General features: G+C 41.0%; 2 protein-coding genes and 2 long non-coding RNA genes across 4 annotated transcripts; 2 read left to right on the forward strand and 2 right to left on the reverse strand.

Annotated features, from left to right (window-relative positions):
- Positions 1-3,206: 3,206 nt before the first annotated feature.
- SPARCL1 (SPARC like 1) lies at positions 3,207-56,100 on the reverse strand. Its single transcript, XM_005904477.3, has 11 exons — positions 55,686-56,100; positions 25,631-25,694; positions 21,703-21,870; positions 20,231-21,196; positions 18,694-18,766; positions 17,277-17,395; positions 16,433-16,553; positions 14,188-14,324; positions 11,696-11,844; positions 10,424-10,572; positions 3,207-3,643 (listed from the first exon to the last, which is right to left on the reverse strand). The coding sequence occupies exons 2-11, from the start codon at positions 25,682-25,684 to the stop codon at positions 3,615-3,617; spliced, it is 1,965 nt and encodes a 654-aa protein (XP_005904539.1). The 5' UTR covers positions 25,685-25,694; positions 55,686-56,100; the 3' UTR covers positions 3,207-3,614.
- A 1,571-nt stretch (positions 56,101-57,671) lies between these two features.
- Positions 57,672-74,652, forward strand: LOC138988240 (uncharacterized). Its single transcript, XR_011464547.1, has 4 exons — positions 57,672-57,782; positions 68,455-68,609; positions 70,643-71,836; positions 71,922-74,652. It is a non-coding gene; the product is annotated as an uncharacterized lncRNA (long non-coding RNA).
- Positions 72,549-80,639, reverse strand: LOC138988241 (uncharacterized). Its single transcript, XR_011464548.1, has 3 exons — positions 80,478-80,639; positions 79,551-79,600; positions 72,549-72,670 (listed from the first exon to the last, which is right to left on the reverse strand). It is a non-coding gene; the product is annotated as an uncharacterized lncRNA (long non-coding RNA).
- A 46,638-nt stretch (positions 80,640-127,277) lies between these two features.
- On the forward strand, positions 127,278-133,145 carry DSPP (dentin sialophosphoprotein). The gene is made up of 4 exons (XM_005904478.2): positions 127,278-127,328; positions 128,905-128,991; positions 129,125-130,123; positions 130,692-133,145. Exons 1-4 carry the CDS (start codon positions 127,278-127,280, stop codon positions 133,143-133,145), a joined length of 3,591 nt encoding a protein of 1,196 aa, XP_005904540.2.
- Positions 133,146-144,179: the final 11,034 nt, after the last annotated feature.

A 144,179-nucleotide genomic window follows, 5' to 3' on the forward strand; every position in this document is an offset into this window, starting at 1 on the left:
ATTTGTGGTCTCTACCCACAAATCAAACATCAGTGTCATAGCATGCTTATTATTGGAGATACAGTACCACTGGCTCAAGTGAAATTTCTTACATATACAAATAAAGTATACAAATAAATCCATCTTGAGCTTCTACCCCCATGAGATTTACCAGGTCTTCACATGGTATGGATGCTATTACTGACAATTATAATTTCTCAAGAAGAAAATGATACGGGAAAAGTCTTGAAAGGCATTTTGGATTGGTAGAGAAAATGCACATTATGAATAAAGTCAATAAAGCAAGTCAATGTGGTCTTTACTGGCCAGCAGTTTCTGAAAGTAAACTTTTTATGATCTTAATTCACATTTAATTCAGATTAACTTACCTTAGGAGTTTCAAACCAAATCACTGTACTCTGAAATTGAATTTTGGAAGAAAAATCAATTTCATCATATTCCTATTAAGACTTGTCCCCAGCGTCTGAAGCAAGTTGTATCTCTTGATACGCAAGTCACTCTTCAACTATTTTACCACATATGTACTTGAAACAACTCAGATTTATCTTTGTGCCATTTCACTTTGCCTGAGTTTAGACAGCCCATCTCCCTTTCCCCTCTTCACGTTTCTTCTTTGTATTTTTCTTCCTTCTGCATTCAAACCCTCGGCTTTTTTTCTTCCTTTGAAAAGTGGACCTATTCATTAAATTATCCAACACAATAACTTTTACCAAGTGCAATAGAATCAGTCCAAAGTATACTGTGTCTTTTCAATCACCTTCGCTTCAAATGGTCCTTGGGCAACAAATTCAAAGAGCTGTGTGATCTAGAATCTCTATGCCCATCTCATATTTAAGCCATATTGCTAATGCCTTTGTGGTCATGGGTAATATGAGTCACAGAATTTGAAGCTAAATTGAATAATTGGTTCTACACTAGGAACACCAATGTCTAAAGAATTTAAATTACACAGAGATAGGCTTAAAGACTGATTACTGAGAAATAACTTAATCTCCTTGGCTGGGATTAATGTCTTTATCGCAAATAATTCACAATAAAAAAATTGTGATTATTAAGGATATTAAAATGCTTTTACAATATATCATCCAAGGCAGTTTTACCTGTGGAGCCTTAACTAATAACATGTTTTAAAATTCTAAAACTTTCTATTATTAAATAATATTTTTATTTCAAAATGAAAGTTATTTTCAAATAAAACATTTTTAGTGAATATTTAGGTAGTATCCTTAGCATTAAAATCACTTTCATTATTTAAAAACATTTAAAATACTTAAAACATTAAAAATAGTAAATCAGGTCTTTTAATTTTACTGTTCTGAGCAAACGTGCAATTAGAAACTTGGTTTCTAATTAGTTAGGACCTTCTGTGATATTTCTGTGTAGGCACACATAAATAACATTTTGAATTTGGGGATAATTTCTAAATTTATTTCTGTAGTTGAAAGAAATTATAAACAATGCTTAATTAGATTTTTTAATGTATTCTTAATTGAAGAATAATTACTTTATAATATTATGTTGGCTTCTGCCATACATCAACATGAATCAGCCATAGGTATACATATATATCCCCTCCTTCTTGAACCTCCCTCCCACCTCCCACCCCATCCCACCTGTCTAGGTTGTCTCAGAGCCCCAGTTTGAGTTCCCTGAGTCATACAGCAAATTCCCACTGGCTAGCTTAATTAGATTTTGATTAATCACAGTGAACTTAATTATTTAGACATGACCTGGTGTGATGTGGTCTGATTAAGAACAAGTTAGTCATTGAACTAAGAAAAGAGATAATAAATACAATTTTGATTAAAAAAAAACAAAACTCTTCTACAAGTATCCTTTAGATAAAACACCCACGGGAATATTCTTTCAGTGACTATTACAAAAAGCCTCTAAATAACAACACAGTTTTGATTATTTGAAAAAGACAATTGTGTTGACATATTCCATTTCAGATGGGAAACGTGGAAAATTCCCCGTGGTCTAGTGGTTAGGACTCTGTACTTCTGCTCCAGAGCACAGGAGTTCAATTCCTGTTCAGGGAACTGAGATCCCAAATGTCAAGTTGCATGGCCAGGAAAAAAAAAAGGATAATATGTAAAAGATATTTTATATTTAAAAAAATATATGGTAAGTAGATATTTAACTGGCTGACAGTTTTTTTATTGCCTTGTTCCAGCCCTTGTTAAACTTTATTTTGGTATCTTCTTTGTACAATCCGGCTTTTACTGTATTAATAGTTCCCAAAGAAGAGCTCAAATAAAGATACCAGCTTTCTCTTAGGACACATTGTCTTGCTATCAAATGACTAGTGGTGTTTATCTCTGACTACACGACATCAAGACTCCTCAGGGCCCTTCACTGTCTGTTATCTTTACAGTCTCTTTATTTTGAGGACATGAAATGTGGAGAGATTTTGCCGGGCCTCCCTTTTATCAGACACACATGCACACCCGCACAGATGCTAAAATTAGTTGTATCAAGCAGTGTATAATCATCTTTATTTTAAACTGACTTTGGTGAAGAGTGCTTGGCTTTAGTTTTTTTCTGTTTAAACTTACATTATGACAAAAAACATTGATGAGCAGCTACCATTTAACAACTGAATATTTGTTTGCCATAGGAAACATCCCCTTCAACCACACTCACACTTTAATTTTTAATTTATTTATTTTTAATTGGAGGGGAATTGCTTTATGATATTGTGTTGGTTTCTACCATACATCAACGTGAATCAGCCAGAGTTATACATGTGTCCCCTCTCTCGTGAACCTCCCTCCCACTTCCCACCCCTTCCCACCCCTAGAGGTTGTCTCAGAGCACCAGCTCTGAGTTCCCTGTGTTACACAGCAAATTCCCACTGGCTGTCTGATTTTACGCATGGCGATGTATATGTCTCAATGCTGCTCTCTCAATTTGTCCCACCCTCTCCTCCCCGCAGTGTGTTCTCTTATGTTTGTGTCTCCATTGCCATTAGAGTCACTTCTAATGAGGTGGATGAACCTAGAGCCTATTACACGGAGTGAAGTAAATCAGAAAGAGAAAACAAACTAGAAATCTAGAAAAGTGGTACTGGGTGAACTTATTCTCACTTTTTTTTTTAAGTAGTAGGTTTTAGAAAGTGTGATTTGATATGAACTATGAGCCCTGGCTTGGTCATTCACGTATAATTATTTAACTAAATAACTGTAAATAAACTTGAATAAGCGTTGGATGTATATGGATTTTTATTAGGATATTAAGATATTGACAATAACACACACCAGTAACAAAGAAACTTATTTCACTTTTTTGAAGTGCAGATGATACTATGGACAAAATGAATGTATTTTTTTAGCTTTATAATCTCTAAGTATATTAAAAATGGATGCAGAGAGTAATGAGTTAAACTCCTGTTCACAGTGTACAACATTTTACATATATTGACTCTTTAAGTTTAAAGTTTTATTTCTAAAGCTAATGGTAAATGCCCGGTGCCTATACTGTTATCAAGCAGTTACTCTCATTATCTTCTCAGACATGCAAGAATTTTGCTAAATATAAATCTACAAGTATCACATTGGATATACTTCAGAAGTGGTCAGAACAAAGGAGGAGGCTGGGTATTTTGAGTTCATTCAAAACAGGAGATTTTCATCTATGTCTTCTGTAAAAAAACAAACATAAAACATGCTTTTAGAAAGTAGTCAGAGCAGTAACATAAACCATGTTAGAACTAGGGCATCAGAGAAGCCATGAATAAGGCAGTACGACAGTGGTTCTCAGTCCTGGAAGGGTGTTAACATCACCCATGAAATAAAAAAATACATATCCTCGGGCCTAGCTCCTGGCCTCCTGAATCAGCATCCCTAGGGTGGACCAATGACATGCATACATTTAGGAAAGCTCTGCAGCTGGTTGTGAGCTCCTCGGTGGTTCAGCAGTAAAGAATCTACCTGTAATGTAGGAGACACAGGCACATGTGTTCCATCCCTGGGGCAGGAGGATCCTCTGGAGAAGGAAACGGCAACCCACTCTAGCATTCTTGCCTGGGAAATCCCACGGACAGAGGAGCCTGGTGGGCTACAGTGCATGGGGTTGCAAAGAACTGGACATGACTGTGCAACTGAGCACACAGGTAGTTCTGATGTAGGGTCAGAACCGCTGATAGAGGAGGCTGAGGGGAAACCCAGCCAAGAACTGCCAAATAGTAAGTCTCCTACATATGAAGCTTCAAGTTGCGAACTTTCAAAGATGTGAACATGCATTCTTAAGTCCAGTCACGTAAGTGCGTTCGTATCTGGTGTACATTGTCACATGCGTGCATCCTCTACAATTAGCTATGGTTTTGTGTACTTTACTGTGCAGCACTGTACAGTACCTTTATTTCAAACCCAGGATGTCCAGAAGCAAGCGTAAGAGCAGTTGTATGTAGCTGATTGTATTAGACGGATACCTAGGCACATGTTGTTGGACTTAACGAACCAATTGAACGTGCTCTGGGAACGGAACTCATTCGTATGTAGGGGACTTACTGGACTAATCTATAAGGTTGCTGAGATATAACCCAAATAAATAGAAGAATACATGAGTTTGGACAAGCTCTGGGAGTTGGTGATGGATAGGGAGGCCTGGCGTGCTGCAATTCATGGGGTTGCAAAGAGTTGGACATGACTGAGCGATTGAACTGAACTGAAACCTGTCTGGAACACCAGGCAGTTTCCCTGCCTGATGTCAGTCTTCATCTCGCCCCAGAGAGGGGAAGAGTACAGACTTCTGGTGTATTTCTCTTGAGCACTGGCTTCATTCGTAAAGTTGGGATAATAGTCTGCTTACTCATAAATTTACTTATATTTGCACTTATACTTTTTGTCTTCTTTCTGTTGTTTGGATGAGAGATGTTCCTCCTATTGTTTAGTCGCTCAGTCGTGTCTGACTCTTTGCAACCCCATAGACTGCAGCGCACCAGGCTTCCCTGTCTATTACCATTACTCCCAGAACTTGATGAAATTCATGTCCATTGAATTGGTGATGCTCTCTAACCATCTCATCCTCTGCTGCCCCCTTCTCCTTTTGCCTTCAATCCTTCCCAGCGTCAGGGTCTTTTCCAATGAGTCATCAGGTGGCCAAAGTATTGGAGCTTCAGCACCTGTCCTTCCAATGAATATTCAGAGTTGATTTCCTTTAGGATTGACTGGTTTGATCTCCTTGCTGTCCAAGGGACTCTCAAGAGTCTTCTCTAGCACCATGCTTCTCTAGTTTGAAAGCATCAATTCTTCCGCACTCAGCCCTCCTGTTGACTTGGAAGCGAATCCTCTGCCTGTGTTCAGGGTCTCTTCACCCCCATTTTCCTCTTTTTTTCTTATATCCACAGTCTTTCCTTTTCCTTCTTTTTTTAACCAGGTCCTTCCCATTAATGTTTAACTATGCTGCATATCCAGCCTTGAGAGCAGTGCCTGGCACTGTGCAGACTACCAGTAAAGATTTGTTGAAGGAAGGAATGAATGAGTGAGAGCTCAAGCCTCTTTTATTCTTGGAAATACTTCTCTCAACTCTGTATCCCTCTCTAGCTCATTCCTGCCTTCAAACCTCCTCCCTTTAGCCTTTCTCGTCACCTCTTCTTTCTTACTGTGTCTGGCTTTCATCTTGACCGTTTCACAAAAACACTCTTCCAAGGCTACTGAGGGTATCCTTATTTCTACATCCATTGGAAATTCTTTTTAACTTTACTTGACTTCTCAGCAGCATGTAGCACTGTGGTCTCCTCCTCCTCTTTGAAACACCTCCAGAGATGTGGCCCTCTCCTCTTTTCTTTTTCCTTGCAGGAGCCTCTTCATTCTCCTTCACGAACTCCATCCTCCTCTGTCCATTGTCTGGATGTTGCTCCTTGGTACTCAATGCAAGACCCTTTCCCATGTAACTCGGCACCTTGTCCTTAGGGAATTGATTTCTTTCCCTGGTATCAGTTATTTTCTGTATGCTGGCAATCCCCAAATACATATTTCAACTCCCCAACTCTGTCTTGAAAAGCAGACCCATATATTCAACTATCAACTGTATGCTGTCAGGACTTGAAAACTCATTGTGTCCCAAATGGGATTTAACATTTTCCCCAAGCCAGCTTCTGTTCTTGTGCTTACTGTTTCAGTGGAAAGTACCTCTCCTTGGTCTGCCCGGCCTGAGCCAGGAACCTGGGCACTGTACCCCTCTTCCTCTCAGGCTCTCAACTGCCGGCTTCCCACCTCCACATATTTCTTATCAAACATTGTCTTATTATTTCTACACACTATACATATTGAATATGTTTGTATTCTCAACTATATCTTGAATATGTTGATATTTAAAAATATATTTGAGGGGACTTCTCTGGCAGTCCAGCGGTTAAGACTCTGTGCTTCCAACACAGGGGCCATGGGTTCAATCCCTGGTAGGGGAACTAAGATCCCACATGCTGCGTGGCCAGGCCAAGAAAATATACAAATAAATAAAAAATAAAATAAATATAGTTGAAATATGTTTACTTGTCTTCCCCCCTCCACTGCTGCTGCTGCTGCTAAGTTGCTTCAGTCATGTCTGACTCTGTGCGACCCCCACTACAACTGCCCTAATTCAAGTTCTCATCAGTTTTTTGCCTGGATTTACCACAAGGGTTCTCTGGCTTTTCCACAATGTAACCAGAAGAATCTTTCTTAAATACAAATCCAGTGAAATCACTGCCCTGTTTAAAGCACTTTGGTGATCATCCAGTACTCTGAGGATAACGTCTTTAACTGGCTCAGTAGGACCTGCATGATGTGACTTGTTTCTCCCGTTAGTCTTCCTTGGAAGGTTTTCCTAAAGATTCACATGGATATGTGTCAGTCCATGGTATGTCATAGGTATTCAATAAATAAGACTCCTCACCTCTGCATTGAATCCCATTTTACACACAAGGAAGATGAGACTTGCTGAGGTTAAGTGGCATGCCCTAATCCGCAGAGCTCGTTAATGACAGAGCTGGAATATTTGAGCGTATCTAGTTCAGAGCAAAGGGAGTTAAAATTCAGGACAACACTGGCTAACATGTATTTTGCCCTGTGGATTTCTCAGTCCTAAGGGAGTAAAGGGTATGCCTTCAAATCGCCTTTTTTTCCCCCCTAGCTGCATCCCAAATCAGTACTTGTTCCGACTGAATATTTAATATCTGCTTTATTGGCTTACTCTGCGATAAATCTTTCCTTTCTTCTAAATAACATAATCATGGCCAAACCACAGTGAACAAACAAGATCATTAGGGGCTTTGCGAGTGGCTGAACTTGAAGCTCTTTCTGCTTCTCCCAGACAACCAGCCAGCACAAGGCCTGAGTGGGCCCACATGCTGAAGAGCTGCCAGAAGTTTCAAAACGAACAGTGAAGGGCAACTAGGTTCCTGAAATGGCCTCTGTTTAAATTTGCCTTTGGGTCGCGCCCTTAAAATCACATGCCGTGTTAAGAGGGCGTGCATAAATATGTCCTGTCTCAGCTAAATTTTTCTCTTGATTTTGGTAGAGAGGAGCGGGTGGGGAAGCTTGGGTATATTTTGTCTTTTTAACATGGTATTTGGAAAAAAACTGTGTTAACCCTTTTTAGGGATGTATGTGAGTGTGTAAGATAGATGTTAGATATCTATGAAAGTGAAAGTGAAGTCACTCAGTTTTGTCCCATCGTTAGAGACCCCATGGACTGTAGCCTACCAGACTCCTCTGTCCATGAAATTTTCCAGGCAAGAATACTGGAGTGGGTTGCCATTTCCTTCTCCAGGGGATCTTCTCTACCCAGGGATCGAACCCAGGTCTCCCTCATTGCAGGCAGACGCTTTACCTTCTGAGCCACATAGATAACACATATTCTGTGTTAATAGAAGAGATATTAGAAAGGAAATTGGCATTATTTGCTTGAGTCTGGTTTTTAACTTCCCATTAACTTCCTATTGATGCTGCTGCTGGGATTCCCCATCCCTGGGATTCCCAGGCAAGAACACTGGAGTGGGTAGCCATTTCCTTCTCCAATGCATGAAAGTGAAAAGTGAAAGTGAAGTCGCTCAGTTGTGCCCGACTCTTAGAGACCCCATGGACTGCAGCCTACCAGGCTCCTCCATCCATGGGATTTTCCAGGCAAGAGTACTGGAGTGGGTTGCCATTGCCTTCTCCGCCTATTGATGCTAATAAGGTGCAAACAGTATGTGGTCGCCAGTCTCCATGAAGGCCCCCAGTGAGTCCCATCTCCTGTGATCTCCTCCCACACTGTGGCAGGGTTCGACTGTGTGACAAACAGAATATGGCAGAAAAATGTCACTTCTGAGATTAGTCCTAAAAGACATTGCGGCTTCTGTCTTGGACTCTCTCTCTCCTTCCGTCTCTCTTTGATAACTTGCTCTGGAGGAAACCAGATACCATGTTATGAGCAGCACCATGGAAAGGACCACATGGTGAGGAACTGAAGGCTCCTGCCGACAGCCATGTAAATGAGCTTAGAGCGGATCCTAAAGCATGGATCCTCAGCGTGGACTCCAAAGCAGATCCATCCAGGTAAACTACCAGGGATTCCCGATCCTCAGAAACTGAGAGAGGTTTTAAACTTCTAACCTTTAGGGCAATTTGTTGTGCAGAAACACACAACTAATACACAGGGTGAGGTGCTTCTTCATTGTTTGCTCATTACAATTGTGCTTATGTTATCAGGCTTCTCCGGTGGCTCAGACAGTAAAGAATCTGCCTGCAAGGCAAGAGACCCGGGTTCAATCCCTGCATCGGGAAGATCCCCTGGAGAAGGGCATGGCAACCCACTCCAGCATTCCTGCCTGGAAAAGCCCATGGACACAGGAGCCTGGCGGGCTACAGTCCATCTGTTCTCAAAGAGTCAGACGTGACTGAGCGACTAAGCTTTCACTTTCAAGTGCTTATTCATTCTTGGCTCACTACAGTTCTGTTTATTTCATAGAATAACATTGTAGAGAGATGCTTAGTTTATCCATAAATGTTTATGTTTATGGATAAATGGATGTTTATCCATAAATGACTAAATCCTCATATTCCAACTCTTTCTTTCCGATGTCAAGGCATCACACATGTGCATGAAGAATACTTTTAAAGTGAAGGCCCCACAGATTCCCTCTTTTGGGGAAACTCTGACCTTTGATGAACTTACTTTTCTTTTACTTTTTGGTTGTATATTCATCCTACATGTATGTGTGTTGTGAACATATGGGTCAAACCTCCGCTCTAGAGATTTGATGTTCACTGTTGATTTATATTCTGCAACTAGATTTGATTGCTCATTTTTGACTGTTTTTCATACCTTGATTATTAAAAGCATGGTTGCTCAAAAAAAAATTGACTGTAACTTAGGAAAAGAAAAGGAAGTAGATTAAGACATAGCCTAGCAAAATAAATGTCTAAATTTAAATACCTCCACTGCAGGGGGAACACCTTTTGAATTAAAGGAGTTATATCTGGGCACAACTGGTGAACATCTTTTGTGTTGGTAATAAATTCTAAGATTCTTCTGGCATCTCTGATTTTCAGAATCAAGCTTGCTGTTTGATTGACAACACACTGTTGTTGTTCAGTGTTGTTGTTCAACAATCACACTGTTTTTGTTCAGTCACTAAGTTGTGTCCACCTCTGTGACCCCATGGACTGCCGCACACCAGGCTTTCCTGTCCTTCACTATCTCCTGGAGTTTGCTCAAACTCATGTCCATTGAGTTGGTGATGCCATCCAACTATCTCATCCTCTGTCACCCCCTTCACCCTCAATCTTTCCCAGCATCAAGGTATTTTCCAATGAGTTAGCTCTTCACATCAGGTGGCCAAAGTATTGGAGTTTCAGTTTCACATACAATTTTTAAAGTTAGGCCCAATATTCAAATTAAGGAAGGATATAAAATCCTTCCTTCCTTGCTTAGAAGGGTAGCCTTCTGAGATTTGACTCAGCTGTTGGAGTTCACATCACTTTCTTAGGTTTAACCAATTTCTGAGACCTCAGTGCCTTTATCTCTTAAATATTCACCCATGCTACCCTTTAGAACAGGTGGCTCAGTGGTTAAAAAAATCCACCTGCCAGTGCAGGAGATGCAGGAGACCTGGGTTCAATCCTTGGGTCCGAAAGATCTCCTGGGGAAGGGAATGGCAACCCACTCCAGTACTCTTGCCTAGAAAATCCCATGGATGGAGGAGCCTGGCGGGCTACAGTCCAGGGGTTCACAAAGAGTCAGACGTGACTGAGTGACTGAGCACACCGGCACAGCCTTTGGAACAGATTAAGAAATGACCTTGCAGTGGCAGCAGTTCTACCGGGGACACTGCCAGCCTGTGGCTTCTGGGTTGCAGTCTAACACACAGCAAGCAGGACCTCTCTGGGAACTGCAGGGCTTAGGGCTTGTCTGGGGGAAGAGAGTACCCCTCTCCCTGGGCTGATGATCAGTTTACCTTCTTTAATTTCAAAGCAGTGACCCCACTCCTGCAGGGTGATGTGCTTATCCTTGTTGGGGTCACACTCTTCAAAGAAGCGCGTTATGCAGTGTTCCATGGGCACGAGAGATGCTCGCAAAGGTGCGAGCTCAGAGTGGGTCAGGACCCTGCGACGAGACAAATGGCAGCCAGTTAACTGAGTAATTGATGTATGAAAAGTGGACTCTTCAGATCACCAAGGGCTTTTTTCTTTCACAAGGTTACCGAGGATGGCAAATACATAGTACGTTCATGAAAAGCTACAAAAGAAATACACTGTTTATCGGTAAGATGCAGCTTTTTGAGTGTCAATGCATAAGGTTTCCTTCTTCACTAGGAACTGTCCTCCCTCCACCCTAAATTTATCAGGATGCACCCCAAGAATCATGTTTATGCAACCTAGCTCTTACCACTGGCCTACCCGATTGTAGGCATCTGACTCAAGTGGGGTCCATCAGAGTATCTTGGAAATTTAGGATCAAGAATGAGAAAGAGGGCTTCCCTGTTGGGTCAGTGGTAAGGAGTCGGACTGTTGGTGCAGAAGACACGTGTTCGATCCCTGATCTGGGAGGATCCCGCATGCCGGGAAGTAGCTAAGACCGTGCACCGCAACTATTGAGCCTGTGCTCTAGAGCCTGGGACCTGCTACTACTGAGCCCACAAGTCCTAGAACCCGTGGTTTGCAACTAGAGAAGCCACTGCAACGAGGAGCCTGGGTACCACAACTGGAGAGTAACCCCCACTTGCCGCAACTAGAGAAAAGCCCGTACAGCAACAAGACCCAGCACAGCCAAAAATATGAATACATAAATAATTTTTTTTAAAAAAGAATGAGAACAAGTTGGGACTTCCCTGGTGGTCCAGTGGCTAAGACTTCGAGTTTGCAGTGCAGGGGGCCCAGGTTCTATCCCTGGTCAGGGAACTAGATCCCACATGCTGCAACTAAGACTCAGCGCAGCCAAATAAAGAAATATTTTTTTTAAAAAATGAGAAAGAGTTGAAAGAGTCTCTGGGGGTGGGGGGGGGGGGGCTGGACCCTAACAAGTGAACTAGGGAGCAGAGGCATGGCCATATTCTGTTAGTTTCAAAGCAGCTTTGTATGTAGACTCCTAGCCATATTTGTTTGGCATTTCTGTGTTCTCCAGTGGATAGCGGGAAGTTTCCTAAATCTGTTTAGAATTCTCTTGGTATAAGCAACTCACCATTATATCAGGGGCATGACCTAGTGATGGGAAGGTGGACAGCTTTTACCTGTCCCGAGGATGCTGGTCCAGCTCGCTGAACTGCCAGTGCACAGGATACACATACATATGGTAGTTTTTCTTAAAGTCTCTTAAGAGAAGGTCGATGGAATGGTCTCCAGCCAAGAGTCTCTTTTCATCCAGGTAAATTTTCTTGACCTTCGAAATGGAGAGGATCATCAGAGAATCAGACAAGTGTAATGGAATTATCATTTAATAAACTTATAAACTTTACTTGAAGAGTCATTGTAACATAACAGAGGAAAACAAAACCAGAATGTTATTTGAGAATAAATTACACGCCTTCTAACTAATCAACACTATAGCCTTTCTCCATAGAATAATAGCTAACAGTAAAAAATCCTGTGGTTTTTGAAGAAATTTAAATCTTTTTTTGATCTTTTAACCAAATAATGTCCATCATGTTTCTTAAAACAATGAGAAGGTTTGAATGAAAAGGGCTGAACTGATCTAGGCACTTAGTTGGCAAAAAGTCCTGCTCTTCCCCATTGGCATGCTCCATTCTCAATCCTCTAAGTCAGTGGTCCCCAGATTTTATGGCACCAGGGACTGGTTTCATGGAAGACAGTTTTTCCATAGACCCAGAGGAGGGAAAGGTTTTGGAATGATTGGTGGCTCAGAGGGTAAAGAGTCTGTCTGCAATGCAGGAGACCTGGGTTTGATCCCTGGGTCAGGAAGATTCCCTGGAGAAAGAAATGGCAACCCACTCTAGTATTATTGCCTGGGAAATCCCATAGATGGAGGAGCCTGGTGGGCTACAGTCCATGGGGTCACAAAGAGTTGTACACGATTGAGAAACTTCACTTCACTTTTGAGCACATTACATTTATTGCACACTTTATTTCTAGTGCCTTTACATCAGCTCCACCTCAGATCATCAGGCATTAGATCCCGGAGGTTGGGGACCCTGGTCTAAGTATTTCCATCCAGTGCCTGTTGCATCTCAGGTTAATCTTGGTTTGATGCCATGTGATATTTTCACTGAAATGTCCCTGTTTTGTATCTAATGTTCTTTACCACAAGCACCACCTGGGAAGCCCCATAATTATGTACACATACATGGGCTTCCCAAGGCTTCCCTGGTGGCTCAGAGGTTAAAGTGTCTGCCTGCAATGCGGGAGACCTGGGTTTGATCCCTGGGTCGGGAAGATCGCCTGGAGAAGGAAATGGCAACCCACTCCAGTATTCTTGCCTGGAGAATCCCATGGATGGAGGAGCCTGGTGGGCTACAGTCCATGGGGTTGCAAAGAGTCAGACACGACTGAGCGAGCAACTTGACTTGACTTGACTTGACATGGGCTTCCCAGCTGGCACTAGTGGTAAAGAACCCACTTGCCTATGTAGGAAATGCTAGAGACAAGGGTTCGATCCCTGGGTCAGGAGGATCCCCTGGAGGAAGGCATGGAAACCCACTTCAGTATTCTTGCCTGGAGAATCCCATGGACAGAGGAGCCTGGCAGGCTATTGTGTGGTCCGTGGCGTCACAAAGAGCTGGACACGACTGAAGTGATTTAGCATGCATGTTTATAACTATATATTGTCTCTTTGCTCAGAATATAAATTCATGACGCCAGAGATTTTTTTTTTGTTTGCTTCACTGCTGTATTGCGCATGCTAAGTCGCTTCAGTAGTTTCCGACTCTTTGTGAGCCCATGGACTGTAGCTCGCCAGGCTCCTCTATCCATGGCAAGAATACTGGAGTGGGTTGCCATGCCCTCCTCCAGGGGGGTCTTCCCTATCCAGGGGTCAAACTCGGGTCTCCTGCGCCTCCTGCACTGCAGGCTTTTTCTTTCCCTCTGAGCCTCCGGGGGGTTCCTCATTGCTGTATTTCCAGCATGTAAATCAATTCCAGGTACCTGGTATACACTCAATAACTATCAGATGCTAGTTTTCCCCTGGGAACTTCTAGAACCAATATTCTGCCCTTTTTCTTCTTAATATATTACTGACATTGTTAATAATGGATTTATCAGAGGGTGAGATGGTTGGATGGCATCACCAACTCAATGGACATGAGTCTGAGTAAACTCTGGGAGTTAGTGATGGACAGGGAGGCCTGGTGTGCTGCAGTCCATGGGGTCACAAAGAGTCGGACACGACTGAGTGACTGAACTGAACTGATCTTATATCATAAATCTGTGTCTGGCCTATGAGGGCAAGAAAGAGGTTTAGATTTAAAGAATATGTCTGGGCCTGAAGATATGAACACTGAATTGAGGTCAGTAGAGCTTGCTCTGGGTATGAGTTCCAGAGCCCTTGCTAAGGCCCCTGGCCCTGTGTGTAGAAATGGGGGGGGGCGGGGTTGGTCGTGTCATGTCCCAAACTTTGGGGCATGAACAATGACCTCTACTATTGTGTTCTTCCATATGTATCAACCAGGTGTGGTTTTACAGAGGAAGGCAAGCCTTCACCATACCTCCCTCCCGCCCCATACCTTTTTTCCTGGTAGACAGACTGGGTAGCTGACCGTGGATGACTTACTTTATTTCTCTGCTTCTCGTTCAGATATCCAGAGTGCTCAGGGTTAGGTTCATAAAGCTGCACAAGGATATTCTTGAGCCAGTCTCTCATCCTTAGAGGAAACTGGGTCACTTCGAAGTCCGTACAAACAGGAATAGCTGTTCCAAACAGAAAGTACACCGATTTTAATTTTGAAGTTTTACTCCTGTCCCAGGAAAAGTCTTCATAACAGGATGCTTCACACCTTCTGGTGACTGATAGAAGCCTCACTGGTCCTCCGTCACAACAGTGGTCCTTTATCCTGCTGCCGAAATACAATTGCCAGAAGCATTGTAAAGCCATACCAGATGCCAGCGGCCTTTCAAAGATTTGATTGATCTGGCATGGAGCCTAGGAATCAGGGTGCTTTAAAAGCTCTGTAAGTAACTGTGATGTGCAGCCAGGACTGAGAACCACTGCACTAGAATCAGAGAGTCGGAATTCAGAGGTGGAGGTCACAAGAGTTATTTATTAGGAGAAAAGAGAAAAAGGCAGAAGTCAGCTAATACTGTGATAATAATATTAAATCTCGACTTAAAGGAACATTTTTTTTTTTCAGATATAATTGACATACCACCCGGTAAGTTTAAGGCATATAGCATAATGACTTTACATACATATATATTGTGTAATGGATAGCTCAGCAAGTTTGGTTAACATTAATAACCTTGTATAGTGACCTCCATTTTTTATTTCCTTCTGGTGAGAACTTTCAGAATCTACTCTCTTGGCAACTTTCAAATATATCAGACAGCAGTGCTGACCGTTATGTTGTGTATCACATCAAACATTTATTTCTCAATCCTGCTACATGTCCCATACAAGTTGGCAACTGAGCTCTGCTCATCTCAGTCTCTCTGGGGTTCAGGGTAGGGGAGACACCACCATCTCAACACGAGGTGAAGGGAGCATGGAGAGCCATACGCCAGCTCACTTATTTATTTTTTTAAAGTCAGATCAGATCTTTTTTTTTTTTTTTTAGAATGTTTTGGGATGTGGTCCATTTTTAGTCTTTCCTGAATTTGTTACAATATTGCTTCTGTTTTATGCTTTGGTTTTTTGATCAAGAAGCATGTAGGGTCTTAACTTCCCAATAAGGGACTGAACCCTCACCCCCTGCTTTGGAAGGTGAGGTCTGAACCACTGGACCACCAGGGAAGTCCCCATACACCAGCTCTTGAATGCTCTGCCCAGAGCTCACAGGGATGATTTTTGCCCAGATTTCACTGGACAAAGCAACTCGTGTGGCTGCGTCTAACATCAAGGGGACTGAGAAACAGGCTCCTTTCATGTGTCCGGAAGGACAGGAGAGGTTAGTGAACACTGCGCGTGTGGAGAATCATTTAGCGACCAGCAGATGCAAACACAATTGAGAGTATCCTGGGGAAGGAAGACAATTTTTCAAAAAGTCTGGAAGAATAAGTTGTCATTAAACTTCTTGGCAGACTTTAACTTGGGAAGAGGACAACTAATTTAACAAAACTCCAATGATTCATCTCAGTTATTACGTGGATAACATTATCATAGTGGTTCGGAACCCTGGCTGCACTTAGAATTGTCTGGGTTACTTTGAAAACAAATGAAAGAACAATGCCAAGGTTCCAACTCAGTCCAGTTAAATCAGAATCACTTATGGTTAAAGCCTAGGAGGTATTCTTCTAATTTTTACTTTAAAAATTCATTTTATTTCATTTATTTTGGCTGCGGTGCAAGGCACATGGAATCTTAGTTCCCCAACCGTGGATGGAGCCTGCGTCCCTGGCATTGGAAGCGTGGCGTCCCAACCACTGGGCCACCAGGGAAGTCCCCATTCTTCTAATTAAAAAAAAAAAAAAAAAAAAGCCTTCCCAGTTATCCTAATATACAGCCTGAATTCAGAACTACATTAGATTTCGTTGTTCATGTTGTCTGCATATATATATGAGTGCTGTGCTGTGCTTAGTTGCTCAGTCATACCCAACTTTTTGAGACCCCATGGACTGTAGCCCACCAGGCTCCTGTGTCCATGAGATTCTCCAGGCAAGAAGTGGGTAGCTATGCCTCCTCAAGGGGATCTTCGCAACCCAGGGATTGAACTGGGGTCTCCTGCATTGCAGGTGGAGTCTTTATCAGCTGAGCTACTAGGGAACCTATATATATATATATGAATACATATGTATTATATATTTTATTCAGGTTCACCCCAACTTTTTTGCAACGGCAGATGCCAGTAGTGATGTTCTCTTACATTTGCAGGCTCCAAAGTAATCCAGGTGCAGCTGGTGCCCCTTTTTCATCCTCTCCATTCTGCACTTAGTAGCAAAGAGATGACAGGAGCTGGCATAGGTCTGATTGTCAGTGCCACAAACCTAGGAAAGATAAGCATAAGAAAAACCTCAAGTTGACGAATGTTCATTGGGAAAATACTGTGCTCTTTAAAGGCTGTTTAACCAACTGCTGAGCCAAAAATGTGGTCAGTTAGGGGATGCTATTAAAACCCTAACTATCCCATCTGATGCCCAAAATCAACTAACTTATACTCATGGTGATGATAATTTAGCTGATAAACACAGAATAAAAATTGCAGATGATTCCAAGGATAGAATGAGTTTTAAAATGAATTCTACATAAATGCCATTATTATTTGAAGGCACAGTTGAAATTCTTTGATTTTGTTGGTATTTGTTTCTCTTGGCTATTATTTAAATATCAGATGATAACCGGGACATTTACTTCTTTTTAAGCTTAATTTTTACATTTTTGACTATGCTGAGTCTTCATTGCTGCATATGGGCTTCCTCTCGTTGCGCAGCGGAGGCTACTCTCTAGCTGCAGTGGAAGGGCTTCTCACCATGGTGGCTTCTCTTGTTGATGAGTTTAGTTGCTCTATGGCATGGGCATGAGGGATCTTCCCCGTTCAGGGATTGAACCTGTGTCCCCTGCATTGCCAGGTGAATTCTTAACCACTGGACTACCAGGGAAGTCCCTACATTTTTTTTTGAAACAAAAATTTCAATTGCAAATTACTTCCATTCAAATCAAATCACCCAACTGTTTGATGTCCCTTAAAGACCATTTTGTAAAATACTTACTTGGTCAAGGAGTTTTGTAGGAGGACAAGATGCTGGATCTTGGCAGACACAGTGGGGTTTTCCATGTTGATCAGCCTTGCAGATGTGTCCTCTTTTGCACTGGAAGCTCAGGCAAGAATCTAACAGAAAAGTTTGGACAGGAAACATGGACAAAGCTAAATTGAGTACATAAACTCAGATTCACCCAGATAGTTCCATTTTCATGAGTAAGAGAAAATTTGGGGAAACATTAGAAATTAAAAAAATTTTTTTATTAGAGGAGTATAATGATTTTACAATGTTGTGTTAGTTTCTGCTGTACAACAAAGTGAATCAGCTGTATGCTACATATATCCCCTCCCTCGTAATGAATGTGTTGGTTTTCAAGTGGGACTCTCTGGTATGAGGCTATTTTACACAATATGCTAGATTTCTGTACAGTTTGGATTGGGGATTTAAAAAGAACAAACAGTTATTCTTGGCCACCCTGTAATGGTCATAGTCTGATACCTATAGTGCCAGGCTGTGCAAATTGGTCAAAAGGTAAATAAGCCACGAGAATTTTATTGGTTGAAATTTAAAATTTTGTGATTGGGGTGTGAGACTGAGATTGAAAGTGTTAGTCACTCAGTTGTGTACGATTCTTTGTGACCCTGTGAACTGTACTTCACTGGACTCCTCTGTCTATGGAATTCTCCAGCAGGAATACTGGAGTGGGTAGCTATTCTCTTCTCCAGGGGATCTTCCTGACCCAGAGATCAAACCCAGGTCTTCTACATTGCAGGCTGATTCTTTACCACCTGAGCCACCAGGGAAACTCAAAGATTGATATTGCTGCTAAGTCGCTTCAGTCGTGTCCAACTCTGTGTGACCCCGTAGACGGCAGCCCACCAGGCTCCCCCATCCCTGGGATTCTCCAGGCAAGAACACTGGAGTGGGTTGCCATTTCCTTCTCCAATGCATGAAAGTGAAAAGTGAAAGTGAAGTCGCTCAGTCGTGTCCGACTCTTAGCAACCCCATGGACTGCAGCCCACCAGGCTCCTCCGTCCATGGGATTTTCCAGGCAAGAGTACTGGAGTGGGGTGCCATTGCCTTCTCCGAAGATTGATATTAGGTCTTAATTAAATATGGAATCTAAATTCTTAAGTTATGGGTTTGAGTGTAAATAAGGCAGAATTAATGCTTTTTCAAAGCAAAATGATTTTGAGAAAAAGAATTCTACCAGTAATATTGCAACTGGACTTCCAGTCTATAAACACAGTTAACCATAGTTGTCTATCAGATGTGCACAGGAGAATGTTAGCAATTTATGGGAGTATTTCCCAGGGGAGGAATTGGGAGAGGAAAAATTCTGATGAAGAGGTGGGGATAGCCCAGCATGGCCCATTCCATCTCTCCCCTGATACAGTCACAGACAGTGGGCTTAGCCCATTCTCACCGACACTGTGCACCCTCGTGTTGCCTTCAGTTGAATGCTCATCTTCTTTCAGTGAGCTCTCTGCTTTCTTGGCCTGTATAATAACAAAAGCAGAAGTGGAATTATGTTTAGAGGAAAGCTGTGCCATTATTTATAGTTTCCCTGTGCATCCCTTCACAGATCTTTTCATACCTCAATCATTTTATTTTACTTCAATTATTATTAAAAATTTTTTTTCTTGGCCACACTGCATGGCATATGAGATCTTACTTCTCTGACCAGGAATTGAACCCATGCCCCTTGCATTGGCAGCACAGTGTTAACCACTGGACACCAGGGAAATCCCTATCCCAATCATTTTAGATCTCAGAGGGAGACATGAGCCACAGTGGTGGAAAGAGACAGTAGCCCTTTGAAAACAGGATTTGTTATCTTTATTAACTGGGCTCAGTGGTGTATGTCTGGGTTTGCCCAGTAAAAGTTGGAACCAACACCAGAAGCAAAGTTGGAATCTCCCCGTTTGGTTTGGGAAGACAGTAGAAATGTGGTATTACCATGCGATCCTCTTAAGACACGATTACGTCAGTAATCTCTATGAAGCTGTTGGGAAAAGTTTTTTAGCAGGTTTCTCAAATGTAAGAAAACTCCTACCTTAGAATGGCAGCAGAGTTCTCAGGAATCAAAATGACTGTCCACCTTGCTACCAAAAAGCTATATCAGGTTCTTCTGGTAGGTTCCTGCCAGGGTTTTGCTTGAAAGCTCCAAATGATTAAACAACCAAATAACAATGTGTTTCTTCCTTTCCCTCATCCTGTTGCTGTTCCCTGATTATCATTTTGGTGCATGTCTGCTGAATAAAGTTGTGGCTGAAGTCTTTGTTCGTTGCCTATAAGCTAAGTCAACAAACATTGCTGGATCTATTATGTTAGAGGCATTTTGCAAGATATTGGTGATTCAGCCTGACTAAGCTGGTATCTGCTCTCAAGGCATGAGAGCAGCTGTTGTCACATCTCCCATCCTCATATCTGTTAGAATTTACCTTTCTAGTTAGCACCAGGAACTTTCTGCTGCCAGTATCTGCGCCTCGGTGCCTGGAAAACCATGATACTCTAGAAGGCCTTCTCAAGGATAGATGGGAAATACTTGGAAATTGACACCTCTCCTAGTAGCTCTCAGCTTATGTAAAAGCCATAGCTCCTTCACTCTCCAAATTCGATAATTCAGAGAAACCTGCTTTACATGGTTTTACTGATGTATCACTGATTACCTTCCTTTTCTTTCCTGAATCCCTTCTCCACTCCTCTTTGTCCCTGTACCTCTCAAACACACTGCACTAAAATCCAGGGTCTGCTTCTAGGGGAACCCAAATAAAACAGGTATTTTCAGACTAACGATGGAGATGCAGAGAAAAATACATAATTATCAAATATTTTACTAAGGTACTGAGAGATAAACACAAGAGATTGCAAGAACACAGAGAAAGGTCATGGCTATTTTTTTGTTGTTGTTGATAAAGCTAACCGCTTTATCAGACAAGCATCATTGAAAATAATCTCACCTGTTGGTTTTCTACAGTTTCACTGGAATCTACGTTCTCATTCTTCAGTGCATTTTCTATTTGCTCCTCATATTCCAAGTGATAGTACATGGACTGAGCTCTTTCATTACTCAGGAACTCCTCACTTGGGGTGAAGTCGTCCTCACTTTCATTGTATCCGGGGCCATCATCACTGTCATCCTTAGCCCCATGATTTATGGCCACCTCGTTAACATCATCAGTAGGCTCCACCAATAGAGGTTCAGAAAGGGTCTTTTTATCCATCTCCTCATGGTTGCTGATAACTTCAGGGCCAGGCTTTCCTTCTTGGCTCTGCCATTCAGTATCTTGACTGGGCTTGTCGATTTTTGATGCAGTTTCTTCCTCCATTTCTGCATTGGTGTTTTCCTCTTCTTGTTCTCGGCTACCGTGTTCAAGTTCCTCTTTCTGCATCTTGCTTTCTTGAGTTGGTTGATAGGACTCTTCCAAAACAGCATCTGATTGGGTACTGTCTTCTTCCTGCTTGTTGTTAGAAGGCTCCTTGGCTAGCTCTGTCTCCCGTTCTTCTTCATCATTGTGGGTACCCACTTCACCTGGCTCTTTCTCTCCTTCCTCTTCTCCATTTGTGTCCTGATCTTGGTTTCCTTGATCACGTAGGTCTTGACTGTTCAACTGAGGATGGGAGTCATCTACAGGTTGTTTTTGGTTTTCCTCTGTCTTTGTGATGCTTTCTTGTTGGTTAGAATCTACAATGGAACTAACATCATGAGCAAGGAAGCTCTCTGGAAGTTTCTCCTTTTGAGGTTCACTCATGTCTTCTTTTAGGTCCAATGTGCCTTCAGTTGGTGAATACTCCAAATTCTCAGTTAAGTCACTTTCAGTTTTCTCTTGGTCCTGTAATCCCAGATTTTGGTTATAACTCTCTTCCTGATCTGCTGACTGATCATGGTTTTCCTCCTCTGACTTTAGCAATGAAGATTTTTCAGGCTGAAAAGAAAAAAGTTTATTCTTGAAACAAATGATAATGTTAATCTACATCATATTTGCAATTCATAAGCAACACTGAATAGTCATTATTCTTTTTCTTCAAACAATGTCTTATAAACTTATTTATGATGTTTTTCACATTCAACAACTATGAGTTTAACCTGAATTTGAATTTTGTGAAATATAAGAATTATGTACCACTTCAGCCCAAGAAGTAAAACTCATTAATCCTCACAATTCTTTTAGAGATTGGAAGCAGTTGATATGATCATTATCTTTTTTAAAAAAACCTTTCATTTTATATTGGTGTACAGCCAATGAACAATGTTGGGATAGTTTCAGGTGGACAGCAAAGGGAGTCAGTCATACATACACATGTATTTCTATGATCATCACCTTAAAAAAATTAAACTTAGAGTGAATAAGGTAGTCTGTTTAACCATGCTTTAAAATTGAGGCCTTTGGAGACTTAAAAAATTGTCCTAGTACATCTGTATTCCTTTTACCTTATGATGGGAATGGTCTTCTATGGATGTTGCAGTTTCCTTTTCATTTTCTGCATCTTCAACCTCTACAAGAGGGATTGCAGTGTGCTCAGATGTTTCAGCCTCTTGGAAGAAACTCAAGGAGTCAGCAGTTGGATTGGAATGATCAGATAGGAACCTTGCTTGTGTCTGAAAAAAAAAATTAAAAACTGACTTGTGTTATTCATGCCTAGATGTTAATGCTTACAATTTCTAGTTATTTTTTCTTGTCATCATTGTTAGTGGTAATATATTTCATTTGTAACATCAGCAAAAAGATACTCTCTCGAATTTTTAAAGATATAAGCAAATAGTCAGAATATAATCTTAAGTGATAACAAAATCCCAGTCATGATTAAAGAAGTTATATTGCAGAGACTAGGGGAAAACAGGGCACAATGATCTTAAGAATAGCAACTTTTGGAATTATTTTCAAATTATTTCCAAAATCATTTTTGGAATTATTTCAAACTTTTACAAAGCATTTAAACTTCATGATTTTGAAAACTCTTTAGCATAAAGTCAGATTGAAGTCAGATTAATCATAGGTTATCATTGCATTGAACGTTTTCTTAAGTTAATTTACAAGTGCTCACTGATAATTAGCAGAAAAAGTTATGTCTTTTATTTTGTATTTATATATATTTCCTAACACTATCAGTCTTGTATCCATTGAGAAATCATGTATAATAGTAAAAAATAATTGAATCTTGAACTAATTAATAAACTATATGAAACAGGACACCAGGTCTAGTAGGGTTGAATAGCTATTGAATATTGGTTCCTCTAGAGGAATGGTTCTATTTCTAGCAAGATTGGAGGCATAGATGAAGAGGTGGGCAGTGAGGCTTGATGGGAAAGTCAAACAACTGGACGTAGAGCCAAGCGACCTTGCTTCAAGTTTCGACTGTGCTATTTACTATCTGTCGGTGGTTTGACAAATTGTTCGTCTCTACTTTCTCATCTCTAAAGGTGCAAGGAGAAGAAATATCAAGATAAGGCTAAGTATATAACACATTTTCTGTATTTTAAAGGGATAATCCAAGTGAAAAATTACTATAGCCAGTAGTAATATCCTACAGTGGTAGTAATATGAACTGTCTGGTATCTTAGGCAGGTATTTATCACAGATCTTTATTAGAGAGATATTGTGGACACTCAGATGTCAGGCAGGTCCAAAACTCAGATTTTATTTGGATTGACTCGTCTACTCCATTAGCAAGTCCTGTATTGTTGATTGTATAATATAAAGAAATATATAGTGTATGAGGTTTTCTAAGATGTGGCTTCCTCTCTTGCTTATTATCTTTTCAACTAAAAGGAATGATCTAAATAAAGTATCCAGAGAAACTTTTTTAAGAAGATGTTTTATGTGGACCAGTTTTTAAAGTCTCTATTAAATTTGTTACAATGTTGCTTCTGTTTTGTGTTTTGGTTTTTTGGCCGCAAGGCATGTGAGTTCTTAGCACCCTGACCAGGAATTGAGCCTGTACCCCCTGCAGTGGAAGGCAAAGTCTTAAAGGCGTGGTGCTGGTGATTTAGTTGCAAAGTCATGTCCAACTCTTGCGACCCCATGCACTGTAGCCCACCAGGCCCCTCTGTCCATGGGATTTTCTCAGCAAGAATACTGGAGTGGTTGCCATTCCCTTTTCCAGGGGATCTTCCAGACCATGGGATCAAACCCAGGTCTCCTGCATTGCAGGTGGATTCTTTACTGATTGAGCCACCAGGGAAGACCCCTCCAGAAAAGCCCTCAGAGGAATGTGGAGAAAGAACGGTGGCCAGTTTGGCCTGATGGATGGCAGTAGTGGCTGAGGATCTTGGCTTTGTGGAGAGTTGCTCCCCTGGTCTGTGTCCTGCCTCCCCCACGCCCCCTCAGCAAGTTGGAAGAAATGCATGAAGAACACGACAGTTTATCTTTCAGGAATTTTCAAAGGCAAAATTCTGTTTCATCATTCTGTCCATGTATACATTTGTAACAACATACCCTCTGGAAATCCGTGTGGAATCTCCTAACCATACAGAACCCACTGATTTCTGGAGAATTCAGGCAGGTGGGAAAAATGATACAATAGTTTTCATAGGTACATCATTTGAAAAGATACTTAGCTTTTTGCCCATGGACCGAATCTGCATTAAAACACGTTTTCCTAATAGGGAAACATCTGGAATATGTCTGTAGACAGGCGTGCCATTCAAACATTTGGTTCAAAGACACTTCTGATGCCTGTTTACATTTGTGATGACAGCTGCAAGGGCAATAAAACAATGGTTCTGTGGGAACTTCCCTCTATGCTGAAAACAGTGATTCCACTTCTGTAATTTCAGAGGACAATGTATAATTCCAGCTGGAGTAGCTCCTTGATACTTAAGCACGGTTCTCAGGGGTGGTCACAAACTCAGTTTTCTAAGAACTATTGGTCCGGGTGGCATGATGTTTATCCCTGCCGACACAGATGGCAACCAGAAGTTATCCAAAAAGCAAGGACAGAATCTTGGATGCAATAGAGAGGGAGGGAAGGGACAAGAGATAAAGTGCTTCGTCTGTTTTAAGAAGGTTGATTCCTTCATTTGGTGAAAAGGGAAAAAGGCACAAATCCCTTAGTTTGACTAAGGATGATATAGATCTCTTGGGAGATAGCCAAATGATCAGCCAAGCTGTAATCAAACGAAGAAACAAAGACAGCTTTCAGATATTTTGAGGCTGCTGACACAGTCTCAAACAATCTGCTTTCTGTGTGGCTGATTTATTACAGGGTGAATGCTGGGGCCAGTATATCTGGGTGTGAAGAAAAGAATGTTTCAGTCCTGTCTGCTTTCAGCATGCTTGCTTGGACATATCTCCAAGGATAAATGAGGATCTGATTAATTTATATCATTTTCCTGTGCCTAACCTCTTGGTTCCTCTTTTTATTATAGACTCAGAATTTTTCAGTCAGGATGTATTGATCTTGCAGAAACTACTACTGAAGAGTGTGGGTATTTGCGCCAAGATTTCTCAAACTGATTTATTAGATTTCTCGTATGAGTGTGGTGAGCTTCCACAGGAGAATTTATTTCTTCCTTTTCTCTTTGGTATTGGGCTAATAGACTGTTAGCAAACAGTTTCACTTATATTTATATTTGTAGAGACTGATAGTTCTTGAAGAAATTTATTTTGAAAAAGTGCCTTATTTCATTTTTTTTAATGTTATTTATTTATTTGGCTGCTCTGGGTCTTAGTTGTAGCATGTGGGATCTAGCTCCCTGACCAGGGATCGAACCTGGGCCCCCTGCACTGGGAGCTCAGAGTCTTAGCCACTGGACCACCAGGGAAGTCCCCTTATTTCATTTTTACTAGTCATTCATTCCCTGCATGGGAAAAATAAAATGATTAAAATTAAAAAAGAATTTTAAACTATTATATAAGAACACTTTTATTTACTTATTTATTTTTTGGTTGGGGCTGTCCTTGATCTGGAGAAGGCAATGGCACCCCACTCCAGTACTTTTGCCTGGAAAATCCCATGGACGGAGGAACCTGGTGGGCCGCAGTCCATGGGGTTGCTGAGTCAGACACGACTGAGCGACTTGACTTTCACTTCACACTTTTATGCATTGGAGAAGGAAATGGCAACCCACTCCAGTGTTCTTGCCTGGAGAATCCCAGGGATGGGGGAGCCTGGTGGGCTGCCGTCTATGGGGTTGCACAGAGTCGGACACGACTGAAGCGACTTAGCAGCAGCAGCAGCAGTCCTTGATCTGTTTATTTCTTACCAGTTTAGGGCTTTATAAAATCAAGTGATATGATTAACACATTACTAAGTAAATAGCACAAGCTCAAGAACATTTTTTTTTTTTTAATGGAGGATTCCTAAACTGAATGTCAGGAGGGAGAGAATTAAGTAACAACAGAGGAAAGGACAGTTACCGGAATAGCACCTGCAGTTCCCAAAATGCATAGGAAAAAAACCACAGTCTTCATTGTTCTAGACCTGTAAATCAAGAAGATAATTAACAGTCATGGGTAAAAGTTTCTTTGTAAGAAGTTAAAAGATACTCTTCTTAACAAATACTGAGCTTGATACTGTCCTTTGTGTTTAAAGGCACTTGTCTTTGTGGATTAACGTGTCTGAAAAGACAGATTCATGGCAGTTTTTACCCAGTCGTGTCCCAGTGAGACTGCTCCTGGATTTTTTGGCCCAGCTGTGTTTGGCAGAACTTGTCTCTGTTGTTGACTGTGCTTCCTTAATTGGAGGCGTATGCAGATCTTGGTCTGAAGGTTTGTAAGTGTTCACAATGAATGTAAAAGTCACAAAGTGAAGTAATACAGTGTGTTAGGTTTGGATTCAACAAACTGCTTCTTGGTATTGGAGAAACTCACGCATTCAGTGCAGAGTTTTAGAAATGGGAGATGACTGTCTTAGATGATTTTTCTTACAATCATAGTTTTATATATAAATGCATCCCTAGAGCTTAAATAATACTTTGATGTTTTAAGGAAAGGGAGCAGTTTCTTCTGTTAGTTACTCATATTTTAAAATAAATGCTTAAGTTAGTATTTAAAAATGTATTAATATTAAACATTATCCAACTGATTTAATACTATATCAGCTATCACTTCACACACACACGCACGCACACAACATACATGGACACATATACACAATATTCTCCTTTTTCCCCCTCTTCCTAAAGTAACTGTATCACAATTCCTGTTTAAATCATTATTTAACATTATGACAATGTAAATATTCTTCACAACTGAGCCAAATAGTAATTTCTTGCGTTGAATCATTTTAAAATTTATTTTCTTGAACAATATTTTGCTTTTGTCTGGATCTAGAAACTGACTCCTTTTTAAAAATAATTTCTCAGGTACCCATCACTTACTCTTCCCAAATTTTCAAAGGCAGGTGAAGCTATTAAAATCTTAATCTAGAGTTTAATATTCATACACTCATTCCATCAGTATTTATTAAATTTATGGAACTCTAGTCATCTCACACGCTAGTAGAATAATGCTCGAAATTCTCCAAGCCAGGCTTCAGCAGTACATGAACCATGAACTTCCAGATATTCAAGCTGGTTTTAGAAAAGGCAGAGGAACCAGAGATCAAATTGCCAACATCAGCTGGATCATGGAAAAAGCAAGAGAGTTCCAGAAAAACATCTATTTCTGCCTTATTGACTATGCCAAAGCCTTTGACTGTGTGCATCACAATAAACTGTGGAAAATTCTGAAAGAGATGGGAATACCAAACCATCTGACCTGCCTCTTGAGAAACCTATATGCAGGTCAGGAAGCAACAGTTAGAACTGGACATGGAACAACAGACTGGTTCCAAATAGGAAAAGGAGTATGTCAAGGCTGTATGTTGTCACCCTGCTTATTTAACTTATATGCAGAGTACATCATGAGAAACGCTGGGCTAGAAGAAGCACAAGGTGGAATCAAGATTGCCAGGAGAAATATCAATAAGCTCAGATATGCAGATGACACCACCCTTATGGCAGAAAGTGAAGAAGAACTAAAAAGCCTCTTGATGAAAGTGAAAGAGGAGAGTGAAAAAGTTGGCTTAAAGCTCAATATTCAGAAAATGAAGATCATGGCTTCCGGTCCCATCACTTCATGGGAAATAGATGGGGAAACAGTGGAAACAGTGTCAGACTTTATATTTTTGGGCTCCAAAATCACTGCAGACGGTGATTGCAGCCATGAAATTAAAAGACGCTTACTCCATGGGAGGAAAGTTATGACCAACCTAGATAGCATATTCAAAAGCAGAGACATCACTTTGCCAACAAAGTTCTGTCTAGTCAAGGCTATGGTTTTTCCAGTGGTCATGTATGTGAAGAAAGCTGAGCGTTGAAGAATTGATGCTTTTGAACTGTGGTGTTGGAGAAGACTCTTGAGAGTCCCTTGGACTGCAAGGAGATCCAGCCAGTCCATTCTGAAGGAGATTAGTCCTGGGTGTTCATTGGAAGGACTGATGCTGAAGCTGAAACTCCAGTACTTTGGCCACCTCATGTGAAGAGTTGACTCATTAGAAAAGACCCTGATGCTGGGAGAGATTGGGGGCAGGAGGAGAAGGGGATGACAGAGGATGAGATGGCTGGATGGCATCACTGACTCGATGGACATGGGTTTGGGTGGACTCTGGGAGTTGGTGATGGACAGGGAGGCCTGGCATGCTGTGATTCATGGGGTCGCAGAGAGTCAGACACAACTGAGCGACTGAACTGAACTGAATCATTTATGTTTTAGATCAGCATATTATTTTTCTACTGTTTTAGAAAACTGTTAAAATATAAAATAGTATAGTTTAGCACAGGGTGTCTCTATCTTGGCACAACTACCATTTGGGGCGGGATGATTCTTAGTGGTGGAGGCTGTCCTGTGTGTTGTAGGATGTTTGCAGCCTTGCTGACTTCTTCTACCCACTACATGTCAGTAGCAGGTCCCCTAATCCCCACACGTTATGGCAATCAACAATATTTCTAGACATTGCCAAGTCACCCTGGAGGGCAAACTCACCTGATTTGGAACTACTGGCTTAGTAGAAGGAACATGGTGCTTTGGGATTAGAAACACACATGGTTGAACGTGAACCCACACTTGCCATCCACGGAATCTTTGGCAAATTACTTAACCCTCTGAGCCTCAGATTCCTCATCTGAAAATGGGGATAACACCTGTGATGGTTAATTTTATTTTATTTAAAAAATTTTTTATTTTGTATTGTTATATATCCAATTAACAATGTTGTGACAAATTCAGGTGGACAGCAAAGGGACTCAGCCATATACATACATGTATCCATTCTTCCCCAAACTCTCTTCCATCCACACTGCCACATAACACTGAGCAGAGTTCCCGGTGCTATACAGTAGGTCTTTGTTGGCTATGTGATGGTTAATTTTATGTGACAACTTGACTGGCCTGTGGGATGCCCAGGTGTCTGGTTAAACATTATTTCTAGGTGCATCTGTGAATGTGTTTCTGAAGAGATTAGCATTTGACTCAGTCATCTGCATAAAGCTGATTGCCTTTTAGTGTGGGTGGACTTCATCCAATCTGGTGAGGACCTGCATAGAACAAAACGATGGAATAAGTGAGAATTTGCTCCCTCAGCCTCACCGTTTGAGCGGGAACACTGGTCTGGATGGATGCTCTCTGGATGGAACATATACTCATCAGGGCCCCTGGTGCTCAGGCCTTCAGACCAGAGCTGCAGAGTTAACCGGAATCACCATGCTTACTGGTCTCCAGCTTGCGAAGGCAAATCACAGAACTTTACCAGTGTCTATAATTGAATGAGCCAATTTCTTACACTCAATCATTCTCTCTGTCTGTACACATAAACATATATATCCGCCCCACCAACCCTGGAGAACCCTAGTACAACATCTAATTCAGTTCTGTGAAGATTGTTGGTAGGAGGTGGGAGGGAGGCTCAATGGGGAGGGGACTGTGTATACCTATGGCTGATTCATGTTGATGTATGTCAGAAACCAACGCAGTATTGTGATTATCCTTCAATTAAAAAGAAAGAAAAGCAGAAGAAATAGTATTTGTAAAAATGCCTGATGCCTAAGAAGTGCTCGATTCATCTTTTTGCTTTTTTCATCTTCCGTAAAAGTCAAATAGCAATTCTTGGACAACAGTGTAGAGCCTCAGAAAATAATATAATCTAAGTTTTGCCATGAGGTCAGAAGAATTTTCCAGTGGAACATATAAAGTCCTTTTGCCCACACATTGACCAAAGCTCCCTTTAACTCCAGGAGTCTTTCCTACGTTCATCACAAGTAACGATGGAATTGGGCTAAGAGACTGTTAACCACTCTTCTTTAAAATGGTAGCAACACAAAAGCACAATCAATCAGCAAGAATATTGTGGGTTTTAAGGCTAATTTCCATCTGATTTTAGTTTTAATAGCACTGCTGCTAAGTCGCTTCAGTCGTGTCTGACTCTGTGCGACCCCATAGACAGCAGCCCACCAGGCTCCTCTGTCCCTGGGATTCTCCAGGCAAGAACACTGGAGTGGGTTGCCATTTCCTTCCCCAATGCATGAAAGTGAAAAGTGAAAGTGAAGTCGCTCAGTCACGGCCAACTCTTTTCGACCCCATGGACTGCAGCTCTCCAGGCTCCTCTGTCCCTGGGCTTCTCCAGGCAAGAACACTGGAGTGAGTTGCCATTTAATAGCACTATGTATAGGTAATTACATTTGAGAACACATTTCCCTTTGATTTGATCACAGGATCTTACAAATTCCCTTCACTTTCTCAAATCGAATGAAACCAAATGAGTAAAAAAGAAATATGTGTCCATTTGGCCAGAGCCTGCATTACTCAATCACTCTTTTATCCATTTATTGAGCACTTACTAGACTCTGCCTAAGCACAGGGCCACCTTGTTCCTGTCTGAAGAGTTACAAAGGAGGGTATCAAGTAAATCAATGATTTAGTATAATGTGATGAGTGTATACATAATGCAGTGGAAATACAGATAAGAAGCATTTACAATTAGGTAGTTATAATGCTAACATTGATTTCCCAGGTGTCGCTAAGTGGTAAAGACCCCACCTGCCAATGCAAGAGACATAAGAGACATGGGTTTGATCCCTGGGTTGGGAAGATCCCCCAGAGAAGGAAATGGCACCCGACTCCAGTATTCTTGCCTGGAGAATCCCATGGACAGAGGAGCCTGGCAGGCTATACAGAGTCAGACAAGACTAAAGTGACTTAGCACACACACACACACACACACACACATACACTGCTAACATTTACTGAGTCTTAAGGGCTTAAATTTTAGGTACCGTTCTAAGGGTTTTGCACATACTAACTCTTTGAATCTTTTAAATGATTCTACCAGCTAACACTTGATTTTCATCATTTTATTAGTAAGGAAATTAAGGGTAAGTAACATGTTCAAGGTTACTCAGCTAAGTGGCAGAACCAATGTTTGAGACCTAGGAATTTGCTTTTGTGTCTGTGTTCTTAACCATTACACTCTACTGCTCCTGTATAGAAAAGGCTTTTAGAAGAGGAAGTTTTTGACCTGAGATTTGAAAAATCAGTCAGTACTCATTAGCTGTATGAAAGACAGAAGGGCAATCTGAGGATGCAAACAGCGTGGGTGACGGTCCAGAGTCGTAAGACAGTGTAGGTTTGTGTTTCTAGGGTGTTAGTGGGTGAAGCAGAGGGAGATAAGGCTCCAAACAAGGCAAGTCTTTGTGTGTTAAACTAGGAATTTTAAATTCCAGCTGAAAAACTATGGGGCCTCAATGACTGATTGTAAGTGGGGGAGTGATATAATCACATCTGAATGTTAGAAAGGATCCTTGGTACAATGATGTGTGGGACAGATGAGTAGAAAGACTTACCAGGAGGAAATTGCAATATCAAGATGAGAGATGGTCAGAGCCTTAAATTTTGCCTTTGGTCTTAAGAATGGAAAACAAAGAGACAGATCCAGCTTGTCGTGGTTCATGAAAGCCAGTTGCTAACTTTCCAGGAATTTTGTGAGCTGGCTATTAAACAAAGCCATCATTGAAAATTAAATTATATACACTTATAATTTAATTATGTTAAAACAAAAGAAATACTCAAAAGTCACCCCTTTATACTTATTTTTACTACCTTACCACGTATTCTCTTAAGGTATTTATGCCTGTTGTATCTGTAGGTGGAAATACTATATAATGTGTGGTAATGCACTTCTCTTCCCAAGTCTGTTCAGTGATGTCACATTAATAGCCTGAAATCAACCAGGGCGGGAGGATTACACCGTGGAAATCTTCAAATGCTACCTAATTCCACCATCTCCCTGCAAAAGCTGGTTGTTAAACATTTGCTGGTATACTGGTGGATAGTTCTGAGAAATATTTAAAGGCAGAACTGCTAAGTCGCTTCAGTCGTGTCCGACTCCGTGCAACCCCATAGACGGCAGCCCACCAGGCTCCACCGTCCCTGGGATACTCCAGGCAAGAACACTGGAGTGGGTTGCCATTTCCTTCTCCAATGCATGAAAGTGAAAAGTGAAAGTGAAGTTGCTCAGTCGTGTCCGACTTTTAGCGACCCCATGGACTGCAGCCTACCAGGCTCCTCCGTCCATGGATTTTCCAGGCAAGAGTACTGGAGTGGGGTGCCATTGCCTTCTCCAAAAGGCAGAACAGGTAGGACTTAATGACAAATTGTATACTGTGGAAAGAAGAGAAGGAAGAGGGTTGGGCTATTATATTTCTAATTTGGGCCACTGGGTACACAGTAGTGTTAATACTAAGATAAGGGATTATAAGAGTTTTAGAAGAAAGATGATGAATTAGTTTTGAACTTGTTGAATTTGAGTAGAGATATACTTAGATAAGCAGCTTCCCTGGTGGCTCAGATGGTAAAGGGATTGCCTGCCACAATGTGGGAGACCTGGGTTCCAGGCCCTGGAGAAGGGAATGGTTACCCACTCCAGTATTCTTGCCTGGAGAACTCCATGGACAGAGTTCTCCTGGTGGGCTACAGTCTATGGGGTTGCAAAGAGTCAGACACGATTGAGCAACTGAGACTTCCACATACTTAGATAAACGGGTCTGGAAGTAAGCATGAAAAGCTTACTTTACATACAATTGAATAGAACAGAGGGCAGGAGCCAGCACCCTGGTTAGTGTAGATCATTAGGTGCTGTTGGAGGATGGGAAGACGAAAGATACAAACGATGAGAGACAGGAGAGTCACGTAAGGAAAAGAAAATGTTGAATGTTAGTGAGAGGTCAGAGTAAACACGGCTAAGGATTATCCTTGCCTTTGGAAATGCAGAGGTTAGTGGAGAGTTGAAGAAGAGTAGGTGGTTTTGGTGCGATAGTGTCAGTGGAGGCCAGTCTTCAGTAACTGGGGAGTAAATAGACAGCAGAGGAGTGAAGACAGTGAGTGTAGACCACTCTCAAGACGGTTGGCTGGGAGGGACTTTCCTGGCGGTCTAGTGGCTAAGATTCTGCTCCCAATGCAGGGGCCAGGGTTTGATCCCTGGTCAGGTAACTAGATCCCACATGCCTCACCTAAGAGTTCACATGCCACAACTAAAGATCCTGTGTGCCACAAAAAAGACTGAAGATCCCACACATCACAACTAAGACTCAGCGCAGCCAAATCAATCAATCAATCATCATAATAATAAAAAGATAGCTGGCTATGAAAGGAAGGAGAGTAAGATGATAGCTAGAGGGGAAAGTACAGTCACAGGAAATGTTTATTTGTATTCTAATATGCTGATCCATATCTCAGGAGGCACTAGTGGTAAAGAACCTGCCTGCCAATGCAGGAGATTTAAGAGTCACAGGTTTGATCCCTGGGTCAGGAAGATCCCCTGGAGGAGGGCATGGCTACCCACTCCAGTATTCTTGCCTGGAGAATCCCATGGATGGAGGAGATTGAGGGGCTACAGTCCATAAGGTCACAAAGAGTCAGACACCTACGTGGTCATCCAAGCATTTTCTCTGCGGAGGGGAAGGCATAAGTAACGAATGAGAAGGTAGATGGGAAGACGGGAGCTGTGGTAAACACGACGACCTCCAGTGAACCGCACCTCCTGGGTTACATACACTGCGATTTTGCCCCTGGCCTTGTGACTACCTTGGTCAATGAGACATCAGCCAGTATGATGACAGCAGAGGCCTGGGAAGCACTTACACGGTGGGATTTGTCGTCCTGTGGAAGCCATCTGCCATGATGTAAAAAAGCCTGGACTGGAGGCCAGTCCAGACTGCTGACCGGTAAGTGGCCTCATGAAAAAGAACCTGGAGGATGAGAGCCTGTGGGAGGTTCAGCCCCAGCAGAGCTCCCAGCTGGCTGAAGCCTCCTGAGTGACTCCAAAGTCAACAGAGGAACGACCCAGGTGAGCTCAGGACGGATTGCGGAGTCATGTGCAAATAAGGGGACTGGGTTGAAGCCATTTGATTTTGCGGTGGATTGTTATGCAGTAATAGATAATGAAAATGGGGGAAAAACAGAGAAGCTGCCTCAGTCAATGGGAAGGCAGTATTGCTCAGTGATTAAAAGCATAGGCTCTGAAAGGGGACTTTCTGGGCTTTAGTACTTAATTTGTTTAATCTTGGGTAAATTATTGAGCTTTTTGAAGCCTCAGTTCTTTATCTGTAAAGTGATGATGGAGATTAAGTAAGATGATAAAATGTCAGTAAGCCCTTGATACATATTTGCTCGGTAACGACAGAGGATGAGATGGTTGGATGGCATCACCGACTCAATGGACATGAATTTGGGTGAACTCCGGGAGTAGGTGATGGACAAGGAGGCCTGGCGTGCTTCAGTCCATGGGGTCACAAAAAGTTGGACACGACTGAGCAACTGAACTGAACTGAAGCCTTTGATACTACTTAGAAGAGGAGAGAGTCTTTGTTCTTCCAGACAAAAGGGAGGAAAGCTTAATTGTAGGGGTCTGTTGAGGGGAGGCCCCTAGAAATATCAGTTCATTAAGTTGGATGTATTTACACCTTCCTCACATTTATATAGCATTTCATAGCATGTAAAATATTTTCTTGCATACTGTCTCATTTTATCCAATAAGGAAAGGAGAAGAGATAATATTTAACTATAAAGAAACAGAAGCTTGGGGATTCCCTGGTGGTCCAATGGTTAGGACTCTACACTTCCACTGCAGGGGGCATGGTTTCCATCATTGGTTGGGAAACGAACATCCCACATGCAGCATGGTGTGACCAAAAAAAAAAAAAAAAGAAAGAAACAGAAGCTTGAATTATCTAACTTATTTGGCTATATATATATCCCTGGTGTCTCAAATGGTAAAGAATCTGCCTGCAATTCTGGAGACCCGGGTTCAATCCCTGGGTCAGCAAGATTCCCTGGAGAAGGGAATGGCAACCCACTCCAGTATTCTTGTCGGGAGAGTCCCAAGGACAGAGGAACCTGGTGGGCTGCAGTCCGTGGGTCACAAAGAATCAGACACGACTGTGTGACTGAGCACACATGTAAAGGCTTAAGTGGTGAGTAAGGACTAGAACATGGCACTCTGGACTCCAAGTCCAGGGTTCTCTCATGGTTTCACAGAACAGGCTGCAGAATAGAAATCCAAAGTCTGGCTTTGGGCCCTGGCTCTGCCAAGTACTAAATACTACTTTGAGCAAATTATTGAAACTCACCAAATTTCATCTACAGAATGGGAATTACAAATCCAGTGTCAAAGGGCACCATTGAGGCGGGGAAGCTCTTTGTGAACTCGAAACATACATGTGTAAATGAGTATTATTTCTATTGCTCTGTCTGGTGCTTGTCATCAAGATTATAATTATAGGGACCACTTCCCTGACGTCCATGGGCTGAGTCCATGCTCCCAATACAGAGGGCCTGGTTTAATCCATGGTCGGGGAACTAAGATCTCATATGTCTCAACTAAGTCCCAGAGCCACAGCTATGGAGTTCGTGCACTGCAATAAAGGTCCAGCAAGAGAGAAAAAAAAAATCCCATAATAATAGTATCATTATAGCCATTATGTCTTATATTTAGAGTGAAAGTGAAAGTCGCTCAAGTAGTATCTGACTCTTTGAGATCCCATGGACTAAACAGTCCATGGAATTCTCCAGGCCAGAATACTGAAGTGGGTAGCTATTCCCTTCTCCAGGGGATCTTCCCAACCCAGGGATCAAACCCAGGTCTCCCACATTGTGGGCGGATTCTTTACCAGTTAAGCCACAAAGGAAGCCCAAGAATACTGGAGTGGGTAGCCTGTCCCTTCTCCAGGGAATTTTTCCAACCCAGGAATCAAACTGAGGTCTCCAACATTGCAGGTGGATTCTTTACCAGCTGAGCTATCAGGGAAGCCCTATATTTAGTGTGGTATAAGAGAAATCAGCCTTCAGTGTTCCTTACTTTTTCTCCTCCCTCTTTTCAAGTCTGCTTCCCCTTGTGGATTTCAAGCTGCCCAGGAGTCCTAATTCCAGAATATGTTCACATTTAGTTCTCTTAGTAAAACCAGATCACTTGCCTTATATTCCACACATTTAAATTCTAGTTTTGCACATACATCTAATCCATAGGTAGGAGATAAAATTTGCAAGTCAGTGTCTTTCTAGTCTTAGTTAAGAGCTATTTTCACATTTGCCTTATCTCAAATGAACTATAGGATGCTGAGAATCTTGGCATAGCTGTGGAGAAGACATTTGAAGACAGGATGAGTTTGTTGTATGAGCTTCAGTGGTCAGCTGTGCAGGCTTTTGGGGAGTCAACCCCAACCTTTCTTGCATGGTTCCTGATTCTTTACTGTGTCCCAGGATGGAACTGTTTTTTAGGGGTCTCTGTTTATTTCCACATGAAATTAAAAACAAAATTTAAAGGAAGACTATGGTTATGTCATTTAGAATGATCCAAGCAGGAAAGCACCTTAAGTTTTAATTGTAAAGCAGATGCCTGTGTTGTATTTTTAAAGACAGAGCTTTGTGGAATAGCCCAGTATCTAGAAAGGACTTCCCTAGTGGCTCAGATGGTAAAGTGTCTGCCTACAATGTGGGAGACCTGGGTTTGATCCCTGGGTTGGGGAGATCCTCTGGAGAAGGAAATGGCAACCCACTCCAGTACTCTTGCTTGGAAAGTCCCATGGATGGAGAAGCCTGGTAGGCTATGGTCCATGGGGTTGCAAAGAGTCGGACACGACTAAGCGACTTCACTTCACTTCACCAGTATCTAGAAGGCAAAAGGCCTCGAGTTCCCCTGCTGTGTTCCTCTTTGTCCTTCAGACTAGTCCCGGGGCATTTTTGTCTCACTGAGCTAATTGTATTTGCGACATACTGATCAAAAATAATTTCACAGCCTTTTGCTTCTTATTTTAAGAACTGAACAAATGTACTGATTTGTGTAAATAAGACAGAGTGGAGAACTTTTCTGGGAAATGAGAAATTTTTTAAAACAACTGTAAGGCTGGAGACTACAGAAGGTTTAATTAGCTGATGCTTGCAAAATACTTTGAAAATGAAACCCATGATGATCTTGCTAAGTATGATGAATACCATTTATTCCTGGGTAAGGAAAAAGTCATATATTTTGAGACATTCAAATTTGGTGTGCACTCTACAGAATACAAATTGTTATTTTTGCAGAAAGAGCAAATAAAACTCTGTATAAAAAATGCAGAAGTGAGAAAAAATTTTGAATATAGAGTTATTATTCTTGAAGACTTAAATAATCAGTGTTTATATGAAGTTAGATAAATGTTATTTTGCCCAAATGTATGAAATTATTCAAAGGCAGCAGCATAGCTGAAAGTAAGGAGCCCTGGAATTTAAGCATAGTACGGAATTGGAAGATCTAAGTCTAGACCTGAACTATATAAATTTTTAAAAACATTTATTTAAAACAAACAAACAAAAAACGTTTATTTATTTTTTTGGCTGTGCTGGGTCTTAGTTGCGACATGTGGGATCTAGTTCCCTGACCAGGGATTGAACCTGGGACCCCAGCATTGGGAGAGCAGTGTCTTAGCCACTGGACCACTAGGAAAGTCCCCTGACCTGAACTATATGCTTTTTACCAGGCAAGAGACTTTGGTCAAGTCACTGTCTTCTTCATCTACAAACCAGGAAAAACGATAGTAGTTTTCCTATTTATCTCTTAGGGTTGTTTTGAGACTCAAATGTGGTCAAACAGGCATTTGACAATTTTACTAACTATAAAAATGAAAAAAGATATCATTTCATTGAAATATTCATAAGGATAAAGATGGCTTAATAACTGTAATAAGTAATAATTCACAGGAACTTTAATTCATCCTTTTACTTGGAGTTCTTAAATTATTATCATTATTTTTTCTTGGCTGTGCCACCTGACTTGCAGGACCTTAGCTTTCCAACCAAGGATTGAACTTAGGCTCTTTGCAGTGAAAGCATGGAGTCCTAATCACTGCACCACCAGGGAATTCCCTTAAGTTATTATTTTCTTCCCTTTGTCCCATTTTTTCCCGCCGTGGGAATACAGAGGTTAAAGATGAGAGATGGTAGGGAAATTCAAGGAGAGCCTTTTTCATCTCTTAGAAACAAAGTGTCTTATTACCAAATTTGTAAGAGAACTCATCTGGGGTTTTACAAGATGACTACTAGACTACTAGACTGTTTTATAGCCTTTTTGCAGAAGCCCAGGATTTGAAATTTCAAATGCCTGGAGGTCTTCTACTGGCTGGCTCATAGACCACCAAAACAAATATACATATGAAACATTGATATGGCAGAAACAGGTCTTCCATTAAAAACTAAATACCCACTAATGTCAACTCTATTCTAATTCATGTGAGTAGTTGTCTTGAGACAATTTCTAACATTTTTCATTTAATATGTATAAACATATAGTATAGTAATGATGACTGTAAATTTTTTTGCTGCATCTTCCATTGAGAAGTGAAGTCAAATTCTCCTCTCCTTGAATCTGGACTGGCTTTAGTGACTTACTTGACCAAATGATTGAAGTGGAAGTTGGGACTTTGGAGGTTAGCTCATAAGAAGCCTTGGAATTTTGACCTGAATCTCTCAGAACGTTTTGCTTTGGGAGTTCCAAACCATTTTGTGAGAGACTGTCACCCTACTGTAGACACTGTTCAATGATTCCTGCTGACCCCAGCTTTCAAAGTTTGCAAAGGCACAGTGTGTCTGAGTGGAGCCACTGTGGACCCTGCAGAGCGGCTCACCTGCCAACTCAGTATCCCTGAGTGACGTGCCCAGACTCCTGACCCACAAAATCTTGAGAAATTGTGCAATAAGTGTTATTTGAAAGTCACATTTGTAAGCAGCAATGAAGAATTGGCATGGGCATTAAATATCTTGAGTGAAATATTCTTTAGAAGTAGAATCACATATTCAACAATGTATTATTTTATTGAAAAAAATAGGTTCTCATTCTTGGCTGGTTAATATAGTAACTGATGCAATGGCTTATCTTTTTTGAGATTTTACTATGTGCCAGGTGCTATTGTAAATATTTCACCCATGCATCATTCATGTATTCTCACTTGTCACCTCACTTCTGCTTCAGTTTCCATTCATTCACCCATCCATTCAAGGAGAGCTTCCTGCACATCTTTCTGACCACTGTGCCCAGTTGTGACTGAGGAGCATGAAAGCCAAAGGATGCAAGAATTTCCAAAGAGGCGGCTTTGACATTCTCAAGAATCTCTCTCTTTCTAGCTCAGGAGAAATTAGTACATTCTTTCCATCCTGTAATGCGTAATTGAGGGATTATTTCAACTATATTTAGAGGATCCCCACAGGCTTATCTTAGGCAAGACTGTGCAATAACCCTGTTTTGACATCTCTTCATCATTCCTTTCAGAGTTCCTTATCTTACTGTGCCATCCACCACTCACTAATCTCGTGTGTGCCTGCTCAGCCACTAAGTTATGTCTGACTCTGCGACCCCATGGACTGTAGCCTGCTAGGCTCCTCTTTCCATGGGATTTTCCAGGCAAGAATACTGGAGTGGATTGTCACTTCTTCCTCCAGGGGATGTCCCAACCCAAGGATTGAACCTGCATCTCCTGCATTGGCAGGTGGATTCTTTAAACATGGAGCAACCTCGGTCTCATTTCATAGCTTTGTATGGGATGGACCCTTGGAGGCAGTGCTCTGTTTTCCTCCTGAGGCATTTGACAGTCCTCTGGAAAATCGCCACCCCTCCCTGCCCTGGGATGTAGGGAAGAAATGACTTGGGCCATATTTATTTTTCTTTCCTCAAATCATATTCTGATATTTGTCAATTTCCTCTTTCTCTGTGAATGTGGGGGTTTCTCATACGTTACATTTATTCATTCCTCTCCCTTTTCTTGCCTATCCTTTGAAGCACAGACTTCTGAGTATGGTCAGAGGTGGATGTGCCACAAAGCCAAGAAGCTCAAATTCTAGGGCTCCCTACTTGTGCAGGCTTCTTACAAAACCCTATGCCTACTTTCAATTTTTCTATTTTTAAAAAAGAAGGGCCCACACGTTGTGTCAACTTCTGGTTCACAAGTTCTGAATCCACTCCTGAGTATGGCTCACCTGAAGGCCTGTGGCACTTGTCAATAACAGAATTAATATCTAAGTGATTTGTTTCCTAGGGCTAGTAGCATGATGAGTCACCTTTCAAAGCCGACCTAGCCCCTGAAGTGATCAGTTACATTAGTCCTATTCTTTGCCTGCCTTTAGTTCCTCTCTCAACCCCCTAATTTATTTTGTTCTCAACCTCCTTGGAATGTCTTTTCTCTCAACGCCAGGTTCTTAGCTTTCTCCTTTGACTGCTCTTATTTGAATTTTCCTTATTAGTTAAACTCTACCAGCACATAAAACCTCTTTGGATTCAATGGAAATTGTCTCTGCTCTTTTGTTAACAGAGTAAGTCGGTTGTTGAGTTCAGCTAGTTGGGAAAAGAATTTCAAGTGCTTTCGGCTCCGTGAATGTACCAAGACTCATTCACTGGGGTTGTTCTTTTCCAGGATTAAGAAAAACAGCAAGTCATACCTAAGAACAGTTCCAAGTAACCTCATTCTCATGGTGTTGGGGAACAATGATGGGCTTTGAGGAGTAGTTTTGAGAACTGCTAATGAAAGCACTCACTCCAAGCAGAAGTCCCTTCAGAATTCAGTTCATGGTCGCAGTGGCTTGTCACGTGGCCAACATGCTGAATCAGAGAACAACTGCCCACCCCGTGGTGCTACGTTACTCCTTATCTGCCTTCTGTGAAAGCCGCAGATACAATAAACCCTAATGGATTTCGTGGCTGGGGTTTGGGGAGTTCTTTGAAAATAGGGTGAAAACCCTAGGCTTATTTATGCTGTCAGAGGGGATGTTCCAGAAAATTCTTTCAAGCAAGGAGAAGACACAGCTGGTCTACAGCTGTGCATTCTGCTTTTCCCACATTGGGAAGAGATTTTGTTCTTCTGAACATTCACACATCTTAGATTCATTCCACACCCACTCTCCAGTGTTCTTCGTCCTGAGCTGCCCCAGGGCCTGTGTGAACTGCATCAGCAGGTTTTCTTGCATGATGGTTTCTGTTGGGTTCAGCCAATGGGGTGCATTTTCAGGAGAGATTGGAGGGAAAGAGGAGAGTAAATCAGGGAATATATATTCTCAGCATCCTCTTGGTGACTATGTCCCTCACCTGAAGATCAGTGTCCCTCTCCACACAGCATTTTCTGAGTTCAAAAAGTCTTCCTCTCCCTGCTTCATACAAGTTTAGCTCTTACTAGTCTATTCCTACAACCCCTGTGACTTCGCTATGCTCTGCTCACTCCTTTGTAAATCACCCCTTAATTTCACTCTTCTCAAATTCCCTGGACCTGCTGAAAAATCTCATGGGCAGAGGAACCTGAAGGGCTACAGTCCACGGGGTTGCAAAGAGTCAGACACGACTGAAACACACTCAAGTCCACAAATTCAGTTTTCCTTCCTGGATCCATCATTTCCTTGCTGGGACTTTAAACCACACAGTCTTTGATTCAAATTTAGGATTCGTGGGTTTAAATATAATTCAGATCCACTGCCAACAAAACTTCCTCCTGCTCCCCTGTCCTGCCCTGTTTCAAGTCTTCCTATAGTAGCTATAAGGACACATTCAGAATCCTAGAGTTGGTATACAGATTATTAGGATGAAGACATTTGAAATTCAATAGAAGCAAAAAGAAACCTTCTCAGAGCTTCCCTTGCTTAACTACAAACAGAAAATTTGAGAAGTGAGAACTGTCATATAAATTCCCTCTTCAGTGTGGCTTCTACTCCCAGAAGAGAGACCGAGTGAATCTATCATAAGATCTACTCCCCTTCAAGGGAGTTCTATGACTTTGAGGGAGACCAAAAAACCACTTGTATCTTTATAGACAAGTATCACAAACTCTTATCTCATTTGTTCTAAAAACTATTTGTCTTTCCTAAAGAAACCTTTTTGCTTTTCCAATGGAAGCTGTTTCTCTCCCTTTTCTTTCTTCCACTGTGTTAGGTAGGTAAGCCTTTAACAGCTTAAGGAAAAAGCAGAGACATTACTTTACCAACAAAGGTCTGTCAAAGCTATGGTTTTTCTAGTAGTCATGTATGGATGTGAGAGTTGGACTATAAAGAAGGCTGAATGCCCAAGAATTGATGCTTTTGAACTGTGGTGCTGGAGAAGACTCTTGGGAGTCCCTTGGACTGCAAGGAGATCCAACCAGTCCATCCTAAAGGTGATCAGTCCTGAGTGTTCATTGGAAGGACTGATGCTGAAACTGAAACTCCAATACTTTGGCCACCTGATGCAAAGAACTGACTCATTGGAAAAGACCCTGATGCTGGGAAAGATTGAAGGCAGGAGGAGAAGGGGACGACAGAGGATGAGATGGTTGGATGTCATCACTAACTCAATGGACATGAGTCTGAGTAAATTCTAGGAGTTGGTGATGGACAGGGAAGGCTGGTGTGCTGCAGTCCATGGGGTTGCAAAGAGTTGTACTCGACTGAGTGACTGAACTGAACTGAACTGAACCTTTGTTGGCTTTTCTATATGTGGGAATAACCCTTTTCTCCTATTAATCTGTATTTGGTCAGTTTAATGTGCAGACCGCAATTACTTAACATAAGAGGGTGAGGAAAAATTTTTTCTCCCTTACATATCTTAGCAAGTGCACATATTTCTTTTTAAATGGAACATATCAGTCCTTATCTTTGGAGACAATAAAAAAATTACAAGATATTACATGTGATTAGCACTCAATTAAAATGATTTCACACAGGATTTGAAGGTGTTATAGAATAGAAGAATTTTGGAAAGACATATGGGCAATTAGCTCTGGGAGTGTTTTGAGTTGGAACGTGGCATTTTTCACTTTACTCTTCCATTTCCCTTTTCATGCAGTCTCTAGAATGTCCTGACACCAGGATTAATCTGGAGACTTGGGAAGTAAATGAGTCTCTTTGTTCTTTTCCTTTCCCACACCAAAGGAAACACAACTCATTAGCTTAGGCTGACTGAACATTTCTAAAAAACACTGGTTTTAGATGATTAGTCCCAGAATGGGTAGAAATTTGCCCAATCAAGAGTAATCTACTTAGCCAAATTAAAACAAAATTGTATCTTGGATGAAAAATACTGCACAAGGGAATCTGTTGTTAATTGTTTTTGGACAATGGCTATTTTGGGTTTCATGGCACTGATATGTACACACCGCATTCAATAACTGGCTATGGATCTCTAGAGATATTAACCCCTCTAACAAGATGCTGGGAAGCGTGAGGTGAGTTGGCCACCTCCAGCCATGACCACAACATCAGACCTTACTGTGGCCACCATCTAAACACAGGATTTGGGAAAGATAAAACAACAAAAATCAAATTTAGAGGCAGCATGGGCTGGAATTTTGTGTGTCACCTTTTGAGAAAGAAAAGAATTTAATCATATCCAGATCTCAGGCCGTGGTAATCTCCAACTTTTTACCCAGGTTATTTTTCAAATTATAAGAAAACATTTATTTTTGAAATCAATCACTTTGCATTGTTTTCCTATCACAGGAAGACATCAATCATCTGTTTTTATAGGTGAGATGATGCTGGTACTTTCTACCTCTCTGTCCCCCTATACTTATCTAAAAAGATACTGATGCAAGACCACTGGGAATGCCAAGGTCTATGCCAAAAGCTCTAAGCTCTTGGTTTAAAACAAAAGCTTCCCGTAGTTTTCTCTGCCTATATTTTAGAAATCATTGAAATGTTGTCCTAGAAAGAGCTTAATCTATATCCCCTTAAAAGCCTGCTGTTATGTGTGCTGGAACCGGGAAGCAGGGAAGAAAAAGAGAAGGAAAGAAGACACTCGGGGTTCAGCATCTGTGTTTTGTCCCTTGTGAATTCCAACAGAATGCTTTGTCGATTTAGAGTTAGCTCAAAGTTGTTTGGTCCCCAATAAAAGGCTGCAAAGTCTACTGAACAAATGGTTTGAGAGTTAAAAATGATTCCACTGTGCTAAGGCAGCATGAGGGACTTTCCTGGTCAAGTATCCACCTGCCAATGCGGGAGACATAGGTTTGATCCCAGGGTCAGGAAAATCCCCTGGAGAAGGAAATGGCAACCCACTCCAGTATTCTTATCTGGGAAACCCCACGGACAGAGCATCCTGGAGGGTTACAGTCCATGGCGTCACAAAGAGTCGGACACAACTTAGTGAATAAACAGCAACAGCAATAGAGGCAGTATGAAGACTTGACCAATCATGACGCCTTGAAACCAGCTACAGGTTTTCTTTGATCCATGATCAAGATCAGTTCTGACTTCTGTAGATTTTAGGTCATCTTCCCTCTGTGTCTCTATCATTTTATATAGATAATTAGGTAACTCAACTTGAATCAAGCAAAAATACATTACTTTGGGGGCTATTGAGGGTCACTCTGGATATTGGATTCTTATCCTTGTTTATTTACTTTTATTAGCTCTTTGGTCATAGCAGTGTTATGAAACTATGGTAAACTTTGTGCTGTGCTTGGTCTTTCAATTGTGTCTGATTCTTTGTGATCCCATGGATGGTAGCCCGCCAGGTTCCTCTGTCCTTGGAGATTCTCCAGGCAAGAATAATGGAATGTGTTGCATGCCCTGCTTCAGGGGATCTTCCCAACCCAGGGATTAAACCCAGGCTTCTCACAGATGGTTTATTTACTGTCTGAGTCACCAGGGAAGTCCAAGAATACTGGAGTGGGTAGCCTATCCCTTCTCTAGGGAAGCTTCCCTACCCAGGAATCGAACCAGAGTCTCCTGCATTGCAGGTGGATTCTTTACCAGCTGAGCTACCCAGGAAGCCCATGGTAAACTTTACCCTATTATATAACAGAACAGAACAAAACAAAAGCATTTATGTGTTCTTGTTCTGCTCATATGCAATTAAAAACTTATGAGTTGAGCTTCCCTGGTGGCTCAGTGGTAAAGAATCCACCTGCCAGAGCAGGATACATGAATTCAATCCTTGGTCTGGGAAGACCCCTCATCCCTTGAAGCAACTAAGCCCATGAGCTACAACTATTGAGCCTGTGCTCTAGAGCCCGGGAGCTGCAACTACTGAAGCCCACACACCCTAGAGCCTGTGCCCTGCAACAAGAGAACCCACCGCAATGGGAAGCCCACACACTGCAACAAAGACCTGTCAGAGCCAAAAGTAAATAAATAAATAAGTGACCCCTTGAAAAAAACTTCCTGATGTTCAAGCTGGTTTTAGAAAAGGCAGAGGAACCAGAGATCAAATTGCCAACATCCGCTGGATCATGGAAAAAGCAAGAGAGTTCCAGAAAAACATCTATTTCTGCCTTATTGACTATGCAAAAGCCTTTGACTGTGTGCATCACAATAAACTGTGGAAAATTTGAAAGAGATGGGAATATCAGATCACCTGACCTGCCTCTTGAGAAATCTGTATGCAGGTCGGGAAGCAACAGTTAGAACTGGACATGGAACAACAGACTGGTTCCAAATAGGAAAAGGAGTATGTCAAGGCTGTATGTTGTCACCCTGCTTATTTAACTTATATGCAGAGTACATCATGAGAAACGCTGGACTGGAAGAAACACAAGCTGGAATCAAGATTGCCGGGAGAAATATCAATAACCTCAGATATGCAGATGACACCACCCTTATGGCAGAAAGTGAAGACGAACTAAAAAGCCTCTTGATGAAAGTGAAAGAGGAGAGTGAAAAAGTTGGCTTAAAGCTCAACATTCAGAAAACGAAGATCATAGCATCCGGTCCCATCACTTCATGGATAATAGGGATGGGGAAACAGTGTCAGACTTTATATTTTTGGGCTCCAAAATCACTGCAGATGGTGACTGCAGCCATGAAATTAAAAGACGCTTGCTCCTTGGAAGGAAAGTTATGACCAACCTAGATAGCATATTCAAAAGCAGAGACATTACTTTGCCAACAAGGGCCATCTAGTCAAGGTTATGGTTTTTCCTGTGGTCATGTATGGATGTGAGAGTTGGACTGTGAAGAAGGCTGAGCACCGAAGAATTGATGCTTTTGAACTGTGGTATTGGAGAAGACTCTTGAGAGTCCCTTGGACTGCAAGGAGATCCAACCAGTCCATTCTGAAGGAGATCAGCCCTGGGATTTCTTTGGAAGGAATGATGCTGAAGCTGAAACTCCAGTACTTTGGCCACCTCATGCGAAGAGTTGAGTCATTGGAAAAGACTCTGATGCTGGGAGGGATTGGGGGCAGGAGGAGAAGGGGACGACAGAGGATGAGATGGCTGGATGGCATCACTGACTCGATGGACATGAGTCTGAGTGAACTCTGGGAGTTGGTGATAGACAGGGAGGCCTGGTGTGCTGCGATTCATGGGGTTGCAAAGAGTTGGACACGACTTAGTGACTGAACTGAACTGAACTGAACTGAAAAAAAAACTTGCAAGTTGATTGGATGCTCCTTCTAAAAATATTGCCCATTTTGGGGGCTAGGCTGCAAATCTGGGTCTTACACTTATTCGGTGGACTAGAGTGATTATGTGGTGGCAATAATGATGTGATTGGAATGTGGTTGGTAGTTTCATTGTTTCAACAATTACAGACTTTTGCCAGGTATTTGTAAAATACGTGTTTCCATAAATGACTATCTTGAGAAATGTCTTATTTATCTCAATTAAGTTTTAGGATTTTGGGGTGACCCTTCTTCAAGCAGCATGGCGGTTTCTCATTATCCTCAAGGGAATGATTTGGCTGAAAGGGTGGCACTGGGCATTAAAGATGTTAGGAAAAGGACTTCTCCAGTGGTCCATCCATTGGTTAAGACTCGGAACTCCCAATGCAGGGAGTCCGGGTTCTATCTCTCGTCAGGGAACTAGATCCCAAATGCAGCAACTAAGACCTGGAGCAGCCAAATAAAGAAATGAAAATAAATAAATGTTAAAAAAGATGTCAGGAAAAAATTATAGAAAGATATTGACTATAAACTCACCATTTTTTTTTCTTGTTTGACATAACATTCCACATTCAAAAAGAGAAGTCGTTTTGCAGAATCAAGAATGTGCACGTGGAGGATTTGCTTTGCTCAAGTAATGGATCCTTGAGACAGGAGTTTAGAAACTCCTGGGATCAAATAAGAACATAGTTTTCCTTCTTATGGGAATGGGAGTAGTAATAGAATGACCATTGTTCCTAAACAAGGCAGGTCAAGGTCACTGCAACCTTTCTGCATAGTTGCTTAAGAGAAAAGACTGGACATAGATACATCCTCAAGTCTGAAACAGCTTTGTTGAGTTTCCTTTTGTATCTAAAGGATTAGCTTTCACGGTGGGAGAGGTTGTAATTGGATTTCACCATGAAAGGAGATTGTAATTAGATTTCTCAGCAGGTCTATGAGTTCTGTCACAGGAAAAAACAGCAAAGGGTCTGAATAATCTTCCCTCTAGCTAGAAGGGTAGTCCAGCCAAGCCTGCAGAGACTGGTCTGAAAGGAACGGGTAGAATGGGCCATGTGAATGTCCGCCACCCTTGACCTCTGACAGAGTGATCTCAGCTCTGGTCTCCAAGACTAAGTGTGCGGTCCTTCAGGTTGAGGGTAGAAAGCAGTGCAAGTGATAGCTAAATATTGCTTGGCATTTGGTAGGAAACATAGGACGTTCCTCCGAGTGAAGCCCTCTGACTCTTGGTCTCTCTGTCTCTGGGTTTCCTAAAATTTCTACTTCTTAGAGAAGGCAAGGGCACCTAAAGTTTGGCATATTCTAGAATTTGGCCTTCTCCATCTAGATTTAGACAGAATTTACACAAACAGCCAGAAAACATTTTGGGCTCTGTGGTTCATTTTGAGTTCTTATTTGTATTGGTTTCATTTCAGTTTCCATAATATTTTCTAGAAATTTAAATTGGAATAGGATTGGGTCAGAGTAGGTATTGTATTTGATTTATTTTCAGTTCCTATAGATTTTTTTTTTAAAAAAGAACATGAGTTTAAATTTACATTTTAAATGTCACATTTTATTTTTAAAGTCCTGCTTGTTGCCTTGCCATATAAATCTACTAACTCCAACCATGTATCTCCATGGGGTACTCCAAATCTTTCTGTATCTCTTCTCTCTTCTTATCTCCCTGCTCTTTCTTTTTCTCCTAAGCGTTGACAAGCTTTCTGACCACTGAACTGGAATGGAAACATGGCCTTCCGTGCCTTTAAAGTTAGGAACGGGCTTGGAGTCTACTCTTTTCCATCTCTTGTGTTGGCTATGTCGACTCCTTGGAAATCTGGGTTCTGTTATCCTTTCGAGATTTTGTAATTGAATTCTCATGTTGACTCGAGATCCTCAGGCAGCCAGTATATACTCTACCGTTGTTGCTTCCTTCATTCGCCTCCGCCAAACTTATAAGTCCTACTCCTTCTCTTTGAGACCTAGGAAACTTGCTTTACCATTTTCGGTTTTCAAGGCAGATGATGACTACTTGATCTGATCATCTTGCCTCATCGGAAGTAAGAAGAACTGAACGCGACATAACATATGCCCTAGAAAAAGGAGAGGTTTGCACTGAGCGTTTGCCCTGTTACTTTACTTTTCTTCTTACTGTTAGAATCTTGTTTCCCAGCATATGTATGTCCACACTTCCAAATAAGGCCAGGTATCTTTGGTGAAGTTTGTTTATATCAGGGGAAGACTGTAGGCTGCTATTTTTAGTAATTATTACAGCTATGGAAAAATTTCCCTTCAAGGAAATGGAGTGAACAAAATGATTATTATAGATATTTCATAATCAGACTCAAACAGAACATTCTCCTCCATCCTGCCTTTACACATAGCCAAGTTATCAGAGAGCAAATCCCTTAGTCACATTTTGGCTAAGGTATACATGTTGTTACCTGATCCAGAGTTAATTCTGTCGCTTCAGGGCTTTTAAAGTATTAGTGAATCTCTTGGGAGAGCTCTGTATCTGGGTGTTACAGTAATCTGAAGGATTAAGAAAGATGGCTTTCTATTTCGAGATCTCTGCTGAATCATCATTTGATATCAAAGTGTTTCAGACCTTCCAGTGTATGATACACTCAGACTCACAGATGCAGACATTTCTAAGGCTCTGACCTTCACCTGCCTGTCATCTTGACTAATTGAACCTACATCACTTTGCCGACAAAGGTCCATATATTTAAATCTATGGTTTTTCCAGTAGTCATATACAGATGTAAGAATTGGACCTTAAAGAAAGCTGAGCACTGAAGAATTGATGCTTTCAAAATGTGGTGCTGGAGAAGACTCTTGAGAATCCCTTGGACTGCAAGGAGATCAAACCAGTCAATCCTAAAGGTAATCAACCCTGAATATTCATTGGAAGGACTGGTGCTGAAGCTGAAGCTCCAATATTTTGGCCACCTGATGCGAAGAGTAGACTCTTTGGAAAAGACCCTGATGCTGGGAAAGATTGAGGACAGGAGGAGAAAAGGGCAACAGAGGATGAGATGATTGATATCATCGACTCATCAACTCAAAGAACGTGAGTTTGAGCAAGCTCTGGGAGACGGTGAAGGACAGGGAAGCATGGCATTGTGCAGTCCATGGGTCACAAAGAGTTGGACATGACCGAGCAACTGAACAAAAACAACAACTATGGGATTCTAGGCAGGGATAGATACAGTTCATACCCATTGGATCTTCAATTCTAACCAGAATTGAATATTAATCATGACTCAAGCAGAGGATAAATACTTTAAGTGCTTAGGGAAAGGGTGTTATGGGGACCTGCTTAGGCTTCATGTCTCCCACTGCCTTGCCCCTTCCCCACAGAGGAGCTGGCCTTCTCTCTGTTCCTCAAATATCCCATGATCCCTCCTGCTACAGGGTCTTTGCACGAAGTATTGACGCACTCAGAATTCTCTTGCCAGCACCACTTGCCCCAACCACCACTGCCCAGCACACACAGTTCTCATAGTGTTAATCTTTGTTTAGCCTTTGGATCAAGGGAAGCCATCACTGACCTTGAGTGGAGGTCAGGTTCCTTATATACTTTCTTAGAACAAAGGTGCTTTGCCTTCTTAACACTTAGTAATCAGCATATAATTATACACAATTCATGCTCCATATAATACAAACTCCCCCTGCCCCAAATCAAGCCGCAGAAAAGAGGGATTTGCAGAAAAGAGGGATTCTAGTACTTCTGATGTCTCCTACATGAAAGGTCATGATCTCAGTTATTTCATTTTCAACAACAACGCACCATTTCAGGCAAACAGCCTGAAACGATCTCAAGCAAGGCTTATTTTTGATCTTAAGAAGGTCACCTGGGCAAGAAAAAAGGAGATGAAGATATTTAAGGCAGATTTGGTAATTATTCCTGAGGCATGACTTCATTTTTGCAAGTGTTGGAATCACACAGTTTTAGAAAACCACACTTTATAGACTCAGGTGGTTTTAAATAAGCCCTTTAAAGAGCACTGGAAAAAAGTCATATAGAAGGTCATTAAATGTAGAGATCATAACCAGAGGATGAGAATTTATGCCTGGGGCTCAAATCTGCAGACTCAGCAGATTTCTGAGAAGTGACGTGCAGAAGATGGCTGATGCACGTTTCTCTTTAGATAATTACAGAGTCGATCCAGTGAACACAACGATGCTAAAGATGCACAGAGAGAGTTTTAACAATGTCGTTTCATGAAATAGGAGAATGGAAAAAATTATTTTTAGAAGCATAAAATATTTAAAATGATATGAGATTTAAAATAACGTATTTGTAACAATAGAGTAAGTGTCCTAGGTATACATTACAATATATTATCCATCTGTGCACTTAGGCTGGCCAAAGACTTTGGCTGAGGATCTTCTCATTAGAAAAATGAAGGTGACTTTTTGTTTGAGGTCACTTTAGTTCGGAGAAGGCAATGGCACCCCACTCCAGCACTCTTGCCTGGAGAGTCCCATGGACGGAGGAGCCTGGTGGGCTGCAGTCCATGGGGTCGCACAGAGTTGGACACGACTGAGCGACTTCACTTTCACTTTTCACTTTCATGCATTGGAGAAGGAAATGGCAACCCACTCCAGTGTTCTTGCCTGGAGAATCCCAGGGACGGGGGAGCCTGGTGGGCTGGCGTCTGTGGGGTTGCGCAGAGTTGGACACGACTGAAGTGACTTAGCAGCACTTTATGTTTGGGCAAAGATACTTTTTTAAAAAAAATTATCAAAATCTAGTTGATTTACAATTTTGTGTTAAGTTCTGCTGTACAGCAAAGTGATTCAATTATACACACACACACATATATATGTTCCTAACAAAAATATATATTTTTCCACTTTTTATTACTGCAATGATTTGATTAATACCTGTCTCCCTAACTACAGAGTAAGTGCTACAAGAACATAATCTTTCTCTGTTTGCACCTGTAGTATTCCAGGCATTTCACACAGAATTGTTGTTCATTCGCTCAGCTGTGTCCAACTCTTTGTGACCCCGTGGACTGCAGTATACCAGGCTTCCCTGTCCTTCACTATCTCCTGGAGTTTGCTCAAACTCACGCTCATTGATTTGGTGATGCCATCATATTAGTCATTTGAGACATAAGATAAAAATATTATTTGTTTCATGACCTGAAGAAATAAGTAATATTTCAACACTGAGGAAACTAAAATGGATTTTTTTTTTTTTTTTTTGGCTGCACCATGTGGCAACAGAATCTTAGTTCCCTGACCAGGGATCAAACCAGTGCCCTCTATGGTGGAAGCACAGAGTTTAACCACTGATCTGCCAGAAACTAAAAAAAAAAAAAAGCATGTTAATGAAAGATAAGGTGCTTTGATATCTTTTGCCCTAGCATTAATTAAGATGAGAAGACTTTTTTTTACTCTTTATAAAGGTAAAAATCCTCAATTATTCCCTTTTATTCTCTTAAGACACTCAAGGGTTCGTGTTTATACAGTGACAGTTCTGAGGCCTGTTTTCATTACAGTTTACTTACTGGGAAATTCAAGGTTCAAAAAGGTCATTCTTATCAGGGTTGGACCTAATGAGAAGAGTATTAAAAGAGCTACGACTTCTTGAGCACTTCCATCCATTGTTTCAGTGAACCCTAGAACAATCTATGAGTTAGCTGTTATTCCCACTTAAGACACAGGGGAAACTGAGGCTTGGGGGGCTTCACAGCCAACCTTTACCACTGGTCAGAATCTTTAATAAGAGTCTTACACACAGTAGCTCATGCAATTCCCATGACAAATTTATGACCACTATTATCTTTCTTTTATATATGGGAGGATGAGGTGAAGCGTGGAGACGATAAAAATCTAGAGAGTCTGAGTGCCAGGATTCCAGGAAACCTGCCCATGTATCCTCTTGATTGGTAACCACTTGCGTGAGCTCATGGTGAAGCTGGGAGGCGGTAGTGGGAACTCGGAAAATGGCTCTGTTGTGGGATGTGCAGCCTGTGCTAGAAAGTGAGGTCCTTGCTTTTTTTCCCTCCTTGGCCTTCCTGGTGGTTGCTCCCTGCACTCCACAGTACAATGGTCACCATTTAGTGACTTTCTTGTTCATTGTCTTTACATCCATTCACTGACTTTTTAAAGGAAATGTTTGGCTACTGCCGTTGCTGTACATAAGTTGGTTGCATAATAGGAAGGAAAGAAGCCAGGACGGGAGGCTCCATTTCCAAAGAAGGCTTTTCAAAGCCGACTCAGAGTGATTTCACAGAGAGGGTTGTGAAACTCGAGTCTCTCTATACGCTTTCATTGCTATGACGACAGGAGGCTCCTGCTGCATGTAGCCAGAAAAAGCAGCTGACATTTTGGTCCTAGGAACATAGGGGAGAGGTTTACAAAAACAAAAAACAAAACCCAAACCCTGGCGTGTGAATTTCAGTTAGAGAAAGAAAGAAAGAAAAAAAAAAACCAAACCCCTAAGAGCAAGTCAAAACCCCTATTCTTGCCTTTAGAAAAGATAAGAAAGGAGAAATGTTGGGGCCTTCTCTCCTGTCCAAGTAGCCAATAAAACAGATTTGAGCACAAAGCCCTATTTCGTCTCACCCCTCTTAACAGCAATCTGAAACAGAAAGCTCACTTTGGTTTCACTTGACTTGGCCATTATGAAGCAACTAATTGATAAAGCAGTAATACTTTATGTTGAGCTTCTCCCCCCACTGCTCCCCCCCAACACACACACACACAAGGGAACTCACTAGGGTCAGATTTATTTATTTTTCCATTTCTTTGGATCAAAAGAAAATTCAAAGAATATTTCTTTCTTGACCCCCAATTTTACTGCAAGAAAAATTATTCCAAGTGTGTAATCAAACACTTCCTCACTAGATTGGGGTTGACCTGTATACAATATTGATACTTTGTATAAAACAGACAATTGATGGGGACATACTACATAGCACAAGGAACTCTACTTAGCGCACTGCGGTGACCTAAATAGAAGGAAAATCTAAAAGGAGGGGATATATGTATACATACGGTTGATTGCTTTTGCTATGCAGGAGAAGCTAACACAACATTGCAAAGCAACTATGTTTCAATACAAATGAATTAAAACAAAAACAAAAACTTCTTCACTGTGTGTCTAGTATTCTGCCAAGTGCTGCACCTGACATTAAAAAAACACCTTATTTAAATCCTACAACGACCCTAGTGGAGGCATTATTATCACTATTTGCTTAACAGATGGGTAAATTCAGTCCAGAAGGTGTGATGTGACCCCGCAAGCTCACATAGCCTGTAAGAGGCAGAAGTCAGGATTTAAACTCAGGTGTGTAAGACACTGAAACCCATGCTCTACCTACTTTTCTAGGCATAGACCTGGCATTGTCATTTTATTTTACAGTGTGTGTAACTACAAGGAAGAAATCCTGAGGGAAAACCTAGAATAAATTCCCTTTCTACAGAGTTCCATTCATATTAGTTATGATCGATAGATTGATTCAAATGTATCAGGCATAGCTAATTTCCTCTCAATTCTCACAACAGATTGCTAAGGCAGTAACTAATTTTAAGACCCCAATTTCCGCAAATGAGGGCACTGAGGATCAAAGAGTCATTTTCACAAAGTCACAGACCCTGGTAAAGCCCAGATGTAAACCAGATCTGTATGTTTAAAGAGCCCATGATCTTACTCATTTTGTTACACCATCTCCCTACAATCAGTCAAGACCATACCACACACTCTATTCCCCAGACTTCTGACCATCTTTTAATGCCCAAGATAAAAATCAGGCTAGCCTCAGGTGGTACCACCATTGTAAGCACAGCCCTTGGGAGAAGATGCTCTGTGGGCCTTGTGTGAACCAGTTCCTAGCCTAATTGGACATCCCTTGGGCATCCAGGCCTACAGGGGAAGTTCCTCTGAATTTCTGGGGCTTCCTTCTCCTTCACTGGAGGTTGTTCCAAAATCATATGTGGAGTTTGAAAAATAATCATTTATATTCTTGGGGGAAAAAGATTCCCAACACATTCTGGACCTTCTTAAATAAAATAGCAATGTTTTACATTACAGATCAACTGAATAAAAATAACAAGCAGTTGAGAGGAAATGAAATGAAAAATGTTTGAAACTGTCCAGACACATCATTATTCATTTCATTTCTGTCATCACTATTTATTATTTTTACTTAGTTGATAAGTGAAACTGTGCCTGAGTGCCTATTGGGGATTAAACACCAAAGGATCTGGAAAGGAAAGCCCAGGAATTGAATTGCTAAATGGCTGTACAAAAATTCCCTGAAAGAAAATAAACAAGATTCACTAATAACATGTATACATTGTTTTCCAAAATGTGGAAAGCAGCACTGGGTGGTCAGCAGATGGAACACACTGCTGTGCTTTGCTGGATCTTACTGGATGGACGGAAATACAAACTTAAATATTTCCTGAAAGGGGTGTCCTTTTTTTTTTTTTTTAAATAGTCATAGTGAATGATAGTCATAACCATCAGGGTTGAGCTGAATAAGCTGTGAACTGAAAAAGACTGATATCCACGAGAAAGGGGAGAATAAAAAAAAAAAGAATTTCTGCTGAGTTGGACCAAGTGGACATTTCTATTCAGTGTACTTAGGCCCTGGGCCAGAGGGGAGCTCGGATATAATGCCAAGGTGACATATTTAACCTCTTTGCAGATTAATGGCAGTTCAAAAGGGATACACTCTCCGCAAGACCTCTTGGTTATAGATCAACAGTGTTGATCTGCAGTTGAAAGCACAGCTTTCTCCTGCAGGGTGACCTCTAATTCCCAGGAGGAATGAGGGAGCATGGCTTGCATTATTGTTTTATTTTAGAAGACAGAGTCAGAAATGAATATACCTTACAATATAGGAGTTATGATAATTTTTTAGCTCTTTGATTCCCTTCCCCCTTTATCTCTTCCTAAATAAGACATTATTAGGAATTAGGAATTTTGTGTATGTGAGTATGCATCCTAAAAAAATAACGGAAGGAGACAAGAGACAATGAGTCAGAAAACTCTAAAAGGAAATCGGGAAAAAAATAGTCACAATAACTAAAGAAATGATCAAAGATGAATATAATACTATAGAAATTTTCTTATCTTTTGGAAAAGCAAAATGTTCCATTTCTACATTGCTATTAGGTAAAAGACTGGGACAGTGGTGATGATTGAATAACTTTAGATAATTTAAACAGGGAAAACACCCAAATTACTTTGATTTGAAAGTTCATTTTTAACAACCACTTTCCTTTTGATTTATTTAATACAGTTAGTCAAGTATTTCTGCAAAACACATTTCAGGATTTCAGACTTCACCAAGATCTGAATGCTAGTCTGGCCAACAATATTTTTCCATTTCTAAGCATCATTTATTAGTATTTGCTCTTTAACCATGGGGAAGAAAAGGAAACATGAATTCTAGTGTTAAAATTCCCTAGTAAGTAGTTTTTCTGTAAATCATGCAAAAGGATTTTTTTTTTCATTGTTGTTGTTAACAAGTGGCTTTGTATTAGGCAAAAATATTAGACCTCTCTGTCTGATCATGCAAACTAGGTTAACAAATACAATTAAGTCAATACAGTAAACTTCTTAAAATTTACCTTCAGGTAGGTGGCTGGACCCAGAGCCTTGGCAGAAAATTGCAGCTGAATCCTGTCTTCGCACACAGCCTGGAAATAAGTTTGACAAATGTCCAATATTCTTTAAATCTCTGTCCTTGTTTAGCTCTGCTTCTTTGCCCAGAAACACATTCAGGTCTATTGGAGTTGAAATTCTGCTGCTCTGTCAACTCGTCAGGGTCTGAGGTGACGGACGAATTCGGAGGTTGGCACTGGGACGTATTTCAGACTGTCATCATTTTTTTTTGTTGCAGATTCCCGCAGTTCTCCGGAGGTCCAGCCTCTCCCGAGGAGGGCGAGGGTGGGCTGAGCGTCACAGGCAGTGCAGACCCGTGGGAAGGAGCTCACTCTGCCCGAGAGAATGGGGTTAACTGTCCTCCCCTCAAGCTGTTGTTCTCAAAGGCTCATAACTTGGCCAGAATATAAGCACTTGGCTCCTTATGCCTTTTTTTTTTCCCCCTTCTCTTTTTCAAACAACTCTGAAAGGTTTTACAAGCAGGATCTCTTTTTGGGGGTTTTTAAATTTTAAAAGAGACTGAAAAGAGACTCCATGCTGTGGTTTCTTCCTAAAGGAAATTGGAGGGGGGATGGGGGTTAAAGAAGGGGAAAGAATAATTGTAGCAGATGCATTTTCTATGTCCCCTGTGCAAAAACTGTTCTCACGAATGCGTCTGAATTTATTAACAGCAGGATATTGCAGGTACTTTAACCTTTTCAAAAGATGACCTTCAGAAATTTACATATATATGAAGCACTATTCCTTCATCGTATGTTGATCCAGAAATGTTGCAATTCATAAACCATTCTTTCCGCAACAGAACTCCCTACCATAACCCCCTGTATAATGATTGATCTGTAAGAGGGAGCTTTCCCATGAAATAGACTTAGCATTTTCCTTACTTCTATATGTGTCTCATCTCTTCCACTGCAACTTCTACATTTATTGAACATTTGTTATGTGTCAGACATTGGTTAACAGTTTTTTACGCACCCGTCTCAGTTGATCCTGCCCAGTCTACATGAAGTGACCATCACGTCCATTCGATGATAGTGTGGTTTGGTGGGAAAGTTTGCACGTTTGAGGTCACGCCGCGTGGGTTTGCACATTGGTTCCTAACTGTGTATGACCTGGGATGAGTCACATAACGTCTCTATGATTCAGAATCCTTATCTATAAGATGTGGATACAGATAAGGAGATGATAATAGTGTCCATCTCAGGCAGCTGTTCTGCATCCTAAGTAGGTAAATACCTCCTGCCACCCAGTAGACCCTCAAATGTTAGTGATTATGCTTTACATAAGGAGACGGGAGCTTGGTGAAGCTGAGTGACTTTTCCAGGGTCTCTAGCTCGTAGAATGTGGAGCAGGATTCCAACCCAGCTACCTTGCTGACTGACACTACACAATATCTAGGCTCTAACACTTCCTTCTCCGTAAGCTGCGAGGTCCCTGAGGGTGGAAACGTTCCTCTGTTTTCTCCATGTGCCTAGCGAAGTGCTTGGCATAATGTGAACGTTCCATTGACATTAGGTAGGTCAGAGTTTAAAGTAGCTTTAAATTTTACTATGTTTATGCCAAAATCAGTACAAAAGCCAAACAACATTATCAAAAAGAAAGAAAAACCCCACCTGTAATTGTAGGCAAATACGCCCTCAGACAATTGTCTTTAGTCACGTTGGCCCTATTTATTTTTCAGATCACTGCAAGAGAAAGGTAATAAGAATTATCTCAGTTTTGCAGTTGGGAAAATTTGGGAGCAGAGGAAACTGGGCAAGTTGCCTAGGAACTGCAAACAAGTCACGGTGCAGCTGGGAACTGTCTCAATGTCTCTGCAATCAGGATCGCTTGTTCCAAACTGCCTTGCGAGGCACAGGATGAAATGACGTGATGTCCTTTTGCCTCAGACAATGGGATGTTTTTCCTTAGCCAAGGTCTGGGGTGTGAGCAGTCTCCTCAGAGAAGGATCAGAGGGGTGGGCTGTGTTAAACTCTGGTCTGCTTTGCCTCTGCACACATCTCTGGGTCTGAGAAGTGTGGGAGATACGGGCACCATTTCTTCAAAGGCTCCGAGGACCTCAGGTGTGGTGGGACTCTTCCAGGGGACGTGTGTGTGAGCTAAGTTACTTCAGTCGTGTCCAACTCTTGCGACCCCATGGACTGTAGCCCTCCAGGCTCCTTCCTCTGTCCATGGGATATCTCTCCAGGCAAGGATACCAGAGTGGGTGGCCATTCCCTCCTCCAGGGGATCTTTCCAACCCAGGGAAGGAACCATGTCTCTTAAGTCTCCTTCACTGGCAGGCAGGTTCTTTACCACTAGTGCCACCCGGGAAGCCCTACAGGGTACACAGGACAAGCGTTACTGAAGGACAAGCGTTACTGAAGATTTTACCTGGAAAGGCTAAAGGAGATTTTCTCTGGGACCTAAATGTTAACTTCTTGTAACAACATTCCCTGTTTGTTTGACATGGCTTCATGAGATTGGTTTCAGGTAATTACATCAATTCAATGAGAAGGTAGGGAAAGTTTCAGCTGGAGGGCTGTGGGGAAAAGATTTGACCGAGGAAAGTATTTTTTCTAATACTAAAATTGATATTTTATGCTTTTACAAAATGATCCTAATAAAATTTCTTACAGAAATCTGTTAACATAACAAATAACTTGGTTAGAGTAAACTGGATTTATCTCTCAAATGTAAATATGTACCTAAGGAATTTGTAGGTGGCAAAGCTTGAGAATTTTGACTCTCAGTTATACAGGATTTTGCTCTAGGTCTTATTAATCTAAATGATTAAAAAGACCCATTGTATTTCTTACAATTAGATAACAGAGAAAAGAGAGAGTGTGTGTATTTTTTTAAAAAGGACCTTGAATCCACAATATCTAAGTATGACTTTATTTTGGGAATGCTTATGGGCAGATATCCAAACTAATTGTTTCTAAAATTGTTGTTTCTAAAATAGTCTACAGCTCATGAAGTTGAGGACAATAAGCCTACTCCAATACCGCACTAACAGATGGAGCTGTGGAATGGATTTAGACACTTATCCAGTATCTCAATGTGATGGGAGAACTTTGATAAAAAGGAGCTTATTACATTCCTGCATATGAACTGACCCACATAAAATCAGCTTCTGTCAGAAGGATCCAACAAAAGTCAGGCCCTAGAAGTGTTTTTTCAAAGTTGGTGGTTTTTCAAGCTTTTAATGCTAGGACTCCCTTTTACCCTAGTGAAAGCTGTGGCCAAGCTCCTAAAGTCCATCCATGAACCTCCCCTCCCCCAAGGGATTCCATGAAGTTAAGAACCTTTGATTCAGGTTAAGGGCCAGGGAACACATTCATCAGTCCTCAAGCATCAGATAAGTCCTTTGTTATACACAGCACAAATCTCTGGGTGATAGGAGAGAAATGTCATAGTTTCTGCATCATAGGAACCTAAGAGACAAGAGTACACTCATTGTCAGAAGAGGGCATGGTTCCCTTGGACAAGTTGTTGATGAACAATTAATCAGCTGACCTAAGAAAAAAAAGGAAAATTTTAATAGAGCCAGATTTGAGGATTATAGCCCAGGAAGAACATCTCAGCAAGCTCTGAGACTTGTTCCACCCATTAGAAGTCAAGGCACAGTTATATAAGTTTTTTTGAGACAGAGGGCTGTACATCAAATGACATAATATTTTTTGAAATTTATTTTATATTGGAATATAGCTGATTTACAATGCTGTGTTATATTCAGGTGTACAGCAAAGTGATTTAGTTATGTTTACACATGTATCTACTCTTTTTCAAATTCTTTTCCCATTTAGGTTATTACAGAATACTGAGCAGAGTCCCCTGTGTGATACAATAGGTCCTTGTTGGTTATCCATTTTAAATATAAGCACTCACAGACTTATAGAATGATCAGACAACATTATTCCTGACAGTTTACCTACTCCAGATCTGAGTGTCTTCATGGTCGTTCATGCGACCCTGTACAAGATCAAGAAGGAATGCAATTGTTTAAAGAAGTTTTTGTGTTGATGCTAAAAGAACATCACTCTTTATGGTTGGGCAGGTAATCCTGCTGATGGGGGAGGGCTGGTCTGTGTATAATACAGATACACAATGCACAGGGAGGGAGAGAGGAGGACAAAGGGCGAAGAAGAATTGTTTATGTTTAAATTTTTCTTGTCGTCCCATAAAATAGGAATTTCATTTCCCAGAGTGGAAAGTCCCAGGTAGGAAGTGAGTCTGGATGAAGGGGAGGTGTAGTAACAACAGAGCGTCGATGATTATATCAGCCAAGACCTAGTCTGCAGGACCTTCTCCTTGCTGATGCCCTGTGTTAGTTCTCTGGGGTCAAAGTACACACACTGGGAAGCTTTGTCGTTGTTCAGTTGCTAAGCTGTGTCTGACTCTGTGATCCCATGGACCGTAGCTTGTCAGGCTCCTCTGCCTCCACTATCTCTTGGGGTTTGCTCAAATTCTTGTCCATTGACTTGGTGATGCTATCTAACCATCTCATCTTCTGTCACCCCCTTTTCCTTTTACCTTCAATCTTTCCCAGCATCAGGGTCTTTTCCAATGAGTTGGCACTTCACATCAGGTGGCCAAAGTATTGGAGCTTCAACAACAGTCCTTCCAATGAATGTTCACGGTTGGTTTCCTTTAGGATTGACTGGTTTGATCTCCTTGCTGTCCAAGGGACTCTCATGAGTCTTTCCCAGCACCACAATTCGAAAGCATCAATTCCTTGGTGCTCAGCCTTCTTTATGTTCTGGAGGCTGGAAGTCCAAGACCAAGGTGCTGCCTGGCTGGTTTCTCCTGAGGCTTTTCTCCTGACCTTGTAGATGGCTGTCTTCTCATTGTGTCCTCACTTTATCTTCTTTTTTCTGCTCTCAAACCCCCCTGGTGTCCCTTCCGTGTCTTATGAGGGTGCTGGACCTGTTGGATTAGGGTCCCACCCTTTGACTTCATTTCACTTTAGTTGAATAACCTGTTAAGGTTCTTTCTCCAAATCCAGTCACATTGGGGTTTAGGGCTTCCACATATGAATTTGTGGGGACATAATTCAGTCCATAGCATCCCATGTATTTTTCAGGCTTTTTAATTTATTTCTTTATGGGCCTTACTTCTGAGAACCACACTCATTTCTCAATTCTGGCTTAGTCTCTGGCCTCTTTCTATGGAATTTCCTTCATTCCTCTGCACTACCATCATATCCTGACACCAAACCACTTCAGATCTCTCAGTTCTGTCTTGGTTATCAACTCATTCAGTTAAATTTTCTTTTTCACCTTTATACTTTTTTATTGAGTTAGAGAATATAGTTTTTCTTTACTTATTCCATCACTATTTTCTATTTTCCTATGGGATCCCTGGTGGCTCAGACGATAAAGAACCCACCTGCAGTGCAGAAGATCCAGGTACGAACCCTGGGTTGGGAAGATTCCCCTGGAGAAGAGACTGGCTACTCACTCCAGTATTCTTGCCTCGAGAATTCCATAGACAGAGGAGCCTGATGGGCTACAGCCTATGGGGTCACAAAGAATCAGATATGATTAGTGACTAACACTAAACATTCTGTTTTACATTTTATCTTCATAATAGCCCAGTAGATATTAAATGCCTGTTTTAGAAATGAGATGACTGTGCTGAAAGAGGTTGAATTGGTTTTTCTAATGTCTCAGATGTGGGGTCAATTTCTGACTATGGATACTTGCAGAAGTTGCTGTAGCCATCCTCCCCTGGCCCAGCACACCTATGGGCTTAGTCATACCCTCTACTAGGTCTTAAGCAGAGGCTTGACTGACAGAAGTAATTAAAAAGTAAGACAGCTGCAGATATGCAAAGTATTTTGCTAAATATCATGTGCTGAATGTGATTAATTGCCATTTTTCTCCTTATAACTCAAATAAAAAAAAAATCTAAAGAGGAATATTGGTTAGGGTTGGGTGAATTTTGTATGTGAGGCTAAGCAATTTGGCTTTTTTTATCATTGGGTAAAAAGGAGCTCTGGAAGATTAGAAAGAGTAGGAAGGCAAAAACATAAAATACATCTGTCAAGACAGGTTATGCTGAAATAACAAAAGAATTCCAGAAAATCAGGGGCCCACAACAAAAGTTTTGTTTTCATCCCTGCTCGATGTTTACTGTTCAATTCAGTTCAGTTGTTCATTTGTGTCGACTCTTTGAGACCTCATGTACTGCAGCACACCAGGCCGCCCTGTCCATCACCAACTCCCGGAGTTTACTCAAACTCATGTCCACTGAGTTGGTAATGCCATCCAACCATCTCATCCTCTGTCATTCCCTTCTCCTCCTGCCCTCAATCTTTCGCAGCATCAGGGTCTTTTCCAATGAGTCAGTTCTTTGCATCAGGTGGCCAAAGTACTGGAGTTTCAGCTTCAGCATCAGTCCTTCCAATGGAATATTCAGGACTGATTTCCTTTAGGATGGATTGGTTGGGTCTCCTCGCAGTCCAAGGGACTCTCAAGAGTCTCCAACACCATAGTTCAAAAGCATCAATTCTTCAGCCCTCAGCTTTCTTAATAGTCCAACTCTCACATCCATACATGAATACTGGAAAAATCATAGCTTTGACTAGACAGGCTTTTGTTGGCAAAGTAATGCCTCTGCTTTTTAATATGCTGTCTAGGTTGGTCATAACTTTTCTTCCAAGTGGCAAGCATCGTTTACTTTCATGGCTGAAGTCACCATCTGCAGTGATTTTGGAGCCCCCAAAATAAAGTCCGCTGCTGGTTCCACTGTTTCCCCATCTATTTGCCGTGAAGTGTATCGTGCTCTATGGAAATTCTTCTCTGCATTGTTTTTACTCCAGGATTCAGGTTGGCCAACACAGAAAGAGGAGCAGCAGCAGTTGTGCTGTACAACAAAGTGGATCAGCTATATGTATACATATATTCCCCTCTTTTTTCTTCCCACTTGGTCACCACTGAGTAGCAGCAGGTTCTCAGTAGTTACCTATTTTATACATAGGATCAATGATGAAACTCTGCTTAGTTCTTAAAGTTTCTGCCAGGGTGTGACACACATCACTTTTGTCCACATTTCATTGACCAAAGGCTTGAATATATTGAGGCTTGAATATATCTTTAAAAAAAAAATGTTGGCTGCACTGGCCCAGGCTTTGTTGCAGGGCACAGGCTTAGTTTCCCATGGCATGTGGAGTCTTAATTTCTTGACCAGGGATGGAACCTGCATTCCCTGCATTGCAAAGCAGACTCCCAACCACTGAACCACCAGGGAGATCCTGAATATATCTTTTTGAGGGTCACAACTTGACCCACTACAAGGTGGGTTGCAATTTAACCATAAGCTTCCGGTTTAATTGAAGGAATGTGGAAACTATGATGAATGGTAAAACTCATAGGGTAAACAAATTTCAAAAAAACATATAAAGCACTATATAGAGCAGCAAATGGCACCCTTAGAGCATGCTTACAATATCACACTTCTTTACAATATCACACTGTTTCCTAAAACATCCTTAAGGTGGATAGGTAATGGAAAAATGTTAAAGTCTAGTTAAATAAAAGATTTTGTGAGACAGTAACAATCTGTGATAGTTTGGTTTTTATCCTTCAGTTTTGATATTAGCAAAACTCCAAAAAAAATGTAATTCTTATTTGCAATTAAATTTTGATATCTATTCTCTGGTTCAGTTGGCCCCTAGTTGTATGCACAACTGAAAAATTTGGGCATGCCTGCAGGATGAGTGGGATGGATCCTCTGGGAAGAACTAAGAACTTCGTGGGAAAGACTCATTCTAAGGGAACAGGAAGCCAGGGAGATAAGATTAGCTCCATAATCTAGCCTGTGGAGTGGTGCAACAGTTTATTTCTCTTATATTTGACCCTAAGCCAGTCTTCAGTGGACTTAAGTGCACTCTGGGAAGAGCAGGACACTAGATTTAAATGGAACAAGCTATTTAATTAAGTCTCTTGATTTGATAAGCAGTCCTCCTTGCATACCACGTGACTCAGTGTCATGCAAGGCATGGCAGGCTCTGGTGTATGGATGACTCCAGAGCACATGGAGCTACTTGGAGCACCTCAATGGCTCCAGCAGCAGTGTACAGTGTAGCCCTTGGGGTGATGGCAATAGTGATGTCGACCAGCAGCGACAGTACTGGGCAGAGGCAGAGGGCCTGGTGAGGTTGGTGGCTTAGGCACTAACAGTGGTGCCCAAGAAGGGCACTAAATAGGAACTAAATAGGAGGGGGCAATGGCTGGTGACCCAGTCATGGGTCTCAGAGCAGGACCCACCTCAAGTAGCTTCCCAGACAGTGGATGACCCCAGATGAGCCATGCAAGAGACTACAAAGTTGGAGATGTGATTACTGACAATCTGGGAACATGTGAGAAGTCTTTGAAGACATAAGGAAAATAATGATTGTGTGTAACTTTCAGGTGGAGGGCTCAGTTTTTCTTTTCTTGTTTTACTATTGGAGTATAACTGCTTTACAATGTTGTATTGTTTCTGCTATGCAGCAAAGTGAATCAGCTGTGTTGTTGTTGTTCAACTGCTAAGTTGTGTCTGACTCTTTGGGACCCCAGGCAGGACACCAGGACTTCCTGTCCTCCACTATGTCCTGGGGTTTGCTCACGTTCATGTCCTTTAAGTCAATGATGCCATCCAACCATCTCGTCTTCTGCTGCCCTCTTCTCCTCCTGCCTTCAATCTTTCCCAGCATCAGGGTCTTTTCCAATGAGTCAGCTCTTTGCATCAGATGTCCAAAGTATCTTCAGCTTTCCTGTCAGTCCTTGCAATGAATATTCAGGGTTGATCTCCTTCAGGAGATCAAGCTGTATGTATACATATATCCCCTCCCTCTTGGACTGCCCCTCCTCTGCTCCATCCCATGCCTCTAGCTCATCACATAGCATCGAGCTGAGCTCCCTGGGCTTTATAGCAGGTTCCCACTAGCTGTCTATTTTACATATGGTAGTGTGCATATGTCAATCTTCATCTCCCAGTTCCTCCCACCCTCCCCTTCCTCACCTTGTGACCACATGTCCATTCTCTATGTCTGTGTCTCTGTTCTAGACAGCTGAGTTTAAAGAATAAAGTTGAAATTTAAAAAACTGAAGCTGAAATGGCCTGATGAAGGAAACAGGAGAATTTCATACATATTTTTGTCTTCTGTAATTGCCTAAGTTTATTCTCAGCTTAATCAAAATCCACAGCTGTTTTTTATGCTGCCCAGTTCATGATGATATTTTTGCACCTGCATATGAGCAGATGGTTTTCATTTAGTAGTTAAGCGTCTGTCTCCATTTTTGTGTTCTTGAAGTCCTTCATCACAATAGCAAGAAATCTTTTCTCTCCTTTTTTGTCCCCTGAGAAGTTTTAATCACCACTGAAAGATTCCTAAAGGACCCAGTCTGATAGTATTTGACTATGAACATAATTGTTGAATTTGTTACTAAGATGCAAGACCCATGTCTGAGTCCCAGTCTAAAAAGTTATCCGTAGATACATAAATCCAGTGATTTGACTCAGAATTGGTAAATTCTAAATTGAAGGACATTAAAAGTTGAAATTCAATGCCTGTCATTTTCTTCTACCTTCAATCTTTTGTGCTGACTTCCCTATCAGATGCCAGATTATCAAAGGACATTAAAAAGGTACAGGATATTTCTAATCACTGATGTGATTGAATATCACCAAAAACAAGTTCTACTACCTCTCAATATGATTTATACCAATCCGGCTCTCAGGTGATGGAGCATGTATTGGAAACCCTTCTCCCAGGATGAAGTACAGTAGAGAATTGATGAGTCTGACAGACTTGACTTCAAGTCCTAGCTCCTTGCTAGCTGTGTGACCTTGAGGGAGTTACTTAACCTCTTTGTGTCTTCAGGTCCCCATCTGTCAAATGAAGATGTTAATAATAATGGGTTTCCCCGAAAGGTAGCTCAAGTTTTTCCATAAGATGGTGCAGAAAAACCCCAAAGAACTTTTTGGCCAACCCAATACCTACCTCATAGGGTAATTTTGAGGAAGAGATGATGTCTGCATAATGCTTTGTCTAATGCATGACTGGAATAGGAGCAATACATTAATAATAATAATAATAATAAACCGTGGTGGATTTATTTAGGGAATAAATGAATGGTGAAGCCACCAATAAGGAAGCTGGATGCTGCTGGAAGTGTCATGGAGCCTTCTGCAATAGAGATTAGAACGCCCTCTCTTTTCACAAAAACTGCTAATAAACCCTCTGAAGGATAATGGCTTTCAGGCAGAGGGATAAAACACATCCTTTCAGTTAAGCTCTACAAACACAGCAGCTGCTCACATCCATCTGTGGAGGCCTGGATTGTTGTCTTTTCTCAGACAGAGCCCTCATTGAGTTTGGGGGAATCTGGGTGGCCCTGTACTAGCAGTGTGAGCCATGGAGCTGCTCTCATCCTGATCCCACTTTGGGCTAGACACACAACGCAATCTATCAAACATTTGGTGTTTGGATCTCTTGTCCAAGTGAGGTGCAGCTGGACTTCATATTTCTGTGCATTTGACTCACAGGATGTGTCTTGTTCACCAGGACTGAAGTTTATACTCAGGCCATCTCAGGGGTGAAGTCATTTTGCTGTTCTTAGCCAAAGGCTGCCCTCCTCTAAATCTGTCTCATGTGTTTTTGGCTGTACTGTCAAGTTCCCAGAGCAAGATGTTTTCGACTAAGAAGTCATGTTTGTGTAATAATTCAATCCTGTTCTGGAAATGTGCTCCACTGCTTGTGTTTTCTTCTTGGTTTTGAGCAAATGCATTTGTGTTTTTGTCAACAATTCAGTCGTGGAAGAGCACTGGGGTTGTTAGAGAGGTGTCACGTGCCTTGGTTGTACACGTGAGTGTTGGCAGTGCTACAACTGAGGCTCCATCTCTAGCAAATGATGAGAAAGCCTGATCAGGACTGATTAGAAGGCCTTCCTGGTGGCTCAGATGGTAAAGAATCCACCTGCAATGCAGGGGACCTGGGTTCGATCCCTGGGTTGGGAAGACCCCCTGGAGGAGGGCATGACAACCTACTCCAGTGTTCTTGCCTGGAGAATCTCATGGACAGAGGAGCCTAGCTGGCTACAGTCCGTGGGGTCTCAAAGAATCGGACACAACTGGGCAACTAAGCACAAACAGCGCAGAGTCTGCACTGGCATTAACTGGCTGGCAACTCAAGTGGAGACACAATGGGTGATTTGAACAATGCCTGTTCTTTCTAGTCTAGTAGTTCTCGAAGTTGCTTCTTTACTGTCACCCTCCCAAAGGCCCTTTGAAACTGTTTTCCTGAGTGCCTCTGCTCTTCTCACTTCACGAAACTGTAATACCATAGCTACACTGGACATGCATTTATGTACTCTATCCATACTTGTGTTTTATATACAAAAAAGAATAGGATTTTTTACCTCTCCCAAGAATCAGTTTTGCACCCTTGACTAAAGGGCCTCAACAATTGACTAAAGCACATCTCATGCTTAAAAACATACAATTTATTGTAGTGTAATCAATTGACTGAAGCTGCCCAGGTGGCTCGGTTGGTAAAGAATCTGCCCGCAATGCAGGAGACCTGGGTTTGATTCCTGGGTTGGGAAGATCCGCTGGAGAAGGGATAGGGTACCCACTCCACTATTCTTGGGCTTCTCTGATGGCTCAGCTGGTAGAGAATCTGCCTGCAATGTGAGAGACCTGGGTTCTATCCCTGGGTTGGGAAGATCCCCTGGAGAAGGGAACAGCTGCCCACTCCAGTATTCTGGCCTGGAGAATTCCATGGATTCTATAGTCCATGGGGCGGCAAAGAGTCGGACACGACTGAGCGACTTTCACTTTCATCACTTTCCCAAGTGGCACAGTGGTAAAGGATCCACCTGCCAAACAGGAGATGTGGGTTCCATCCCTGAGTCAGGAAGATCCCCTAGAGTATGAAATGGCAACCCACTCCAGTATTCTTGCCTGGAAAATTCCATGAACAGAGGAAACTGGCAGGTTACAATACAGTACACGAGGCTGCAAAGAGTCAGACACGACTTACCACGTGCACACACACACACACACTCAGTTGACTATAATAATTTATGGTTGGAGAGATTGAGTCATTTATGTTTTCCTGTTGAACTCTTTTTGATATATATGAGTGATAGTCAGTCATGTCCATCTCTTTTTGACCCCTTGGACTGTAGCCTGCCAGGCTCCTATATCCATGGAATTCTCCAGGCAAGAATATTGGAGTGGGTTGCCATTTCCTTCAGGGATCTTCCCAACCCAGGGATTGAACACAGGTTCCCTGCATTGCAGGCAGATTCTTTACCATCTGAGCCACCAGGGAAGCCTACTATTAAGAGACATTTCTAAGTATAAAGACAGGTCAACTTAAAAAGTATCAGCAGGTACATGCTTGATTTTATCTTATAATCTATAGACAATACATTAGAATATGTAATGAATCATACACCTTTTCCAATATCTAACAGCATTCATTACTCTAAAACGTATATAAAGGAACAAGATCAGAAAACTTTTTGAAAAGATTATAGCTGCTTTTCTGAAGAAATGTAGTCAAATTTTTCATAAGTGTTTTGTTCCATTTTGTCAGCTTTTCTTGGGTTATATGTTAATAGTTTGAGATTCAGCAAAAAACAGCAGGAAAAGTATTTTTAGCACATGACCTTCTTCTTCATTCCTGTGGTCACCTTCCTGATGGGAAGGACTGGTCACCTCACAGCCAACTCTTCTCTCCCTCTGGACTCACATTCACAGGTGTAATCGCCCACAAGGGCCAGGAAGGACACAGAATGAATAGAGAAGGTCAGAGGCAAGAAAGCAACACTCTCGGGACGATGACGTCTGGCAGCTGACATTGGGCCCTGTGTCAGGAAGACAAGAGGAAGTGCTTGGGACTTGGGAACTGTAAAGTATGATCCATCTAAAGCAGCAGTCCCTAACGTTTTTTGGCACCAGGGACCAGCTTCATGCAAGACGATTTTTCCATGGACCAGGGTGGGGGGATGGTCTGGGGATGATTCAAGCACATTATATTATTGTGCACCTTATTTACATTCTGACTACATCAGCTCCACCTCAGATCATCAGACATTAGATTTTGGAGGTTGGGGACCCCTGATCTAAAAGGGGTCAGCTATTGTTCTACTATTGCATTCTTATTCCTATGGGGGAATAAATGTTCAGTGTTGCCAGATCATTTTACTATTTTAAAGAGAAGTCAGAAATCTGAAACTTTATATGCTCATCAAATACTGACCAAAGGGAATGGCTACCCACTCCAGTATTCTGGCCTGGAGAATTCCATGGACTGTATAGTCCATGGGGTTGCAAAGAGTTGGATAGGATTGAGTGACTTTCACTTTCAGACAGTAAGGAATTCACCTGCAGTGCAGGAGAACTGGGTTCGATCCCTGGGTTGGGAAGATCCTTTGGAGAAGGGAATGGCAACTCACTCCACTATTTTTGCCTGGGAAATCCCATGGACAGAGGAGCCTGGCGGGCTACAGTCTGTGGGGTCGCAAGGAGTCAGACACAACTTAGCGACTAACACTTTCAATACTTTTTAGGCCATCCATCTCCATAACTCTCCATCATGTAAAACTGAAACTCTCTACCCATTAAACAATAGCCTCCTATCCCTTCTCATCCCTCAGAGTCCTGGAACTACTATTCTACTTTCTGTCTGTACAATTCTGACTACTCTAAGTAACTCATATGAATGGAATTGCACAGTGGTAACTGTTTTTTTGTGACTGACTTATTTCACTAAGCACAATGTCCTCAAGGTTCATCCACATCGGCACGTATGTCAGAATACCTTTCCTTTTTATGGCTGGATAATATTCTGTTGTGCATCTGTATCACATTTTCGTTTATCTGTGCATCTGTCAATGGACACTTGGGTTATTTCCCTGTTTTTATTATTGTTTATTTTTACAGCTATAAACATGGATATACAAATATCTCTTTGATCCCTGCTTTGAATTTTTTGGTAATGTAGTCAGAAGTAGAACTGCTGGATGATATGGTAATTCAATTTTATTTATTTATTTTTGAGGACTGGAATGGCCATACTGTTTTCCACAGTAGGTATACCATTTTACATTCCCAACAATAGTGCACAAGGATTCCAATTTACCTACATCCTTGCAAACACTTCCTTTCTTTTTTAAAAAGAGAATTGCAAAATTTAAAATTTAAATAAATTTTAAAATTTATTTACTAGTTTATTTTTGGCTGTGCAACAATGCATGTGAGATATTCCTTGACCAAGGGTCGAACCTGGGCCCCCTGCACTGGGACTGCAGGGTCTTAACCACTGAACCACCAGGGAAGTCTCTGTTATTTTCCTTTTGGATAGCAGCCATCCTAATGGGTGTGGAGTGAATAGCATACTAGTTTTGATAAGATGCTTAGATTATCTGATGCAGAGGAAGTGCTTTGTCCATATTTGTCCTGCACTAGAATGTGTCGGTTCAGGAGACGTAGCATATTACTGTGCCCCTAACACTTCCCATCTCTGGTATTGTCCTGTGTCAGAGGGGAAGAGAGTATTATTTTTTTTCTTTGGAATCTATCGCTTTTCATCAGGTGATACAGTTATATGTATATAAGTCCCTATCTCCCCTGAAAGTGAAAGCAAATTCGATCAGTTGTGTCTGACTGTAACCCTCCAGATTCCTCCATCCAGGAAGCCCAAATTGAGATAAGCCAAATGTAATTAAGGAAGGGTAATACACAAGGAATGATCAGACCTCTCATGTATTTTCATCAAATCTTCTGCCAGTTTTAACTCAAATGTTGTTTTCAGAAACTGTTAAACATCCTGCCACTTAAAAAAAAATTGGTCTGATGTTCTAGAATGACTGATGGGGTGATTCTAAGATTACCTGACTTGAGAAAAGGAATATGATTTCTCATTTGCCTTACTATGCTCCTGTAGTGTACCTGAAAGCCAGTAAACTTGAAAGTGGCCACAAGAGGGGAGTATGAACCACTGTCGTCTTTCACAAACAAATGAGAGGAACTGAAGAATTCTCCAGCTGAACGCATGCTTCCTTCAGAGCAACAGTCAACTGAATAATCTTGCTCCTGATGGTCAGAGGACGAGTGTGGCTTTGCCCTTTCTATGTTCGCAGAGAATATAACCTTCAGCTCTCCGCTGTCTATTTACACTTTAATCCTGACTGCAAGAAATATTTGTGGGAAGAGGACCCGAAGGACAAGCAACCCTCTCTCTCAGTTTTGCTGACGTTATGTTACCTTTGCATTAAGCCAGAACCCTGAGAAACTTGCACTCATAGATCACCTTGTTCTGCTCCCCTTAAGAATTGTTTATATTGACAAATATATGGACATGAAAGAAGGGATGGGGTGGGGTGGGATGAACTGGGAGATTGGGATTAACATATATACACTGCAAGCAAAATGTATAAAATAGGTAATTAATAAGAGCTTACTGTATAGCACAGGGAACTCTACTCAGTGCTCTGTGGTGACCTAAATGGGAAGAAAATTTAAAAAAAGAGGGGGTATATATTCTACATGTATGGGGCTTCCCAGGTGGCTCAGTGGGTAGAGAATCCACCTGCAATGCAGGAGATGCAGGCAGATGTGAGTTTGATCCCCCGGTCGGGAGGAGGCATGGAAACACACTCCAGTATTCCTGCCTGGAGAATCCCATGGACAGAGGAGTCTGGCAGACTGTAGTCCACAGGGTCACAAAGAGTTGGACATGAATGAAGCGACTTTGCAGGCATGCATAGGCTTATATTTAGGGACACTTTAAGAGACAGCTGTTTAAAATGTATTATTATATCAACATAAAGATATTGCCTGAAAATTCACACAATGCTCTGTTTTTGAGGGCCTATGGGAGAAAATTTATTCAAAACTCAGAACATAGGAAAAGCTGTGTTTTGCCTGAAAAACTTGTTTGCTTTTCCTCAATGACTTTGTAAATGCTTTAATGTATCATCTTTCTCTCTTTCCCTGTGCCAGGAGCCTTCTTTTATCCAACAGGTATCTATGAAGCACCCCTTCTGTGCCAGATGTGATGGGGAGTGCAAGTAGGGGATTTCTGTCCTCGTGAAGCCTGCAGCTTAGTGGAGGGGCCAGATATTCATTAATCACACAGGTCAGTGTGTAAACTGAAAAGGGTGATGAAGGAAAGGAAGCTTTATAGCACGACGTGTGTAAGGGGGACTGGACTTAATTTGCAGATGTGCCCTTTGGACCTGCAGATGAGTAGGAATGGCCTGAGGTGAGGGGTGGGGCACTGGCATTCCTGACCGAAGGGAGCAGCATCGTGCATCCTGACAACTGGAAGGTAAGCTCCAGGAGGGCTGAAGTGTAGATGCAGGTGGGGAAGGGATGAGGCCGGGCTTGAGAGGACACCGAGGTTTGGGTGGCCTTTCATGTGTGACCAGTCGCTTTAGTCGTGTCCGACTCTGTGACCCTCTGGACTGCAGCCCTCCGGGCTCCTCTGTCCATGGAATTCTCCAGGCAAGAATACCGGAGAGGGTTGCCATGCCCTCCTCCAGGGAAATCTTCCTGACCACACTGGGACGGAACCAGTGTCTCCTGCATCTCCTGTACTGCAGGTGGACTCCACCCTGGGCTCACCCAGGCTTCTGTTTCACCCTCTATCTCGTGTCTGTGTCATCTTTTCACAACAAAAACATTTTCGTTTTTGTGGAACAAGATGGGGGATAAATTAAACGTCATTATTCCCGTACTTGCATTGCATTACCAACTGCCTCCATCAGACGTTACATGAAAAACAATCTCACACACATATCACGACTCCATCAAGGCTCACTCGTGTACATGGGGTTTCACTCACAGACACAGGTGTTCAGGTCCCTCTGAGTGAACCCGTGGGCTTGAGAACAGATTGGCTTTGCTCTGATGGCATCCCGAGTGATTCCTCCTTTGCAGCACATCAGGATCAAGAATTAGAGAGTTCTTCCTAGAAGACAGGTTTATATACAATTTAGAAATAATACCCCTGCCTTCTGGTTTTGTTAAGTGTTACCGTCCTCGGCCTCTTAAAAACACACAGGAACAAACAGGCCGAGTGAATAAGAAGGCGGTATTCTATAGTTGCTTTTTGATTATAAGCCTTCACTCTGCCAGCTGGGCTGAGGATTAGAAAAGCGTTGGTGAAAGAGTCTTAGAGGAAACCCCTGTGGCTGGTGTTCTTGAATTGATCACTCCAGTTCTCGGCATTGAGTTGAAACAAGACTTTCATGGGAACAAAACAAAACACATGTCAGTGTTGCTACCTTTCGGAACACTTGTGTGTGTGTGTGTGTGTGTGTGTGCGCGTGCATGTGTGTGTTAAGTTGCTTCAGTCCTGTCCAACTCTGTGCAACCCTATGGACTGTAGCCCACCAGGCTCCTCTGTCCATGGGATTCTCCAAGCAAAAATACTGGAGCAGGTTGCCTTGCTCTCCTCGAGGGTCTCTTCCTGACCCAGAAATTGAATCACTGTCTCTTATGTCTCCTGCATTGGCAGGTGGGTTCTTTACCATAAGAGCTACCTGGGAAGCCCTTTCTGAGCCCTCACTTACTGTTATAAAACACCCTTCATTTAAGCGAGGGGGAAACAAAGGAGAAAAGAGGAAAAGGAATTGGAGAGACCAGTTGAGAGTGGTTAGAAATGGAGTAACTCCCTCATTCTGTTTTAATGAGACCAGTCTCCTTCCTGAGCTTCTAAACACACCTGACACAGTGATGCCACAGGACTTTGGCACTTGCTGCTGCCTCTGCCTGGAATGCTCTTCCTGTCTATGACCAAGTGGCTGACTTGTTCACCTCCTTCTATTTGCTTTTATTTTTAATTGGAGGATAATTGCTTTGCACTGTGGTATTGGTTTCTGCTGTACAACTTGTATCAGCAGCCAGAAGTATCTATGCATCCCCTCCCTCTTGAGGTTCCTCCCCACCCACCCCACCCCTCTAGGTCATCACGGAGCACCGAGCTGAGCTCCCTGTGCCATATAGCAGCTTCCCACTAGTTACCTACTTTATGCATGGTACTGTATATATGCCAATGCTATTCTCTCAATTGTCACACCTTCTCCTTCCCCACTGTGTCCGCAAGTCTGTCCTCTACATCCTCATCTCTATTCCTGCCCTGCAAATAGATTCATCACTACCATTTTTTAGATTCCATACTGCACTGTGCTTAGTCGCTCAGTACTGTCCGACTCTGCAACCCCATGGACTGTAGCCCACCAGGCTTCTCTGTCCATGGGGATGCTCCAGGCAAGAACACTGGAGTGGGTTGCCATGCCCTCCTCCAGGGGATCTTCCCAACCCAGGGATCCCACATTACAGGTGGATTCTTTACCATCTGAATCACCAGGGAAGCCCAAGAATACTGTAGTGGGTAGCCTATCCCTTCAGGGGATCTTCCAGATCAGGAAACAAACTGGGACCTCCTGCCTTGCAGGCGGATTCTTTACCAGCTGAGCTATCAGGGAAGCCGTTAGATTCCATTTATATGTGTTAATATATTAAGACGATATTTGTTTTTCTCTTTCTGACTTACTTAACTCTGTATAACAGGCTCTAGATTCATCCATCTCACTAGAACTGACTCAAATTCATTCCTTTTTATGGCTGAGTAATCCTTCTAGTGTTTGATAGAATGTTACCTTCTCATTGAGCCTCACCTTGATCATCTCATTTTAAATTGATGGCCCTCTTGAACTCCTTGTTCCTTTCACCCTATTTCAGAAGTCAACAAACTATGACCCCCTGTTTTTGTAAATAAAGTTTTATTAGAACACAATCGGATTCATTTTTTAATGTCTTGACTATGGCTGATTTTGCCCTACAATGGCAGAGGGAGAAACACTGTGGCCTGAAAAGTGCACAGTAAGTCTTCAATAGCTGTTGAATGAATGAATGAGTATAAAGTGTTCCACAAAGATTAGACAGTTAGTTACGATTATCATTATTATTTTCATGCATCTACAACTTTTCATAAGGGGAGGATATCCATTACACCGGCATATATTCTCAACCTGACATGTAGAAAGTTGTGACTATCACAACTTTCTCACCTGCTGCAGGAAGCATGCTCTTATAGGTTTGCCTCTGACCCTTATATACCTGCTTACCACTGCTAGAACACCTACACGATCTCAAAATAAACACCAGAGGAAAAGTCTTTTATATAAAAGTAAACAGCTTTTGCAGCTCGAAGATGTTTGGGTTTTGTTGGGGAAGTACTATTTTCATGTTCAGACAGAGGAATGTCTATTTTTACACTACAGCCAGACAAGACTTAACCATTGAGCCAAATGGGTAGGTGTGTTTTCAAACTATGTCTTTATTTCACTAAAAAGAAGAAGGAAAGGGACAAGTTCACCTTTTGACCAAGGAAAGAAAATATTCAGCCTTCCGGTTCCTTCAGCAATTGATACTTTTTTTTTTTTTTTTACATGAATTACATTTCTTGATCACATCAGCAAACACCAATTTATATAAAATAGTGTCTTTTCTATGCAAAATATCCACGTGGTCACTGCAAAGGCATTAATTGGATCCCATCTAAGCAGAATTATGAAATTTCTTTTTTATTTCTGTTGACCTTTTAATCAGTTATAGTTGTCAAAATTACATACATATCATCAGACTCCTTTTTGTTTTTGACTGTTCTTTGAGGGTGAGCATGAGCTAAGAATTATGTATAGTACCATAGGGTCACTCTCTGACAACTAGTCAATCCCAAAGGAAATCAACCCTGAATATTCATTGGAAGGACTGATGCTGAAACTGAAGCTCCAATACTTTGGCCACTTGATGTAAAGAGCTGACTCATTGGAAAAGACCCTGATGCTGGGAAAGATTGAAGGCAAAAGAAGACGGCAACAGAGGATGAGATGGTTGGATGGCATCACTGACTCAATGGACATGAATCTGAGCAAACTCTGGGAGATAGTGAAGGACAGAGGAGCCTGGCATGCTGCAGTCCATAGAATCCCAAAGAGTTGGACATGACTTAGTGACTGAACAGCAATAACAATAGCAACTAGTCTCCACTGGAGGGATTTTTCATTTAGCAAAGTCTGGAGACATTTTTCATTTTCATGACTGGGAAGGCACTAATAGAAATCTTAGTGCAACTTTGCATCAGCCAGGGATGTTATTAAACATTCTACAATGCCAAAGATAGGATCCCTCTACCCCCAACATCCCAACAAAGGATTTTCCTATCCAAAATGTTTGTTGTACTGAGGTTGCAAAACCCTGCCCTATAACATGGTTAGCGTTTTCCTTTTTCCTTCCCAAGCCATTTGCTTTCTTGTTGCCTTGGTGATGTCATCATATGCAACTTAGGTTAATAACAGCTGCACATCTCGTCCTTCCCTGGGAGGAAGTAATGACCATAAAATGCTGTAAACCATTCAAACACTAAAAATCCCTAACAATGAGAATTATTACTCTTTGTTAAGAGAGAGAATTACTTGTCTCCAGATTTTGTGGCTCTATTGCTTCAGGACTTCTTAAAAAAGTTTAAATAATTTAGAGACACTTAAAATCTCTATGTCTGTTGTCCCTTTGTGGGGTCACAGAGAGAAGGTCACAGGACAGAGAGTGCAGAAATCCATGGAAGAAACCCACAGCTAGAGTGCTTGTGTTTTTCGGACTCTCCGTGGCTGCTCTGTCCCAGCGTTTTCCTTCCTCTCTGTCCTCATTCCTGGCCCCTTTCTTTCCCTGAAGGATAGCTTTCTTCCAACCTCTCATCCCTTCTCCCTTAATTCAGTGGTTATTTCATCAACTATCTTCTGTTACTCAAGCATTCCCTTGAGGTCTCAGCCTTCACTCAAGAAGCTTGCCGGCACTTTTTCCTGAACAAATATAGTGTCCTTACAAGACAAATTTAGATAAAGAAACTCTTCTTTGTCTTAATGTAAATGTTTTCCCTTGAATGTATATTAGTTTGATCCCATCTCATCCTTTCTATTCAAGTGATGGGTAAATAGCGAATTGCACAAAAAAATGAAAACCAGAGAAAAGAATCTCTTCACTTAAATATTAACTTGGGGCTGAAAAGAGAAGTTTGTGGCTTTAAACCTTATGGCTCAGACAGTAAAGAATCTGCCTGCAATGCAAGAGACCTGGGTTCAATCCCTGGGTCAGGAAGATCCCCTGGAGAAGGGAGTAGCTGTCCACTCCAGTATTTTTGCCTGGAGAATCCCATGGACAGAGGAGCCTGGCAGGCTACAGTCCATGGGGTTGCAAAGAGTCAGATACCACTGAGTGACTAACACTTTCACTTTCTAATGTCTACAAAATCTAAATTGTCAAGTTTCTATTTGAAGAAATAATGTTTGCTTGTTAATCTTTTTTATTTTCTTTCTTTTAATTAAAAAAAAATTTTTTTTTTTAAGCTTTGGCTGGGCCTTCACAGCAGTGCACAGGATTCTCTAGTTGTAGCATGCAGGCAATCCATAGCATGCAGTATCTTAGTTCACCAACCATGGTTTGAACCTGTGTCCCCTGTATTGAAAGGTGGATTCTTAATCATTGGACCAAGAAGGAAGTCCTTGTTTGTTTGTTAATTTTCTAGAGCTCTTAGGTTCATTGGGACATAGAACACGCATGGTAACAGTGGCTTCTACATGAATGGAGATCAAACTTGAAGGGTTGGAACCTTCTAGCTTCAACATACAGAACATCTTCTCAAAGAGTTATGCAGACTAAAAGAATATATTTTAAGATGGACTTATGTGCCTTATGTACCAGGCTTCCCTGGTAGCTCAGACGATAAAGAATCTGCCTGCAAGGCAGGAGACCCAGGTTTGATCCCTGGGTTGGGAAGATCCCCTGGAGAAGGGAATGGCAACCCACTTCAGTATTCTTGCCTAGAGAATTCCATGGACTGAGGGGCCGGGCGGGCTTTAGTCCATGGGGTCACAAAGAGTCAGACACGACTGAATGACTAACACTTACACTTATGTGCCTTTCTAGTTAAGTTGCCTAAAAGTTTTTAAGGGAGATTAGTGACTAGCATCCAGTACAAGGCTCTTTCCTAGCAAACTGGAAACACTTTGGATGTGGAAATTGCATTGGTAATGTCATTGGCCCTCCCACTCTGTTATTTTTTAGGTTTTTATATGTTTCCTTGAAAAAGGATGTATGGATATGAGAGTTGAACTGTAAAGAAAGCTAAGTGTCAAAGAATTGATGCTTTTGAACGGTGATGTTGGAGAAGACTCTTGAGAGTCCCTTGGACAGCAAGGAGATCAAATCAGTCCATCCTAAAGGAAATCAGTCTGAATATTCATTGAAAGGACTGATGCTGAAGCTGAAGCTCCAATACTTTGGCCACCTGATGCGAAGAACTGACTCATTGGAAAAGACCCCAATGCTGGCAAAGATTGAAGACAGAAGGATAAAGGGATGACAGAGGATGAGATGGTCGGATAGCATCATCAACTCAGTGGACATGGGTTTGAACTCACAGGGAGTTGGTGATAGACAGGGAAGCCTGGTGCACCGCAGTCCATGGGGTTGCAAAGAGCTGGACATGACTGAGTGACTGATCTGAAGTAAACTTGAAAAAGGAGAAATCTTCTGTCTAGATCAATTAAATTCAAGAGGAAATGGGATTTACTTTCTATTTGTATTCATTTCACATCTAGATTTCTGGTGTTGGCCTGCAAGGTCCAGAGGCTATGATGACCATGGTCTCGTTGACCTCATCTAGGGCTCCTCTCCCCTCACAGGATCACTCTGCTTTGGAATGCAGGCCTCCTCACTGCTCTTTAAACCCTTCAGACACACTCTGACCCAGGGCCTTTGTACTTGCTCTTTCTCAAGCCTGGAATGTTCTTTTCTTGCTTATCCACTTGGCTCATTCTCTGACAACCTCAAATCCTTGCTGCAGTTTCTCCTCCAGGAGAGCTCTTCTGAATGCTTTATTTAATGTCAAAAACCACACCTTTAATTTCACCCCTCAGCTGTCTCGATCCTTCTCTCCTCTCCTACTCAACATCTGTCCATTTTTACACAACAGTTACAAACTTTTAACGAGCTAAATAATCACTCTTTTTTTTTTGGCTGTACCACGTGGCATGTGGGATCTTAGTTCCCCAACCACGATTGAACCCATGCCCCCTGCAGTGGAAGTACGCTGGCATCTTAACCAGTGGACAGCCAGGGAAGTCCAGTAATTTATTTATTTATGATGCAATGTGTTTATTTTCAGTCTGCCTCTGCTGGAATGTAAATTTCTCAAGGGCTGAGATTTTTGTTCTGCTCACTAGTGGGTCTCAAGAGCCTAGATCTGTGCCCAGCTCACAGTAGCCATGTCTTTCATATTTGATGAATAAAAGAGTGGGTTGGTTAAAATATAGCTAGGTACAGAGTTGTAGTTAGGGCAGGGCTTAATGAGGAACTTCTGAGTGTCAAGAGGGCAGCTCAAAGACACTCTGAAAACAAGGACAGAAGGAAGACAGAGATGGAGCAGAGCGGTGATATATATTGCACTGCATGAATTTTCCGAGGGTTGATTTTGATGGGTATCTGAGATGCAGGAAAATGCTTGGATATTTTTGCAAGAAATTGCAATGGTGTGGCTGAAAAATTTCCTGTCACTCACTGAATCTCTCATACCTTCCACATCTCTACACCCAACCTCCCTGCTCATACCTGCAGCAGGCCATCTGGTTTTATTTTTATCATGAGACAAAGATGACAAACTCAAGATATCCCTGGATATGACCTTAAATATCTCTCAGGCCCACAATGAGACAAAACAACTTCATCTTTACCAGACACAAGACAAAGATGACTCATCAGACAAAACAAATCTAGTGTTACAGACCCACCTGTTCACTCTTGGGAAGCTGTTTGAACTTCATATCCCAGTGTGCACTGGCTGAATTAGAAGGCAGGAGGGAAAGATTATTAGAAGACAATAAGGTTACATTAGTTTATGCGTTCTTCCCCAGGACAGGGGTGCTCCTAGGGAGCACAGCTTTGAGCCTGAGCTCTGGATTAGTCTGGGGGACAGGAATTAGACTGCCAGGGTTTAAATCTTGGATCCATTATTATTAGTGCCATGAGGCATGTGGGATCTTAGTTCTCCAACCAGGGTTCAAACCGGTGCCCCTGCTTTGGAAGCACGGAGTCACAACCACTGGGCCACCAAAGAAGTCCTGTGGCTCCATTATTTGAGAGCTGTGTGACTTAGGAAAGTTATTAACCTCTTTAATCTCAGTTTTGCCACTGTGAATAATACCAAGAGATTATACGAGGCTAGAATGAGCTAATAAATATGCAAAGTATTTATCATGGTGCCTTAATAAAGGGTAGCTCTTAGGTACGTATAATATAGGCAGCCATTAAAATTAAAATTCTGGCTTTGTTACTTACTTGCTATGCAACTTGGGACAAGATGCTTCACCTTACTTTGCTTCTGCTTCATTTTCAAGAGGCAAATTACTGCAAAGGACTTTTATAAGGATCCAACAAAATGGCATAGACAAATAAGTTAGGGAAAACCTGACATATAACAAGTGTGCCATAAAAGACATCTTCTCTAATTTGACACTACAATTACTACTATTACTATTATTGTAACCACTGCATCTACCTTTGTTTTATTACTAGGCAATGTGACAAGTTTGGAGAAAAGAAAGAACCCATAAACTTTACTCTTAAACAGTCTTCTGCTTATAGTTTTAAAAAACTTTCTTGCTCTTTCCTATCCATTTATATATTTTTTTGTTTATCAATGAAGAACAATCACTTACCAGCAGAAATTAGTGAATGTTAGCAAGACGTTAGAGGAAGAGGATGCACTTCATATTCTTGACTCTAGAAGCAGTCTTGAAATGCCTTGGGTTGTCATTTGAATAGCATCTTTGAGGGCAGAAGTTCCTGTTTTCCAGGTCACTTCCTTTGGACTTGGACTTGGTGACATACTGGAAATAATGAAAGGGATGGGGAGCTGGTTATAATTGAGGAATCACTAGTCATTGCAAGAGAGATGATGAGTTGTCTACAGATATCTATTCTGCCCCTTTCTCTTTAATATTAAAACTCCTGAGTCATAGCTGGAGACTCTGCTTTTCAGCTGGAGACTCTATTTCCGAAATTCACCTGCAGCCAGCTGTGCCCTTATGACTAAGTTCTTGACAATGGAATGGCAGCAGAAGTGATAGTGTGCCAGTTCCAGGTCATACCCCTTCAAGAAATGGCTATTGCACACTTTGGGCTTCCTTGGTGGCTGAGACGGTAAAGAATGTGCCTGGACGTGACGCAGCGGCTGAACAACAAGAAAGCGAGGAGAGGAGGAAATGCTTTAATTAGAGTAGTTCCACTTCTATCTGTTTATACCTCTGGGAAGATTTCTTATAGAGAGTTTCTGGGATAAAGTTTGAAAACCACTTCTGAAAGTTTACAGAAATTTCTTGAGACACTAAAAATCAAATCGTGTACAATAATTTAGTTTTTAATAAAATAAGTAGGTATGCTTTATTTAAATTTTTTTTCTTTTTTGGACACCTGGACCAGGGATCGAACCTATGACCCCGGCAGTGGAAGCTCAGAGTCCTAACCACTAGACCGCTAAGGAATTCCCAGTAGCTGTGCTTTAGAAGGCAGTTTGAATTATTATTTATGGTAACAAATGGTTACAACTTCCAAGGGAGGTGGTTACAAATAGCCTCATATTTTAGACATGGCATCAGAATTTGTATGTTATGAAATTACAGATGCTGATGGCAACCATAACTAGTATCCTGCTTGTTGCATTGCAGGGAAATAAAACTGTTGGTGGAGTCTTCCTCGAAGTTGTTTAAAACCAGCCGATAGCTGGTAGAGCAGTGATTTTTTAATCTGAGATCCAGTTATGCAAGACAAAGCAGCTGCAAAACTACTTAGCTTAACCTAGTACAGGATTTGTTGCCAATACAAACGGCAGTCTCTAAACATTCCAGACGTCTTCGTACACTTCCATGAAATGTTGCCCCCACTCACATGTGCTGGACAGCAGGGCAGTCTGAGGTGGTAGTTAACCGCCGTGTGTAGAAATATTTCTTACAGCATCTGTGGGGGGATCACTTTACTGATAGGATCTGACCAGGTGCGGTTTGGACCCTTCACCCTCCCCGACCAACATGTCTACCCAGAGCCCAGTACGTCTTTGCTTCTGGTGACCGATGCCTGATTACTGCTGTGGTGCTTAGACGGGGCCTCTGAGTAATTACAGAGTTGGCCTGTGGTTGTCTTCCAGGAAATGGCAAGCACCACTTGCCTGGCTGTGTCCCGGCAGACTCCTCTTGGGGACAACAGGAAACGCATGCCATGTAAGGACATCCTGCAGCAGCAGCTGCTTCTCCATGGACAGCTGGAAGTCAGCCGAGCGTGTGTCCATCAGAGGCTTATCAGGAAGAAAACTGTGCATATATAGTGATCTTCCAAAAGGACCTACGTGAACTTTCACGCCAGAATTTGGATACTTGCTTTTGACCTTCCTGTATGTACAATGACCCCAAGAATGTTTGTGCAGCTAACTTTTTGAGCACTGTTGCCTTAGGGCCAAGTCTCCTGGGAAGGTTCTCAGTTTCTCTGTTTTCATCATTTATTTGGGAGAACAGGAGCTTTATTAATTTGCGGCCCCAAATGGCTTTAAAATACATAAGTCAGTTCCCAAAATTCAACTTAACCAGCTGAAGAAATTCAATGCTCCGAGCTCTTAAATGTAGACTCTTTGTGACCCCATGGTCTATATAGTCCATGGAATTCTCCAGGCTACTGGAGTAGGTAGCCTTTTTCTTCTCCAGGGGATCTTCCCAACCCAGGGATCGAACCCAGGTCTCCCATATTGCAGGTGGATTCTTTAACAGCTGAGCCACAACGGAAGCCCATTAAATTTAGATAGGTAACGTGAAATTGGAGCAGAAGAGGAAGAATGTTGTTTGATGCGGGGGGAGCTCTTCTCAGGTGTCCTCACTGGCTATTGCTCTTGGCTGCTTGGTCCACTCTCCTGCCACAAGAGGAATTTAATACAGTGCTGTCATGTGAAGGGAGGCCATAGTAGGAACAGCCTTGGAACCCTGGAGTACTGTGTGGCTCTTAAAAATAATAAATTAGATAGAATCCAAATGATTTCTAGCAATTTCCACAATTTATTTATTTTTGTGTGAACCATTTATAAAGTCTTTATTGAATTTGTTACAATGCTGTTTCTGTCTTTTGTTTTTTTTGGCCACGAGACATGTGGGATCTTAGTTCCCTATGTACGTGTATGCTAAATTGCTTCAGGTCTAGTCCAACTCTTTGTGACCCTGTGGACCGTAACCCGCCAGGCTCCTCTGTCCATGGGATTCTCCAGGCAAGAATACTAGAATGGGTAGCCATTCCCTTCTCCAGGGGATCTTCCAGACCCAGGGATGGAACCTGTGTCTCTTATATCTCCTGCAATGGCAGATGGGTTCTTTACCACTAGTGCCACCTGGGAAGCTCTTAACTCCCCAGACGGGGATCCAACCTGCACTCCCTGCATTGGAACGTGAAGTCTTAACCACTGGACCACCAGGGAAGTCCCAACACAATTTATTGAGTGAGATAAGTGAAAGTGTTAGTTGCTCAACTCTTTGAGACCCTACGGACTGTAACCTGCCAAGCTCCTCTGTCCATGGAATTCTCCAGGCAAGAAAACTGGAGTGGGTAGCCATACCCTTCTGCAGGGGATCTTCCCAACCCGGGGCCTGAACCCAGGTCTCCTGCATTGTAAGCAAGATGCTAAATGGAGCCTTAGTGTTGGTTTCTCCTGCTTGCGGTTTGTACATTTGGCACGGGCGGTGGCTACGTCAGTCTTAGTGAATAGGACTCTACACTGGGCACATGCATAGCCTTTCTCCCTGACATAAAGCTACTCCACTCACTTGCCCACAGTGCTGGCAGTAGGTGTGGTGGCAGAGAATGACAATCGTTGTGATTGGCCAGGAAATGGCTCAGCATTTTGTCTGCTTGGTTGTTTGAAGCCTCTTCTATGTTGGTGCTGTTGGGTGGGTGTTATGAAGCTCTTCATACTTCATGGTTGTTCTCTCATGTCCAGCGATATATCTGTTTCCTGGACTTTCTTTTTCCCTGATAGTCTAATATTTCTGAGGCCTTGTAGTGGATTTAACAGATTCCTTCAAAAATTCATGTTTACCTAGAACCTTAGAATGTGATCTGATTTGAAAATAGTATCTTTGTAGATGTAACTAGTTAAAAATCTTGAGATGACATCAGGGTGGGCCCTAAGGCAATGACTGGTGCTCTTATTAAGGAGAGGACACTCAGAGGTACAGAGAGAAGGTGATGTCATAATAAAGGCAGAAACTGGAGTGATGAGTCTGAAGCCAAAGAATGCCAGAGATTCCTGGCAGTTACCAGAAGCCAGGAGAGAGGCGTGGGATGGTTTCTTCTTCAGAGCCTCCAAAGGAACCGACCCTGATGATACCTTGATTTCAGACTTCTGGCCACCTTAACTATGAAGAAATATGTCTAAAAAAAGCCACCCAATTTGTGGCAATTTGTATGGCAGCTCCAGGAAACTAACATGGTCCCTGACCAGCGGGCCAAGCATCTGCCACTGACCGTGGGTCCTGTATATTCTAACCTTCACTGCTTCTTTCTTCACCGAAAGTGGATGTTCAGGTCTACAGTCTGAAGGAGATTTTCCTTATTATTATCTTTTAAGGCTACCCCTTGAATATTTATAAGAGCAGATTTCTCTCATAAAATAAATTTCACATATTAAACTGAAAATTTTTGTGTATTGAAAGATATCTTTAAGAAGTGAAAAAGAAAAATAGAAACAAAATAATTGCAACACCTTGGCAAAGAATTGATAGTAAATATATATAAGGGAGGGCTTCCCTGGTGGCTCAGCAGTAAGGAATCTGCCTGCAGTGAAGGTGACTCAGGTTCGATCCCTGGGTTGAGAAGATTTCCTGGAGGAGGAAATGGTAATCTACTCCAGCATTCTTGCCTGGAAAATCCCATAGACAAAGGAGCCTGGTGAGCTACAGTCCATGGGGTAGCAAAGAGTTGGACACAATTTAGGACTGAGCATGCATGCATATGAAAGGGACATCTACAGCCTAAAATGAAGACTGCAATGAGATACAATTTTAAACCCAATTCATTTGTAAATTGAAGACATCTAATATCATTTAATATTGGAGAGAATGTGCCTGAATAGCCTAGCTTATACTTTGCTGGTCGGTAGTGTAAATTGGTTTGACTACTTCAGAAAATAATTTGGCATTATCTTTTATTTATTTATTTTTTTGGCATTATCTTTTAAAGTTGGAGATTCATATAACCAATGATGAATAACTTTACTCCAGGATATATACCCCAAAGAAATTCTTGCACATATATTAGGAGACACACTCACAAGAGTGTTCACAGAAGCATTCTATTTGAAATAGCAAAAACTAAGGAAAATCCCTACACCCAGTGATAGAACTGATAATTAGTGGTATGTTCAGACAGTGAAATATTTTACTCCAAAAGAAAGTGAATGTAAATGTATCTGAGGAATATAATTTGAGTAAAAAGTAAACCACTGAAGATTAGATATAACCATAATATGTTGTATTTTTTTTTAAAAGTTATGACTAGAACTACCCAAAGTTATTTTAAGAAATATCTGTGTTGTGGTGAAACTGTCCTTCTAAAAGGCTAGGGGAATAATAGAAGTTGCCAGATTGTGACCTGCAGTGCAGAGAGGCAGGGTACAGGAAAGGAAAGAGAACTTAAGTGTCTGTTAGAAATGATGAATGCTCTCATTTTCATGTTAGTAGTATTAATACCTATGTGTGCTTAGTGCTTAGCTGCTCAGTTGTGTCTGACTCTTTGTGACCCCATGGACTATAGCCTGCCAGGCTCCTTTGTCCATGGGGATTCTCCAGGCAAGAATACTGGAGTGGGTTGCCATGCCCTCCTCCAGGGGATCTTCCCAACCCTGGAATCAAACACAGATCTCCCACATTACAGGTGGATTCTTTACCATCTGAGCCACCAGGGAAGCCCAGGAATACTGGAATGAGTAGCCTATCCCTTCTCCAGGGGATTTTCCCGACCCAGGAATTGAATCTGGGTCTCCTGCATTGCAGGCAGATTCTTCACCAGCTGAGCTACTAGGGAAGCCCATTAATACGTATACAGGCATTTATTGTTTGACAAGCAAACATGTAAGTAAGTTAAAAAAAAAAGGCCATGCCTGGTCCAAGGTCATGTCCTGTGCCATGGATCAAGGATCACGATTTAACAAGTTTCATGCACCTACTGTTGGAGACACAACAACTGGGCTTTTGAGTGTGCAGAAATAGTCCTGGTTGATCAGTATTGGGAGCAACAAGAGCCTGGCACCTGGAACAAGATGGAGTCTGAAAGAGAAGGGGAAAGAAGTTCCAAGAAAGTCACAAACATGGTCTGAAGAGAAAGTCTTGTGAGAAATTCCCTGTGGGGGATTTCTCAGGAGCTTGGAAAATAGAGATGTTAAGAGGTCCCTTTTAAGTGGTTTCCTGTTCTGAGCTCTGGTGTAGATAACCTCCATTAGCTCAAGTCCACAATAAAATCTGCTATATAGACATGATACATAACAACAGTAAAAGTCCTCATTCACTCACTTATTCATTACACACACATTTATTGAGTTCCTACTGCCTGGCATACAGCATAGGGATATAGCAGCAAACAAACCAAGTCTCTGTCTTCATGAAGCCACTGTATATAATTTTTAAGCTGATGATAAATTCTAGGATAAAAATGAAGTAAAGAAGAGGGAGAGCTGGCTATGGGGTGATTTTTTAAAAAATTGGCTGCATTAGGTCTTATTTACTACACATGGGATCTTTGTTGAGGCATGCAGAATTAAATTTTGAAGGTCTTCTAAGCTCATGATAATCAGCTCACGAATGCTGGAAGAAAAGATGATTCACTGCTGTCCGAACTAAAGGGCAGCAGGTTCTTAGTGAAAACAGTCCGGGTGAGTTGATGACTAAGTCTAAATGCCGCGTAGAATATGTCCTTTTATTTTTAGAGCCTCCAGGAAACAAAGACATCCAGGTATAAGCACATTATAAGCATCAGTGGGCTTTGCCAGACAGCATCACTTAAGCATTTTATTTTGAGTAGAAAGAACTCGGTCTTTGTGCCTTACAAATGTCACACCGTTCCCTTTCCTACCACGTTCTTTCGTCTGCGGTTATTACTTCCTTCTCAAGCACACAGATGGAAACTGTTGCTTACATGGAAGGAAACCTTTCCAAACTCCTATTTCCTTTCCTTACCACTTTGCATAGTAAAACAATAATTTTTTTTTTAGTCTCAAGTTTCCTTTCCTCTTTCTACAGCTATTTTAGTATTTCCAGGATTTGAAAACACACACACACACACACACACACCCCACAATCACCATCCCTTGAAAAAAAAAATTGGGGGAGCTCATAATTTCTATATCTTGAATTTTCCCCCACAGGTCCAATAATAAAGTTATCCCTAAGATATAAGTAAGGTAGGCTGTTTATAAATAGTTAAACACGTAAGAAATGGGTCCTGTGGGGGCAGTGTAGATCCTGTAACTATGAATCGAAATAGAAGTAACTGAAACCATTAGCCTGGTGGTGCAGGCTCACACATTCCATCCTATTAAAACAATGCTGATTGGGACCTGTGGTTGCCAAGGGGGTGGGAAAGGAATAGAACGGGAGTTTGGGGTGAGCAGATGCATACTATTATAAATAAAGTGGATAAACAATAAGGTCTACTGTATAGCACAGGGAGCTATATTTAATATTCTGTGATAAGCCATATGGAAAAGAATATAAAAAAGGATGTACATATATGCATAACTGAATCACTTAGGCATACAGAAGAAATTAACACAACATCGTAAATCAACTATACTTCAATAAAGCAAGCAAAACAGTATAATGTTGATAATCAGCCAGTTTCCATCTGTTGAGAATATTCTGAATAAGCACTCTAAATTGACCTAATCAATCATGCTGAAATAAAGCTGTTAAAAAATGTTGAGGAAAAAAAAGCCAGTGCTGATTGGGATTCACTAAACTGATACCATAGCCCATAATCAGCGATGACCCACCCTTTGTAAAGCGCCCAAAGCATGACACCCCTGGCCTCACAGGACGGCAACTCTCAACCTGGGCTGAGTTACCTCTTGTTGTTGTTTAGTCGCTCAGTCATGTCCGACTCTTGTGACCCCAGGGACTGTAGCTCTCCAGGCTCCTCTGTCCATGGGATTCTCAAGGCAAGAACACTGGCGCTAGTTACCATTTCTTTCTCCAGGGGGATCTTCCCAACCCAGGGGTTGAACCCATGCCTCCTGCGTGTCCTGCATTGCAGGCAGATTCTTTACCACTGAGCCTCCAGTGAAGGCCAGGTGGTGTGGAGCCTGAAGCTTGTAAAATTTTAGACTTCTTTTTAAGAAAAATAATACAAAATTAGGTAAGAAGTTTTTCTCCACAGAATCATAAAAGCATAACAAATTTTAAAAAGTTGACAATCTCACAAACATGAAAAATGCCATAAAATATGTTTATTAATTCCCTAGTGTGGCTCTCTGAAACTGAAATGAAACTTTTAAATTGCTGTCTGTGTTAGTTTTCCAGGGCTGTCATAACAAAACATCACAGATGGGGTAGCTTAAACAACAGAAATTTATTTTCTCATATTTCTGCAGGCTGTAAGTCCAAGATTAAGGTGTTGGCAGGCTTGGCTTCTCCTGAGGCATTTCCTCTTGTCCTGTAGACAGCTGCCTTCCTGCTGCGTCTTCACAAGGTGGCCACTTGGTCTTTGTCGTCTGTGTCCTAATCGCCTCTTCTTATTAGGACACCAGGCAGGTTGAGTTGGGGCTCTCCCCAGTGACCCTATTTTAACTTAATCACCTCTTTAAAGGCTCTACCTCCAAATGTAGTCATATTCTGCAGTAGTGGGTGTTAGGATTTCAACATATTGAGAGGGTAACAGGCAGGAAGGCCAGGGGTCTCCAAACGGAGGAAACAGGCTGCAAGGGTCAGACATTTTTTCTCTCTCCTGAAGTGGCAGGAGGAAACAAATTCCAAGTGTCAGGGTTTTTTTTTTCCTTCTCTATACAAAATTAAAAGGAGATTTCTCTTGAAAGTCTGTGTTGCCATGATGACACCTGTTTCCACTTGAACTTAACTCCTTTCAAACCTTGAGCTAACCACTGCGGTTTTTCTTCCGGAATTGTTTCTGTGTTAATGAAACTGTGTATTTGCCTTGGACTTGGCCTTTCTTCAAAATCGTTCCACCTGAGACTAACATTTTTTATTTTCTCAAACCTTGGGCGGATAATAGCTTAATAAATCAGTATTCATATCAAATGTTTTATGGCTGCGGGATGATACACCTCATGCCATCCTATCTCAAAAGTGCATATTGTGGCAGAGGGGTCTGGTGAAACTCTGTCAGCCTTGAGGTATCTCTCTTATCTGATTAATAACTTTCTAACAGACAAAACATCTGGCTAAAGACTAGCAGGAGGGCACTCTTTCTGCCCCCTTCTAATGTCCATGTCAGAAACTTACTCTCTTTTATACTTTAATAAAACTTTATTACACAAAAGCTCTGAGAGATGAAGCCTTGTCACTGGCCCCAGATTGAATTTCTCTCCACCAGAGGCCAAGAATCCCGGTGTCTTTCATGGCTCAGCAACAACCTTCCAATGTAAATTTTGGTGGTGATTAAGTCTTTCATTCATGTCGACTCTTTTGCGACCCCATGGACTATAGCCTATCAGGCTTCTCTGTCCAAGGGATTTTCCAGGTAAGAATACTGGAGTGGGTTTCCATTTCCTTCTCCAGGGGATCTTCTTGACTCAGGGATTGAACCCACATCTCCATGTCTCCTGTGTTGCAAGTGGATTCTTTATCACTGAGTCACCAGGAAAGTCTTATATGAATTTTAAAAGGACACATTTCAACCTAAAATACTGTCGAATCTAGGAAAACATCTCTCATGTTTCTTTCATTTATGACCATAAAGATTTCAGTTCATCAAAAATTTGCCTATGCAGTGATTGATTGTAAATACTCTGAATTGCTGACACATGAATAAGTTTGATGTCCACCTCCTCATTGTATTTACTGTATATCTTTGTAGATGTCAAATCAGCAAAAACAAAATCTAAAACATTCTTCAATAATTCACCTTTCTTTATTATTTAGATTTTTCAAGTAATCTAAACACCTACTAGCTACTTCTACTTGAAATTTATCACTTTTTCTTAATTGTTGTTTTTGGTATGATCTGAAAAAGATTTTACAGTTAATCTAATCAAAGAGATGGCAAGAATACACAGAAGAACTATACAAAAAAGATCTTCATGACCCAGATAATCACGATGGTGTGATCACTGACCTAGAGCCAGACATCCTGGAATGTGAAGTCAAGTGGGCCTTAGAAAGCATCACTATGAACAAAGCTAGTGAAGGTGATGGTTCCAGTTGAGCTATTCCAAATCCTGAAAGATGATGCTCTGAAAGTGCTGCACTCAATATGCCAGCAAATTTGGAAAACTCAGCAGTGGCCACAGGACTGGAAAAGGTCAGTCTTCATTCCAATCCCAAAGAAAGGCAATGCCAAAGAATGCTCAAACTACCACACAATTGCACTCATCTCACACGCTAGTAAAGTAATGCTCAAAATTCTCCAAGCCAGGCTTCAGCAATATGTGAACCATAAACTTCCAGATGTTCAAGCTGGTTTTAGAAAAGGCAGAGGAACCAGAGATCAAATTGCCAACATCAGCTGGATCATGGAAAAAGCAAGAGAGTTCCAGAAAAGCATCTATTTCTGCTTTATTGACTATGCCAAAGCCTTTGACTGTGTGGATCACAATAAACTGTGGAAAATTCTGAAAGAGATGGGAATACCAGACCACCTGGTCTGCCTCTTGAGAAATTTGTATGCAGGTCAGGAAGCAACAGTTAGACTTGGACATGGAACAATAGACTGGTTCCAAATAGGAAAAGGAGTTCGTCAAGGCTGTATATTGTCACCCTGTTTATTTAACTTCTATGCAGAGTACATCATGAGAAATGCTGGACTGGAAGAAACACAAGCTGGAATCAAGATTGCTGGGAGAAATATCAATAACCTCAGATATGCAGATGACACCACCCTTATGGCAGAAAGTGAAGAAGAACTAAAAAGCCTCTTGATGAAAGTGAAAGAGGAGAGTGAAAAAGTTGGCTTAAAGCTCAACATTCAGAAAACGAAGATCATGGCATCTGGTCCCATCACTTCATGGGAAATAGATGGGGAAACAGTGGAAACAGTGTCAGACTTTATTTTTCTGGGCTCCAAAATCACTACAGATGGTGACTGCAGCCATGAAATTAAAAGACGCTTACTCCTTGGAAGGAAAGTTATGACCAACCTAAATAGCATATTCAAAAGCAGAGACATTACTTTGACAACAAAGATTCATCTAGTCAAGGCTATGGTTTTTCCTGTGGTCATGTATGGATGTGAGAGTTGGATTGTGAAGAAGGCTGAGGCCAAAGAATTGAAGCTTTTAAACTTTGGAGAAGACTCTTGAGAGTCCCTTGGACTGCAAGGAGATTCAACCAGTCGATTCTGAAGGAGATCAGCCCTGGGATTTCTTTGGAAGAAATGATGCTAAAGCTGAAACTCCAGTACTTTGGCCACCTCATGTGAAGAGCTGACTCATTGGAAAAGACTCTGATGCTGGGAGGGATTGGGGGCAAGAGGAGAAGGGGATGACAGAGGATGAGATGGCTGGATGGCATCACTGACTCGATGGACGTGAGTCTGAGTGAACTCCGGGAGTTGGTGATGGACAGGGAGGCCTGGCGTGCTGTGATTCATGGGGTCGCAAAGAGTCGGACATGACTGAGCGACTGATCTGATCTGAATCTTGAGATTAGATTAAGTTCAATTTATTTTATTCTCATCCTAACTGCTTTTGCAAAGAAGTAAACTGTTAACATTTTTATTTATTTTAAATGTAGATACTTATTTTAACTTTTCTTATCTATTAAACACATTCATATTATAAAAGAAGCTATGCTTTATATAAAAATCAAATCAGGGGTTTGTAATTTTTCACTTTAAACAAAAGCTAAACTTCCGGCCAAGTTGCAGTTGAAATTTAGTATGCCATTCTCATAAAAAAGAAAAAATAATGTCTGAGTCTTTATAACTGTGTATATACTGCATCACTGAGTGTACTATTGACAGAGGTGACTTCTGCTTTGACAAGGTGTAGATGAGAACTGATTCCTTCACTGCTTTTTTGCATGTCTGATGTTGGAATCAATTTTGCAGGCTAAGTCTTGTCTCCATAGATTTCAAACCTGTTTCTCATTAACAACCCACATGCTTCTGGTGCCAATTGCAATGTGAGAGGTTCATTTCTTGAACTGGCTGTATCCTTCCAACCTCACCATGCCAGGTGAGTTGGCACAGTGCATGTACGGTAAGGGTGGCTCAGTGGTAAAGAATCCACCTGCCCGTGCCTGCCAGTGCAGGAGATGTTGGTTTGATCTCTGTGTGGGGAAGAGCCTCTGGAGAAGGAAATGGCAGCCCACCACAGTATGCTTGCCTGGGAAATCCCATGGACAGAGGAGCTGGCAGGCTGCAAGACCATGGAGTCCTAACAGCTGGACACAACTTGGCGACTAAACAATAACAACAACAACAATGGTGAGGGTGTCCCAGGAAGCGGTTTCTACACTGGGAGAGCTGGCAGCAACTTCACTGAATATGGAACTGACCGTGAACAGAAGGTATCTTCATTTCACCCCAGAAGTGCCTGTGGCAACAGCATTGAACATAAGGGAAAGTCAGGGAGGAGGAAGACAGAACTCTTCACTAATTGTGGGTAAAATATCTTACTTTTATAGATTTCATAAAATCATATAACATGTGAATATATTTCAGAGTTCTGGAAGAGGCGGTACACGAGAGGGCCCTGAATCTTCAGCTTCATTGTCCTCATGAAATTCTGATGCTGGTGGAGCATCCAGGGGCTCTACAGTCCCCTCCTAGAGGGAACATGTCATTTACGATCCCACCCAGTAGACTGATTCCCCAGTGCTTGTCTTCAAGTCAGTGCTGGTCCATGACAAAGGTTTCAGTAATATAAGGCGAAATGAAAAAGATAAAAGACAATATGATATATGCATATCATATAAAGGTGTCAGCTAATCTCTTTTGAGAAAGAAAGATGATCATTTAAAAAAATTTATTTCTTTGGCTGCACCATTTATTGGTTGTAGCATGTGGGATCGAGTACCTTGACTAAGGATTGATTTGGGCCCCCTGCATTGGGACTCTTAGCCACTGGACCACCAGGAAACTCCCAAGATGATAATCTTTAAATGTAATCTTTCCTATTAATTTGATATTAAAATATCCCTCCTTATTTGAAATAATGGTAACAGTAGAGAGTCAAATATAAAGTTTGAAACCTTATGTCAGGCCCTCTACTTTCTGGCTATGCTATTATGGCTTCCTTCATTTTTAGCATGTATGGAGAGGGGACAGAGAAAATGGAAGATTGCAGGGGACAATTATGGCCAATATGGTTCAAAATACCTGAACATCTGGGAAATCTCAGGAAGAGAATGAATCCAGGGACTGTAGGATTTTCTCGACTCTATCATCTAATCCTGAATTCTGATAAAGTTTTCAACAGTAGGAATAGCGTATAATCATACTTTTAGGCCATTACTTTTACCAAGATTGAGGGCAGGAGAAGGGTGCAACAGAAGACGAGATGGTTGGATGGCATCACTGACTCAATGGACATGAGTTTGAGTAAACTCCGGGAGACAGTGAAGGACAGGGAAGCCTGGCGTGCTGCAGTCCACGGGGCTGCAAGGAGTCAGACACGACTGAGCGTATGAACAACAACTCGTGTGTAGTACCAGGGGCAAAAGTCCCAAGGGCCAAAATTTGGCATGCCATACTAGCAGCATCCCACAGCAATAGCCTTCCTTCTCGTTTTAGTTATTTTCCAAATACATGAGGTCCCAAGAGACCTCCCATGCATTGCTAGCCTAGCAGCCTGAGGTACTGAATGTCATCAGATTTTCTCTTGTGCCCAATTACAGATGCACCCTGGCTGAGTGGGTAGAGGGGGAACTGGAGGAGAAGGCAGGCGCTGTAAATGGTGATTGGACCCTGCTGTGCTTGACTCTTCCCTAATTTAAAAAGCAAGCACATTTTGCTCTGGAACTGACTCATTTTCAGTTCTGCTCTCACCCTTAGCCTAACTTATGGGACTCTGAAATTAAATAAAACATCTAAAAATTTGTTGCTAATACTAGAAAAGATTATTTCAGAAATTATTTTTTTAACTTTTTATTTATGTTGGAGGATAGGCAATTGCCCAGTTAAAAGACAAAGGTCTGAATAGATAATTTTCCAAGGAAGATATGCAAATGGCCAATAAGCACATGAAAAGATGCAAAATGTTATCAGGGAAGTACACACTAAAACCACAGTGAGCTACCACTAGGATAGCTGAAATCAAGCCCGATAAACTGTGCTGAGTGTGTGGGGAGATTGGAACTCTCCTGCACTGCTGTGAAAGGGTAAAATGGTGTAGTCACTTTTGGAAAACAGTTTGTCCTCTAACAGTTAAACAAGAGTTTCCAGATGACCCAGGATTTCCATTTCTAGGTATATATCTAAGAAAAACATGTCTGCACAAAAACTTGTGCACAAATGCTTAGAGCAGAGTTATTTATAATAGCTAAAAAGTAGAAAGTACGCAAGTGTCCATCAATGGATTAATGAATGGATATACAAAATGTAGGATGTCCATACAATAGACTAGTAATTGACTGTAAAAGGAATGAAGGACTGATACATGCTAAAGCTAGGATGAGCCTTGGAAACATTAGTGAAGAAGCCAGTCTCAAGAGCCTACATAATAAGTGATTCAGTTCATGTGAAAGTCTGGAATAGGGAAAGCTAAGAAACAAAAGTATTAACATAGATCAGCATAGAACTGGAGGAAAAGGAAATGGCACCCCCCTCCAGTATTCTTGCCTAGAGAATCCCAGGGACAGAGGAGCCTGGTGGGCTGCCGTCTATGGGGTCACACAAAGTCGGACACGGCTGAAGCGACTTAGCTTGCATGCATGCATGCTTTGGAGAAGGAAATGGCAACCCCCTCCAGTATTCTTGCCTGGAGAAGCCCAGGGACGGGGGAGCCTGGTGGGCTTCCATCTACGGGGTCGCACAGAGTCGGACACGACTGATAGGACTTAGCAGCAGCAGCATAGGCAATTAACAATGCTGTGACAGTTTCAGGTGGACAGCAAAGAGACTTAGTCATACATGTACCTGTATCCATTCTCCTGGAAGCTCCCCTCCCATCCAGACTGCCAAATAACATTGAGCAGAGTTCCCTGTGCTACGCAGTAGGTCCTTGTTGTTATCCATTTTAAACATAGCACATATCAATCCCAAACTCCCTAACTTTCCCTTTGCTTCACTCTCCCCTCCCTGGCAACCATAAGTTCATTTTCTAAGTCTGTGAGTCTGTTTCTGTTTTGTAAATAAGTTCATCTGCATAATTTCTTTTGAGAATATGTAAATAAGGGATGTCATATCATATTTCTCCTTCTCTGTCTGACTTAACGTTACTCAGTATGACCATCTTTAGGTTCATCCACGTTGCTGCAAATGGCATTATTTCATTCTTTTTAATGATTAAGTCATAGGATTTTTTTTAAACACTCATGTCCTATACGCATTCAGACTCCAGGAGAGCTCCAGTAACTTGCAAACCTCACAGTTCAAGTTTTTAAATATCACTGGTCTTTCTGCTCAGCCCAAGTCCACAAGATACACATTTCTGGCACATTTCGAGGCAGTCTGATGCATGAGCTTACAGAGCTCACAGGCAAGAATAACGTGTTATGTGCCTTCTTTGCAAGTCTCAAGGAGTTATCCAAGTTACTATGGTTATATTAGCAATTCACTGACTTCCTGTTGCATGAAGGGATAAATAAATAAATGAATGACAAAGACTTGATAAAGTGTGGCTCAGCCATTACAATATTTTAAGCCAATAAAATAGGAAAATACATCATGTAATGAGACCAGCACATCTAAGAAAAGTTATCATGTCAGCAGAAACAGCAGGTTCATACTGTGTACTTTAGCAGTGGTTTCACTTGTTCTGTCTAAACTCCACAGTGACTTCTTATAAAAGGGTCTTTGTGCTGTTCTATGTCACCAGTGTGTATGTTTTAAGATGGCATCATACAGACTGCTTCCCATAAAACAGCATTTTCACAGAAAGCAGTGTTGCCATAGACAGATAGTTATAATTTTTACATTGTCTTTCAAAACTAGACACACTAATTGACTCAAAGGTAGAGACTGATGTCAAGAGGTAAACACACAAAACTAAATCTAACCTGCCTGTTCCTTTCTGTGGCAAGGAGTAGGTGTCTTTGCACCAGGGATCCCTTCAGTAGAAAGACGGGACCAATGATCCTACACGCAAGGAAGCAAAGGAGACACAGATGTAAAAACCAGGCTTTTGGACTCAATGGGAGAAGGTGAGGGATGGGTGATTTGAGAGAATAGCACTGAAACATGTGCGTTACCACATGTAAAACAGATGACTAGTGCAAGTGTGATGCATGAAACAGGACACCCAAAGCCTGTGCTCTGGGACAACCCAGAGGGATAGGGTGAAGGGAGGTGGGAGAGGGATTCAGGATAGGGGGGACACATATATACCTGTGGCCAATTCATGCTGATGTATGGCAAAAACCATCACAATATTGTAATTATCCTTCAATTAAAATAAATAAATTAATTTTTTAAAAAAGAAAAACAGTTAAAATAGTGTGTGCGGCAGTATAATCCTTTGAGTTGTTTGCTTTTCATGAAATAGTCTTAAGATTCTATCAATACAACGAAGATATCTTTAAAAATTTAGTTATATTCTTGCTAAACAATCTCAAACTTACAGGAGAGCTGCCAGAACAGGTAAAAGAATTGCTATACCTCTTTCGTCCAGATTCCTCAAATGTTAGCATTTTCCTGGGCTTGCTGACCACCCATAGTGGATTGTCATTAATCTGTTTTTGAAATGTTTGGAGAGCCAGTTGCAGAAATGATGTTCCAACAACCCCACATCCTCCAGTGTTATTTCATAAAAACAAGGACACATCTAAAAGCAACCCACAGGTCTCCAAATAAACTGTCAACACTGGTACAATACAACTGTCTAATTCAAAGGCTCCATCCAACTTTTGCCAAATCTCTCCCTCTTTCTGTCTCTTTTTTGATTCGGGATCCTATCCTGGAAAACATGTTGTATTTTGCTGTCTTGCCTGTTAAGACACTTTCTTTTTTATTTTTTAAATTTTATTTTAGTTTTAAACTTTACAATATTGTGTTAGTTTTGCCAAATATCGAAATGAATCCGCCACAGGTATACATGTGTTCCCCATCCTGAACCCTCCTCCCTCCTCCCTCCCCATACCGGCCCTCTGGGTCGTCCCAGTGCACTAGCCCCAAGCATCCAGTACCGTGCATCGAACCTGGACTGGCGACTCGTTTCATACATGATATTATACATGCTTCAATGCCATTCTCCCAATTCTTCCCACCCTCTCTCTTTCGATTTGGAACAGTTTCTCCTCTTTGTCTGCCTTTCAACTATTTGATGGTTTTTAAAGAGTAGGAGCCTTAGCTTCCTGTAGGAGAGCTTTCAGTGGAGTCCATATGACATATTCTCATGACTAGGCTCAGGCCATGAGCTGCTGACAGTGATACCACTGAAGACGCAGTGCCCTCCTTAGTACCTCACATTAGGGAGACATGATGTTCACCCATCCTTCCACAGGTGGTGTAAACCTTGACCACTTGGCATGTTGCTCCCTACCAAATTGCTCCACCTGAAAGCCACCATTTCCCACTTTGCAATTGGTTTGTATTTTGGTTTTCTATGATGGGGAGTTATTTTAATATTGTGCTAATATCCGTTACCTCATTCAGTCTCTGCCCACCAGCCTCAGCATCCATTGATAGTGCCTGTCTCAATCAACCTTTTGTTGTGCGTGATGGTTGAAAAATGGCTATTCTCTGTTTTCTACATTGAGGGGTTGACATTTTGCAAGAAAAAAATTCTCTTCTATTCCGCTTATTCCTTTTTTCTTATATCTGTAGGTTCTCATGGATTCCTATTTTACTGTGGGTTGTAGTCTGTTACTATCATTATTTGTTTTGATGTTCAAACTGTTCCCACTGTGGCCACGGGGAGCCCCTTCACACTGGCTCCTGTGCCTCTTTGATAGTCCTCATCCTTTTTTGAATATTTACATACTTTCTGATTTTACAAGATACACGAGGCTCATATTGTACTTTATTTGACTCAGTATTTATTTTCCAAGAAGCTTTGATTCCTTGAGAGGAGAATGGTATTTAGAAACCAAGATCTGAGGGTTTTTTTTTTTCCCATCCTCATAAAAATGGGAGAAATAATCCCATGCCAACCAATAATAATAGCTAGACTTGATAGAGAATTTATGTGCTAAACACCAAGAGCCACAGGAATTAAATGGATTAATTATTTAATTCTCACAACAGTCCCATGAGGTTGACCTTTATTTTTATCTCAATTACACAAGAGAAAAATGAGACACAAGGAGGTTAAAAGCCTTTTCCAGGACCTGATGTAGTGAATAGTGGAGTCAAGATCCAACCCAGGCAGAATGAGTAAGGAAACCTAGAGTCTAAAGGCTAAAGAAGTCATCGAAGTCATCACTCAGTCAAGAAGTCTACAAGATGTTCTTTTGTATCCCTAATTTTTTGTTTCATTTTATGTTCCTAACCTTGTTTTTTCTTTCTTTTATCAAATACTTTCAATATCTTGATTATATGCTCCCTCCATTCTTTCTCCTTAATCAAGATACTAATTAGGACTTTATTGTTATCTTTGATTAATCATAAGCATCACTATCCACAATATGAAACATACATTTGTTCAGGATATTCTGAACCCTATCTGAAAAATACCAAAATTTAATCAGTGGGAATTGAAATTTGGCCAGATTGGTACCATGCAAAATGTCATTAAATGAATTGAAAAGACAACGTCTTGCCCCTTTCCCTTCTCTTTCTCAAAGTGGAGAAGCCAGAAAGGTGGCTGAAGATATTAAGGCAGCAAAGTATTTGAGGATTCCATGCAGAGGCAGAGGCTAGCAGGTTTATTGGCCAAATAACTGGGCTTCCCTGGTGGCTCAGCTGGTAAAGAATCTGCCTACAGTGCAGGAGACCTGGGTCCAATCCCTGGGTTGGGAAGATCCCCTGGAGAGGGGAACAGCTACCCACTCCAGTATTTTGGCCTGGAGAATTCCATGGACTATACAGTCCATGGGGTTGCAAAGAGTCAGACATGACAGCATGGGATTATTTCTCCCATTTTTATGAGGATGAAAAAAAAAACCCTCAGAGGCCTGAAAATCTAACATGCTCCTCAGACTTTCTCAATGTCACTCCCTCAACCAGACATTTAGCAGGCACCTGGTCACACTTACTTCTAAATCAAGGCTTCTGTTTAGGGTTTGAAAAACAGCTATTAGGTCTCACTGAAGGAAAATCTATATGCTTGAGCTGTCAAGTAAGAGGGGGCAAAGGTAAAAAACATTCTTAAGAAAATTAAGGATACGGACAGCTTTCTTTACTCTACCAGCAGACATAGCACAAAGACTCTTTTATCATAGGAAAGCCTATGGCTGTGCATAAGTGTCTAGACAAGAATCTGATGGAGATCCCAGGGTTCTGTGTTCTAATATGACAAATTGACAAGAGATAATCTTAAGGATAATTACATCTGTTGTCTGCCTCATCCATAAAGAAATAACAGCTCAGAGTCTGAGGAGAAGAACATCTGAATAAAGGCCAGTTTGAATTTTTTGCAAATATGGGTCAAGTAGCTGAGTGAAGTGACCTATTGAGTAGACTCTCTTAGTATCATTCACTTGTACATTGGATGATGTGTTTTAAAATCTGTTTTAATCTTCTCATCTTGACAGTGACTTGTCAAGAAATCTGTTCCCTTTTCAATACAGTACAGAAAAGTTTGTTTCCTTTCTTTTTATGATTTTTTGCAGAGGTGGTTGAAAAAAATTTAACAAATACATGTTCCTATTCAAGGTTGCTTTTGTCCTTTAACAATAAAGCAGTCATTCAGGCATTCAATATGAAAGTATTTCAATTGGGCAAAAATGCCAGGAGAAAAACTTTATGGTTGATTTTTCTGAAGGCTTGTTCTCGCTGCTAAGGGTAGGTTATCTACCTAAAAATACATTGGAACTACTCCTACAAGTACAGGGTGAAGAGATAATTTTTACTCTCATTTATATAGTATACATTTAATGTAAATATAAAATATAATATTGAGGGCTTCCCTGGTAGCTCAGATGGTAAAGGATCTACCTGCAATGTGAGAGACCTGAATTCGGTCCGTGGGTTGGGTAGATGCCCTGGAGAAGGGAATGGCAACACACTCCAGTATTCTTGCCTGGAGAATTTCATGGACAGACTGCAGGGTTGAAAAGAGTTGGACACTACTGAGTGAGTAGCACACACACATTTATTATGTATTTAATTTATAACTTATATATGTATCATATGTTATATATTTAATATGTGTTCCCTAGTTGGCTCAGTGTCACTGGAGCTACTAGATTAGACCAGTAGCTAGTAGCTCACACAGCACTTTTGTGTTAATAAAGGAAACGTGCCCTCGTTCAGACCTGCTTCAGTGAAGTCATCATTCCTTAGGGCAGGGGAGGGAGGTGCTGAGACTTATGAGTAAATGTGGGCAAAGGGCACACTTTCTGGGGGTATATGTATGTAAGTTGACCATAGTTAACTGTGCAGTGTTATATATTTGAAAGTTGTGTAAGGACCTCCTTGATGGTCCATTGATTAGGTTAGGACTCCACTGCCGCTGGTCTGGTTGGGTAACTAAGACCCCACAAAGCTTCAGTGGTATGGCCAAAAACAATGATAATAAACTTTTTAAAAAGTTGTAAAGAAAAAAATGTCTTGTTCACTCACTGCAAACATGAGCACACTTGCAGCCCTCATGTGACCCCTCTCCTAGTCCTGGGTGGGCATTGCTGATTGTGAGAAACATTTGCTTCCTTGAAATCAGGACTCAAAGCAGCCTCCGTGCTGGCACTGCAGCCATCCACGACTGATCAACCACACTTGGCACCACAAAGAATCCTAAACCTGCCTAAGATCTACTATTGTATCGAAGTTCACATCTTGGTTGACATATTGTACTACAGGCACCACAGGAGACGCGGTTTCGATCCCTGGGTTGGGAAGATCACCTGGAGAACGAAACGGCAACCCACCCTGGTATTCTGGCCTGGAGAATCCTCATGGACAGAGGAGCCTGGCGGGCTGCAGTTCTTGGGGTTGCAAAGAGTTGGAGACGACTGAAGCGACTTAGCATGCACTACAGTTTTGTAAGATATTACCACTGGGGAAAACTGGGTGAAGGGTACCCCAGAGCTATTTTTACTCACAAAACATCTGACATCAAACATGTCAGAATTTCCCCTACAGCAACCTATTCTACACCAGCTGGGTGCTGCAATTCAATTCAGTTTGGCACCATCTCCCTGAGGTTAGAGTCACACTCCACAAGCTCAGGGCTCAGTCTCATGAGACTGCCCCCACTTCAGAAGCCAGTCGCAACTCTCAGGCCTCCCATCACTTTTGGCTGACTGAGTATACATCAGGGGTGACCATGACCCCCTCCTCAGATTTGATACTTTGCTAGATAGAACTGCTCACAGAACTTAGAAAGGCACCACACTGGTTCCCAGGTAGCACAGCTGGTAAAGAACTGATAAAGAATCTGCTTGCGGTGCAGGAGACCAGGGTTCAATCCCTGGGTTGGGCAGATCCCTGGAGAAGAAAACGGCAACCCATACTTGCCTGGAGTACCCCATAGACAGAGGAGCCTGGTGGGCTACAGTCCACAGGGTCACAAATAGTCGGACAAGACTGAACACGTGCACACACATGGGCTTATCGTAAAGGATAGAACTCGGAAATAGCCAAATGGAAAAAATGCTTAGAGCAAGGTGTGGGAAGAAGGGGTGAAGGGAGCTTCCATGCCCTTTCTGGGGGTACCACCCTCCCAGCACTTTGATATTTCACTTACTGGAAACCTCTCTGAATTCTGTCATTTAGGTATTTCTGGAGATTCCATTATGTAGGAATGATTCATGAAGCCATTAGCCATTGGTGATTGACTCCGACTTCACCCCTCTCCTCTCCCTTGAGGGCAGGGAGGTAAGGTTGAAAGCTCCCGCCTTCTAATCATGGCTTCTGGTGGCTGATCTCCATTCTAAAGCTATACAGGAGCCCCCAGGCCCCTGTCATCTCCTTGGCGTGCAAAAGACACCCAATCACTGAGAGAGAGAGAGAGGGAGAGTGTGTGTGTGTGTGCGCGTGTGTGTTTGTGCGCTCTGTATGCTCAATGACTTAGTCGTGTCAGAGGCTTTGCAACCCCGTGCACTATAGCCCATCAGGTTCTTCTGCCCATGGGATTTCTCAGGCAAGAATACTGCAGTGGACTGCCATTTCCTAGAATACTGGAGTGGTTACTATGTCCTTCTCCAGGGGATTTTCCTGACTCAGGGATTGAACCCATGTCTCTTGTGTCTCCTGCATGGCAGGCAGATTCTTTATCACTAGTGCCACCTGGGAAACCTCCAACTCACAGGGCTGATCCCAAAGGCTTTAGGAGCTGTGTGCCGGGAATCAGGGACAAAGACCGTGTACTATTTCTTATCACAGGTACACAGAATTTTCTGTTTTATTTCTTACAACTGCCTACGGATCTAGTTACCTCAAAACAAAAAGATAAATTTTTAAAAAATCTATTGGGATTTGCAATAATTTCCAAGAGAATCTCTCTAATGTGATACTAGTGTGACCATTTTAATTAAACCAGAAGCAAGCAAGGTGCTAGTTCATCTAGTTCAGTTCTTTTTCTTCAGAAGGAAGACACAGAGGCCAGAGGTTATTAGAACTGTTGCTGGGATGCCAGAATCTGTATATACATAATCCCTGAAGTGCATAAAAGAAGGAAACTGACATTTATTGGGTGACTGTTTATGACGGGCAGTGTCCTAGAGAAGTTTATATGAATGATCCCATTTAACTTCCCAGAATTCTCATAGGTATTATTCCCATTTTACAACCGAGGAAATTGAAGAGTCGTAAAATGAGCAAGTGATGGGCCTGTATTCAAAGTCCCTATGAATCTGGAGCACTTAGTTTTCTACCATCCTTTTTAAAACTTTTCTGAATTTTCCTGGCTGTCCAGGGGTTAAGAATCCATCTGCCAGTGCGGGGGACACAGGTTCAATCCCTGGTCCAGGACGATCCCACATGCATAGAGCAGCTAAGCCCATGCTCCATAGCAAGAGGAGCCACTGACTGTAGTGAGAAGTCTGCAGACTACAATGGAGAGTAGACCTCACTTGCCACAACTAGAGAAAGTCCGAGTGCAGCAATGAAGACCCAGTGCAGCCAAAAATTAAAAAAACAGACTAAACCCTTAATTAAAACAGTCTTTTCCCACTATAGTCATTATAAAAAATAAACATTTCATAACATTTTAATTATGTAAAAGATCAAACCAGTCAATCCTAAAGGAAACCAACCCTGAATACACATTGGAAGGACTGATGCTGAAGCTGAAGTTCCAATTCTTTGGCCACCTGATGCGCAGAGCTGACTCATTGGACAAGATCAGGCTGCTGGGAAAGACTGAGGGCAGGAGGAGAAAACGGTGACAGAGGATGAGATGGCTGGATGGCACCACCAACTCAATGACATGAGTTTGAGCAAACTCCTGCAGACAGTGAAGGACAGGGAAGCCTGGTGTGCCATCATGGGGTCACAAAGAGTTGGTCACAACTTAGCCACTGAACAGCAACAATTACACGAAAGTCCATTATAAAAACAAATAAATTGATTATAATGAATAAATATCAGTTGTAACCCAAATGCACATACACACTGAGAATCATTTTTTCCAATATTCATACCAGGTAAGATGCCTAGGAAACATCACTAGTGGAGGTGATGGAATTCCAGTTGAGCTATTTCAAATCCTGAAAGATGATGCTGTGAAAGTGCTGCACTCAATATGTCACCAAATTTGGAAAAGGCAGCAGTGGCCACAGGACTGGAAAAGGTCACTTTTCATTCCAATCTCAAAGACAGGCAATGCCAAAGACTGCTCAATCTACCGCACAACTGCACTCATCTCACACACTAATAAAGTAATGTTCAAAATTCTCCAAGCCAGGCTTCAGCAATATGTGAACCGTGAACTTCCAGATGTTCAAGCTGGGTTTAGAAAAGGCAGAGGAACCAGAGATCAAATTGCCAACATCTGCTGGATCATGGAAAAAGCAAGAGAGTTCCAGAAAAACATCTAATTCTGCTTTATTGACTATGCCAAAGCCTTTGACTGTGGGGATCACAATAAATTGTGGAAAATTCTGAAAGAGATGGGAATACCAGACCACCTGACCTGCCTCTTGAGAAACCTGTATGCAGGTCAGGAAGCAACAGTTAGAACTGGACATGAAACAACAGACTGGTTCCAAATAGGAAAAGGAGTACATCAAGGCTGTATATTGTCCCCCTGTTTATTTAACTTCTATGCAGAGTACATCATGAGAAATGCTGGACTGGAAGAAGCACAAGCTGGAATCAAGATTGCCGGGAGAAATATCAATAACCTCAGATATGCAGATGACACCACCCTTATGGCAGAAAGTGAAGAAGAACTGAAAATCCTCTTGATGAAAGTGAAAGAGGAGAGTAAAAAAGTTGGCTTAAAGCTCAACATTCAGAAAACGAAGATCATGGCATCTGGTCCCATCACTTCATGGCAAATAGATGGGGAAACAGGGGAAACAGTGTCAGAATTTTTTTGGGGGGGGGCTCCAAAATCACTGCAGATGGTGATCACAGCCATGAAATTAAAAGACGCTTACTCCTTGGAAGGAAAGTTATGACCAACCTAGATAGCTTATTGAAAAGCAGAGACATTACTTTGCCAACAAAGGTCCGTCTAGTCAAGGCTATGGTTTTTCCAGTGGTCATGTATGGATGTGAGAGTTGGACTGTGAAGAAAGCTGAGTGCTGAAGAATTGATGCTTTTGAACTGTGGTGTTGGAGAAGACTCTTGAGAGTCCCTTGGACTGCAAGGATATCCAACGAGTCCATCCTAAAGGAGATCATCCTGGGTGTTCATTGGAAGGACTGATGCTGAAGCTGAAACTCCAATACTTTGGCCACCTCATGTGAAGAATTGACTCATTGGAAATGACCTTGATGCTGGGAGGGATTTGGGGCAGGAGGAGAAGGGGAAAACAGAGGATGAGATGACTGGATGGCATCACCGACTTGACAGACATGAGTTTGGGTGAACTCCAGGAATTGGTGATGGACAGGGAGGCCTGGCGTGCTGCAATTCATGGGGTTGCAAAGACTCAGACACGACTGAGTTACTGAACTGAACTGATGATGCCTTATTCTATACTTTCATTAAAAATACACTAAAATTGATTTTAAGACCCATTAGTGGGGCTTGTGACCTATAGTTTGAAATACACAGTATGCTATTTTCCCTTTCCTGTGACCATTCTGATAATATTGCGGAAAAAAAATCTTTCTTTTCCATGCTAAGCAACAGTCTTCTTTTTAGCTTTTCTCAGATCTTACATACCCAAATTAAAGGGCGACATTGTCTTAGTTAGCCTTTGCTCACTTAAATTCATAGTAGTTCACGCAAAGTGTATTGTAGCATAATTCTTCCTGTGGCTTTAGGCATTTTTAACACCATCCCCCCACCCCCACCCCCACTAACATTTCTCTCTCTCTCTCTTCCTGACCACATCCCTGTGAGGGGGCAGATAGACCCATTCAAATTGAACCCTATCATTTTCTCAACTGATGGGTGGTTTGTTGTTTGAGGAGACTCCAAGGCCATGTCTATAAGAGGCAAATGTAGGCAAGTTATCCACTGATTTACATTTGGCTTAAAAGCTTCTCTGAGTGGGTGTATTGGGTGGTAGTGTTGGGCAGAGTTGGGTTGTGTATCATTTACCCTGGCACTACTCCACAGGACAGGGTGTGCTTGGGTGGCCTAGCATTCCCAGCTCGTTTCCTGGTGGAAGCCATGGTGCACCCACTGGGGACACATATCACCCATTCATGGCCCTTCTTTGAGTAATGATATATCAGGGCCTTCAATTTCCTGGCCTGCTGTGGGATTCCTTTTAGAGCCCAACAATGCTATAGGTCTGTTGGTGGTTGTGTTAGATGCTGATAATTGCTGCTATTGATTTAGCTTCCTGGATGTCAGGGACTGAGTTAAGCAAGTCACACACATTATCTTCTCGAATCCTCAGAGCAACCTGTGATGATGATGTTATTTACATCATTTCATGTAAGCAAAACGGCTAGGTAGACTGGTGGCTTTTGTTCAGTCAGCAAGGAAGAGTTGAATTAGAAAATGTAACAGGAAAGGAAGTTGTAGAGATAAGATTTATATGCACACACACACAAACACACATCCAAAATAGATTTTTGAGGAGTTTTGGAGTCCAAGTTAAGCCTGTCCTTCTTTCTTCCTTTTCTGGCCTTGATCGTCTGGGCTCTGTCATCATCTGTTTCAGCCAACATGATGACAATTTAAATCCTAGAATTTTCTATCCTTGGCTTTTCTCATTTAGAAAAGAAGATTGAAATTGGCTGTTAGATCTGAGCTTATTTTGTAATCACAGGCAGACTTTGCTTTCAAGTGGAAGATACTTTGGCCTTCCTATTGGCAGTGGTTCTCAAATACTAGTGCACATAAGAATAACCTAAGAAGCACCTCACCATGCAGGTTTCTGATCTTTGCCTAGTTAGATTCTAGTTCAATAGGTCCGAGCTGGTTCTTTGAAAACTGCGTATTAAACAAATTTATATTTAACAATTTGAATCAAGTTGATTCAGATTCAATTTGCCTAGGAGCCACATTATGAAAAATGTTAGTTCAAGGTCTTATGAGATGAATGTAGGAGTAATTGACACCGTGAGCTTGCCTCCTTATTATTCATTGGGAAGACTGATGCTGAAACTGAAACTCCAATATTTTGGCCACCTGATGTGAAGACCCGACTCACTGGAAAAGACCCTAATGCTGGGAAAGATTGAAGGCAAAAGGAAGAGAGGGAAGCAGAGGATGAGATGGTTGGATGGTGTTATCCACTCAATGGACATAAATTTGAGCAAACTCCAGGAGACAGTGGAGGACAGAGTAGCCTGACATGCTGTAGTCCGTGGGGTCACAAAGAGTTGGACATGACTTAGCAACTGAACAACAATAACAACTATATTTGGAAGTCATTTTAAACAGCAAAATCACCAAAAAAAGCACAAAATACAAAAATGTGGCACTAAATAGACCACAAAAGGACACATTTACAGTATGAGAGTTGAAACAAGAAAGCTAAGTGTTACCTTATTTGACCTCAGCTAGGAATGTGCATAGAAAACAACTCAATTATTTTTTTTTTTTGCTCTGTTCATGCACATGTCCTTGGTTGACCATAAAATGACAGTAACAATTGACTTCAGAGTTACAAATAAATGTTAGCAAGCTGCTAACTTAGCAAATATGGAACCTTTGAATAATCAGGATTGATATCAAAGCTGTTGGATATTGAGAGATTGCCACAATTAAAAGCAGAATGATCTATGAATAAATTTATATAAATAAGTATATGTAAAATGATGAAAGTGAATGAGGAGAGTGAAAAAGTTGGCTTAAAGCTCAACATTCAGAAAGCTAAGATCATGGCATCCAGTCCCATCACTTCATGGCAAATAGATGGGGAGGGAAACAGTGAAAACAGTGAGAGACTTTATTTTTTGGGGCTCCCAAATCACTGCAGATGGTGATTGCAGCCATGAAATTAAAAGATGCTTACTCCTTGGAAGGAAAGTTATGACCAACCTAGATAGCTTATTGAAAAGCAGAGACATTACTTTGCCAACAAAGGTCCGTCTAGTCAAGGCTATGGTTTTTCCAGTGGTCATGTATGGATGTGAGAGTTGGACTATAAAGAAAGCTGAGTGCCGAAGAATTGATGCTTTTGAATTGTGGTGTTAGAGGAGACTCTTGAGAGTCCCTTGGACTGCAAGGAGATCCAACCAGTCCATCCTAAAGGGAATCAGTCCTGAGTGTTCATTGGAAGGACAGATGTTGAAGCTGAAACTCCAATACTTTGGCCACCTGATGCAAAGAGTTGACTCATTTGAAAAGACCCTGATGCTGGGAAAGATTGAAGGCGGGAGGAGAAGGGGGTGAGAGAGGATGAGATGGTTGGATGGCATCACCAACTCAATGGACATGAATTTGGGGTAAACTCCAGGAGTTGGTGATGGACAGGGAGGCCTGGTATGCTGCAGTCCATGGGGTTGCAAAGAGTTGAACACGACTGAGCGACTGAACTGAACTGATATATATATATAAATACTACGTAAATAGTATTAAAAGATACTATAGGTGAGACCTGCAAATTCTGCCACACAATAGGTAATTAGCAGAAATGCCAATGATGGTTCAAAGAATGGAGCTTCCATAATGGCAGATTATAAGAGTCCTTCATGGAGTCTAGTCCAATGCCTTTCTCTACAAGTCTGCTGACTAAATGATTGGTAGCCAAAGGTGTACAACTGGTCTTAGATGAGTTCTATTACAGCCAGGAGTAGCTGCTCAGATTGAGAGAAGATTCAGTTATGGCAGCTCTGTCTAAACACTTCTACAGTCTGCATGAGTGTGTGAGTGCTGTTGTTTCAGCTGTGCCCCTCTCTTTTCAATCCTATGAACTGTAGCCTGTGAGACTCCTCTGTCCATGGGATTCTCCAGGCAAGAATATTGAATTGGGTTGCCATGCCCTCTTCCAGGGGATCTTCCTGATCCAGGGATCAGCCTCACATCTCTTATGCCTGTTGCATTGGCAGATGGGTAGGTTCTTTACTACCTGTATCACCTCGGAACACATTCCAGTTCTTGCCTGGAAAATTCTATGGACAGAGGAGCCTGGTGGGATACAGTACCAGAGTTTGCAAAGAATTGGACACAACTGAGTGGCTAACACTTTCTACAGTCTAGTCCTAATCTTTTCCTACAGAACTGGCCTGGGAAGTAGTGAGATATGAGATTGGGGATCCCTTGTAGCCCAGTCAGTCTAATGAATGCTTGTACCAGAGTGTGAGATCATTGACACCCTGCAGATATCTGATTGCCTCTCCTGCAAAGGAAAAAAACTAAATCACAAGATGACCACAGGAAGCAACCTTACACCTGTTGATAGAATCCAATTGAGGGTCACCAGATTGAGCAAATGAAAATACAAAATGTCCAGTTAAATTTGAGTGATTTCTAATTATCTATGCTTATGTATATTGAGATAAGAGAAGTATTGCCCGTGCGTGCTCAGGCATGTCTGATTCTGTGACTCCAAGGACTGTAGCCCACCAGGCTCCTCTGTCCATGGGATTTTCCATGCAAGAATGCTGGAGTGGGTTGCCATTTCCTTCTCCAAGGGATCTTCCTGACCCAGGGATGGAATCCATGTCTCCTGCACCTCCTGCATTGCAGGCAGATTCTTTACCACTGACTGAGTCACCTGGGAAGCCCCCAAATATTGCATCAGTCAGTCAGTCAGTTCAGCCACTCAGTCATGTCCAACTATTTGTGACCCCATGAATCGCAGCATGCCAGGCCTCCCTGTCCATCACCAACTCCCGGAGTTCACCCAAACTCATGTGCCTCGAATCAGTGATGCCATCCAGCCATCTCATCCTCTATCATCCCCTTCTCCTCCTGCCCCCAATCCCTCCCAGCATCAGAGTCTTTTCTAGTGAGTCAACTCTTCACATGAGGTGGCCAAAGTATTGGAGCTTCAGCTTCAAAATCAGTCCTTCCAATGAACACCCAGGATGATCTCCTTGAAGATGGACTGGTTGGATCTCCTTGCAGTCCAAGGGACTCTCAAGAGTCTTCTCCAACATCACAGTTCAAAAGCATCAATTCTTCGACGCTCAGCTTTCTTCACAGTCCAACTCTCACATCCATACATGACCACTGGAAAAACCATAGCCTTGACTAGACAGACTTTGTTGGCAAAGTAATGTCTCTGCTTTTTAATATTCTATCTATTGCATAGGACACACTTATACTAAAGTATTTGCTGTTTATCTGAAATAAGTATAAAAATATATAAATTTCATTCTTCTTTTAAAAATTATATTTCCTTTATGTTGTTTGCAGTTATTTTTTCACAAGATTTACTTAGAAAATCTTGTCTCACAGTTACAGTCTATGTTTAATTTATATTATGACATAGCTTCTACAGTGGTGCACATCCATTTTTTTGGTCTCTTACCTTGTCCACTGAACATTTATTTGTGAAAAAACACATTCAATACTAACATTATGGGCCAATATGTACTTGCATGGCTTCCCTGATGGCTCAGACAGTAAAGAATCTGCCTGCAATGTGGGAGACCTGGGTTCGATTCCTGGCTTGGGAAGATTCCCTGGAGCAGGGAATGGCAACTCACTTGCCAATGGCAAGTATTCTTGTCTGGAGAGTCCCATGGACAGAGAAACCTATCAGGCTACAGTCCATGGGGGTGCAAAGAGTCAGACACGACTGACTAACACACACACACACACACACTTGCATAAACTCTAAGAATCAGTCTTGTAATTTGGTTTATTGAAGCACAAAATACCATCTTTCAATGCATAACATACTTTTCCATTCTTCAAGATTATATTTCTTTCCTTTATTAGTGATTTTTTAAAATGCTGCCCACTTACAAAAGCATTGTCTTTCTTCCACTTGTTCTACTTGTTCACATACTAAAAGAGTATTTAGAAATATCTGTAGATTAAAAAAATAAAACTCTTCAAGGGATAAAGTCATTTTACAAGCCGTCATGACAAGTATCATAATAATTATTTAATGCAAGTTGGAATTTTTTCCTTTGCATAAGTGTTATTCACTCAGTCATATCCAACTCTTTGTGACCCCATAGACTGTAGCCCACCAGGTCCCTCAATCCACAAAATTCTCTAGGCAGGAATACTGAATTGGTTTGCCACTCCCTTCTCCAGGGGATCTTCCCAACCCAAGGATCGAACGTGGGTCTCCCGCCTTGCAGACAGATTCTTTTCCATCTGAGTGACCAGGGAAGCCTTTCCTTTACATAGGTAATATAATATTCCTTTTATAAACAGTCTTGATACTTAAAGGGATAAAATTTTACTATAACTCTTTATTTAACTTATTCCACAATTTCCTTCAAGGATTGGAGTATTTCAATAACACTGCTCTTCCTTAAATTTGCATAATCCTAGTAATAAACAGATATCAAAAAGTATGATCAACAAATAAATATGATTCACTCAATGGATAATTTTAAAAGACAACCAAAATTTGGGGAGCCTTTGATTCAGACTTAAAGTAGGATTTAAGTGCTTCAAATTAACTTAGGATGTTTGCAAATAACTGTTCAAGAAAGCCAATGAGTTTTGGATGTAAGACAACTGAAGATTGCTGAATGCCAGCAGTACCACAAAAATCCTTAAAAAAACTTCTCAAAACTTTATTTTTTAGAGCAAAGTTACATACATAACAGCCCAGTAAGGAATTAGGCAAAATAACCATGGAAGATGGTATGGTGATTCCTTAAAAAATTCAGAATAAAACTACCATATGACCCAGCAATCCCACTCCTAGACATATACCCCGAGGAAACCAAAATTGAAAAAGACACATGTACCCAAATGTCCATTGCAGCACTATTTACAATAGCTAGAACATGGAAGCAACCTAGATGTACATAGAGAGATGAATGGATAAAGAAGCTGTGGTACATATGTACAATGGAATATTACTCAGCCATAAAAAGGAACACTTTTGAGTCAGTTCTAATAATGTGGATGAACCTACAACCTATTATACAGAGTTAAGTAAGTCAGAAAGAGAAATATAAATATCATATACTGACACATGTATGTAGAATCTAGAAAGATGGTACTGATGAATTTATTTGCAGGACAGCAATAGAGAAACAGACATACAGAAGAGACCTATGCACATGGAGGGAGGGAAGGAGGGAGAGGGTGAGATGTATGGAGAGAGTAGCATGGAAGCTTATACTACCATATGTAAAATAGATAGCCAATGGGAATCTGCTGTATGACTTAGGGAACTCAAACAGGTGCTCTGTGACAATCAAGGGTGGGATGGGGAGGGAGATGGGAGGGAGGTTTGGGAGGGTGGGGACATGGGTATAGCTATGGCTAATTCTTGTTGATGTTTGACAGAAAACAAAAAAATTCTGTAAAACAATTATCCTTCAATTAAAAAATAAAATGGCAAAAAATTAAAAAAAAAAAAAGAAATCAGGCAAATATTTGAACAATAAGAAGGAGCTACTGATACCTGCCGGGCTGAATGAAGCACAAGTTGGAATCAAGATTGCTGAGAGAAATATCAAGAATCTCAGATATGCAGATGACACCACCCTAATGGCAGAAAGAGAAGAACTAAAGAGCCTACTGATGAAAGTAAAAGAAGAGAGTGAAAAAGCTGGCTTAAAACTCAACAGTCAGAAAACTAAGATCATGGCATCCAGTCCCATCACTTCATGGCAAATAGATGGGGAGGGAAACAGTGGAAACAGTGAGAGACTTTATTATTTTGGGCTCCAAAATCACTGCAAATGGTGGCTGTGGCCATGAAATTAAAAGACACTTGCTCCTTGGAAGAAAAGCTATGACCAACCTAGACAGCATATTAAAAAGCAGAAACATTACTTTGCCAACAAAGTTCTGTCTAGTCAGAGCTATGGTTTTTCCAGTACTTATATGTGGATGTGAGAGTTGGACTATAAAGAAAGCTGAATGCCGAAGAATTGATGCTTTTGAACTGTGGTGTTGGAGAAGACTCTTGAGAGTTCCTTCGACTTCAAAGAGATCCAACCAGTCCATCCTAAAGGAAATCAGTCCTAATATTCACTGGAAGGACTGATGCTGAAGCTGAAACTCCAATACTTTGGCCACCTGATGCGAAGAACTAACTCATTAGAAAAGACCCTGATGCTAGAAAAGATTGAAGGTGGGAGGAGAAGGGGATGAGAGAGGATGAGATGGTTGGATGGCATCACCAACTCGATGGACATAAGTTTGAGTAAGCTCAGGGAGTTGGTGATGTACAGGGAAGCCTGGCATGCTGCAGTCCATGGGGTCGCAAAGAGTCGTACACAACTGAGTGACTGAACTGATACCTGCAACAGTATGGATGAATCTTGAATGCAGTAAACTAGGTGAAAGAAGTCAGAATCAAAAGACTGCATACTATATAATTTAATTCATACAACATTTTAGAAAGGCAAATTGATAAGGACGGAAAACACATGTTGGTTGCTAGCTGTTTGTTTTCCAACTATTTATTTTAGATCCATCCATTTTGATATGCAGAGTTCTAATTTTTTCCTTTTTAACTGCAATCATACAAGTATATCATTCTTCATTTATCTAGTCCCCTACTGATGGACATTTATATTGTTCTCATCTTTTTGCTGATACAACAAAGAATGACTGTCATTGTGCATATCTTTCAAAATAAAAAAATTAAATTTTATTGAACTATAGTTGATTTCAAAATGAAAAATGTTTAAATCTACTCTAACAATTTTCAAATATGCAATACAATATTATTATCTTTGCTGAATCTTACATCCCCAGGACTTATTTATTTTATAACTGGAAGTCTGTATCTTTTGACCCATTTGCTATTTTCTCCTATCTTCCACTCTTTACCTCTAGCAACCACTGATCTATTCTCCATATCTATAAGCTTAGTTTTGCTTGTTTTTGTTGTTGTCTTTTTAAAAAATTCCACATATATGTGAGATCATACGGTATTTGTCTTTTTCTCTCTGACATTTCTTAGCATGATGCATTCAAAGTTCATTCATGTTGTCATAGATGGCAAAATTTCCTTTTTTTTTCAAGACTGCTTTGGCTTTTAGGGATCTTTTGTTGTTCCATATGGGCTCTTCTGATGGCTCAGCAGGTAAAGAATCTGCTTACAATGCAAGAGACACAGGAGTTCCATACAAATTTTAGGATTGTTTTTTCTATTTCTGTGGAAAATGCTATTAGAATTTTGTTGGGGATTGCATCAGACCTACAGATTGCTTTGGACAGTATGGACGTTTTGACAATATTAATTCTTTCAATCCACAAGCACAGAATATTTTTCCATATATTTATGTCTTCTTCAATTTCTTTCATTAATGTCTTATAATCTTCAAAGTAGATGTCTTTCACCTCCTTGGTTAAATTTATTCCTAGACATTTTATTCTTTCTGATGCAATTGTAAGTGGGTTTGTTTTCTTAACTTCTCTTTTTGACAATTCTCACAGAAATCTTTTAATTGCTCAGTTTGAACACTATAAATGCTGAAGTAGAAAAAAACTTTCATGGCAATGACCTCCGTGTTAATAGAAAGGATGTTAGATGCTGTTTGAGCAGCATTTTGCACAAGTGGCAGGATAGCCAACAACTTCCATTCATGTTTGCTTCAGCTTTGAGTGAACATTGTCTGCACTTTCAGGCAAATATCTAGCAAAATTTCTATTCATATTTTTGCCACCAAAAACTACAATTTTTCTCATTAATTCCTATGGCAATAATAGAACCTTTCTGAAGTCTCATTTCAAAAAGATTTTAATGAGTTTGGGTGGACTCCGGGAGTTGGTGATGGACAGGGAGGCCTCGCGTGCTGTGGTTCACGGGGTACTTAGAGTTGCCTTGTAAGTAACACGTTTTTCATGAAAAAAGTATGGTACAAAGGAACTATTTTCTGCTTTATGGCTACTTGTGTCTGTATGTTGTAAAAATATAAGACATTAGATCTTCCACAAGCTCTGCAACAATAAGTGGAACTACTACATTTTTTACTGTTGTAGTAGATTTCATCTTGATAATTTATTTGCAATTTTGGAATCAGAAAATACTTCTGGTAGCAACATGTTTTAACAGTTATTTGAGCTGTTGTTGTTTAGTCGCTAAGAGGTGTCTGACTCTTTGTGACCTGAAGGAATGTAGCCTGCCAGTCTCCTCTGTCCATGGGATTCTCCAGGCAAGAATACTGGAGTGGGTTGCCATGCTCTCCTTCAGCGGCTCTTACCAACCCAGGGATCAAACCCAGGTCTCCCGCAATGCATGCAGATTCTCTACCGTCTGAGGCACCAGGGAAGCCTTTTTTGAGCAGCAGGCTGATGATATCCAATGTGGAAAGCCAGTGCATAAAACCATCCTCTGTGATTATTTTATCTTTCTTATCTGGGAATGTCTCATAAAAATGCATTATTTTGTCACATCTTTGGCAGTAATTGAGGAAATTATGTTTCTTATGTTTAGTTATTATTTTATACTGATTTATACCTACATTGGAGAAGGAAATGGCAACCCACTCCAGTGTTCTCACCTGGAGAATCCCATGGACGGAGAAGCCTGGTAGGCTGCAGTCCATGGGGTCGCACAGAGTCGGACATGACTGAAGCGACTTGGCAGCAGCATATCTACATTTCTACAACTTTTAAGACATTAAATCAACAATTGGGAACTGTACAGAGAATGTCCAGAGGATTTTTCCTCATTTAATAATGTTCACTGATCAGAAAATTTATCACAAAATTTAGATTATGTTTTGGCATTTGGGGATTCACATACACACAACTTAAAGAGCGGCCATAGCAAGGAATGAAAATTGAATTTGATGACATTACAGTCATGATGAGTGTATGTTTGTCATTCACAAATCAGAACTCATAACTAGCTATAAGCAGAGGTTGAACAATTGAAAGAGTTGCAAACTTGTGAACTAACAATTCAATCAGTCCAGTCGCTCAGTTGTGTCTGACTCTTTGCGACCCCATGAACTGCAGCACGCCAGTCCATCACCAACTCCTAGAGTTTACTCAAACCCATATCCATTGAGTTGGTGATGCCATCCAACCATCTCATCCTCTGTTGGCCCCTTTTCCTCCTGCCCTCAATCTTTCCCAGCATCAGGGTCTTTTCAAATGAGTCAGCTCTTCGCATCAGGTGGCCCAAGTATTGGAATTTCAGCTTCAACATCAGTCCTTCGAATGAACACCCAGGACTGATCTCCTGTAGGATGGACTGGTTGGACCTCCTTGCAGTCCAAGGGACTCTCAAGAGTCTTCTCCAACACCACAGTTCAAAAGCATCAATTCTTCGGCACTCAGCTTTCTTTATAGTCCAACTGTCACATCCATACACGACCACTGGAAAAACCATGGCTTTGACTAGACGGACCTTTGTGGACAAAGTAAATGTCTCTGCTATTTATATTCTGTCTAGGTTCGTCATGGCTTCCCTGGTGGCTCAGACAGAAAAGCGTCTGCCTGCAGTGCAGGAGACCTGGGTTTGATCCCTGGGTTGGGAAGATCCCCTGGAGAAGGAAATGGCAACCCACTCCAGTACTCTTGCCTGGAAAATTCCATGGACTGAGGAGCCTGGTAGGCTACAGTCCATGGGGTCGCAAAGAGTCGGACACGACTGAGTGACTTCACTACTACTCACTAGGATGGTCATAACTTTCCTTTCAAGAAGTAAACGTCTTTTAATTTCATGGCTGCAATCACCGTCCGCAGTGATTTTGGAGCCCACAGAAATAAAGTCAGCCACTGTTTCCACTGTTTTCCCATCTATTTCCCATGAAGTGATGGGACAGGATGACATGATCTTAGTTTTCTGAATGTTGAGCTTTAAGTCAACTTTTTCAATCTCCTCTTTCACTTTGATCAAGAGGCTCTAGTTCTTCTTCACTTTCTGCCGTCAGGGTGGTGTCATCTGCATATCTGAGGTTATTGATATTTCTCCTGGCAATCTTGATTCCAGCTTGTGCTTCTTCCAGCCCAGCATTTCTCATGATGTGCTCTGCATATAAGTTAAATAAGCAGGGTGACAATATACAGCCTTGACGTACTCCTTTTCCTATTTGGAACCAGTCTGTTGTTCCATGTCCAGTTCCAACTGTTGCTTCCTGACCTGCATACAGGTTTCTCAAGAGGCAGGTCAGGTGGTCTGGTATTCCCATCTCTTTCAGAATTTCCCACAGTTTATTGTGATCCACACAGTCAAAGGCTTTTGCATAGTCAATAAAGCAGAAATAGATGTTTTTCTGGAACTCTCTTGCTTTTTCCATGATCCAGTGGAACTAACAATAAATAGAACCCAATATCTGGCATAAAAAGATGAACTTTCCTTTTGCTTTCAAGGAAGAGTTGAATGTATAAGACACAGCATTACTGACTTAATATTTTGGGAAGCCTGGCTTTGAGGGATCAGTGGACTTTCAGAAATGAGGTGGTTCCACTAGCAGATGTGCTAGTGAGGTCACTGGAATGAGGCAGTTACTGATTGGCTGTAGACACATGGGGTTGTCACTGATTGAATGAATTGTGGACGCTTAGATGTCATTGGTTTGCTGACTTTCAGAAGAAGTTATGGAGTGAGGTTCTTGCTGATTGGGTGATTTTCAGAACATGTTGTTGTTGTTCAGTCACTAAGTCCTGTCTGGACTCTTTGTGACCCCAAGAATGGTATGTAGCACACCAGGCTTCCCAGCGCTGATCTATCACTAATTAATGATGGTTGTTGGTTTATGACTTGGGACTTTGGCCAAAGAACAATCTTTTCTTATACATTAAAAAATATTCAGTTTTTAAAATGGATTTTTCTGATATGGACCATTTTTAAAATCTTTATTGAATTTGTTACAACACTGCTTCTGTTTTACTTTTTTTTTTGGCTCCTGGGCATGTGGGATCTTAGCTCCCCAACCCTGGATTAAACCCACACCCCACCCTGCATTGGAAGGCGAGGTCTTGGATTGCCAGACAAGTCCTAAAAAATATGTTTTTTAGTTCTAAGTCCCTTCTTTTGGGACTCAGAGGAATGATTTTGGCTACTGCAGCCATTTAAGAGATTTGAGCACCAATTACTGGTGGAAAAATAGCTTTTGGTAATTATTGAGACGAGCTGAATATAGGATATTTAGGTAGACATGACAGAGTCCATATCGGAAACAGGAAAAGTCATTTAAATACAGGACATGTCCTGTGTATTCAGGACTTTAGGCAACTCAGCTCCAGCTGCATCTCTGGCCCTGCTTCTCTGTCATCTTCCAGAGTCTCAAAGGTTTTCAAAGAGGACCAGCTCAAGGCAAAGCTGGATAGTTTGAGAAATTTCAAAAAGAGACACTGAGAAGTTCAGATGGAGTAGTGACGTGATTAGAATTGCGTTTTAGAAAGATCACTCAGGCATCAGAGTGAGAGATTCAGGACTAGGGCTCAGAGATTGGAACCAGGCATGCCTGTTAGATTTAGCAATCAGGATAAGAAAAATTAGTAATTTACTTTTGTATTACATAAAATAACCATCAAAATTTAAAATTTAATTTTATTTATATTTGATTTAAAAGACATCACTTTGCCAATAATCCTAAGAAAGTTTGGGCAATGACAAAGTGAAAACTCAGACTTGGCAAAGAACCATGAAATTCATAATAGCTTCCCCTATGCGGAGTCATGTGTTGTGTGGGACCCTGAGTGGTTTTCCATACATTACCTTCATGGTGTCATTATGAAGAATCATAATTTAATGATCCTTAATTTAGTTCAGTGGCTAAGAGCTAGGTTCTAAGGTCAGAATTCAGGGGTTCAAGTCTGGGTTCTGTCACTCACTGATTCTGACACCTTAGGATCCACTTTCTTCATCCCTATGATGGAGATAAAATAGTGTTATCTAGTTTAAGGACTACATGAGATAATGGGCTTCGGTTCCTCTGTGCAGGATATATCCTATTATACGTGCTCAATGTGCTAGCTGTTATTATAACAATATTACAGATGAAGAAACTGAATCTTAGAAAATTTAGGTTACTTTTCCAAGGTCACATAGGAAAAGGCAGGGGTTTGAACAAGATATATCTGACTTCACATCTTCAAATCTATATCATTACTCTCCACTAGTTCTCAATATCTGAGTCACAGGTCTGGAGAAAATAAAATACATACCCATGTATTTTAAAATTGAAGTTATTTTTTCTTTTCATACGAAGAAAAAATTACGTGGTCTAGCAGTTTCTGTCTCAGTCATAATAAGACAGTGGAAGCCAAGACGGACAACAGTCTATTACTTGTGGTTCAGCTATAATGTCTTCTTTAATTAACCTATTTCAGAGTACATTATGTCAACTAGAGCCTTCGTGGCAATAGAATATGGAATCTGGAAGAAATGGTTACCACTTTTTAAAAGGCTATGGTTGCTTAAAAAAATTAAAACTCTATCTGTTTTTTAACTTGCACTGACAGCAGTTTAGTATTGAGCAGTTGAATTGAAGGTTTTTGCCATTTAAACTTCCACCAATCAAAGATGCCCCACAGGGATGTTGTACATCTGCTCACACAGGGAAGACCTACTCAAGCAGCTTCTGCTGGTTTGTGAACTAGTTTGAGCCAACTTAAAATAATTCTAGTTGGGACACTTCTCTCTGTGTCTGTACTGCTATTGCTATTCTTGCCTTAGTTTTGACATTTGGCTCAGCTCCTGTTTATCCAAATTTAAGAAAACAGGAAGACAGATAGTTCAAAGTCGTGGTAATAGAGTCGCCTCTAGATTAAAAGTTCTAGCCCAAACTCTTTCTTTAAGCAAGATCTAAACATAAGACCAGAAACTATAAAACTCCTAGAGGAGAACATAGGCAAAACACTCTCTGACATACATCACAGCAGGATCCTCTATGATCCACCTCCCAGAATATTGGAAATAAAAGCAAAAATAAACAAATGGGACCTAGTCAAACTTAAAAGCTTCTGCACAACAAAGGAAACTATAAGCAAGGTGAAAAGACAGCCTTCAGAATGGGAGAAAATAATAACAAATGAAGCAACCGACAAACAACTAATCTCAAAAATATACAAGCAACTCCTACAGCTCAACTCCAGAAAAATAAATGACCCAATCAAAAAATGGGCCAAAGATCTAAATAGACATTTCTCCAAAGAAGACATACAGGTGGCTAACAAACACATGAAAAGATGCTCAACATCACTCATTATCAGAGAAATGCAAATCAAAACCACTACGAGGTACCATTTCACACCAGTCAGAATGGCTGTGATCCAAAAGTCTACAAGCAATAAACGCTGGAGAGGGTGTGGAGAAAAGGGAAGCCTCTTACACTGTTGGTGGGAATGCAAACTAGTACAGCCACTATGGAGAACAGTGTGGAGATTCCTTAAAAAACTGGAAATAGAACTGCCTTATGACCCAGCAATCCCACTGCTGGGCATACACACTGAGGAAACCAGAATTGAAAGAGACACGTGTACCCCAATGTTCATCGCAGCACTGTTTATAATAGCCAGGACATGGAAGCAACCTAGATGTCCATCAGCAGATGGATGGATAAGAAAGCTGTGGTACATATACACAATGGAGTATTACTCGGCCATTAAAAAGAATACATTTGAATCAGTTCTAATGAGGTGGATGAAACTGGAGCCTATTATACAGAGTGAAGTAAGCCAGAAAGAAAAACACTAATACAGTATACTAACGCATATATATGGAATTTAGAAAGATGGTAACCATAACCCTATATACGAGACAGCAAAAGAGACACTGATGTATAGAACAGTCTTTTGGACTCTGTGGGAGAGGGAGAGGGTGGGATGATATGGGAGAATGGCATTGAAATATGTATAATATCATATGAGATGAGTCCCCAGTCCAAGTTTGATGCACGATACTGGATGCTTGGGGATGGTGCAATGGGACGACCCAGAGGGATGGTATGGGGAGGGAGGAGGGGAGGGTTCAGGATGGGGAACACATGTATACCTGTGGCTGATTCATTTTGATATATGGCAAAACCAATACAATATTGTAAAGTTAAAAAATAAAATAAAATTTAGAAATAGAAAAAAAATTTTAATAAAAAATAAATTAATTTTAAAAATTCTAAAAAAAAAAAAGAACAGAATGACAATCCTGAGGGTTTATAGATAGCTTTTTTAGTTACTAACTTGATGTAGATTTCCAAGCCCAGATCTTAAATTTTAGTTATTTGGTTTCCATAATAAATTAAAGCTTATGTTCCCCTTTGGGGAGGCTTATTAAAACCACGACTTTAACTTCTCAACTCACAGAATTTGAAATGGGTTAATTTTTCTTCCTCTAATAGCTTCACCGAGGTATAATTGACAGAATAAAATATATGTATTTCAAGTGTATAATTTGATGTTTTGACATATGTACAAACCCATGAAACAATCACCACAATTAAGACAATCAAAAGTATCTATCAAATTTCCTCATGACCCCTTTAAAATCCTTTCTCTGATACTCTGGTTTCTCTTCAGATCATATAAATCTTTTGCCTTTTAAAATCCCTTCTCTCTGCATACCCCCACCCCACCCCACATGAAGCTATTGATGTATTTCCTTTCACTGTAGCTTAAAATGTGTGGTAGGAAAAAATTTAAGGTGACCTGCAATGATCCTCACCTTTGTATAATCCTCTCTTCTTTGTGGGAAGAACTTATAAATATGATGAATTACCATTTCCATGATTATGTCTTGTTATATGGCAAAAACGATTTGGCAGATGTAATCAAGTTTACTAATCAGTCGATTTTGAGATAAAGAGGTTATTTTGATGAGATTCTGATGCTGGGAGGGATTGAGGGCAGGAGGAGAAGGGAATGACAGAGGATGAGATGGCTGGATGGCATCACTGACTCGATGGACGTGAGTCTGGGTGAACTCCGGGAGTTGGTGATGGACATGGAGGCCTAGTGTGCTGTGATTCATGGGGTCGCAAAGAGTCGGACACGACTGAGCGACTGGACTGAACTGAACTGAACTGAGTGAGCCAAATGAGCCTTCTAAAAGCAAAGGTATACTTGGCAGCTTGTTAGGCAGCAAGAGAAGATGAATACAGATTCTGGCACATGAAAGTGGGATGCCGCCACAAGAAATTCTTAAAATGTGGGAGTGGAATTGGAATCAGGAAGTGGGTAGAGGCTGGTGAAATGGAAATGATAGTAGAAATATTGATGTTAAAGATGCTGCTGGTAAGATCTCAGGATAAAGTGAGAAAGACATTACTGGAATTTGGAGGAAGAGGATTCTAATCATCCTTCTGGCAGAAAACTTAGCAGAATTGTGTCCTTCTGTGGTGTGGAAAGCAGAACTTGTAGAAAACGAACTTGGACATACAAGATTTTTGAGCCAAGTTTGGAAGATGCTACCTGGCTTTTTCTTGCTGCTTATAATATGTGAGAGAAATACGTTGAGAGAAGATGTGGTAAAGGGAAAAGAACCAGGACCTGATGGTATTGAAAGGTGTCTGCCTATCCAAATGGCAAAAAATGTTAAAATTAAGAGATTCACTATCAGGAGAGAATGATCTAGAAAAAAGGCTGAGGGTGTGACGCTACAATCCTCCGCTGCAATCTAGGAAGGTTATTAATAACAAAAGATCAGAACACTCACGTTAATTCAAATTAAAAAGTAAAAGAAGGCAGGTTCAGTTCCCTGACCTCGACTGATATCTGTGTGTGAGTGAGGGTGTCATGTTGCTCCCAGGAGTGACTTAAGACTCCTTAAAATTTGGTTAGGCCCTTTAAGCCACTCATACAAACATGCTGTTTAAATAAGGACAAAGTACTTGTTATGAAAACACAGCTTCAAGGCAAATCCCCTTTCCATTCCCTCCACTCCATTTCAACTTTACCGCTTTCCTTATTATAGTTCTATATCTAAATTGTGGCGTTTTCACTGTTGGGTAGTATTAACTTACTTGGTTCACAAAGAACTGGAATATTTTGAACAAGTACACAGAGAGACATAAACTGTCAAGGTTTTCAATGCACAGACTGGAGAACTGGTTTAGGGATTCACCTTCTTTACAGCATACGTTTGGGGTTCAAGAGAATGGCGAGTTCAAGTGCCAAAACTTCTGCTAGAATTTAGGTCCGGCTTTCTATGTTGTCCTGCACAACTAGTACAAAGAATTGAGAGATGATGGAGAGCTAGATCCATTGTAGGTATGTACTTCTGCAATCTAGCTACCTTACCATAAGTTTTAGTATTTTGAATATTTATTTTTAAAATTTAGTTTGAATACTAAGTTGATACATTTTAAAACACCTCACATTACAGTTTATTTAGGTCAGAAAGATTTCTTGGGAGTTACTATTTATAGATTGTTAAAGACCCCTTAGGCAACATCAAAGCTGTTGCATGTGGACAGTTTCTTGAATTATAGCACAGAAATGTTAATACCTATCTCAGGAATGATAGGGGTCTTAAATAGGCAGTATATTTACTAAAGAAACCTAGAGTTTTCTTAGATTGCCAACCTTTGGAAGACAAGAAATGTCAGGGTGACAGAGTTTAAGTGGCTCTTTTCAGATATGTTACACTGATGGTCTATATTTAAGATGCAGAACAGCCTTCCAGGAGCTATTTAATTAAGTAAAAGTAAGTCTAGTTCCTTTGGAATCGAATGGCGCTGTGAGCAAATACGTATCAGCAGGTGAAGGAAGTGGGGGAAGTTATTATGTGCCTCATAGACATGGTGACACTTTATAACCCTGTATCAAGGATCCAAACAGTGATTGGTTGAGATAATTATCAAACTGACTTTAAATTTCAGCAGGAACAAAATTGTCATGCAAAAGTCCAGGACAGTGTGCCACTCTCAGTCCTCAAAGAGAAAGATAAGAAATTCTGGATTTTCAAAGTCCCTTTGAAGGCTTTTAAGGTAAGCTGGAGCATCTTCTTTACTCGGAACCAACTGATGCCTTTAGAAAGAAATTCCAGTTTCAGAGAAGCCAATTTGATTTTAAAAAATGAATAACCCTTATGATTAGATTTTTTGCTTCCCTTTGACTTGTTGAATCCAGACTATGTTTTAATAGATAATAGAACATTATGTGGTAAGGGTGGCTAATTCCACCTCACAAAATATTGTATCACTGAAGAATAAGACTTTTTTTCATAGCCAGTATGTTAAAATATCAGTTGCTAACAGTCATAAAAAGTATATTAAGATGAAGCACACATCTTAATATCAGAATGAATGATTTGAATATTTCATACATGATTCACCAAATATCCATTGCTCTTATTTTTATCCACCAAAAAAACCATCTTTAAGGACCTTGAATCTAGTTAAAGCCCTTTTTTAAGCCTCATCATTGCAATATAAAGTGTGATGGGATTTAAGGGAAAAAGAAAGAAAACAATCTCCTTCAAATAGTAGCATTTAAATGTTAACTCTATTAAGAAATAAACATGGATTTGGGAATTTGATTTAACACATTGCATGTGTGTGCGCGGGCTCAGTCGTGTCCGACTCTTTGCAACTCTGTGGACTGTAGCCCACCAGCGTCCTCTGTCCATGGGATTCTCCAGGCAAGAATACTGGAGTGGGTTGCCATTTCCTTCTCCAGGGGATCTTCCCGATCCAGGGATCGAACCACGTTTCCTGGGTCTCCTGCATTGGCAAGTGATTTAATGCACTAAATTACATTTATTCCAAAGTTTGGCTAATCCAGTCAGTGATAATTTCCATGAGGCCAGGGTTCATATCTGGTCCCAGGGCTCAGTATCTGGCCCACATTAGGCCTTCAAACAGTTTTTGAATGAATGAATAAATCTCAATCTACATTTAATTTTTTGGTCCCTGAAAAATCAACCTTTGGCCTAAAAACTATTATTATTATTTTGCTAATTGACAGTAGGGTTTTAAAACTAGCTTAAAATACTTCTACTTAGGATATCTGGAGAGTCTACTTCTGCACACACTTTTTCTGTTTCATGATATAATGATAGTTTTGGGAAATAAAAGACACGTTACTTAAAAAATGGCAAACTGAGGTAGAAACTTGGTAATTATCTGCTTTGATTAGTTTTGATAAACATTAGACAACCCAGATATAAATATCTACCAGGTAACTCAGCGGTAAAGAATCTGCCTGAGATGCAGGAGATGTAGGTTCGAACCCTGGGTCAAGAAGATCCCTTGGAGAAGGAAATGGCTATCCACTCCAAAATTCTTGCCTAGAGAATACCATGAACAGGGGAGCCTGGTGGGCTACAATTGCAAAGAGTCGGACACGACCAAGCGACTAACACTTGGACTTTGAAACAGGGCTTCAGTTAAACTTGCTTTTCAAGGTTTTATTAACTTGTTCAAGTTAACTAAGTAAAATCTCACTTTATTGGTGAGAATACATGAAATCATCTGAAGGGGGTTCACACAATCCCAGAGCCTCCGCTTTCAGGCTGATAAAACTGAGGCCATTTCTATAGTGTCTTTTATGCCTTTTACTTACCTGTGGATACAGTGCAAGGTGCGCTGTGCATAGAGCAATTGTTCTAGAGTAGATATGAAAGAGAACTAAAGTGGTCAGGTTGATGGACTGCAGTTTAGAAATGGGATACACGTAACTCTGGCCTTCACTATAAGTTCCTTTCCAGGAGATCATGTGTCCTCCAAACCATAGTGTAGACTGGTCTTCTGTAAAGTCTATGTAATAACTGTGTTTGGGACTGCAGAGGACCTTATAGCCTCTGCTTACTAAACTGCTGCCCTTTCACATCCATGCCCCAGAGCTCTGCATTATGGTGTCCTTAGGTCTCATCAGCCTCATTTTTAATCTCTAGCATTTTTAAGGAAGTTTAGCTACTTTTGGCTTTCTGCTGAACAGCTCTAAGAGTAGGCACATTTTCCCCACCTCCTCAGTAACTCTGAAACTGGATTTTCTCCTCTGTGAAAAGTGCCAATTCTTCTAAGACAGTTGATATTCATGGAGGCTTTATTATGCTTCCCCTATCAACATTAAATTCAATCTAGGCTAGCTTATGATCTACAGTATTATAATCTCAAAATCCAGTGGAAGTGCATGAAGTAGAAGTAAAATTCGTCCTTCCTTTCTATAGGACTAGCATCATTATGTAAAGAACTATAGTTTGTAGTAAATAGCTATTTACAATTTTGATTCTCATGAACTCAGTATCTATCTCAATGTACACAAAATGTATACTAGACTGATTCTGAAGGTGAATTCTAACAGGAGTGAAGGACTGAGTCTTCAGAAGTCCCACATAATAATTGCTATCATTTATTAAGAGATGGTTAAATAGCTGGAACGATGCCACACACTGCTTACAGTAGTAAGTGTTTATTTATCCACAGTGTTCACAAAATGGCTTTTGCTATCCTATGTTTTAGAATATTGTGATCACCAAGACAGTCTCCTGGACCTCAGGAGCTCTCAGTAGGGCAGAGGAGCATATAAGTAGCTGCCAGCCTACTCGAAAACAGTGAAAACGGCGAAGTGCCGTCAGTGCAGTATTAAAAGCTTCTTCCAGGTATAAGGAGGAGAAAGACACCAAATAACCTTTTTTTCTTTAAAAAAAAATTTGGCTGTACCCAGTGGCATTCAGGGCCCTAGTTCCCCAATCAGGTATCGAACCTGTGCCTCCTCATTGGAAGGGAGAGTCTTAAACTCTGGACCATCAGGGAAATCCCACCAAATGTGCTTTGACATGGAGCCAGAGAAAGCTTCTCAGAGACAAATCTTCTGCTAAGATAACTGGGATAATCCTGCAGTGCAGCTATTATTATCCTAGACCAAGGAATCAAATGCTTAAGAAACCTACTTACAGTCTTCAAGCTCGCACATCAAGTAACAAAGATAGAATTGGAACCTAGGTCTCTGCATCCAAACTCCATATCCTTTCGTCTGCGTGCTGGCAATTTCTTTTCTGTGCAGTCTAACGTAGCCCAGACGCGTGTGGATTTGGTGTGGGAATCATAAATCCTTCATCTATTAAGCATACTCTTGGCAGAATTAGTTGATCCTTGGTGAAAACTATTCAGAAGAGATGTTACTGCCAGTAGGAGCAGCAGAAGGAGAAAGTTATAGTTACGGCTTTTGTAACTGTCTGGCTGTACGCCTTCACGGGAAAAGCACGGGGTTAGGCAGCGCGTCATCGCGCTGAGCGGGATAGTGCCCTCGCGTGTCTGTGACCCCACTCCTGGCGTGCACTGACCACAGACAACTGTATGTACTCAGATGTGTGCTGGAACCCTGAGTCTTGGCAGCTTCTTCTCACGTTGTGTTCATACTCCTTACCTAGGAAAGAGGCATACGCTTAGAGACCAAAATAACACAGTATATGGTTATCATCTTTGCTTTATAAGTAATTTTTCACTGTTCTTTTTTCTTCAATAACAGCCACTGATCAATATTCCTATAGAAAATGAAGATCATTGTATATTTTTGCATTTGGGCAGTAGCATGGGCCATTCCAGTAAGTATGCCTTCCTCAAAAAAACCTTCTTACTTTACTATCTCTCTTAACACACACACATATGTGTATACACACACACACACACACACACACACACATATGTGTGTGTGCATTTTTTTCTTGAGATCTTGCAGATCAGCCGAGCCTAAACTTTTAGATTTGCATGAAAGACTTTATAGGATCTGTTTGGGGTCTCAACAAAACTAAATACGCACTCCGACTCATGCTCCCAGTCTTCTAATTGAAACTCCTGTCTTGTTGGAAGGATTGTTACTTTTAAAATTCATTCAGATTAATTTACATTTAATGCTTAGAAGTTGTGGAGCCTGTCCATCTTTGCTCATGCCCTATGAATTTCATTCTAATTATCAATGAAGCCTTGTTTAAGAAGGTTTCAAGAAAGAAAAATAGGAAAAAAAATCACATTTTTTTCAGCAAAGGGAAAACTAATGTTTCACTTAGAAAGTTAAATTTGAAAGATAAACACCAGCAAAGATAAATTAGGGAAATTAAGTCATTTGTGATTTTATTAGCCAGCTGCTACACTTACCATTTTGATATGCTTTCCTCATGGTATTTCTGTAGTTGAGAATTTTCTTAACTGTTTCTCTTGTGCTCCTGAGGGCACAGAAGTAGCATAGTCTTGCCTTTGTTTCTGCCCTGGTTTTGGTCAGACCTACTATTCCGGAGGAGCCTGGTAGGCTGCAGTCCATGGGGTCGCTAAGAGTCGGACATGACTGAGCGACTTCCTTTCACTTTTCACTTTCATGCATTGGAGAAGGAAATGGCAACCCACTCCAGTGTTCTTGCCTGGAGAATCCCAGGGACAGGGGAGCCTGGTGGGCTGCTGTCTATGGGATGGCACAGAGTTGGACACGAATGAAGCGACTTAGCAGCAGCAGCAACTATTCTCTTAGGGGTTTTGGCCAGGATTATTCTTAGGGTGGATCTGGTGCTGCTGCAAGAAACTTGTCATACAGAAACACCAAAGGTCTGTCTCCTCACTTTTTCTTCAATGTCATTTTTATTTAAATTTATTTATGTATTGTTTATTTACAGTGTTATATTAGTTTCAGGTATGCAGCATAGTGATTCAGTATTTTTACAGATTATACCTTATTAAAAGTTATTACAAGATAATGACTGTAGTTCTCCGTGCTACACAATATATTCTTGTTGCTTGTTTTTTTTTTTTTAGGGAATCTTCTTTCTTTTTTATTTTTTAAATTATGTAAGTGTGATAACATATTTACAGGCTGTCTCCTCATCTTTAATAAAAGACTATTCACTTTCTAGTGTTGATATAAGTGATCTGGTTAAAACCTTGGTAAACTTGATAATATTATTATGAAAAATATCTATATGCCAAGTTTAAATTCTATGGAATTCATGTAACAAGTCACTTTTCTTTTCTACCCAAGTAGATCATACTTTGGCCTTTATGTTATATCTTTTTTTCTTCATTTAGTGATAATATGTGTGTGAGTGTGTCTGTGCACACGTGTGTGAGTGCATGTGTGCACACATGTACACAAAATAAGAATATTTTCAATTTCCAGTATTTTCACTTTGGTAGGTTCCTCAAATCAAGCCATTGGAGAGACATGCTGTTGACAAATCGGTGAACGTAAATCTTCTAGCAAAATCAAAAGTGCCAATACAGGTATAAGATGTAAAATGTATTTCTAAACTCTTTTAGATCCCATTAACTTCCAGAAAATCGATGCTCATCTTTTCAGTTTGCTTTACTTTAAGATGATATCCACAACTTAATTTGAATTGTCTCTCTTTTTCAGGATGCATTAAATGACAATAATACCACTAAAGAAAGTGGTGGCCTCATGCATGAACATGAACAAGGAAGGCAACAGGATATCCAAGATGGTTACAAAGGAGACAGAAATGGTTCTGAGTGGGCAGAGCTGGGAGGGAAAAGTTCTTCTACAGGTTCCATGTTAGCAAACGAAAAGGGGAATACAGAGGATCTAAAGGGGGGCACAGGAAAACCAGAAACATATGACCATGATGGGATGCAAGGACAAGAAGAGAGCATCACTGCAAACGGCCTCAGGGGACAAGTAAGCATCGTCCATGATGCTGGAGTGGCAAATGGGAGCCATATTGATGGGATTGCTGAGAACAATTCCCAAAACGCAGGTGTTGGAAATACAAGTCAAAGTGAGGACTCCACTGTTGTCCAAGAAGATGGACATCAAGTAGCTGGAAGCAGTAACAGTACAGGTCAGGAGGCTGAAATCAATGGGGATTCCTGTAGAAATGGAGCTGACACAAGTGAAACAACACCTCAGAGAGAAGACGAGAGAAATGGGAATGAGGAGGTAGGGGTATTGCCAGTGGGGAGTGGAGCTGGAAATGGAGAAGATGTTGGTTTGGATAATTTTGAAGGAAGTCCTAGTGGGAATGGAGCAGATGAAGATGAAGACAAGGGCTCTGGTGATGGTGAAGGTGATGAAATAGGGAATGGAGAAAAGGGTAGTGATACCAGCAAGGGCCAGGAGGGTCAATCTCACGGAGAAGAGGATGATGAGGACAATAGCTTAGGTCAAAATTCAGTTAGTAGTGAAGATGATGGCCCTGGGGACAAAGAAGACTCCCATGTCATTGATGGAGACAACATTTCCAAGAGTGAGGAAGATTCTGCAGGTATTCCGGAAGACAATGGTAGCCAGAAAACAGAGGACACTCAAAAACCCAGTCACAGAGAGAACAAAGCTGTGGAAAATAGACTCACTGAAAAGTCACAGCCAACTGCTATTGGGAAGAACCAAGATAAGGTTAGCTTGTGAAGCTGATTTCTTTCAATGGCAGTTTAACTCCCCCACTTCCTTTCATGATGGTGTGTGTGCATGCTCAGTCACCCAGTCGTGTTCAACTCTTTGCAACCCCATAGACTGTAGCCTGTCAGACTGCTCTGCCCGTGATGGTAGCACAAAAATAAATCATGATGAACAGTCATGTATTTTTGCACCTTGATTTAGGACTGGACTATTTAATGGGGGAAGCTAGAGTCCTTACTAGACATTGCTATGGAACAATTTTAAAAAGTTGAAATTTCTGAAGATTTGGTTACAGTTCTTCAAAAACCTTATGCTAAATAATTAATGCATCATGTAACTGTTTACAAAAGTTCCTACTGAATAAAAACATGAATGGGATGGTCTATAATCTAAACACTAGAGTACTTTCAAGTACAATAAAGCACATTTTCACAGACAGGTGTTTCTGAGGTACTGGAATCCAAACTCCTGTTCTCTGGCCAATTTCCCCAGTCTTCCTCAGACCAATGCAACTTTGCAGCATAACATTCACTAATTAATCATTCTTTTCTCCATCTTTCCATAGGGAATGGAAATGGAAAGTCCCAGCAGTGGCCACAGAAACAATGTTACCAAAGAAGCTGGGAAAGTGAATGAAGATAAAGAGAGTAAAGGCCAACATGGAATGATTGTGGGCAAAGGAAATGTCAAGACGCAAGGAGAGATTGACATTATACAAGGAGCTGGCCAGAAACTGGAGTCTGGAAACAAGCTTGGACCCAGCCAAGTACATAGTGACAGTAACAGTGATGGGCATGACAGCTATGAGTTTGACGATGAATCCATGCAAGGAGATGATCCCAACAGCAGTGATGAGTCTAATGGCAGTGATGATGCCAATTCTGAAGGTGATAATAATCACAGTAGCCGAGGAGATGCTTCTTATAACTCTGATGAATCAAATGACAATGGCAATGACAGTGGCTCAAAAGGAGATGATGATGGTAGTGATAACACATCAGATGCTAATGATAATGGTAGTGATGGCAATGATGACAATGGAGGTGATGACAGTGGCAAATCAGGTAACAGCAAAGATAAATCAGACAGCAGTGACAGCAGTGACAGTAGTGACAGTGACAGCAGTGACAGCAGTGAAAGTGACAGTAAATCAGACAGTGACAGTAGTGACAGCAGTGACAGTGACAGTAAATCAGACAATGACAGTAGTGACAGCAGTGACAGTGACAGTAAATCAGATAGTGACAGTAGTGATAGCAGTGACAGCAAATCAGACAGTAGTGACAGCAGTGACAGTGACAGCAGTGACAGCAGTGACAGCAAATCAGACAGTAGTGACAGCAGTGACAGCAGTGATAGTGACAGCAGTGACAGCAGTGATAGTAGTGACAGCAGTGACAGCAGTGACAGTGACAGTAAATCAGATAGTGACAGTAGTGATAGCAGTGATAGCAAATCAGACAGTAGTGACAGCAGTGACAGTGACAGCAGTGACAGCAGTGATAGCAAATCAGACAGTAGTGACAGCAGTGACAGCAGCGATAGTGACAGCAGTGACAGCAGTGATAGTAGTGACAGTGACAGCAGTGACAGCAGTGACAGTGACAGTAAATCAGATAGTGACAGCAGTGATAGCAAATCAGACAGTAGTGACAGCAGTGACAGTGACAGCAGTGACAGTGACAGCAGTGACAGCAGTGATAGCAAATCAGACAGTAGTGATAGCAGTGACAGTGATAGTAAATCAGACAGTGACAGCAGTGACAGCAGTGATAGCAAATCAGACAGTAGTGACAGCAGTGACAGCAGCGATAGTGACAGCAGTGACAGCAGTGATAGTAGTGACAGCAGTGACAGCAAATCAGACAGTAGTGATAGTAGTGACAGCAGTGATAGTGACAGCAATGATAGTGACAGCAGTGATAGTAGTGACAGCAGTGACAGTGACAGTAAATCAGACAGTGACAGCAGCGACAGTAGTGATAGCAAATCAGACAGCAGTGACAGCAGTGACAGTAGTAACAGCAGTGATAGTAGCGACAGCAGTGACAGCAGTGATAGCAGTGACAGCAAATCAGACAGTAGTGACAGTAGTGACAGCAGTGACAGTAGCAATAGCAGCGACAGTGACAGTAAATCAGACAGTGACAGTAGTGACAGCAGTGACAGCAGTGATAGTAGTGACAGCAGTGACAGCAAGTCAGACAGTAGTGACAGCAGTGATAGTGACAGCAGTGACAGCAGTGATAGTAGTGACAGCACTGACAGCAGCAATAGCAGCGACAGTGACAGTAAATCAGACAGTGACAGTAGTAACAGCAGTGATAGTAGTGACAGTAGTGACAGCAAGTCAGACAGCAGTGACAGCAGTGACAGCAGTGATAGCAAATCAGACAGTAGTGACAGCAGTGATAGTGACAGTAAATCAGACAGTGACAGCAGCGACAGCAGTGACAGCAGTGACAGTGACAGTAGTGACAGCAGTGACAGCAGCGATAGTGACAGCAGTGATAGTGACAGCAGCGATAGTGACAGCAGCGATAGCAGTGATAGTGACAGTAAGTCAGATAGTGACAGCAGCGACAGCAGCAACAGCAGTGATAGCAGTGACAGCAGTGATAGCGACACTAAATCTGACAGTGACAGCAGCGACAGCAGTGACAGTGACAGTAGTGACAGCAGTGACAGCAGTGACAGCAGTGACAGCAGTGACAGCAGCGATAGTGACAGCAGCAATAGCAGTGATAGTGACAGTAAGTCAGACAGTGACAGCAGCGACAGCAGCGACAGTGACAGTAGTGACAGCAGTGATAGTGACAGCAGTGACAGTGACAGCAGTGACAGCGACAGCAGTGACAGCAGTGACAGCAATGATAGCAACACTAAATCCGACAGTGACAGCAGCGACAGCAGTGACAGCCAGAGCAAGTCTGGTAATGGCAACCACAATGGAGGTAGCAGCAACAGTGACAGTGACAGTGAAGGCAGTAACAGTAATCACTCAACAAGTGACGATTAGAACTAAAGAAAACCCCACAAGATGCCTTTTGTGAAAAGTGTGGTGAGTAATTGATAGGAAATACAGATTTCCAGGAAAGTAAAGAAGGGGGAGGAATAAAGAGAAGACCTATGTAAAGATCCATACATCTACAGACACAAGGAAAGAGTCAAGTTGTCGGATTCAGGACCGGGTCCCAACACCCTCAGAGAGAGAATCTGTGTACATGCATGTTAAATATATTTTGAAAAGATTTTGTTAAAACTGTAAATGCAAACATAGAAGAACAATTAAAATGTTCTTTACACAGAAACCTCAAGTAATCACATACTAATAACTTCAATTTAAATGCCAAGTGCTTTAGAAAATGTATTAGCACGCAAACACATCTTATAAATAACCAGTGGCATTAGCCTAATCTTGCAGTAATTATATCTATATTCTACGTAGATGGTCTGCCTGCTGCTGAGTAAAAGATGCTCTCATCATGATCTCCAGCTTGGCTACAATTCATTTGCTTGTTCTAAGGAAGAAATATATTGCAACATAAAAAAAAATCACAGCAACCATTTAATTTACCCAAACCATGGGAATAATCTTTGTAATTAGTGAGTAGAGTAACTACAAATTATGGAAATTCTAAAGAGTTCTAGAGAGAAAAGAATTTAGAGGCTCATTTAAACAGCAAAATCTTACATATAAGATCACATTCCTGCAAAGCACTGCTGGAAATGTAGCATAAAGTTCGTAAAATTATCGACGAAACTGAGGCAGTACTTAGAACATGCCTTGCCTCAAGTTGCCACTCTCCAACTATTAATAAATAAACGAATTCATGAATGAAGGGCTCTTGGAGGGTGTGCACTTTTTGAACTCTGTTCAGAACTCTGCTAAGAGGATTTAGTTGTCTTCCTCAATCTCGGGCTTGCCTAGTGGATCAGCTGGTAAAGAATCCGCCTGCAATGCAGGAGATCTGGGATTTGATCCCTGGGTTGGGAAGATCCACTGGAGAAGGGAATGGCTACCCACTCCAGTAATCTGGCCTGGAGAATTCCATGGACTGTTACAGTACATGGGGTCGCAAAGAGTCGGACAAGACTGAGCAACTTTCACTTTTACTTTCCTCCATCTCACCAAGTCAAACCTGCTTCATATTTGCTTTTAAATCCCCGTAGATGAAAAATCCCAAATCAGACCCTGAAGACTCCCTATTAATCTCTTTAATAAAGCCAACAGTTGGTCTGGAAACTGCTCACTTTGTTAAAATCTGAGACTCATTTGTTGTTGTTCAGCTGCTCAGCCATGTCCAACTCTTTGCAACCCCATGGACTGCAGCTCACCAGGCTTCCCTGCCCTTCACCATCTCCCAGAGTTTGCTCAAACTCATGTCCATTGAGTGGGTGATGCCACCCAACCATCTCATCCTCTGCCGTCCCCTTCTCCTCCTGACTTTAATATCTCCCAGCATCAGGGTCTTTTCCAATGAGTCAGTTCTTCGTATGTGTGGCCAAAGTATTGGAGTTTCAGCTTCAGCATCCATCCTTCCAATGGAATATTAAGGATTGATTTCCTTTAGGATTGACTGGTTAGATCTCCTAGCTATCCAAGGGACTCTCAAGAGTCTTCTCCAGCACCACAGTTCGAAGGCATCAATTCTTCAGTGTTCAGCCTTTTTTATTGTCCAGCTCTCACATCCATACGTGACTACTGGAAAAACCATAGAATTGACTATATGGACTTTTATAGGCAAAGTAATGTCTCTGTTTTTTAATATGCTGTCTAGGATTGTCATTGCTTTTCTTCCAAGGAACAAGCATCTTTTGACTTCATTGCCGCAGCCACCATCTGCAATAATTTTTGGAGCCCAAGAAAATAAAGTCTGTCACTGTTTCCATTGTTTCCCCATCCATTTGCCATGAAGTGATGGGACCGGATGCTATGATCTTCATTTTTTGAATGTTGAGTTTTAAGCCAGCTTTTTCACTTTCCTCATTCACTTTCATCAAAAGGTTCTTTAACTCCTCCCCACTTTCTGCCATAAGGGTAGTGTCATCTGCATATCTGAGGTTACTGATATTTCTTGCAGCAATCTTGATTCCAGCTTGTGCTTCATCTAGCCTGGCCTTTTGCATGAGGTACTCTGCATGTAAGTTAAATAAGCAGGGTGACAATATACAGCCTTTACATACTCCTTTCCTGATTTGGAACCAGTCTGTTGTTTCATGTCTGATTCTAACTGTTGCTTCTTGACCTGCATACAGATTTCTCAGGAGGCAGGAAAAGTGATCTGGTATTCCCATCTCTTTAAGAATTTCCCACAGTTTGCTGTGATCCACACAGTCAAAGGCTTTAGTGTAGTCAATGAAGCAGAAGTAGATGTTTTTCTGGAATTCCCTAGCTTTTTCTATGATCCAATGGCTGTTGGCAATTTGACCTCTGGTTCCTCTGCTTTTTTAATCCAGCTTGTACATGGGAAGTTCTCTCTTCATACACTGTTGAAGCCTAGCTTGAAGGATTTTGAGCAGCACTTTGCTAGTATATGAAATGAGTCAATTGTGCAGTAGTCTGAATATTCTTTGGTACATTCAACTAAAATCTGAGCGTGATTTGCATGCATGAGGGCACTTCTTAGTTTTGAGATGAAGTCCCAACCCTAGAACATGAGGATCTTAAAGATGTGTGAGACTAGAGTGTGATGTTTAACAGGCTGATATAATTTATCACCCAAACTAGGACACCCTTGAAAGTGAAAGGGCGGCTATGAATAACTACTTGGGGAAAGGAGGTATAGAGTTGGCTTGTCTGGGACTCTGGAAGATATAACGACCATAACCATAAACCTTAGTGTATTATTCAAGATTTAGTAGTGATGATTTGTAAGTTCCCTCTTTTTCCACTTTGGTAATCATTTTGTATTTGTTCTAATTCAAAGGTAAAATTCTATATGGCAAAGTTTTGAATGCAGCTTCTTTAATTTTAATTTTCAACCAGTCATTAGTTGACAATTTATTTTCTACTACTAGGCATATTTTACACAAAGAGTTTCAGTAGGGTTTTTTTCCCTCCTTCCTTTATGCAAGATTTTCTTAGTTAAGAGATCAATATTGCAAGTAATAATGCTGATGGCTTTAAAAATTTGGCTATTAATATACTACTTGGTAACTCGTAATACTGTAAAATTTCAGATTTCTACTATATTATAGTCATGGAAATGACTCCAAACTTCTTCCCTTAAAATATGCTCTAGATTTTTAACTCTTTTAGGCTTCAGGATTTTTTGTTTTCCCAATTTGTAAATTGTGGCTTCTAGTAACTGTCCTACCTATTTCAAAATGTTGTCATGGGCATTAGGTCAGGCAATGAATATGAAACTCTTTGTAAATTATATGATATACAAATGAGCAAAAATGAATTTTGGTGCTATAATAAACATCTATCTGTATGACTTCATCTTAATGAGTTTGTGAGTACTTACTTCCTCTATCGTATATATATATTTTTTCTTCATTGTGTTTATTTTTTTATTGTATTTAACTTTACAATATTGTATTGGTTTTGCCATATATCAAAATGAATCTGCCACAGGTATACATGTGTTCCCCATCCTGAACCCTCCTCCCTCCTCCCTCCCCATACCATCCCTCTGGGTCGTCCCAGTGCACTAGCCCCAAGCATCCAGTATCGTGCATCCAACCTGGACTGGCAACTCGTTTCTTACATGATATTTTACATGTTTCAATGTCATTCTCCCAAATCTTCCCACCCTCTCCCTCTTCCACAGAGTCCATAAGACTGTTCTATACATCAGTGTCTCTTTTGCTGTCTCGTACACCGGGTTATTGTTACCATCTTTCTAAATTCCATATATATGCGTTAGTATACTGTATTTATGTTTTTCCTTCTGGCTTACTTCACTCTGTATAATAGGTTCCAGTTTCATCCACCTCATTAGAACTGATTCAAATGTATTCTTTTTAATGGCTGAGTAATACTCCATTGTGTACATGTACCATAGCTTTCTTATCCATTCATCTGCTGATGGACATCTAGGTTGCTTCCATGTCCTGGCTATTATAAACAGTGCTGCGGTGAACATTGGAGTACACGTGTCTCTTTCCCTTCTGGTTTCCTCAGTGTGTATGCCCAGCAGTGGGATTGCTGGATCATAAGGCAGTTCTATTTCCAGTTTTTAAGGAATCTCACACTGTTCTCCATAGTGGCTGAACTAGTTTGCATTCCCACCAACAGTGTAAGAGGCTTCCCTTTTCTCCACACCTTCTCCAGCATTTATTATTTGTAGACTTTTGGATCGCAGCCATTCTGACTGGCGTGAAATGGTACCTCATAGTGGTTTTGATTTGCATTTCTCTGATAATGAGTGATGTTGAGCATCTTTTCATGTGTTTGTTAGCCACCTGTATGTCTTCTTTGGAGAAATGTCTATTTAGTTCTTTGGCCCATTTTTTGATTGAGTCGTTTATTTTTCTGGAGTTGAGCTGTAGGAGTTGCTTGTATATTTTTGAGATTAGTTGTTTGTCAGTTGCTTCATTTGCTATTATTTTCTCCCATTCTGAAGGCTGTCTTTTCACCTTGCTAATAGTTTCCTTTGATGTGCAGAAGCTTTTAAGGTTAATTAGGTCCCATTTGTTTATTTTTGATTTTATTTCCAATATTCTGGGAGGTGGGTCATAGAGGATCCTGCTGTGATGTATGTCAGAGAGTGTTTTGCCTATGTTCTCCTCTAGGAGTTTTATAGTTTCTGGTCTTACATTGAGATCTTTAATCCATTTTGAGTTTATTTTTGTGTATGGTGTTAGAAAGTGGTCTAGTTTCATTCTTTTGCAAGTGGTTGACCAGATTTCCCAGCACCACTTGTTAAAGAGATTGTCTTTAATCCATTGTATATTCTTGCCTCCTTTGTCAAAGATAAGGTGTCCATATGTGTGTGGATTTATCTCTGGGCTTTCTATTTATTCCATTGATCTATATTTCTGTCTTTGTGCCAGTACCATACTGTCTTGATAACTGTGGCTTTGTAGTAGAGCCTGAAGTCAGGTAGGTTGATTCCTCCAGTTCCATTCTTCTTTCTCAAGATCGCTTTGGCTATTTGAGGTTTTTTGTATTTCCATACAAATTGTGAAATTATTTGTTCTAGCTCTGTGAAGAATACTGTTGGTAGCTTGATAGGGATTGCGTTGAATCTATAAATTGCTTTGGGTAGTATACTCATTTTCACAATATTGATTCTTCCAATCCATGAACATGGTATATTTCTCCATCTATTAGTGTCCTCTTTGATTTCTTTCACCAGTGTTTTATAGTTTTCTATATATAGGTCTTCAGTTTCTTTAGGTAGATATATTCCTAAGTATTTTATTCTTTCTGTTGCAATGGTGAATGGAATTGTTTCCTTAATTTCTCTTTCTGTTTTCTCATTATTAGTGTATAGGAATGCAAGGGATTTCTGTGTGTTGATTTTATATCCTGCAACTTTACTATAGTCATTGATTATTTCTAGTAATTTTCTGGTGGAATCTTTAGGGTTTTCTATGTAGAGGATCATGTCATCTGCAAATAGTGAGAGTTTTACTTCTTCTTTTCCAATTTGGATTCCTTTTATTTCTTTTTCTGCTCTGATTGCTGTGGCCAAAACTTCCAAAACTATTTTGAATAGTAATGGTGAGAGTGGGCACCCTTGTCTTGTTCCTGACTTTAGAGGAAATGCTTTCAATTTTTCACCATTGAGGATAATGTTTGCTGTGGGTTTGTCATATATAGCTTTTATTATGTTGAGGTATGTTCCTTCTATTCCTGCTTTCTGGAGAGTTTTTATCATAAATGGGTGTTGAATTTTGTCAAAGGCTTTGTCTGCATCTATTGAGATAATCATATGGTTTTTATTTTTCAATTTGTTAATGTGGTGTATTACATTGATAGATTTGCGGATATTGAAGAATCCTTGCATCCCTGGGATAAAGCCCACTTGATCATGGTGTATGATCTTTTTAATGTGTTGTTGGATTCTGATTGCTAGAATTTTGTTAAGGATTTTTGCATCTATGTTCATCAGTGACATTGGCCTGTAGTTTTCTTTTTTTGTGGGATCTTTGTCAGGTTTTGGTATTAGGGTGATGGTGGCCTCATAGAATGAGTTTGGAAGTTTACCTTCTTCTGCAAGTTTTTGGAAGAGTTTGAGCAGGATAGGTGTTAGCTCTTCTCTAAATTTTTGGTAGAATTCAGCTGTGAAGCCGTCTGGACCAGGGCTTTTGTTTGCTGGAAGATTTTTGATTACAGTTTCAATTTCCGTGCTTGTGATGGGTCTGTTAAGATTTTCTATTTCTTCCTGGTCGAGTTTTGGAAAGTTGTACTTTTCTAAGAATTTGTCCATTTCTTTCACGTTGTCCATTTTATTGGCATATAATTGTTGATAGTAGTCTCTTATGATCCTTTGTATTTCTGTGTTGTCTGTTGTGATCTCTCCATTTTCGTTTCTAATTTTGTTGATTTGATTTTTCTCCCTTTGTTTCTTGATGAGTCTGGCTAATGGTTTGTCAATTTTATTTATCCTTTCAAAGAACCAGCTTTTGGTTTTGTTGATTTTTGCTATGGTCTCTTTTGTTTCTTTTGCATTTATTTCTGCTCTAATTTTTAAGATTTCTTTCCTTCTACTAACCCTGGGGTTCTTCATTTCTTCCTTTTCTAGTTGCTTTAGGTGTAGAGTTAGGTTATTTATTTGACTTTTTTCTTGTTTCTTGAGGTGTGCCTGTATTACTATGAACTTTCCCCTTAGGACTGCTTTTATCACGTCCCACAGGTTTTGGGTTGTTGTGTTTTCATTTTCATTCGTTTCTATGCAAATTTTGATTTCTTTTTTGATTTCTTCTGTGATTTGTTGGTTATTCAGCAGCGTGTTGTTCAGCCTCCATATGTTGGAATTTTTAATAGTTTTTCTCCTGTAATTGAGATCTAATCTTACTGCATTGTGGTTAGAAAAAATGCTTGGAATGATTTCTATTTTTTTGAATTTACCAAGGCTAGCTTTATGGCCCAGGATGTGATCTATCCTGGAGAAGGTTCCATGTGCGCTTGAGAAAAAGGTGAAATTCATTGTTTTGGGATGAAATGTCCTATAGATATCAATTAGGTCTAACTGGTCTATTGTATCATTTAACGTTTGTGTTTCCTTGTTAATTTTCTGTTTAGTTGATCTATCCATAGGTGTAAGTGGGGTATTAAAGTCTCCCACTATTATTGTGTTATTGTTAATGTCTCCTTTCATACTTGTTAGCATTTGTCTTACGTACTGTGGTGCTCCCATGTTGGGTGCATATATATTTATAATTGTTATATCTTCTTCTTGGATTGATCCTTTGATCATTATGTAGTGACCTTCTTTGTCTCTTTTCACGGCCTTTGTTTTAAAGTCTATTTTATCTGATATGAGTATTGCTACTCCTGCTTTCTTTTGGTCCCTATTTGCATGGAAAATCTTTTTCCAGCCCTTCACTTTCAATCTGTATGTGTCCCCTGTTTTGAGGTGGGTCTCTTGTAGACAACATATGTAGGGGTCTTGTTTTTGTATCCATTCAGCCAGTCTTCGTCTTTTGGTTGGGGCATTCAACCCATTTACGTTTAAGGTAATTACTGATAAGTATGATCCCGTTGCCATTTACTTTATTGTTTTGGGTTTGAGTTTATACACTGTTTTTGTGTTTCCTGTCTAGAGAATATTCTTTAGTATTTGTTGGAGAGCTGGTTTGGTGGTGCAGAATTCTCTCAGCTTTTGCTTGTCTGAAAAGCTTTTGATTTCTCCTTCATACTTGAATGAGATCCTTGCTGGGTACAATAATCTGGGCTGGAGGTTATTTTCTTTCATCATTTTAAGTATGTCTTGCCATTCCCTCCTGGCTTGAAGAGTTTCTATTGAAAGATCAGCTGTTATCCTTATGGGAATTCCCTTGTGTGTTATTTGTTGTTTTTCCCTTGCTGCTTTTAGTATTTGTTCTTTGTGTTTGATCTTTGTTAATTTGAATAATATGTGTCTTGGGGTGTTTTGCCTTGGGTTTATCCTGTTTGGAACTCTCTGGGTTTCTTGGACTTGGGTGATTATTTCCTTCCCCATTTTAGGGAAGTTTTCCACTATTATCTCCTCAAGTATTTTCTCATGGTCTTTCTTTTTGTCTTCTTCTTCTGGAACCCCTATGATTCGAATGTTGTAGCGTTTAATATTGTCCTGGAGGTCTCTGAGATTGTCCTCATTTCTTTTAATTTGTTTTTCTTTTATCCTCTCTGATTCATTTATTTCTACCATTCTATCTTCTAATTCACTAATCCTATCTTCTGCCTCCGTTATTCTACTATTTATTTGCCTCCAGAGTGTTTTTAATTTCATTTATTGCATTATTCATTATATATTGACTCTTTTTTATTTCTTCTAGGTCCTTGTTAAACCTTTCTTGCATCTTCTCAATCCTTGTCTCCAGGCTCTTTATCTGTGATTCCGTTTTAGTTTCAAGATTTTGGATCAATTTCACTATCATTATTCGGAATTCTTTATCAGGTAGATTCCCTATCTCTTCCTCTTTTGTTTGGTTTGGTGGGCATTTATCCTGTTCCTTTATCTGCTGAGTATTCCTCTGTCTCTTCATCTTGTTTAAATTGCTGAGTTTGGGGTGTCCTTTCTGTATTCTGGCAGTTTGTGGAGTTCTCTTTATTGTGGCGTTTCCTCACTGTGTGTGGGTTTGTACAGGTGGCTTGTCGAGGTTTCCTGGTTAGGGAAGCTTGTGTTGGTGTTCTGGTGGGTGGAGCTGTATTTCTTCTCTCTCCTTTCGAAGAGTTGGGTTGCTTTTCTGGGTGCCTGATGTCCTCTGCCGGCATTCAGAAGTTGTTTTGTGGAATTTACTCGACGTTTAAATGCTCTTTTGATGAATTTGTGGGGGAGAAAGTGTTCTCCCCGTCCTACTCCTCCGCCATCTTGGCTCCTCCCCCGATATTATACATATTTCAATGCCATTCTCCCATATCATCCCACCCTCTCCCTCTCCCACAGAGTCCAAAAGACTGTTCTATACATCAGTGTCTCTTTTGCTGTCTCGTATATAGGGTTATGGTTACCATCTTTCTAAATTCCATATATATGTGTTAGTATACTGTATTGGTGTTTTTCTTTCTGGCTTACTTCACTCTGTATAATAGGCTCCAGTTTCATCCACCTCATTAGAACTGATTCAAATGTATTCTTTTTAATGGCCGAGTAATACTCCATTGTGTATATGTACCACAGCTTTCTTATCCATTCATCTGCTGATGGACATCTAGGTTGCTTCCATGTCCTGGCTATTATGAACAGTGCTGTGATGAACATTGAGGTACATGTGTCTCTTTCAATTCTGGTTTCCTCAGTGTGTATGCCCAGCAGTGGGATTGCTGGGTCATAAGGCAGTTCTATTTCCAGTTTTTTAAGGAATCTCCACACTGTTCTCCATAGTGGCTGTACTAGTTTGCATTCCCACCAACAGTGTAAGAGGCTTCCCTTTTCTCCACACCCTCTCCAGCATTTATTATTTGTAGACTTTTGGATCGCAGCCATTCTGACTGGCATGAAATGGTACCTCATAGTGGTTTTGATTTGCATTTCTCTGATAATGAGTGATGTTGAGCATCTTTTCATGTGTTTGTTAGCCATCTGTATGTCTTCTTTGGAGAAATGTCTATTTAGTTCTTTGGCCCATTTTTTGATTGGGTCATTTATTTTTCTGGAATTGAGCTGTAGGAGTTGCTTGTATATTTTTGAGATTAGTTGTTTGTCAGTTGCTTCATTTGCTATTATTTTCTCCCATTCTGAAGGCTGTCTTTTCACCTTGCTAATAGTTTCCTTTGATGTGCAGAAGCTTTTAATTTTAATTAGGTCCCATTTGTTTATTTTTGTTTTTATTTCCAATATTCTGGGAGGCGGATCATAGAGGATCCTGCTGTGATGTATGTCGGAGAGTGTTTTGCCTATATTCTTCTCTAGGAGTTTTATAGTTTCTGGTCTTACGTTTATATCTTTAATCCATTTTGAGTTTATTTTTGTGTATGGTGTTAGAAAATGCTCTAGTTTCATTCTTTTACAAGTGGTTGACCAGTTTTTCCAGCACCACTTGTTAAAGAGATTGTCTTTAATCCATTGTATATTCTTGCCTCCTTTGTCAAAGATAAGGTGTCCATATGTGTGTGGATTTATCTCTGGGCTTTCTATTTTGTTCCATTGATCTATATTTCTGTTCTCTATCATATTTTTAAAAATTAGTTTTTTTTTTTTTTTTTTCCACCTCGAGGCTTGTAGGATTTCAATTTCCATCCAGGGACTAAATGTGGGCCCAAGCAGTGAAAGCACCAAGTCCTAACAATTGAACAGCCAGGGAATTCCTAAAATTAATTGAAAAATTAATGTATATATATACACACACACAAAATAAAAATTTAAAACACAATGAAAAGGTATACAAAAATATGATGCTCTGAAGATTTGATGTTTTTGAAATGTGGTGTTGGAGAAGACTCTTGAGAGTCTCTTGTACTGCAAGGAGATCCAACCAGTCTATCCTAAAGGAAATCAGTACTGAATATTCATTGGAAGGACTGATGCTAAAGCTGAAACTCCAATACTTTGGCCACCTGATGCACAGAACTGATTCACTAGAAAAGACCCTGATGCTGGGAAAAATTGAAGGTGGGAGGAGAAGGGGACGAGAGAGGATGAGATGGTTGGATGGCATCACCAACTCGATGGATATGAGTTTGAGTAAGCTCCAGGAATTGGTGATGGACAGGGAAGGCTGGTGTGCTGCAGTCCACGGGGGTCACAGAGTTGGACATGACTGAGCGACTGAACTGACTATCATTCCAGACTCCTCGTCTTCTATTTTTCTTCCCTAAAGACAATTCCCATTAGTACAATTAATATCTCGTGGAGCTTTTCATAAATATTCTATGCACATATAAACAGGTATATCCCCCTTTTAAAAACACGTGGAAGTCTACCACACATGATATGTTTAACTTACTCTTTTT

The sequence above is a fragment of the Bos mutus genome, chromosome 6 (assembly GCF_027580195.1).
Source record: "Bos mutus isolate GX-2022 chromosome 6, NWIPB_WYAK_1.1, whole genome shotgun sequence".
In the NCBI taxonomy this organism is placed as follows: domain Eukaryota; kingdom Metazoa; phylum Chordata; class Mammalia; order Artiodactyla; family Bovidae; genus Bos; species Bos mutus.

Excerpts from the sequence above, each read along its gene's own strand:
- DSPP (XM_005904478.2), top strand. The coding sequence starts at position 127,278 with ATGAAGATCATTGTATATTTTTGCATTTGGGCAGTAGCATGGGCCATT. Across the intron at positions 128,992-129,124 it reads AATCAAAAGTGCCAATACAG|GATGCATTAAATGACAATAA; the intron begins GTATAAGATGTA and ends TCTCTTTTTCAG. Across the intron at positions 130,124-130,691 it reads TTGGGAAGAACCAAGATAAG|GGAATGGAAATGGAAAGTCC; the intron begins GTTAGCTTGTGA and ends ATCTTTCCATAG.
- SPARCL1 (XM_005904477.3), bottom strand. The coding sequence starts at position 25,684 with ATGAAGACTGTGGTTTTTTTCCTATGCATTTTGGGAACTGCAGGTGCT. Across the intron at positions 21,197-21,702 it reads AAGACCATTCCCATCATAAG|CCTGAAAAATCTTCATTGCT; the intron begins GTAAAAGGAATA and ends TTTTCTTTTCAG. Across the intron at positions 14,325-16,432 it reads TTACTTTGGAGCCTGCAAAT|CTATTCCTGTTTGTACGGAC; the intron begins GTAAGAGAACAT and ends TGTTTGGAACAG.